Consider the following 110303-nt stretch of genomic DNA (forward strand, 5'->3'; position numbering starts at 1 on the left):
GGTGAGTTTGGGATCTGTGTTAGGTGAAAAAGTGGGTACGTTATGGTTCTGCTGGTTGTAACCGCCTGGTCTCAACCTAGGCCGTAACAATCAATATCATCATCTTTAGGCTCCACTATCGTCTTGATCATTATTGCCCTAATTGACTTATCCGTACTGGATCCGACAACTTCTTAAATAAAGTTTTATAAAATCCAAGGAAAATACTACTCTATCACTATACTATAGTAAATATATGAGTAATATTTAGTCATTTCTATGCTCAATCAAAGTCATAAGGCAAGGCCAAAAGTGAGGATATAAACTAATCCAACCTAGTCTTGGTGGCGACAGTATCTATGTCAAAATCTGTGCACGAATTTGATGTGGCTATAGCAGCGACCGTATCCTTGTGGCAATAGTTCTGTGCTTGATGGTTACACTATCCCTGTCAGCTGAGCAAACGGAAAAGTCCCGACAGTCCGTGAGAACCAAAAACAAATAGATCCTTTTTTAAACAAGCTCAAGTGAAATACTAGAGCATTCTAACTCATCCCAATGACTCATTAACTGCTTTTCTTTTCTTGTTGTCGCTGTATTTGTATTGCAAGTTGTTGACCTCGTCGTCGACTCTATACCTTACAACCAATCAGAATTTAGCGGTCAAAGCTAAACCACATTCGATTTTCGCAGCCAGATCTAAGCTCCTTTAGGAATAGTACCAGCGCAAAAACGGCTCTAGACCTTATCCAGCTTTATATTGCTTTTAAAGCTCATCAGGATATCGCATGCCCCTGTACAGTTGGATTCCGGCGATGTGCATCAAATTAATCGCTTATCTAATGCATATTACATAATGTAAGTTTCATTTCGGGATCGCAACGGGTTTCATGTTAAGAGGGGCGATCTCTATGACTTTCCATAACCTCGCTGACATGTAGTTGAGGTTGAGGAAGCCCAATATACTCAACTGCAGTTCCTTCAATTCCCCTTTCTTAACTACCTGACCATCATATTATGGAAACTCCCCATTCTACTATCATCCCAGAAAAGCGGAAGCGTGGTCGGCCTCCAAAATATACCACATCCAAAGGGAAGGCTAAGGTGGATGTAGAGCAGAAGCGGGCGAGGCGGCAGGCAGTGGCCTCTGCGCAACGCGATACGGCGCATGCCAACTTCTACAACCCAGTATTTCACTAAGAGTCAGGGGGAGGTGCTGGGTGGACGAATACGATAATCGATCCTCATTTTTTGGCCAATCCCACGGGCGCACCAGGACTTAACTGCATGGATATCTCGGAATTCTTCCCCCCCCCGCCAGTCCTCCGCCGCCAGAAGACATAGAAGAGCAAGGTACATCAGATGTTGGCATTACTATAGATGCAGTGGATTCACCCTCTATGCCAAATCATAAGAGCCCTGATCCTAACATTAACTTCGATATAACTTCGCAAACCTCGCCCGAGGCGGAGAACGATGAGCAAGATCCAGTCAGACACCTTGCACAGGAGTTGACAGAGCAACTCGCAAAATTTCGAGATGCTGCAATGACTGCTACCAAGCAGCAGAGTATTACCGAACAGAAGACCCAAATAAACACATCAGTCTCGCAATATATCTGGAATTTATACCCGAGCTGGTTCCTGACATCCTTGGCTCTGCGACTATAGCACACCAAAAAGATGATCTAGCTGGAAAACTGGATGCTGCAGCCCGAAGAGAGATGTTCTGTGGAATCTCCTCCAGAGATGAGATACCTTGTATTTGCTTGAGCGAAGACGATCGGGTTATAGATAATGCCGGGGTTTCCTTTGATGTGGATAGCATCATAGTATTCCCGAGTTGCCTTGCGGTTGCCAAGCAGGGCATTCGATAGTCTCCTACCTGAATGACTGTATCTAATTTTCAGTCTAATCTTCACCTCCGCTTAAGGCTAGTTACTTACTTTAATAAGATTAGAAGATAATATAAAGTCCACTGACTAGTCCACCAAACTCCCTATTATATATTTGGCTGTGTTATTAGATTTGAGGACATATCTCTATACTTCTTATTTCCCAATTTATATCGGGAGGAGCAAAATTACAGTCGGCTCCGGGATAAAGACTTTCGGCTGTGGATAAACGGTATTCTGCTCCCAGCAATATACCAATACTACAGCAGTGCCTATATTTAGTATTATCCAGCGAGCTATAACTACAGTTATTACAATTCCACCGCCCATAGAGTGAAGATACTTGCCCAATGTGTGCATCTAGTAGTACAAGAATAGCAATTAGTATACTATCTACTCCTGGAGGTACTGGCGGATATTTGGGTTAATATCCTCACTACTGTTTAAGAACTAGGATTTTAACAGTTCCAGGATGTTAATATCCTCCTTTAAGCAAAGAACCTTAAGGTTCTTACAAAAGACATCACCTGGGAGAAAATAGTATTACGCTTTTATAAGTATTGGGCTAATACTATTGATAAGAGCTATATCACGTCGGACCTCTGCTTTAACATCGGGAAGGAAACGTGCCCTCACCAGGCATCCAATCTTATACCTTGGAGCAAACTGGCGGCTGAGGCTATTGATGATCCAACGGATATGCGAGCAGAAACACTACTCTACAAGCAGTGTTACTTAGAGTCATATGCCCTCCAGGCCCAGCACGGGTCTACCGATAAAGCGACCCAGAAGCAGGTCTTTTATCCTTTCAGTATGCTAAAAGGTACAGGAAGCTTGACTATTAAGGCTGGCAAGCGCTCTCCACAGCGCGCTGCTGGACTTCTTTATTCTTAATTCTATCCTAGTGTTAAAAGGAGGTCTTCGCAGCTGGCAATATTTATCCATTCACAAACACAGCTATCGAGACACTTGCCCTCAATAAGAAGCTAAGAAAGATATGGGAACTTATTAGAGGTGGTCCCAGCTACCAGCAAGCTGTATTAATTAAGGCATATCTATACACGAAGCTCCGATGCTATTATACCTTACTAGGATCTATGCAGAAATCTTTTAGTATTAGAGAAGAGTATTGTATTTCTAAGGAGCTATTCTATGCTATTAATAGCCAACTTCGCTCCCGAGAGCTCCACAACAAGCGCCTTGTCGTGCCTACTAATAATAGCTCCCCGTACTATAGTTTCACGACTAATATTTTGCTTCAATAGGTGCGGTGGAATATCAACAAGTTTTGTATAGGGTTCGAGATGGTATACAGCTTTCAGGACCCGCACTTTGTGACTTAGGAGCACACAAGAATCATGCTCATGTTTCTTTGCTGCCTCTAATTCTTATATTCAGGTAGACTGATACAGAAAGTCGGCGGTTGCTGGCAAGACGTACGGCAGCAACCTGATCCGCGCCAGCCAAACGGCCTTCGTCGTTACGAAGGACTTGGGTTTAAGTGCACTATAGAGACGTACGGCTATGCTTGGTTTCTCGATAAGATCAACTGGAATACGCTCACTTTCTGGCAACCCCATGCGGCTTATATGATGTTCAACAACCTATTAATGCAGGCTGCTTACCACGCTCGATATCGTCAAGTTCGCGACGTTTGTATTGACTTTATTCGAGTTAACAAGGCTCGCCAATAGATACTGGATTTAGTGCAGTACCTAGCTGCCTGGAACTCTTGGAGAAGTACCTACAACAGCTCTGTTTATGTACTTTTCGAAAAGATATTTTCACTTATATCAAATCAGTTCTGCATCCAGAGCATACAGAGGCTGCACTATCAGGAGGGGTTCCTCTCTGCTACGACAGTGTGGATAAAGTCCTGATTGAGCGGCATCGTCTGCCTCAGCTCGCATATGGACATCGGTTGGCGGTAAAGAACATTAATGTATTGTTTGCTTAGCTCTGGGAATAGAAAGATAGCCGGTTCAAACGGAAAGGATGGAATGATAAGCCGTATTGTATGTTGTATCAGCAGAGCTTTTACGCTGTTAATACTGCACGAGGTAAAGACAGTGCTCGCAAGTGGCGGCAAGAGCTGAAGAATTCATTCCTCAGAAGCCATTGGATAATTCCTTACCCACAAAGTCAGGGATTCATGTGCAAGGATAAAGAAACAAAAGAATTTGTATGCTGGCCTAGCTTTTACTCTGGTCTTAACTGCTACTATACACAACTGAAGAAGCTTGGGTCTCTTACTCAGCCCCTGCCTGCTTCTAACATTAAACACCATCCGAGCAATAGATAGAAGCTAGCGCCAGGGTATTTCACCCACCGACAGTCATATGCCGTATGTTGTTCAAGCCGAGCAAATGAGCTGGACAGCTCCGAAATCGATGCTGGTGGATATGACTTCGCCGCTGACTCTAACAACGACGAATTTGCAGGAGTTGACTCTCAATGATAACGATCTGCCGCAAGTAGACTTGATTGACAAACGAATTAAGCTTGTTGAGAAGATCAGGAAGAGAACGGAAATTGCAAAAGAATATCTGCAATCATCTTTCGTCACAGAACTGACAGAATCACTCCGGATCGCAGGAGTCATTGTGTACCACAAGGAATTTATAAAAGCGTTTGAGGAAGACGGCTATATCGCGAAAGATGGCGATGAGGGTCTTTCGATGGACGTGCTTCTTTGCCAGATATACCTCAGGGAACTAGATGGATGGCTTGAGGGACGAGTGGCAGATCTGGAGCATGATGAGGATCCTAAGAATATTATCGCCACGACGGGGGGGCGGAGACGAAGGCGCAGGTATGTAGCGCGACAAGTTGCCCCAGAGTCATGAAACAGCTTGGAGGCGGTGTAGGCTCGACATGCTATTTCCATGAGCGCTCACCAAGCCCAAACATACAACTTGAGGCAACTAAATCGGAATGGCAGCGCACCCAGAGACATGTGCGTTACAGTTGCCCTGATATTATATCGGCCCTGCAGCATCTAAAATCGGAAACCTTGCCTTGGAACGAATGCAGCGAGCAGGTTCACTCTTGATCTCCTAGCCTTGTTGTTTCTACATCTCCCCTTACTAAATGATGTGAGCTTTCCACCACAATGTGCCAAAATGGCAGAATCCTGCATGAACCGTGATTCAATTCAACCAGCTACCTTAAGGTTGTTCTACTTTGAACTTGACACCCTGGCTGTTAATACTTGGATTGCTTCAATCATCTTATTCTGGCCGCAAAATTATGGTTTCGTGACTGCGGCTGCGTAATTGTTCGAATACGTAGAGAGAGTGATTTAGAAAGTTGGGCCCCCTGGAGGACCCGGAGGGTCTTTTTATTGTTTCTGATTGGTCGGAGGCGTCTACTCCAGGGTCCCGATCCATTACACCAGATACACTTATTGATGTAGGTGTACGCTACACGTACATCCACGTACACTCCACTGGAACAATTTTACACATCAATACACTCAATTTCAGGCCTCCGTTGATGTAATTGATGTATCTAGGCGTATCTAAGGTCGAGTTTTTGCCCAGAAGTAAGGCTATTCCCAGCCTTCCGAAAGGTTGACGTTGGGCCATATTTTGGTGTTTTGGAGGGGGTTGGACCCCACCACTGCCACCACTGCCACCACTGCCACATTGTCACGAGCTGCGCGGCTTTCCCTATAAGCGCATACCAATCATAGTATGAAAGAGCCTTGAATTCTAACAGAGCAAAGGGCGGCTGCCGCGGTCTCGTACGTTTGAGCGAAGCCCCTTTAGTGGGTCTGCGCGGACCAATCATTCAGAGCGCCTTGCAACAGATAACACCTCTTATCGGAGTCCTCGAGCACGGACCATTTCCTTCGTGCTTTTGGTCCTTAACGTCAAAAGCGAGGATAAAATTCGTCAAGAGTGCTGCAAGAAAAGTTTGATGGTAAATATAGAATCTAGGATTATTGGGCTTTCGATTGATCCAAATTTTACGGCGTTCGAGACGTTTTCGATGGTTACTGAGGCAGAAGCATTCCCTGGGTCATCCGTCTCCAACCTACCAAACACACGCTTAACTCTACCTCCATTTCCATGTCTTATGTCTTATGTCTTACGTCTTATGTCTTATGTCTTATGTCTTATGTCTTATGTCTTATGTCTTATGAAGGTCCTCTAAATTTGTATGGGCGATTTCAGTTTAATCGCCGGAGAATAATACCTAGGTAAGAAGATTAAGCCTTGAAAGTAACTCTCGACACCCGCAACTAGACCCCAGACACTATACTAAAGCAACGGCTTGAAGCATGTCATCAAGGTCATGACTAGCTACATGGTCTTTGGAAAAAATATATATCAACCCAAATCGTCTGTAGGTTCTGGACATTTCATCGCTTACCCCCTCTAGTAAGATCCCGATGTACTCGGTATCCGTCGTAGAACCTGTTTCTTCCGCTTCGCTTACGAGTAAAACTGACACCTCAAGGACATACCCGAAGTCCACAGAATCAGGGGTTGGTTGATCAGTCCAGGAGTGTGAGTCATCTTGCTCTGGCTGATCGTCAAGAATATACCGGCAAGAACGTCCTTGTAGGTCAATGTCGCCGTCCTGGATGTAGCCTTCAATGCCGGAGCTCAATTGGGTACCAGTAATGACTAGTGTTAAATTGATTAACGGAGCTTTGATGTGCAGCCTCGTATCAGAAGGTTCGATAGAGGTCGTGTTCCCATAGAGAGTGGGGAATCGTCTTGGATGGATGTCGTGAATTAACGATGAGCTCCGATGGTTACGGTAATCAAACTCGACGGGCCCTCTCGAAGCCCAAGACCAGGTAGGGAATCGAGATTCATTCCGTGTTCTCCGAGGGAACTCGGGACGGGAGTGCCATATGAGTCCCTGCATAAGATGAGATCGGAACACGCCGATGAAGTATTCGTCGCTCCATTGCTGTGAAAGGCGTTGAGCAATGCCATGAATGGCATAAAGACGATCTCTTGAGTAGGTCAAATCCATACACGAGAAGCGACTGACGAGCTCGCACCAACCGGTGCCCAGAGCATCGATATCGGACCTTTCCAAAACGTCCCGAACACCAAAGGGATAGGAACTCGACTTCCTCTTTTGACTGATTTCGAGTATACCGTGAAAGCTTCGACATTCCCGGAATAAGCCCTTTGCGGTCCAATGCAGTATTCTTGGTGAGAGTAACCACTCTTGGAAATACCATCCACGTTTCATCAAAGGCGACTTTTCGAGGGCTTCCCTCAACGCCGTATCAGGGTGATCGTCAAAGCTTGGGGGATCAAGCGAAAAAGAACGTGTTTCCAATAGAGGAGGCTTTAGAGCAGCAACGATAACGCCTTGGATAGGATACCTCCCAAGCGGCCTCTCGTTGAGGAATCCTTCCGAGCTATTACTAGCGAGCGAGGCAGATATGCAACACTGGGCATTAGCGTAGTAATCCCCCATCTTTGCCGATTCTTTTTCGAAATCGCCGGGGTCGTCATCTCCTGATGACTGGATGATGCAAATGGCATCGACCCACAAGTATTGGTATTCCATCATTCTTGTCAAAGTGATAGCATCTCGAATAGTTCTTGGAAGGCCAGCTATAGCGAAACCATCTCGGCGATTCTGGAGGTTGTCTACTGTTGTTTTGGCGATGTCGTTCCCTTTGCCCCAACAATAACTCAAAATCAGATAGGGATACATCGTACTTCCGAGGCGATTGTCCGTTTCCACAAGCTTCACTGTGTCACTTTGAGGCTTGCCAACGTCAACGAGTCGAGTCGGGATCAACCCCCCCACATTTGTCTGCCTGCAATGCCGGTGATCCCCTTGTCCAAAGCAACATTCGTTCATCCAAGGACGAATCTGTGCCTGAACAAGGTCATTTAGATCATCAAAAATACCGCTGGGAGTGAACCCTGTAAATAGGATTTTATCAGCAGACTCTTCCGGCTATGGTAGTTGATAAATGAAGTGCAGCATACGTCTGATGCGAAAAGTGTTTTCTACATCTAAATCACTTGCGCAGCCAGACCATCTGAAAGACACATCAATGCTCTCGGTGTCAAGTGTGTTTTCCAGAAATATGTTAATGCGTTGAAACTTGTCATCCCGATAGCTTATACTAAACTCCAGCAAGGTTTCGGTAGGTGGTTCTAGGCCTTGGAAGCAATTAATTATGTATGCCCAGAACAACTGGCAAAGGCGGCAACCCAAGTCGGCTGATTGGCGGAGAGGGGCAAGGGTTTTGTAATGAGAAAACTCATCGCGGTCCAGGCCCAAATGGTATCCAAAAAAATGTTGTTCTGGCCAAGGGATATCCTTGCAGTAATTGCAAAACCATAACGAAAAATTTGACATAGAGGAAGTAGTCGCTTGGAAGCACGCGGCGGTACGGTTGAGTGAGGACATTCGGGATAAACGGTTGTCTGACACCTCCAAACTTCAGGATAACGGGGGAGTGGATTAATTGAACGCTGCGATATATACCGCGGGCGAGAACTTAAATAACCCATCCATCAGGCTTGCCATGGATGCCTGACCATTAGGTCCTTTCACTGCCCAATTCAAAATGGTTGGAGAATTTGAAGGAGTGCTAACTTGATTAGGAAAGCGTCACGCTCTCACACCTAAAATGGCTAGCTGTACTAATCTCGAAGAGGAAAGCGTCACGCTCAACCGCCGATGGCTGTCGTGGTCGTCGACTTTAACAGTAAGCTACGACACGACATAGACCGTGTGGACTAGAAGGATCTCTCTCTCATTATTCAAGCATTTAACTCCCTACGAAGCCGGTGGAACGTCACGGATTCTGGTTGCGGCCTTAAAAACCTATTTCCTAGTTGGCCCCTGGAGTTCATTCTGCTTCTATATTCCATGTTCTTCAACCCTGGAAACCCAACATGTAGCTTCTTCTAGTTGACGAATGTCTCTCTTCTTCGTTGAAAGAAAAGTCTGGGTAGCGATGTCATGTGCATTCGCTCTGACATGGAGGGTTGCGTCTCTGAGGAAGTTTGTCGTCGGTCAGGTGTCCAGCAACACCCCATGATAGCATGGAGCAGGAAGGCGACGTCGGTAAAGACGGCGGCGATCCACATGAAGGCAAACATCTTAACACCGATGTTGGCCTTGATGTTGAGCTGGTTCTGTGCCGTCAGAGCGACTTTGGCGGCAATGCTAATGACGGTCGCGATGACAGCGACGAGAGAGACAAGAATGGCGGCGATAGCGCCGATGATAGAAAGTACCAGACCCCACCAGCAGGTGCGTACGACAAGGCAGCTGAGGAGCATGAGGACAAAGTTGACGCAGATGCCGGCCATAAAGGAAGCGTATATGATTTTAGAGCCAATCTCGAGGAGTTTCAAGACGGTGACGACCTGAGACGGGAGCGCAATCTGGCCACCCGCAAGCAGTTCGCTAACTAGGATCTCAACGGGGTTGAACCAGTAGAAGGCCTTTGGCTTAGAGCAATAAGTGACTCCCCTGACGGTGTCATATTAGCAGGATTCTCAGCGTAGAGGAAGTTTGATGTACTCATCGAGATAACCCTCGCAAAAGTTCCATAGTCCAAACTGATAGAAATCATGTAGACCGAGACTTCGCACGACCGAGTTAAGAAGATCTGAGTTCTTGACAGAGATGGGGATGACCTGAGAAACGTCGAGTTGGAGGAAGTAGATGCCGTTGAGAACGGAGTTGACATTTGTGTTGCCGATTATGACGACGATTAGGAAGGGAATCGTAATAAAGTAGAAGATGGCAGATGCGATAGCCGTGTTTCGCCTATATTTATCCATGATTGATGAAGCTGATGATGATGATATGTGGCTATGATGGCCAGCCAATTCACTGCTAGAGGAGGGGGAGTCGCTGAACGGCCCGCTTATTTTCGTAATGCGATCGTTCGTGCCTCGAAGATCCAGAAATACGACGAAATATAAACGAAAAGGGCGGACTGGGAATTGAGAAGAGTCTCGTTATCGTCGCTATCCACAAAATAATTTGGCGTTTCGTGAATGTTCTCCCAAAGTGTGCCTGTCGGAGAAAGCGTCTATCAGATCAACCAAGAGCTGGAGCTACCCATACCATGAAGAAGAGGCCGGAGCTGTCGACCTGGCGCAAAAGTCCAGGGATTTCACCTTCACCACCAAAAAAGCTTGCCGCATGACGCTACAGGGTCATGCGCCCATTCTGGGCCCAGCTTGGCGAGGTCAGATGCCGCTAACTTTTACTGGACAGCAGCCCTATACGCACGTGAGAGACTGGAGCTTATTTCCCCACAAGACCTGAGCATCAGTGGAACCCTGCGTTAGGCGGTTCTCAGCTTCAAGGAGGGAGCTTGGCTTAATTTTGTTGAGGGCGCTATTCAGGGCTCTTTGATGGGCCTGGCAGGCCAGCATTCTAACCTCTATAGCTCGAGACCCGTCACCGCAGCTGCGGCCAACGTGATGACGCTTTGCGGTGACAGGAGGAAATACTGTACGGGGTACGTATTCTGTACGCATGACAGCTGACAGTCTTGAAACTCAAAATGGTCACAGGTCCCTGACAGACTGACCCCTCGTAGGTCAGATGTCGATGAGCGGATCCGTAGATTGATAGGGCCTAGGATCCTTGGGAGACAAATCAACTGCTGATTGAATGACTTCAGCGCCTCAAACTCCCCTATTGTCTTAGGCCTGTCCCTCTGAGGCCCGTCCCAAACCGCTGGCATAACGCCCTGGCCAGAGAAAGCCCATATTATTACCGGACTATATCATGGTGGGTTGGCGCACATCATCAACACAAGCCAAGTTTTTCCCTCAACCCAAACTCCGTCTGAAATCGTCTCTCCTTTTTCTGGCCCTATTTCCTCCATTCTTCTGGGGTAAATAACGGGACCCCAAAAGCCAAGCAAGGTTGACTCTCGCAAGTCTGCAGAGCATGATACCCTTCAAACCACCACCAAGACGACATCTTTTAAACGGCCAAGTTGCACCATATCAAATACCACTTTTTTCCTTTCTCAAGGACCTGGGAAAGGATCGCAGCATCTTTTGCGCATCGCTTTAGAGCCTCTGTTGGCTAATTGCCCGCCATGGAGCTCCCTCGCGCAGCTCTCGCCGCCCTGGTACTCGCCTTTAGCCAGGTAGCAGCGCAATCCGTTGACCTCTCAGCAACTTCGGATCTCACCTTTCTCGAAGGCACAAGAGAAGCTCAAATCACAAGGCAGACTGGTCCTCCAACAGGCCCCTATTCTTCTTATGCCTCCAAAATCACACTGCTAAGGTCTAGTGATACTGATCCGGAGTGGCTCACCAGCACCCTGACTAGTCTCTTCCCTACGGTTGCCACAGGAACTATCACCGCTGTAACCCACTTGACTGAGACTGAGACGGGAACGGTGGCGAAAAATGGAAGAGAGACAAGCACGACTCGAGCAAAGCCAACCGAGGCCCAACCCTGCAACAAGTATATCGAGCTTTGCAAGCGCAAGTATAGCAATATCACCATGGTCGGCGCGCACAACTCACCCTTCGTGAGACCTGGAAACGCCGCCTCTAACCAAGAGCTTCCCGTCCGGACGCAGCTCAACGACGGCATCCGCTTCATCCAGGCGCAGATTCGATGGCCGACTAACGGATTGGTGCCGCACTTCTGCCATACGTCATGCGATTTGCTCGACGCTGGCCCTATTACTGAGTGGCTCACCGAGGTGCGAAAATGGGTAGACGAGCATCCCTACGACGTCGTCACCATTCTCCTCGGCAATGGCAACCGTTCTCACCCCGACCTCTATGTTCCATACATTCAGCAGACGGGTATCCTTAAATATGCTTACCACGCTCCCTACCTCCCTATGGCCCTAGACGATTGGCCCACTCTGGAGGAGATGATCATCATGGGCAAGCGAGTCGTTATGTTTACCGACGACGTTTCTGATCAGAAGAAGTACCCCTGGCTTCTGGACGAGTTCAGTCAGGTGTGGGAGACGCCCTTCGACCCCCTGGACCGCGAGTTCCCCTGCACAGTCCAGCGTCCCCCAAACCTGAGAGAGAAGTCCGCCAAGAACCGTCTATACCTCCACAACCACAACCTCAACGTCGAGTTCGACATCTTCGGCACCAAGATTCACGTCCCGGCCGTGGCGCTGCTCAAAGAGACCAACGCTGTCAGCGGCTATGGCAGCCTCGGTCTCGCGGCGAATAACTGCCGGTCAGAATGGGGCCGGGCGCCCAACATCCTCAACGTGGACTATTACAACTATGGCAGCTTTTGTGGGTCGGTATTCGAGGTGGCTGCACAGATAAATAATGTCACGTATGATCGGAACAGCTCCTGCGGCCCTACGAACCCGGCGCCGAGGTTGGCCCAGGCTTCTTTGTGGGTTACTTTGTTGGTGGCTCTCTTGTCGGCTTACCTAATAATCTAGATAGGAACAGGCATTTGATGACTGGTTTGTTAATCGGAAGCAATGTATTTTCTAGGTTTGAGTGTGTGGTTACGGCGCATGGTAGATTTGGCATATGCCGTACAAGGTTCGCTCTACATCAGGGCGCGGAGGTTTCAGTTCCGTTTCAGAGACATTCGAATTGACTCATATTCATGGCATTCTTAATCTTGTTTACGTGCTTGCGTGGATTTATCAACCAGACACTGAGCCCATAGTGTAAGCCACAATGGCTGGCTATCCAGGCTGGCGATCCATTCCACGTCCACCGTCCACGCATCCACGCCGTGGAAATGGATGGTCCGTGCATCCATTTCCATCCATTCCATGGAGCTGGCCGTTACATAATCCACCCATCCACGCCATGGTTCCGTGGAATGGATGCGTGGAAATGGAAGCAGGGCTATGGACTGGTAGGGGGGTCCTGGCCTGGTCCCCAAAATGCCCTGTAATTCAGCGTGGACCAACTTGGTCATGGTCGGTAGAGATCTCAAGTGCCTATTTACCAGGCATTTTCACATACAAATTAAGGTATCTTTTGGATGGAAATGGAATGGACCGCCAGCCAGGCTGGGACTTGGCTGAGGCCCTAGACGGGGTCTGTGTGATCTATCTTTACCCATGATTCAGTCTTCTAGTAAAAAGCTTGGGTAAACTTGCGAGTCAGCTGGTAATAGGACTAAACAAAGTTAAACAGTCCAGTTCACAAGCAAACTATAGCTCACAATACTGAGGGTGGTCTTTCATTGCTCTATAGACGTTCCATGTTGAGCGAAGTCTTGAACATAATGCCGTTTGGAGGCTCAGTTTTGACCATGGTTTGGTGGAACTCAGCAAAGATCCACATGATGTGTTCGGAACATCATAGTAATACCATGGCGAGCAAAAAAGAGAGTACTTAAGAGAACATGTTGTTGGAGCTCAAGGACAAAGAAATAAGTCCCGATCAGGTTAAAAGAAACACTGAACAACGCTAGCAAATCGTTATCAGATTGCAAAGAAGCGGGAGAACACTGTTGACGTTAGAAAAAGAAACAAGAGGTTGCATCGATCGAGAAAAGGCAGCTAAGCAGATATCTTGTGCTAATGTATCAGCACCTTTGAACCCGGCCCCTCCAATGCGATCCAACTACCAAGCAGTGTTCCAACCCCAACTCTTTCATATGGCATATCATCTGAAACATCCGATCTCTTTGTTATAACAAGAACGTAGTACTTCCGGGCAGCTATATTCGGTGCAACTTCTGGCTTCTGGCTTCCGATCACAACACACCTCAGAGCTCGATCTCCGGGTGGAGCCAATTTGTCGAAAATAATGTGCGGACACGGTAATTCCAGGTTCATCTCTCTAGCTATGCCTGTCAGGATGCTGAATTTGGAATCTCCCGTGTGCCATGATGAGCTCGATGTGCCACTGAAACTCCACGGCGACTGTATCTGCGAGCCGTCCGGCTCGTCCCACTTCACACCATCAAATGGCACATCCATAAAGGTGATACCTCCCTCGTATGCCATCCAAGACTAAGATGGTTGCCGGTATTGTTGAGATGGAAACTTGATGTCTTTTATAGCTTCAATATCTTGCTGCTATAGAAGACTTCTCCTAAAGTAGCGATTAAAGACGCCAAAACCACCAGGTTTGCCAAATGCTCGTATGAGTCGCTGCTCTAAGCCGGCAATGGCAATTGGTCTATCGTATGCCTTGGTGAACTGAAGGGTCGAGTACTGCCGGTAAAGAGATTCGTAAAGACGGATCTGGCTACCTTTCGTAGAGTTCGTGGCAACCTTTGGGGAAACAGGGTCGCTGAGAAATGCGGCTTTGTTGCTGTCCAATATCAGCCAGGCAATAATGAGGATAAAGGAATGCTGTCCCACTTTCTTATTTTGGTAAGTGTTTCTCAGCGAATGCCCTCGCCACATTCCCAGTATGTCTGAGTCTCCGTGAAATAGATCATACGCCGGGCAAGAGCCCTCTCTTGTAGCACCCATCCTCGCTTATTCAATGCCCCGTCTATCACATCCCGCTGAAAGTCATCAATAGCTTCGCAAACGTAAAACGTAGTGCCCGAAGATTTCGAAAACTCAACAAACTTCCTGTTTCGTCGTTTCCCCAGGAAGCCTGATGAAGTTCCCTCGGCGCGGCTCGCAGCAATCACGCAGTACGCAAAGCTGAAGACCTCCTCTATGTGCTCTGCTTCGTCTTTGAAGTCGCCATCGTCACCCTGAATGATACAGATGGAATCTATCCAAAGATATTGTACCTTGAGTTCTCGTGTGACCTTGACTGCATCTTTGAAAGTAGCCGGGAGCTCGTCAAAGGCGATTCCCTCTCCTAAACGATTGTCAATGTTCTTGCTGGTTGTTGAGAAGTGATTGTGACACTTTTCGTCTCCCCAGGGGCGAGACAATGCGATATATCTCAGACCTCCCTGATGAGATAGCCCACAACGTTTTGTATCAGAGAGATGAACCTTGGTCGACCCCATCTCGCCCACATCGATTAGCCTGGTTGGGTTCCTCAGGGGACCGGTTGTGGTATTCTCATGGGAGCATCCGGGGTGATTATCGCAGTCCTGTAACCATTGGCGGAGAAGTTCGAAATATGTCGCGGTCTCGATTTCGGGGAGTAATGGGAAACCTATTTGGATGTCGCCAAAGGGACTGCTGGTAACCGATTCATGGGCTGGGTGTCTATCAGCCTATGATGCATGAACTCCCTGGCCTGGGTTGACTGCACATACTTCCGGTTTCGCAAATCGACAAGACACGAGTGGCGCCTGACCCGACTCGGCGGAATTCAACTTCTTCGTACTGAGGATAGATCTGTTGGCCTGGTCCAAGAGTACAGGTGGTAAGCAATAAGTCACAACAGTCGCAAGTCGTTGACCGCTCCTCCAATCCAGTGATGGTATCGCTGATGGGAAGATTCGATATCCAAGAATTTAGCTGCCGACATCGTTCATATTTTTTTGATCTCGGTTGTGCCATGTTGGGTAAAGGGTTAACTCCGTCGAGGCGAAAGAAATCCAGAGCAAAGTGATTGTCGCTCAAGAACTCCCAACTATCATCTAGCTGTTTCATTTTAGTTTCTTGAAAACTAACAGAATACAGAGGCTCATACCGGCTGCAGAGAGAGCGACGTTAGCTATCTATTCATTTTTGCAATGGTGAAAGAGTCAAATTGATATTGGACCTACCACCTAACGCCGAGAAAAATGCCTGCAGTCAGCCAGAGTTCAGAAATATTGGATTCTGGAGCCATCAGAACTCACGTGCTATATCATAATGTCAATAAAATAACGATTCTTGTACTGCCCCATGCGTCGAACTGTCACAACTTACACTCTGAGATTCCAGAAACTTTCCTTCAGCCGTGTACCTTATCATATACTGCCTATATGTGACTTACATACTGTGGCTTGTATTAGGCACTCCATCGGTATTCTATGTAATCATTTCAACTTACAGTCTTCAAAGCCGCGTCAACTTGTCAGTTATCCCTTCTGGGCCTTCATCAAGGTCTTCAATAGGACGCACATTCCATGTCTATATTGAACGTGTGCTCGTTAGCGGTTTTGTGAGTCCTTCAATGATGGGCAGCATTCCGAGCGTAACTAACTAACCCGCTTTTGTGGCAACAACCCAACATAAACCCCAGAGTCCCTTCTAGTTGAGTCTTTTCTCTTTGCTGGGCTGGTAGAGACCGAAGAAAGAGTCGTAGGTGTCGGAGCACCAGATCGGTCCGTCCCAGTGAACAGATAAGCATCCTCGCTTCGTGCCTTTTTCCAGATGCGGAGCATTTCACTCTCCAATTCACCCGCTTTGGCGCGGTACTGGGCGCTAGACTCCTCGGAAGAGCTTGAAGATCTTGGTGGCAAGGCAACCACCAGTAGTCTGTCCCGAACCAACGTGGCAAGATCTCTAATAGCAGTCGGCAGAGACTTGCTGCACTCGGGGTCCTTGTCGAGCATCTGATTGATCAGACTGTTCACAAGTTGGCTAATCTGGGCCGTTCCACCAAGTTGGCCCTGAGTAGCGAAATAGAGAGTTTGATTCGAGTTCCCCGGAGACTTCTTCAAGAAAGTGTTGAGGGTATTATAGCTATAAAGAAGCCAAATTAACGACTCAAAGATGATACAACCTATAGACTATATATCGTAACGTTGTGATCTTGGCTTGTTAGGTTGTGTGATGACCTCAGGGGCCTCTTAGTGCAACGTGGAATGTGTTGTCCCAGTGGACTCTACTCTGCTTAATGTCTTATATTCATATTGCATAGCCAGTCCGAGATCGGCAATCTTCAATGTGCTGAGCCAGATTTTCTCTGACTGTGAAAATGCTAGAATGTTGTCGGGCTTGAGTTCGCCAAGGCGCCAATGTGGCGCAGTGTTTGTAGACTTGGTACTGCTGTCGTCACCGTCTGCGTTGGTAATAATGATGGGGATACCAGCATCGTTCTGTTGCCTGCCGGTTTCCTCTGACTTGTGAGTCACTGTGATGGGCGGCTTCTTCGGAGGTTTGGATTTATGTAATTCACAAAGGGCTCTGACCAAGCCAAGTATTTGCTTTAAAAACCACTCGATGTGTTTTCCATTCAGCTGCAGGTGGATGTTCGGATTATCGTTCCACACGTCTCTAAGAGTGCCGGAATCCGCCCATTCGAATAGAATGAAATGCTTTTGGTCGCGCTTAAAGGCAGCCAAGCGATCAATCAAGTGCGGATGGCAAATATCGCTAATGCCGTCCAGGGCTTTGACCTCGCGCCCCCACGCCGATTCAGTCTTGAACTTCGGTTCGTTTTGGGGACATATGAGCTCCTTAATAGCAACGCGAATAACTTCGGTATTATACTATTTATTTTAGTGTCTGCATGTAGTAACGGTTGTCTTTTGAGTTTCTTACCTTGGGGTGATCTATGTGATCCGCTCGAAGCTTGGCCTCATGGACCGAGCTAAAGTGGCCATGCTTCACATTGTACTTGACCTCTGTGAAAGGTAGAATACAGCCTGTGGGAAAATGTTTCCCTACTCCGCCCCTTTTGAACACTGGTGAGTTGAACTGCTGCTGAATCCTGCAGAAACGCTTCATCTCCAACCCCTTCCACTCATGGAAGGCACTTAGAGCCGCCGCGTGTGTACAGCCAGACTTCAGCTTCCTCTGGAGTACTTTGCAACTCCCATTGGATGAAAGGTCGTCAATGGGCAATTGCATATCGGTGATGTTATGTGTTTGAAGCTGCTCTGCGATCTTGAACAGTGTTTTGTCACACCACCTAGAGCTGAATACAACAGCCAAGAAAATTCGTCTCGCCTCAGTGCAGATAAAAAGGACCAAATCGTCCGTAGCATGTAGAAAGATCATTCTGATTCTCTCTTCAGTTGTTAACCGAAGCACTTCGCCCTGGGGGAGAAATGTTGATCGATTGTCGAAAGCACTTCGCACAAGCGACTCCTCGATCTCGTTTCTCAGGCTGTCCAGTGACTCCAGTGGGGATTCAAAGTCTTCAGATTCTGAAATTTTGCCGAAACAAAGGACCGACTTGAGAGTTGAATTGAGAAAATACAACATACAAAATCGTTGCGGCAAGGCACGGCCTCGTTGGGTGGTGGCTGGGTTCTATTCGTGCTGATGTTTGAAAAGGACTGCCTACGACAGAGTCAAGTAGTTTCAAAGAGAAGGGGGAACCCTTGCTTCAAATCCTTCGGGCGATGCTGGGTACCTTTCCGTTCTCCAGAGACCCATCTGTTCTTTGTAATTCCCCTTGTGCCTGACGGCAAGATAGTTCGCACTTCGCAGGTCGGGTCGTGGGGAGACTTTTTCGTGAGGTGAGGTATTGGTTGTTGGTTGGAGCTGGCATCCATCGAATCAGGACCATAACCAGGCACCAAGGCAAACGATAAGGCAACCCAGCCTACACTTTATGAGGAAACAAGGCAAAGTCAAGTGACTGGGCATTGGAGCCTAGGAGTCAGTCATGCCACCCCGGCCAAGGTTGGGGGCGGGGTAGCAATGCAGATGTGAGGCATTATCACATATATGGACCAATAGGGCTGCTTATCACTTTTTGAGGGTGTGAACACCTACATATCAGTCCAGGGCTGAGCCATATGCAAGGAGACGCAATATTGACCAACGATTCAATAGGATGGGAACCATTCTAGCTTCTATTGGTAACGACTTCACCCCTTCATGCGCCTTGAAATGGGGATATTCCCTGGCAGGGCGCAGCCTTCAACATGCAGATGAACAAACCAAGAAGCAATGATGCAATTGTGACTCAGCCCTTCTGTATCCTTGAAAGGTACGGTATGCAAGCACTAATTACCTGCTCCCCAGCCCGTCCTAAGGTTGTACTGTACACTTATCAACCGGGCCGGAAATGGCCGTCGCAGTCGATGCCTGGCGTCAGCTGGGTTGAAGCTGAACCATTGATCCAAGAGCCGCATATTTCAGGTACTTGGCCATGACCCGTCTCAAAAAGTCGCGCACCGTTGATGCTGCATGAACTTCCTTTTGCCAACATCTCTCTCACGCGATTTTTCCTTCAATCGTTGAAACGAAGCACATGCATTAGTTCCAGCCAAGTGCATACTTGTCGCCATGACTTTCAGTGATGAATTAAGTGACTGTGAAGTCAAGGGCCCTCTTGGGCAGCCGACCTTTCTGCCGTTAAGCTGTCTAAACGAGAAACTCACCAAGCGGAACATTTGCTCGCAGTTGCCTCTCTACACTCGGCTCTTTCATCCTCGTCTCGCTGACAGGATTGCTCGAGACGCCAAAAGGTTATTTGCGATCCTCGTGCTGATAGAGAAACCTCATGCCATGCACTCGATGATTCAAGATGGGTTAACAGATGAGCATCTTTCTCTTTCGCTTGAAGAAGATATTAAACCTAAAAGTGTTTTGATATCCAAAAAGGATGGGAAAGATTCGAAAGAATTCAAGTGTTTTGCCTCCCAAGTGCAAGCCAGGGACTTCTATGAGAGGCAATGGATGGTTCAGGCGCCCTTTTTTAACATCCCCGGTGGACATTTCGAGATGGACACCCACTGCGCTCTACCACTTACTCAGTGCTACGAGGCGGCTTCGGGCCCCTTCGCCGTCGTGTACAAAGGAGCAGTCCATCCAGCCCATCACCAGGGCTTCGGGGTAAGTATTGACTAATCCTAGCCACGAGGTGATCAAGGCTAATGGCCTAAGGCGGACGGATCCGCTCTTCCAGTTGCTGTTAAAGAGTTCAAAACAGAGGAGCTCTTTAAGAAAGAGAAGGAGAATTTGCAACAAATCCAGTCTCTTACCCACAAGCACCTCATCAAGATCATCGCGACCTGTTCAAGAGATCGCTTTTATTATATTCTCTTTCCATAGGCTGAGGGTGGAAACCTGGGAGACTTTTAGAAACGAGAGGATAGTAAACAAACTCGTAAGCTTACTCTATAGTCTCTAGACCAGATGCTGGGTATTTCCGAAGCGCTTTTAGCCTTACACTTGGAAAACTGCCGCTACGGAGACCTCAAGCCAGAGAATGTCCTGCACTTTAAGGAGGGAGCTGAAGATCCTGGAATATTGGTCATTGCGGATGTCGGCGTCTCAAAGTTCTATCAGCAAGTAATAAATATAAGAAATGAGCCAACAGACACCAGGGCTACAACACCGATATACGAAGCGCCGGAAGTACAACCTGACGTGAAAGACCCGCGATCGCGCAGATATGATATGTGGTCAATGGGCTGCATGTTTCTCGAACACATCGTTTGGCTCTTATACGCCCATGATGCTATGCTTCGATTTCGAAACTCTAGGAAGTCCGTGGAACCGGAAATAAGAGACGGCAGCTTCTACAGGCGCGTACAGAGGCCGGGGAAGTCTCGGGATGAGTCCCCAGACCAGTCGTCGGATCAGTTACCAGATCCGAAAGATCTCCTACATCCTACGGTCTTGAAGGCGTTCGAAAAGCTTCGAGAAGACCCAAATTGCCAACCTGGGACGGCACTTGGTGATCTTGTCAAGCTTATTTCCGAAGATTTGATGGTTGGCGTTCATCAGCGTGTTGGAGCCACTGAATTGGTCGACAGGCTGAGAAGAATCGTGGCCGACAGTAAACATCCAGGCTACTTGCGTATTGAATTTGATGATCGAGTGAGCAAACAGCGATTCTTGGATATTTTTTCCGCTTGCCAAGCGGGGGTTGAGCAGTAGGACAATGGGCCGTTAGTGATAAGGAAGCTGTTCCGAGCCAAGACCGGATAGCAGGTGATTAATTGTCACTTACATAGTGTATTGTAGAGATGTGATCCTTCTGAACATGGGTTTCTGACTCGAGTGAGGCCATTCCCACAAAAGAAGCAAATTATTGAGATGACCGTTATGGCCCGCAAATTGGCTACTTAAGATACGAGAGTGTCTGAATATATCTCTGCTTACGCAAGATTGCACGGATCCCGGCTGTGAAGGGCTGGCCCTGGGTTTGTTCAACGAAATGGTGCTGTAAATTGGTCTATCTAAGACTCCTATCAGCGCTTTGCTCAGGGTGACGTTACAAGAGCCAGCCTACCCTACACGCACTAGATAGTGGGTACATCGCATACCGCGCATTTGTAGTGGCGGGGCTGGTATCTCTTAACTTGATGCTGCTAGGTTTGCCACTAAGATAACACGTACCTTAACGTCTCCCACGTTACAAATATTCTTATTGGAAATTAGCCAGATAGGGAATTCAAGCTATAAAATTAGGTGGTTGTTGAAGATACAGGAAGCATATAATTTTAGGCTGTTGCTAGGACGATGGTTTCTATTGCGAGATACCTCTCCTACACAGATTGTCCCAGGTGCGTCGGTTATACACACTAACATATCTTAGTATTTATTAGGTGATGGTATCAAATCGTTTGAACTGTAAATAGCCTAGCGTGTCTCTGGCCTATGAGGCTTATCCTCTTAGGCGGAAAAAATTTCATTTATTGGCTCCCCGGGTGTCTACCATTAGATCCACGCCGCAGCGAAGAATATGGAATGAGCCGTAGATCCTCTATCACCTCCGCTCTTCTTGAAACTAGTCGACTTGACTTGACCACGTCTTCAATAAAGGACGGAACCGCTTTCTATTCTACCTCAGTACTTAAAAATCCCGCTCTTCCGTCCGCTTTGATCGCTCATTACGGCTATAGAATCAGTCTCTGGGCCGACTTGCGAGTACTGACCTTGTATTGGCAGGGGATGCGCAATCGAGAACAATGCTTGCAGATCGGCTTCTCTCCAGAACAGCGGATCTTCTTGCGGCGGCAGGAGATGCAGGCCAGTGGAAGGCGCTTGCGATCTTTGCCGGCCTTGGTTTTAAGCCCTCTCCAGGAAGAAGACGTTGCGGTGCTTCTCCTCCTGACTTTGCCAATAAGACGGGGATTATCGGTGCAGTGATCTGACAGTAAAGCGGACTCAGTAGTGGCTGAGCTATCGAGAGAAGTGGCTGAGCTATCGAGAGAATTGGCTAAGGGCGAATTGATATCTGCGACATTGTTGAAATTATCTATCGTTTAACTACCCTGGTTTGTGCCGAAACCCATGCCCTGTGCGGGAACTGAAAGAAAAGAATGGAATAGGTGCTCAAGGGGTGTCAAAGGTGTCAGGACGGGATGCGGAGGGAAAGTGCCAATGGGCTGGGCGATGTGGGCCTGACTCGCCAGAGGAAGGTAGACAGATTGATTAGAGAGCTCTGGCCCTGCGACAAGAGAGTCCAGGTTACCAAAACGGGACGCGACCGTCAATAGGATAGAGTCGAGTGGTTGCAGTAACCCAGAGGTGTCAAAGAGCAGCGCGCTAGCATCGGAAGGCTGGTGGCTACTGTGAAATTGATGACCCAAAATGCTGCGGTCGGACGACATGGCTTTGTTGAAGCCCCCTGCGACTGAAGTGTTTGAAACCGCCCCCAAAGATAGGAATCACGATGGCTGATAGAATGAGGCGCGTTCGCACTGGAGCTGGAACTGGCGGAGAACGGGGCCATAACACGAGAGTTTGGGTGCTGTGGAGGAGTGGAGGTTTTAAGAGTAGGTATTCAACATAGTGTATCGTGGAGGGCGCAAATCTGTGAGATAAGTCATCAGAATATGAACAGCACCATGCAGCTGCGTATTTAGTTTTTATGTAGTTGGACGCTCTGGGTAAATAGTGCCCCATCATACAGACAACCTCATTGCAGCTCGATTGGAGCTACCTCCGGGAGCTCAGCGAATTAATAATCAAAGCAAGGAACCTCTCCAAAATATATAACATAGGCCCGCATAACAACCATTCCTTCAACTGCTGATTTATAGAACCAGCTTGGAAAGGGTATTTCTATGTTAAATAAGCCATAAGAAACTGTACAGGGTGACTAGTTAACCCTATTTAATACTTAATATTTACCAGTACGGGCGCGGACTATTATATTCGGAGGACGATTTGTAAATTTAAAAATACAATATAGTTTAATAAATACTAAGAATCAGTCTCGGACACGACACAAGAGTATATAATATAGCGGCCTATATATCGCAGCTATAACCGCCGTCGTTATTGTGATATATGGTAAGGTTTACTTACTGGGGAAATGGACCCTCCCTACTATACAATATATAAGATACATGCAAGCGTCAACATTCTTTCGCATCAGCTATCTCAACAAGAAGGAAACATGCCTGTGTAGAATCGCTTTTTTAACGGGGGAGTACCAGGGTCCGGTCAATAGTGGCTGGAAACAGCAAGTAGGTGAGTCAAGGGGGCGGCCTTCGGAGCAAATGGCCCGACCAAATGCTACAAGTGAATCGTCATTCGATCGTCATCATACCTTTGTCGTACCGAGTGCGACCCTAACATCTGTCACACTGAGTGGATAGGATCAGGATGATGATGATGAAAGCTCTTGATTTCCTATCTAACGAAGGGCTAGGGATCGGTCTTATAGATGAAGATGAGGGCGGCCTCCGGCAGCCTCCGGGCCCGAGGTCCGGAGGTCTGAGACCGGAGGACCCACCTGCCGGGGGTCTGAGACCCGGTCCGGACCGGATTCCTAGCAGCCGGTCTGGAAGCTGTTCCAGGCATCGTACGATGATCCCAAAATGTGACAACATCAGCTGCAAGATTTCTGAGCCGTTTGACCTAGGCTAAAAATTACTTTGCCAACTCTCGCCTTTCATTCCCACTCAGTCTTGTTCAGTTTGCTTATTGTACACCTAGCTTTCTTCACACAATGTTGTAAAGTAGGGCCTATCGAATCATAAACATGAACCCTAACCTACGATCGAAAGAGTTGTTGTCATCCTCCGAACCTGACGCCTCTTTCATGAACTTCCACCTTCCATCTCCACCACATAGCACTTAAGTCAGGAGATCTACATCAACATGGGACATCATCCATTCAGACTGAAGTACACGCAAAGAAGTTGGAACATTCTGAACTGCGATTTCGTCAACGCTGCCTGTCTGGCGTACCCAGGTCAACGGGTGAGCAGATCCCCCTTCCCTAGTTGGTATTATATCTTACCCAAAATTAGTCATCATACAAGGCCAAAATCCATTTCCAACATCCACAGGCTACGATCAAGTCTCTACCTCGAGAGGCCTTGCCACTCAGAAGCAATGGCGACAGGGTTACTTTGTGGTGAGATTAACTCGCTTCCTGACTCTTCTCATGTGCACGGCGGCCCGTTTGGCGCGACAATGCTTTCGATTGCAGACGACCAAGCTCCTAGAAATCAGTCATCACCCTACACACCCTATTTGTCTCCCTACTCGGCCGACTGCACTCACACCGACCTGGAGAATTCACCCCAGCCACTTGACATGTGCCGATCCATAATATCTCAGACTGTCAAGCAAAAGAGGAAACTCGGTCCATACAAAGACGATCATCTTCGCGGGAAACGGCCGAGACACGCAAAATTGACTCATGTATAAGATGCAGAATCCGCAGTGTCATATGGAGATGTGTCGTACGAATGACTAATTGATTCGCTCTAGTGTAAGAGTTGTCTAAATTAGCCATCTGGAATATGCCTGGGATGCCAAAATTTGATCAAACCAAAGTTACATCCGTTTCCTTGCTTGAGATACAGGGTGGTAGAGATTAAGTCATATAAGTCTGGGCCAGTACCTGTTCCGTCAAGGCTCGGACTAACTACACTGTATATCCACGTGGACCACATATAAGTGGCCCATCTCTATTACATCCACTTTGCCGGCGCTCAGCTTACGTAATAATCCACTACATTCGGACCTGAAGGTGGATGTAATGGAGTGGATTTAGGTGTATTTAGGTAGCTATAGTGGGATATTAATTGCCTATTAAATCGAGGTACCTGGACTCAAGTTAGCCAAGGTCGATCATCCCCATAGGTAATCTTATAACGTGATACGAGAAACTGCCCCTATTGAGCGCGTTTTCTAAGATTTCCTGCTGTTGTTTTTGCAAAATAGTTTTTTGACGGTCAGCCAACCAGCCAGCCCAGCCAGGCCAACAGCAGCAGCTCGAAGACCGTCTTTTTTGCCATTTCAGAGGCTGGACTTGGTCAGAACGCGCTCGTGATACTAGCTCTTGGCTGTGGGACTTTGGCTATGATATTCAACGTCATGGCTTACGCAAATGGGCTTGCAAGGACTGTATCCTCGGAAATCGTCCCATTATCACGAGTTTTACCTCTTCAGGTCTCCAGAACGCGGCAAATCATCTATGGCGTGAGCACAAAACACCAGCACCAGAGGGAGAGAAAAAGAGCACAGCACAGCTGAAATCCGAAGGCGCACTGAAATCGATCCAGCCGACTATTGCCTCTGTTTTGAAACTGGACGCCAACAAGCCTACAGAACAGAATATCGCGAATAGCTTCATCTCACGCTTTGATAAGCAACACTTTCAGCGTATGCTAGTCGAGTTAAGTCCCCCACCCTAGTTTTGGCCCACCCCTGGCTTTGGCCCGCTCTATTTAGCCTACATCGCACAACTGGTACATCGACGTAACTAGGTCGCAACAAAGTCAAATTAAATGGTAAAAATACAAGGAAAATCGCATTTGGCGCTCTTTAGTCGCTTTCTTCGTCTGCACTTGAATCTCGCTCCATATAGCGTTTTGTTGGCCGCCGATTGCGTGCCGACCGTCGAGCCAGTGCCGGCTCCTCTTCCGACTCAGAGCTACTCTCCCCCTCCACGATAATAACCTCTTGTACCGTATTTCTTGCCTTCCGAACACATTATTAAGGCTCTCGATTAGCTTGCGCAAGTATCTGCGCAAGACTTGCAAAGCGCTCGTTCGGATCTTAGACGATTTTACGACGTTTAGCCGGTTTTGCCTGGGCGAGTTGCACTTGCAAGCGTTCGATCTCACGGTCCCTTAGTATAACCTCTATTGCAACCTTATCTAACGCCGCAGCGGCTTTTCGAATAGACAGTCATAAAGTAGGAGAGCTGCTCTTCTCGGCAAATAGCTTTACAACGTCGCCGCCGCGTTTTAGTATTAAAATATCCGAGGTGATACGTAGTAATATTACTGGCCGTTTAGCTACCACAACCCATCGAGAATTTAGAGATTTAGCTACGTTTTTAGGGTATAAGCCTGTCGCCTTCCACCCAGATTAAATGTTTTCCTTTTAAAGACTAATTTCTCAAGCTTTTATATAAAATTCGAGAAAGTTTGCCTTTCCAACCTTTATCATATCTATCAAAGCTATATACTCGCTAACTAGCCTATAATAGGCCGTTTTTAAACTGGAAAAGCAGCCGAGATCTAAGAGCTGGAGGACATAGAAAGTATAAGCAGGGAAAAAAAATAAGTAAATATTATTTAGGTAATACATAGTCATAAATTCATCCGAGGTATAACTGCTGTAACCGTCGACGATAAGTAGGCAACTATCAGCTGGATTCTCAGGTTGTATTTGGGGTAAAAACACCTTCCCTAGCCACTCAACAGCAATATTATTACTTATCCACCCATTTTCCGAAAAGGTAACATACCAGCCAGGATACTTAGCTAGAAAATCCTTCTTAAACCATTGTTCTTGGATACTTTTAGCCTTAAAGATAACCAGGGGGTTTAAAGCAACCCCGAGCGCCAAGATACACTTCACAATAGACGTCTAAGTCCGGGTATTTATTGTTTTGACTGGTACCGCGTTAGGGTTCTTCTGCAAGGAGCCAATAACAAGCCCGTTAATGCCTTGGCCCTCTATAATACCGCCCTCGTCGGCATTATACCTCCGCCGGGGAGGGATCCAGCTTACAGTCTCATATAGATTAAACAAGTACCTGATATTATCCGGAGTAGCCGCATTTATACATTTTCAGTCAGTTCGACGGCCTAACTTTATCTTAACAGCTAAATAGCGCTCCACGAAGTAACTAGACCATTTCCTCCCTAGGGGCTTATAGTCACCTTATTATTTAAGCACGCTGCTAGCAATTACTCGCACTTGTGCGTATATTAGCGCGTAACCGAGGGCCACCTGCTGCAAAATCCATTACTTAAGATATTCTTCCTGATTGGCCGTGAGCCGCTATTAGTCGTCGTGTGCCGTATGTTGAGGTTGGGCACCATTAAGGCGGGCACGAAGTGTCCCTCTTGGTACTCCATGGCGTGTGGCAGCGGTCCTGACGGCAACCCCATTCCTGACGTCCACGATGGCGTTTTGTAGGTCCTGCTCAGTATATTCAGGCATTTCGAACACGGAGAAGAAAATACAAAAGAAAGTAAGTCAATTGGAGAAAAATTCGATTTTTAACAATTTATCGTAGGTGGTAGCGCGGATCTGACGCGTGCGGCGGAGCGCGTTTGTGGGGCGGACCAAAGCCAGGGGTGGGCCATAACTAGGGTGGGCGACTTAATCGTCAGTAGCAACCAGTCCTTTCCTTCGCCGAGAACCCCATCCTCCGAGAAATCTTCGACTATTTGAGTCCCTCCGTTTCGATCCAACACGCCAACTTGAGTGCCAGGGCTGTCCGATATAAGATCATTTAAGAGTATAACCGCCACAAGCAGAAGATTATCGAGGTGCTGAGGAACTCCCCTGGAGCGCTTTATATCTCATTTGATAGCTGGACGTCTCGAAATAAGCTTGCCCTGTACGGAATTGCTTGTTTTTTTAGAGATGAAAAGAATCGGCCATGTAAAATCATAATTGGGGTTCCAGAGGCTCATCGTCACTTCGGCTCAACAATCGGTGGGGAGGTTCTCGACGTCCTACATACTCTTAGCGTAAGTCCAGAGAAGTTTAGCTATTTCACGCTCGATAATACTGAAAATAATAATACTGTAATAGAGGTTATTGGTGCTGAACTTGGGTTCGATAGCCTACTACGCCAAGGATGCTATATTGGCCACATAATTAATATATCAGCCAAGGCGCTCTTGTTTGGAAAAAACGCCGACGCATTCGAGCAGCAATTATTAGGCGCAGAAGCGTTATCTGATACTGAATATACTCAATAGCGCAAAAAAGAACTAGTTAGCAAGTTATACAATATCGTAGTTGATATGCATATTAGCTATAGGCTGATTTACTTATTCAAGGAGGTCCAGAGGGTAAGCGGTTTTGCTAAATCCTATTCGTCTGATACTAATTCGGTATATCTAACAGGACGAAATTAATCACGCCACCACGCTTAAACTCCAATCCAAGAAACCACTGAAGCTAATTATCGATAACGACACGTATTGGCTCTCACAACTCTATATGATCCGCAAGGCTCTACGGTTAAAAACCTCTATCGAACTCCTACTGATTAAGTATAAGGCGCAATGGGAGGACGAAAATCGGTCTAAAAAGACTGGCCAAGTAACACAAGCCAAGTTGGCAAAACACCACGTATCCTCCGAGACAAGAATCAGCTAACGGATAAAGACTGGGAAGTTCTTTACCATTTAGAGGCTATTCTGACTGTTTTTTGAGACTGTAGTAAAGATATTTAAGGGTAATAGATATATCTGCAGGCGTAGATAAGGCTGGACTGGCTTCTATAGCAATATCTAGGATGTAGTGCTTGGCTATAAGTTGCTGCTTAACATACTGGAAGAATATAAGTAACTTGCTGCTGATTTTCCTAATCCAGAGCACTTCCACATCGGAATCAACCTTCAACTCTCTCCTGTAAAAATTCTTCCTGACTAGCGGCTGTTAGCACTAGCGTGGAAAATTTTGCAGGCCCACCAAATTTGGCTGCTGCAGCAGCTGGCGCCCATCGGGCACTAACACTGCAATAAAGGAAGGATTAAGAGGGTTGACTTCCTTTACGCAGCAGCCACGGCCACAGCCCAAGGGCTCCGGCTATGATCGAGGCCTGCTACCCTGACCAGCTGGGCAGCTAAGATAGCAGCAGGGTCACAGCACGGCTTGCGGGGGCCAAACGACACCGCTGTGGCTCCTATACATGCTGTAATGCTGGTTCAGACCTCGCAGCAAGTATAGCTATTGCAGCCGCCCGGAGCAATCACGACACCAGCTTCAATCTAGGTGGGCGTCGACCTTTGCCCTGATCTCTACGACTCGGAACTTAGGTATATAAGGCCACTACGTCTTAGTACCTGCTTAGGCCTTCGGGCCTGAGCTGCCTTGGCCTTTGTGCTCGGCACCTGCTTAGGCCTCCGGGCCTAAGCTGCCCTGACCTCTGCGTCTCGGCACGTAGGTGCATAAGGCCACCGCGTCTTAGCACCTGCCTCGGCCTACGGGCCTAGGCTACTATGACCTCTGGGTCTTAGATGCCTTGATCTACGGACCTCGGCTGTTAATCCAGGTCTACAAGAAGTCACAGAATCGGGCTACTTATAGGCATCAGGGTTCTGGCTTGATGGCCCTGATCAATGGATGCTAGCTGCAGTGGTTTTTCCCTCTAAGAGCTCCCGCGAGGTTTTCCCATCTGCAGTCTTTCCTATTATACGGATCTCGATTTCTGGAGGTTTTGAATGCCGGCAGGCAGGAATAGGAATACTGAAGAATTTCAAGCTGGTTAATAAATATAGGTATGCCGACACCCGCCCTGACAATCCGCTGATGGATATCGGGCTCGAAATAATAGGTCAAATAGGGCTGCTTAATTGCTAGATGGAAGAGGAAGAAGGATTGCAGTCTAGGACTGTAGGTCCGAGCTGCAGGCCAGTAGTGCCTGTAACTCCGGCCCCGGGTTACTGTACTTAGGTTTCTTTAGCTGTTGACACCAGCCTAGCACGTCATCTTGCCCCTAGGGGATTCTGTAGAAATCTCAAGTAGATGTCTTCATGACGATAATTAATCAACAACAACAACACGCTGCATAAATGGGACAATATTTGCAATGCTTGCAGCTCTGACATCATGATGCTGGGAACCCGTATCCCGACATTATAAATTTCATCAATGTAGTTAGTGTAATGACCTTATGGGAAAAGGAACTGTTGAAAGCTATGCCCCTTTGGATTGCATGAGAATGTGATGATTGTGTTGTTTCTAGCTAAAGCGGCGGTCAGGCCGTCTCGGGAGAGATCGGCTGTGTCGCTAGTTGCCTTACATTTTAGGTGTGAATTGGGATGCCGCTTGAACAGGCCTGTGACACCCTGGTCCACCAACAGGAACTTAAGACTGATGTGGAATCATGGCTTCTCGCAGTGGGCCGCTAGGAGCGGGGAAACCGGAGGTTTTGTGGTCCTATTATGTTCTGATTGGATCAAGCGATACAACTGGCCCCAACAGTTTATTTGGCCCCTACCCAGACAACTAAACCCTGGTCCTCTCAACCAAATATGCAATGATGTTTGCGGTGAATTAAGCTCACTGGAAAAGAGTGTGTTCATATTCCAAACTCTCCAAGCTATCGAAGAGGGTATTCGAATTCCCCAGCCTCCCAGGTATCCAAAAGGAGTATATTTGAATTCCGCAGTACCCTCCTTAGTACTGGACAGTAGTGTAGTCCCAAGTCCCCGAGGCCCATCTGAGCCGTCTCTGTTCTCTATTTTGCGGACCTCGACTCATCGGCTTCCCCATCCACATCCACTACCGGCTGGCTGGGATGCAAGATCTGGGCCGGTCGATTAATTAGGTTTGCTGACGCCTCTCGTTCGATAGCAAGAGACAGCATCTCAGCTATGTCTCCTCCTCAACAACGCCTCTTTTCTTGGGTTCCTCTCTTGGCGCGTGAGCCCAACACTTGTCTTGCTGCTTGCTTGTTTGCTTGTCTTACTCAGGGCAGTCCCAGTTTTAGCGTTTTGGCTGCATCGTTATTTGCCAAAGCTTGCTTGCTTTACACTCCATCTACACCTTCCATCTCCCGACATAGTACAGATTCCGTAACGATTTGGAGACACACGAGACACGGACCAAGGGGCCTTTCCAAATGGCCTTCTAATAGCCTCCCAAAAAGCTCTCTGACCGACCCTCCTCCGTCTTCTTCGGGTCCCGTCCCAAAAAGTCGCTTGCCCTACGCCGTAGACGGTAGCCATGTCCTTTGGCTCGGACCCTGAGGTAGTGACGGGAGTGGCCACTAGTGGGGATGCGTTAATATCTATACGACGGTGCCATCAGTTGGCCTCGCGTCGAGTTTATGCGCATATCTTATGCCTTATCATAACGTCATGTCGAGATGGGATTGCCTGGCACGTCTTGGCCGCTAGCGGGCGATCCTTGGAGCCAAAGTCGGTTCCTGATCTTGGGACTAAACAGCTGTATAAACTACTGGTGGTATATTTAGCGCCCCGGCAGATCCGTAGTATCTGTTGAGATACAATCTGCAAAAGTAATGGGTACCCACACTGATGGTAGTGTAAATGTAGTATATATGCCTGGTCCTTTCAACAGTATCCAAGGAGACGACATCTCCACAGCACGCCAAAGCGCGACGATGCCGTCGTCCAGACTCCACGCCAGCAAGCTCCCCCCCAAGCCAGGTACGACGAAGGAGTCGGGATGTCCACACCCAGCCGCTGCACAGCACGGAGGAAGGGCGAGAGGTAGGGAGCTGGAACGAGCTGGGCCGGTCTCTTGGGGCGCTATAAAGTTCGCTGCGTCCCGCATTTGCAGTTGCTCTAAAGAGGGAACCTCGTCCACTTCTCTCTAAGCTGTTCTCTCGCCTCCTAGCATGACATTACCTGATAGTGGGAACAGAGAAAGTAGACAAGGGATACTCCTTTATCGAAGCCCTCTCTCTCAGACTCGGGAGTCCTTGCCCCTGGTTTCCAAAAAAGCCCTTGGTCTCCACTCCGGTCCCAGTACCCCGATGCTGCCTATAACTCCCATCTCTCTCACCCACCCCGTCCAGAGATCCCCTGCCCACAGCCTTCACCAAAACCCTCCGCCACGAACTAAGTGGAGCGCTATTATATCCAGTTCTACCAAGGCTTAGGCTTCGTGCCTAGAGCTCTGCTACAAGGCCACCTCTGTTGGTGACTGTGTCTCGATCCGCATCCTCGAGTATCTCAGCACCATTTCCAAGCAGCCCCACGGTCTCGACGTTCTTGCTCACGATTTCCTCCACAATTGCGAGATCCTCTTCTCCATTGAAGCTGGCCTCGTAGAATGCATTCGCACGAACCAGTCCTTCCCCTCCGATGTCATCTCGGAGCTGAGCGAGAAGTTCCGCGTCGCCCAGGCTGACTTCCAGCTCCTCGACTAGATGCTCGGCAGGTTCCTTGAAAATAAGTGCAAGGGCGCCATGCGCCGCATGCGCCGCGGCTGGGGCAGGATCTTTGGCGGCGATGATATCGAGAAGATGATTGATGCTCTCGGCAAGACTTGAGAGAGCCTCTGCATGAGCGCCTTCATGTTCCAGTGGGGTCTGGGCAGTGAGAAGATTGAGAGGGAGATGGGCATTGGTTACACTGGCTTGGTCGCCGCTCTCGATCTGGTGGACAGCCGATCGGGCGTTACCCGAACCAAGATCTTCGACTCTGCTTCTCAATATCGTCCCTCTTCCTCCTCCCAGCATCGTGGTGATGAAGGCCACAGCGCCTCCCTCAACCAGCAGCCTCCTTCGCCTCCTCTTCCCTGGGCTGGAGGGCATCGGGTCCTTGGAGTGCGGCGGCGTACGATCGCCTTTGGGCAGGTTGCCGAGGGGGTTCGGCGCCCGTGAGGATAGCAGATCTTTCTGTGAAATCGCGGGCGATGTCTTATGCGAAGAGGAGCGCGTGGCCGGTCTTAAACTGTTCGCGACTTGATCGAATGCTTTGCAGAATTTGCGGAAGACCTGGATCTTGGTGTTGAGGATGGCTTGGCTCTCTTCTACAATAGCAGTGACAGCGGCCGTGGTGGCGCAAGCGGCGAAAACACTGGATGCGCTCGAGTTCACGCCTAACCGTCGAAGATCCTAAGTACGGCGGGATGCGATTGGATGGGCTATGAATATCGCATGAGACGAGGGCACGACAGCAACGATCAAATCTACGATCAAACTGGTTTACGGAATCATGCCACGATTGCCAACACTGGTTACATATGCAAAGAAGTGAAGAGCCTCGGTAACATACTATCCCAACGTACAGCGATCAATTTCCGCCTGTAGTGCGTGATATTTGATACTCATTATACCTTGAAAGTTCTGTAGCCAGGAGACTGTCCCAGGCGCGCAAAATGCACACTGACACAGCTTGATGTGAACATAAAGGCAAGTTCTGAGATTACAGAATTTGATATAGGGTTATTAATTCATCTTCCTTTATTCATCTACTGAGAACCCGCACACGGAAAGGGTTGATGCTCAAAGGCCGATGTCCTACCTTCTTTATCGTCCATGCCCCAAGAGTTCTTTCACTCTTGTAATAGCCATTCACTGACCAGATCCTGTGCTGATGCTATTGATGAGCTGATTTCAAGCGCAGTGTGGCTAACAGACAGACCGTCTGACAGACCGTCTGAGTCCGTCTGTCAGACCGCAGACTGACAGACCGGACCAGTCGGTCGGTCTGGGTCGGTCTGGGTTGCTGAGTAGGCTGTTGCTTTAGTGTCGCCATTGGCCCATTGTGCTCTTAGTAATAAGTGGAAAGCATATTTACTCGACATCACGCGTCTGCACTTGCCTGAAATATTCGCGGACGACTACTCGGCCTGGGTGGTGGGACCAACAGCAGAGGAGAACCGAGCAGGCATCCAATCAATTATAGACGAAGCACTGGACTGGGAAAGACGGAGCGGCGCGACATTCGAAGGAGGCAAAACGGCCATCGTGCATTTTACGCGAAATGCCGCGCGTACTAGCGACATACCGTTCATAATCAAAGGAAAAGTAGTCAAGCCGAAGTCGAGCGCCAAGATCCTGGGAGTGGTCATGGATGCAAAACTACGGTACAAGGAAGACATAGCTAGAGCTTCCGCAAAGGGGCTCTCGGCCGCCATGTGTCTGAGAAGACTGAAGATGCTGTCACTGCGGACGGCGAGACGGTTGTTCGTGGCGACAGTGGCTCCCACCATGGAGTATGCGTCCAGCGTTGGACGCACTCGTGCGGTGTCAGAGAAGCAGCTTGGTTGGACAAGGCACAGATGGTCGGAGCACAGGCGATCACGGGAGCTTTCTAGGCCGTCTTTGTTACAAAGACTTCTGCAAAGAAGCAAGGCCCTGATGGCATCCCTCGATTGAACTACGTTACGCTGGCGTGTGACCGTCAGCCTGCAACGCAGGAGTCTCGATCTACGGGTATTCGACAGCCAACAAGCAAAAAAATCAACTGCCCGTTCAAGATTACAGCAAAATGCAATACAAATACGAACTTTTTATGGGTCTATGAGGCTAAAGGGTGTCATAATCATCCTGCCTCTCACGACCCGTCTGCTCATGCTATCCTTCGGCGGAGAACTCCAGCACAACAAGCCCTCGCAAAGTCACTTGTGCAGCTGAAATCTCTTCCTGCGCGAGAAATGAGCGAAATCCTTCGTCTTTCATCATCATCACCAAGTTATTTCAAGCAGAAAGATATATACAATGACCGACAACGTCTCCGCACTCAGTCTCTTGGTGGGATGACAGCAACTCAAGCCTGGATTTCAATCCTTCGATCACATGGTCTACAGCATTTCATTAAATATGAAGATGACGATGAAAATCGCATTCAAGGAATCTTCTGGACTTATCCTTGGTGTGAGGCGCAGTGGAAGCGTTTCCCTGAGGTCCTAGGTCTCGATAACACATACAAAACTAACCGCTTCAAAATGCCCTTCTTTTAAGTGACGGTGTTTCTGATCAGAAGTCTGTTGCAAATTTCGCCTTCGGCCTCATTAATAACAAGAAAGATGATGCCTATCTCTGGCTTTGTCAACAACTTGATGCTTGCAGACGAGATCTTCATCTTCCAGCTCCATCTGTGGTTATCACGGATAAAGAAAAAGCACTCAAAAATACTCTCAACCTAGTTTTTCCCTCTGCTCAACAGCAACTCTGTATACGGCATATTAACGCTAATGTCAGAGGAAAGATTAGATCACGATGGAATACTGATGACCCCGATGACCTCGAAGACGATGATTCTGAACCCGACGATACACCTAAAGCTGCCAACGTAGCCTCATCATCCCTTAACAATTCACGAGAACAAGAACCCGCCCTCTTGGTATTGCAGCCAGCCTCACCTGAAGATAACCCGCACAGTCGCCAAGGGATGTTTGAAGCCTGGAAACGAGTTGTGTATGCTCCTGCTGAGGCTGACTTTGAAGCCCAGTGGAAGAAGCTTAATGATATATATCCTCTTCAGCATCACATCCTCAGTTATATCTCCAAGGAATATATGGCGTGGCGGTTTCAGTGGGCGAAGTGTTCATCGATAGCTATCGCAACTTTGGCCAAAGGTTTAATAGCCCTACTGAAACTGCGCACAGGGATGTAAAGTCATTTCTAGTTACCGGCACAGGAGATCTTCTAGCTCTTCACCAGGCCCTTGAGACGATGCTTGAGAAAAAGAAGCGAGACTATATTCAACGCACTGCAGAGATGAATATGCGTATTCAACTTAGGTTTATGCATCGAGAATGGCTTCGTGATATCAACACGCAAGTCTCGTATGTTGCAGTTGACTTAATGGCTCACCAAGCCCGTCTCGCGATAGCGGCATATTTCACAGAGAAAAATCCACGCCCGAAGCATCTTTCTGCCTGTACAGGCAGCTTTACACAGCAATTTGCACTCCCATGTGCTCATCGTATCCTGGAGCGGCTTGAGGCTTGAGAGAGCATCCAGAAGGATGATATTCATCCCCGCTAGTGGCTTGAGAAGCCTCTAGTGAGAAAACTGCGTATTTATATGTGAAATATGCTAACTTCTACTGCCTAGGACTTCGAAGAACCACTCCTCCGAATCCGAGATCCCTATGTTGCTCAGAACCTTCGCGGTCGACCCCGAGCTACAATGAACCAAAAGACTGCTGTTCCGTTGAATCTTGGGTCTCTGTATACCAGCGAGACCACAAGATCATCATCATCATCATCAACACGTTCATCGACACCATCGTCAACGGTCTCATCAACTGCTTCAACTGCTACGAGGCAGAGCCAAAGCTGCTATAATACACGGCAGCTGAATCCGAGTATCCGTCGAAACCGTACACAAGCCGAGATTGAGGCGGATTTACCCACATCACGGGCTTCAACGCCGTCATCAACTCGTTCACGAACAGCTACAAATACAAGGGGAAGAGGAACACGAGGAAGACGCGGAAGGGGAACCCGGGCTAGCTTGAGGCTCTCAGCAACACCAACGCCATCCGGCGATACCTTCATGCCGGTCATTCAATCGTCCCCACGAGGTGAGATTGTGGTGAGGTCTTTGGACCTAGGCTAAGAGACTTTTTGCGTGATTCTTGGTCACCTCTTGCTGTCATAGAATTTTTGGTATGTAGAAGAAAAGGAAAGGAAGGAGAGAAGAAATTACTGGATTTCACGTGACAGGTTATATGATTAGCAATAAGGGGTTATCTGAATAGCGCGACTCTTTATAAAAGATTTAATATATTTTTCTATAATTAACTATAACATACATAATAAGTGAGTAAGCCAAACAAGCAAGTGAGCCAAAAATCTCTCAATCTCTCATCTTTTCAATTAATCAATTGATTCTCAACAACCAAAGATATCTCGATCAAATAAAGAGGGAAATATCCTTCTTGCTCTTCAAGCCCTTCAAAATAACCCAAAATTAAGTATCCGGAGCGCCGCAGAGATCTATAATGTAGATCGTACTACCTTACGTCGCCGGCAGAAAGGCATACTGTCTCAACGCGATACTATCCCCAAATTGCGCAAGCTATCCAATTTAGAGGAGCAGATTATTGTTCAGTTCATCCTCGACCTGAATTTGCGAGGATTTCCCGTATAACTGTATAATATTAAAGAAATAGCTAACTGACTGCTTGCCGACTGTAATATATTATCTATCGGCAAGTACTGGGCTTCTAACTTTATTATGTAATAACTAAATCTTAAGATAAGTTATATTTTTTTATAAATATAACTATTAAAGAGCTAAATATAAAGATCTAACTATTATTTATAATTAATTCCAGCTTATAAAGAATATAATTGCAAAATATAATATTAATCTAGCTGATATCTATAACTTTAATAAGACTGACTTTATAATAGATATAATTATAAGTAGAATAGTTATTATAAATATAAATAGGTATAGAAACCTGAAATTAATATAACCTGGAAACTGGAAATAAGTTATAGTTATTTAGGTAATTAATATAGAAAGCTAGGTAATCTAGCTATTTATTATAGTTACAGGCTAATATTATCTTACTAGCTAGTATTAGAAAAGTAACCTCCTAAGTAATTAGGCTATTATAATAACTTAAAATAGCTGGATTAATAATAAGATAGATTTTAAGTAGCTTAAGTACTTTAACTAATATATAAAGAATTAATTAACTGGTTACTATTATCTTTTAATGCTTAATAGATATAAAAATTACTATTCTATTAACTTTAAGAAATATTATAAAAAAAAATATTATTATACTTTATATACTGTCTTATTTATCTTATTTACTCCAGCTTCTTAATATCAGGTACTTTAGGCTACTTAAAATAGCCTATAGTTAAGAAATTAAGTAATTAATCAGATACTCTATAACTTATATTATAAAGACTGAGTTCTTCCTAGCCTTTTATACTGCCTATATAGCTACTATAATAAGAAGTAATATTAAAGGAGGTTTTTAAGGAGCCGGACTTATTCCCTTAAACCCAGAAAATATTATATTAAAGCTTAATATACAGCTACAGACTCTAACACCAGCTATAGAGGAGATCGGCCTCCCTAACCCTTAGGTCTTAAAGACCCCGAAAATAGTATTTAAGGCTAGTTTGCAGTCTGAATACCTTAAAAGATAAGTAAGAAGGTATCAGAGCAGCTCTCTAGTATCTATTCTTAAGGCGCTTAAGTTATTTTCTAAGGGAATAAAAGTAATAATATATTAAATAGTATTATTAAAGTCTAAGAACCAGATCCTTTAATAGATAAATAAGACTCTTAGTAAGCAGTACAGAGCAAAAAGAACCCGCCTGCAGAATAGAGGGAAGATAACTGTAGAGGAAGAAAGAGAAGCAATTAATTAAATAGATATTAATACGCAGGTACAGGCTGAATCGTCGAAAAGTAGTAGTTGAGGGAGGTCGGCGATACCAAGGAAAAGGCGCTGTGGAACTTATAGAAAGGCCGGTCATAATATAAGGACCTGTCAGGCTGTTATTGAGACTTCTAGAGAAGAGTATAGCAATTAGTTTTAATTAATTTAAGGTGTTATTACTTTTTTATTGAAATTTTAATTTTGAAGGTTGGGATTTGTGGCTCACTTACTTATTTGGCTCACTCACTTATCATATACGTTAGTAGTTTTAAAAAGTAGCAATTTCGCCTATTTTGGTGGGGGCAGGTGGTCGAAAGGTGGGTTGGTCGGTCACTAGGGCATCTATCTGACTTATCCCAACCATAACAGATCGACTCGCCCAAAAACGCGAGCGAAGCAATGAGAACTTCAAGAAGGCTTGTGAGAGGCTTATGGAATGCTGCGATGATATCAGTGACAAGTATGACGCGGACTTTTACCTCTTAGTACGCCGAAAAGGTATCTCGCGAGAGTACTGCTCACTTAATGACACCCGGTGGCCCACAGCCAGGGACTAGCTCGATTCAAACATGTTAGAATGGTCCTCGCTCCCAGGACCTGGTGGAAGCTTTGCCAGCCGAGCCGATCTCATTTCGAGCCCCGAGGGAAGGGCATCCAGGCGATGTCGAAACGAACCGAATGGACGAAAAGGCAAGCATTTGACGGTTATAGCCTAGTATAGCTCGATACTTCAGCAAGAAAAGCTACTGCGTCGTCTTGTGGTTTTGGGATGCATATGTTTGGTTCATGGTATACTTATTTCCTTCGTTAGATACTCGCAGAATGGAGAAAGCTCATCGTGCCATGCTTCGCGGCGCTGACTCTGGTGTTGCTCGGTGTTTCTGGCCAACCAATAGATTCGAGGCCAAACTTCCTTAGCATCATCAGAAACGCGTCTTCTCCGTAGTATTCTTTTCTTCACCGCTGAGTCCTGCTGTCTTCGCCCATCGGCCATGCAAGGACGCCCCTGCAAGCCACAACACGGCCAGCACTGACAGAGAAACAACATGGATGACCGACCACGCACGATAACCTACATACGCAAGAGGGGTGGGCTCAGAGCGCTACAGAAGCGGCCATGGGATGCCCGGGATTTTCTCTGGTGGACGTCAACGGAAAGTCAATTATTAACGTATACTGACCCACCCCATGACGCCTATTAGCGAAGCTACACAGCTACTGCCCGACCCTACCCCGCCAGCGAATTGCATCATTGGAGGGGACTTCTACGCAAAACACTCGCTCTGGGAGCCTGGGGTGGTTCAGCCTAGAAACCAAGGAAACAACATAGCAAAATGGGCGGCAACACACCGGCCCGCCTACATCGGAGAGGTCGGAGCAGCAACATACGCAAGTGGCCACGTCCTCGACCTGACGTTCTCCAACATCCCATTCGCAACGGCGGACATCATGGACTCACTGCACCCAGGGACGGACCATGAAGGCATCCTGATCACAGTGCCGCCTCAGAGTCCTCCAATCTGCGAACAACACAGACTCTCAGTACCAGACGATAAGCTCGAGGCTTTCACCCAGCTCGTTACAATGGGAGCCGCCTCTATCCAATTCCCCCTCCATCGTCCCTTGAATCGATTTCCACCTTTCCTGAGTCCAAAAGATGCCTGACGATCTCCTGGTGGCCCCTGGCTGTGGCGTGCGATAATGGTGTCTGGCTATAAATATCCCTCGAATCGATCTCGACTTTTCCCGAGTCTAAAAGAAGCTTGACAGTCGACCCGTAGCCCCTAGCTGAAGCCTGTGATAACGGTGTCAGGCCTATCCTATCCCTCGACTCGATGTCAACCTCTCCAGAGTCGAAGAGGAGTCAAACGATCGACTCATGCCCCCCGGTTGAGGCCTAGCAGAGCGGTGTCCAGCCATGCGTCAGGGTCCCATCACCGTTGACTTGGCATTGCACAGGATGAGCGACGAGGCGTGCGGAAAAGCTAGGTTTCACATTGCAAAGGTCCCCATCTCTAAAGTCGAAGAAATAAGGTGACGGATCGATGCATCCCGGAGACTTTCAACCAACCGCTGTAGATGGCCAGCCGTTGGCAGGATGAGAGGTAGTCCAAAACTCCTTCGCAAGGCGGTAGGGTGAAGAGGACGCAGTATTGCAGGGAGCTGCATGACAGGAAACCGCATGGCAGGGGGCTGTGGGGGCTATTCCCCCTGTTATGTAGCTGACAAAACGACAGAATGGGCTGGTGTTATAGTCATATCGGACATGGTGGTTGCAAACTTTAGAACGCAGGATCTCCTAGACTCAAACTTCCGATCTGGTCTTAGTGTCTATTTCATCTAGGAATATCATCAAAGTATTACAGCTTTCATAAAGTTCGCTTGCGCCTAGATATATATATAGTTAGATATCTCTAAAAATAAAAATAAAAAAGCTATAGGGGTATATTATAGTGATTCGTTAAAGTCGTGATGAGAAGGTTATCAGATTAGTGGTAGAAGAAGTCGTCTTAGTAAGGGATGATGACTCTAGACAGTGAGCGTGTATGTGCTCTCGCCGCCTTTCGAGGGCTGACGGCCTGTCTTAGTCAGGGTTAACGGGCCCCCCATACAGCCCGTATAAGGTGCGGCCCGGGTAGTAAAGTAGTTAGGCCCGTATATCAATTGCAGAAGAATACGGTTATTTAAGGCCGCCTCTTGACGCACGTCGCGAAAAGCTCATCCAGGAACGTTGTCTCCTCCTCGCTCCCAGACGCCTCCACATTCCATCCGTCCCCCTGGAACGCAACCGACTTGGCAAACATGGGGCGGGAAACGTGTTCCATCTCGATTGACCGGTCTGACTTTGACCACCTAGAATCCCTACGGGTCTCCAATGCCAAGACGCCGCGCTTCGGGATCGCCGCCGCTGTGCGCTTGCTTCTTCCGGCTGAACTCGGGCGGGACGCCGACAGCACCGTGGGGGATGTTGTGTTCTCCTGGTTGGCGTCCCGCACATCCACTACTACCTCCTGCGACACCATGATCCCTCCAAACGACGGCTGAGTCGGTGACGTTAAGGACGGCTGGGATCCAGCATGTTGATATGGGAATGGTGGAGGTTTGGGCTGCCTTGTCTGTCCACAACCACTGCAGGAGTTCTCAGTTATGCCGAGCTCATCGTCAGGCTTGCTGCCGCTGGAGCTACTGTTGCATAGGGCAAGAGTTGACGAGCTGTGGTGGGACATGGCGTCGATACCTGATCTCTCCACCGACACAGGCGGTAGGGACGACAGAATGGCGGACATCTCACGGTGCAGGGCGCGGCCGAACACGGCATGGTGCGGCGAGTTTTCATACACCAGCTGACGCACCTTAAAGAACTGTAGGGGCACAAATGTCCAGGACCGGCCGTGCACAGTGGCGTTGATATTGAGGATGACCTGCAGGGTGATGAGCGGGCAAGTGTTTGGGCCCGATGAGGAGCCGTCCAGCGGCCGGCACGGTATCTGGACGACCCTAGCCGAAAGTGACGCCTCTTCGCACACGTGGCTATTGATCTCGTTCCCCAGGGCAGAGATGGCCCCTCGCAGCTGGGCAGCGAATTGGGCCTTGAGGGGCTGGGGGTCGTTCATAAGCTCCAGCCGTCGAAGGAGCGTGGGCACGGGCTGGCCATCGAGGTCTAGGAGAAAGTCGTGGTGCCACTGCTGAAGCTTCTTCACAGGTAGCATAACTGTCGGGAGGGTGTTCCGCGAGTTTCTATTAACCAAGACGTCGAATCCAAATCTGTCCACCCGGGCGCGGAGAGCAAACACGCCAAGATGGACTCCCGGCTCGACTGTGGCCGTGCTCTCCGTGTAGGTGGCCATGTCGAGCAGTTTTCCCTCCAGCCGCTGTGTCCTGATCTGCATGCTCGATCGGATGATGTCGACAACACGGCGCGGCTCGGCGAACCGGAACCCGGAAGCTTCAAGTCTGGCCATCTCATGGGATGCACTGACATGCCGCACCAAGAATAGGAGAGACCCTCGGCCGCTCAGGTCTTGGCTCGGCCTCAACCCTGTCTCGAGCAGAACGTCTTGGTCTTGGGTCCCTTCAGCCTTCGACCTCACACAGGCATCCGGGCCATTAGGGTTAGCTATCTCGTCGGTCGTTGGCCAAGGTTGGGTGAGTGGCCGTGGTTTGCTGCTAGTGCCTGTGGCGAAAATCTCGTCCCAGAGCGCTCCGGCGTTGGCGATATCCTCGCCCATCCGGGCCGACAGCGTGGACGCAGCAATACAGAACAGCTCGCGAAATTTCATGTCGTAATTTTCGACGAGTTGGCCGTTCTCCTGGACTAGTTTGATGGACCCCATGCCACGCCTGCCACCATGGGGGAGGTAGTCCAGGTGCGCCTTCATCCAGTCGAGCAGGGTCGTGACGTTTGACCAGTTTCGGGACGCCCTGTACATCCAGTGGAATAGGGGATGGGCCGTGCTGAAGATGTCGTCCACTGACTTTTGCGGAAACACCTCCGTGATCGTCTGGCTGGGCAGTAGGCCATCTGGGTTGACTAGGATCCTACCCTGATCGTCGAACACTGCAGCCGCCAAGACGATCTGCTGTGCCTTTGCAGCATATCGTTTCCTCGTCCGCGCGGTACAAATGGCGGTGGTGATCATGATACAAGATGCGACAATGGACTAGTAGTGTGTTAGCAAAAAAGGAACTCTGATGACTACATGGTTTCGTCAACTGACCAGGCAGATGACTGCTATGACCGTAGTATTCCTCGAAGTCTCGCCATCAGTGGAAATGTGCACATATCGTAACATATATCTCGTCCCCAAGGCCGCACACCAGTGCATTCCAGACACGGCGCCGGCGAGGATGAAGGCGCAACCAATTCTCCTCAGGGTCGAGTCGGTCCAGGCGTTCGCGAAGACGAAGAAGAGAGACAGAGCTGCTGTGCTAGCCGAAGGGGCAATGACGGCCGCGCCGACGACGTTGGCGATGTTGTAACTGCAGTGGTAGTTGCTGATGGACGCATCGCCTAGGTAATGCATGCCGCAGATGGCACTGCCTGAGAGCAAGCCCGCCAGACAGACGCGCCACCATCGGACGTCTTCGTTGATATTGACGGCGAGAAACGCAAGGAGCAGAACGACGATTGGTACGAAAAACGACGCAACAGTGGTGCGAGCCGAGTAGACAATTTGCAGATCCGGCTCTCCATTCAACAGGGTAATCGCCCGGTTTGCGATGAAGTGCTGCGAGGTTGATCAGCTGGAAAGGCTTCCTAGGAGTCCTGACGTGGTGGCGAGGTCTAACCATGGACCATATTGCAATCCCTTGCATCGATATCGCCGCGCCCCCGAGCAAGAGACTACAGGATAAGACGGTTAGCCGGATTCCTGTTTGAGATGAGAGTGACGGAGACAAAGAGAAACCTCACAGATTATACGTTCCCTTGAGGGAGGTTCGCCGGCGGATCAGTTCGAGGGTCGAGCCGGCGCCGAGCGTGCTGATGGCGTAGCTCAAAATCACGAATCCAACATTGAACGAATGGGGGACCGTTTCCCCTATGTACTGGTCCAACGACTTGTTGGCGGTCGACATATTTCCCGGCTCGTCCGATATTTCGTAGTCCTGAGTAGAGTCGTGTTTATTGCCGCTGCTTGGTCAGAGGGATGGCAAAGTCGCCGCAACATGACAATCCCAGGCCATCGTCGGGCACCCGAGATGTTTTAACTTCAACTTTCATGCTTAAAGTCATATCGCAATGTTTGGGATCAAATTTATGCCCATATCGCCTGGGACCCCGTCCCGCCCTTCAGCTCTCCTTCAGTCGTCGCTTACAACGCCACGTCAGGCCGCCAAATCACAATGGAAGCTGTCAGCCAGCCACAGGTCACGAAGCAACCCAATCGGGAGCGAGAGCCGAGGGCACCCTTGCCGCAGGGCTGGATCTCACCCCCAACTGGTTGACGCTTTCTGAGTTTAAGCAATCTCCGCTGACCAAGGTCAATGCTCCTGGAGATCCTTGCCTTCTTTAGCGGGATTGTAACCCTTCATCCCATCCACTATTCCTACCATAGTACAGCGGGAACAGAGCCCAACCGCCAGGTCTGCTTCTGACAATAAGATCCTCCTCCAAGGGCGGCTGTAATAATATGACTGATCTTTAGTAATACCAGGCCATCCGAAATCACCCGGAATATATCACATATCAACAATATGATCGCCGGGAAGCCGCACCGGGATGTTGGCCATCCGATCTAGGGCCCTTGCTTGCACCTTGTAGTCGGTACACGCAAACGCTGGTGCGCGCGCAGCGGCACTAAGGCTGAATGCTTGTTAACAACCGAGAGCAAGGTACAGAGCGCCCGAAGCGCTGAACAGGGCAATCTCGGCAGCCGAGTTCACCAAGCCACCAATGATAATGGCCATGGCGAGGGTACTTGTGGCTCCAAGCATCAAGACGCCCCCAATGAAGTCGATGTGTGCGAGACGAGCACGTAAAGGGGCCCCGCCTTGGAGTCTGACGGCGGAAGGATAAAAACGGCAGCTGGCAGGATCACCGCGCCGAAGGGAAGTCTGATATAGAATGCCCACCTGTAGAGAATGTAAGCACTTCAAGTAAACCGTGGGCAGGCATTCAACCCAGCTCATCCTCCGCGACGCCGCGGGCAACGAGTACCCCACCGCCGGCTTCGGCGTGCAGAACGTCCACTGGGCCATCCGCCGCAACCCGCGCTACTGGGCGCGCCGGGACGAGTTCCTCCACGAGCTGTTTCCCCCTAGAGCGGGGTGGCTCCCCCTAGAGCGGGGTGGCGGCCCTTCGAGCACGGGACGCGGCTGTACATCGGCCAGGACCCGGTGATGAGGGAGATCAAGGCGACGTTGGCGTGTATGGTGCGCTAGTTTGACTTTGAGGACTGCTATGCCGAGGTCGATGGGGAGAGTGGCAATGTCCCGCGAGGGGGGTGGGATCTGAGCCAGGTTGGGGGGCACAGGGCGTGGCTTGTCGAGGCCGGGTCAGCGCACCCGGCGGAAGGGTTTCCGTGCCGGGTAAGAAGGAACGGATGCCATTCATGTCTGGTATCTGTTTTGCAGGGGGAGGGGAGGTCGTCTTATGCAGACATGGCCTAGACTTGATGGGTTGTTGCTGCAGCTTCTCGAGCATAGCTTCACGGCCAACAAAGGTGTCATTTCGTGGATACGGAACGAGAACTGGGGTCGAGTGAGAACACCTTCAGGTGAGACTAATCTGGGTCTACTTACACCACACTTCAGGCTGCTCTATAGCCGAGCGCGATTCTGCTTGAATTAGCGCATCCTCTGGTAGGCCTGGCACCGAGCGTCCCGCAAATATCACGTACCTTGCGACGAAGACACCGTCAGCGAGGAACATCAGCTTGAGTCGAATCACGTTCCTTTCTCCCAATACAACTCATCAACCCCGTCAGCCATCAGCCCTAACCGAACCGCAAGGCCAATCCCTAACGAGATCTCTGTCTGGCAGCTTACCGAGGAAAGGGTAGCAGACTTACAGCGAACGATATCGGATTAATCAACCACATGCTGGGCAAGACTGGTCATCCCAAAGTTTGCCAAACCCGAAGTTCCCCTCCTCGTGGAATTCTTCTGTGACGAGGTCAATCCCATAGTCCCGCTGTTCGAACGAGACTCCCTGCTATCCTCCCTCCAGGACCAATACCCCGCGGACACCAATGAGTGGGATCCCGCTCGATGGGCGTGTCTCAAAGCCATCGTCGCCATTGCTCTCCAGATGAAGACACTTAGTAGCGCGTTTAGGGCAGTCTCTGGCTTTTCTTGGAGCTTCTTCAAAAAAGCCTTTGCCGTGTACCCCAAGCTTATCGAAAAGGTCCAATAGACGAAGGTACGGCCGTGGATGTTCCAGACCGGGAGGGACACACACCGCTGAGGTACACTCTTCGACCACCCTACGCGACCGATGAAGATGTCCGGTATCTGATCAGCAGAGGAGCTGATGTCAACGCAAGAGTCTGGCTCAGCGGGACTTGTACTACGATGCTGGAGCTGGCTTACTATATAGGTGGCTTCCTCTATGTGAGAAGACTGCTGAAGGCAAATGCAGAGGCTGACGACTCTCTCGGCTTACTTTAGCTTGCTCTTAGAGCACTGTGTTATAAAACCCTGGGAAGGATGAGGTAGTATTAGAGATACCTTATTAAATCAACTATTACTAATTTCTTTATTAAAATATTAATTACTTACTTAAAGTATAATATTAAAGTATAATAGCTTAACGTATGTTATCACCGAGTCGCGCACGTTCCATCACAACGCGTACACATTCCTTCTAAAACAAATTCCTCCACAATACAAAATGCCTTAGTCTTCAAATGAATCTAGGGTTATTTTAGCCCTTGAACCTATCAAAAACGATAAGAATCTTAATGTTCGAGCTGCAGCTAAGATCTACGATGTACCTGCTACGACAATCCGTGATCGACGCGACGGTCGTACTGCTAGACGCGATACCAGACCCAATTCAACGAATCTTACGGAATCAGAAGAGCAGGCTATTATTCAATATGTACTTGAACTAGCAACGCGATCATTTCCTCTTAGATTGCGTGGTGTTGAAGAAATGGCCAACCATCTACTACGCGTACGCGACGCGCCACCTGTCGGCAAACTCTGGGCATATAGATTTGTCAAACGCCAGCCAGAGCTCTGTACACGTTAGTCTTGCAAATACGACTATCAGAGGGCTAAATGCAAAGATCCAAAACTCATCAGCGAATGGTTTGCTCTTGTGCAGAATATAAAGGCCAAATACGGGATCCTTGATGACGACAGCTATAACTTCGACGAGACTGGCTTTATAATAGGCATGATCTTCGCAGGCATAGTGGTCATAACATCTGACGGCCGTATGAGAGCTAAATTAGCTCAACCTGGTAACCGGGAATAGTCAACTAATTCAAGGCGTCAATGCGTACGGTTGGGCTATGCCTCCATTATCATTCTTACTGCACAATACCATCTTGCCAATTGGTATCAAGAATGCGATCTTCCAGCTGATTGGCGTATTGCAACAACAGACAATGGCTAGACTACTAACGAGATTGGTCTACAATGGATTGAACACTTTAACAATCATAAAGCAGCTCGTACAAAGGGCACATATCGCCTCTTGATTCTTGATGGTCATGAGAGCTATCATTCAACAGGATTTGAGCTCTATTGCAAGCAGCATAAGATTATCACACTATGTATGCCTCCGCATTCATCCCACCTTCTTCAGCCATTAGATGTTGGCTGTTTTGGCCCACTTAAGCAGGCGTATGGTCGTCAGATTGAGAATCTAATACGTATGCATATTACGCATATTAGCAAGCTTGAATTCCTCTGCTCCTTTCGTACAGCCTTCTTTATCTCTATGACTGAGAAAAATATTAAAGGGGGCTTTACAGGAGCTGGTCTTGTGCCATATGGCCCACAGAGGGTTCTCTCAAAGCTTGATGTTCACCTACGCACACCAACACCTCCAGCAGACCTCCCTGAGATCAGGCAACCTTGGGTCATAAAGACACCATAGAATGCATGCGAAGCTAGCTCACATTCAGAGCATATAAAGTCTCGTATCTCTGCTCATCAAAATAGCTCTCCAACCTCAATGCTGGCTGCTATGGATCAATTTACAAAGGAGGCAACATCCACTATGCATGAGGTAGCTCTTTTACGTGCAGAGGTCTCATTACTTCGTACAGCAAATGAGGCAATAAGTAAGCGCCGGAGGGCAAAAAGAACACGTGTACAGCTTGGCGGATCCCTTAGCATACAAGATGCACAGGATCTATTAGATCAGAAGAATCTAGATCAGCAGATCAAGATGGAAGAACGCCAGCAAAGTGGATATAATAGAGATGGGCCACTTATATGTGGTCCACGTGTATATGCAGTGTAGCTGGTCCGATCCTTGGTACTCGGAGTCATGTCATAGTTGCGCTCATTTGTCGACAGTACGTGTGTTCGGTCCATTGACGCAACATCAGTGTATTCGTGTTATGTGTCTCTGGGAAAGTGTCTCTGCCCCTGAAGGATTTACTGTATCCACAAGCAATCTTAAGGCCCTTGACCCGCACGTGATACCCCAGGATATGCCTTCTGTTCAACACATTCCTATACTGCTCAACGGCTCGAATTGAGTTCTCGTAGAGATTTGCGAGGGCGATTAGAACTCCAAAGCCTGTGCCAGACAGGATCTCGGCACGAGCTCCTGCATGGGGCGTGGTATATGTAAGACTTGACGGTTGCTCGATGGCTGGTTTCATGTTGTTTGCCATTTGATATGAACGAGGAGATTAGTAGTTTCTATATTTTCTATATTCCTTGCTAAGTAGCCCACGAATGGGAGAGGGCGGTTCAAAGCCGGCAAGATTGCTTTATTTAGTTTTTAGCACAGATAACTGCCTAGTTTTCTTAACTAACAAGTAGTCCTGTAGCTTACTTTACTAACCTTAACGACGGGAAGTGTCGCCGCTCATTTCATAATAGACAGGATCTCCGCTCATTTCATGACTGACAGGAGATCCTGTCATTTCATAACGGGCAGAGACTCCGCTCACCTCGTTAGCCTTTGCCGGATCCTCGTTCCCGGAGTATTGTTCTTTGATCTCTTCTTGGACCTTCGAATATACCAGAAGATCAGTAATACCAGGATCAAAAGCGCCACAAAACCTCCAACCGCACCACCGATGATGGCTCCAAGATTGGAATCGGACTTTGGCTTTGACTGAGGGAAGAGGTTCTAAATAGTGTAGGCGACAGGCCGTATATAAACGAGGTATCGATACATAAGTAATGCAACTGGCGGTAAGAAAAACCGTGCAACTTGAAACTTTTTGTTTATTATAAGGCGAGCTTTATGGTGGTGAATGAATAAAAACATTTTCATCCTGTATATCCCAATACCTCGCTGACGTGAAGGTGTATTGCAGTATTTGATTGTTAGCAACTCTAAAATTTGGGCTCCTTGCCTACTATTCAATTGATATAGAATTATGAGTACTTTTAGAAGTATATTATATATATGAAGGTATATTTATGCTGCTTTGGAATCTCAAGTACTGGTATATTAACTCTAAGCCTTTAGCAACCTATTAACTGGAGATATATATACCCTTATAAAGAGTTCTAGATATATATCTGCTAGCCTATTAGTCAGATTAGCTATAAAAAAATAGCCAGTTGTTATTATTAATAGCCTATCTTAAATAGCACCGAGATCAGGATTAGCTAGTTCCTACTTGTATATAAGCCGCTAGTATTAAAGAGTAGCTTGTCTTAATGCCTCTTAAGAAAGACTATAAAACTATTTATAGATAAATATAAGTTCCCATCCTATAAAAACACTTTACTATCCTTACTCCAGTAGAAATAATATATAGGCCCTTCAACTCGGTGGAGTATATAGCTGTAGGCGAGAAGACTTAGGAACTCGCTAAGAGGGGATATAGTACTATCATATATCTTCTCTATGCGAATAGTATTCAAGGCTTTTAGATTACTGTAAAGCGGCCTCGCAGGAATTCCGGTGTATAGATAAGGGAATCGTGGCAATACCGTCTTAAGAATAGAGTGGCGTATCTTTCATTAATAATAATTAAAATAAAAGTTAATAATTAATAGCTATTATTATCAATTATTTTATTAATACCCTACCCTATATAATAATCATTATATTAAAAGCACTGCAATAAAATGACAATAATAAAATAACGGACCCCAGCCGTTCTCGTAAAAGTAAATATAGTACGGTTTAGGAAAATATTGATTTCCCGGCCCCTTTTTATATTTAATATCTACAATACTATACTGGCAAGATGTCAGAATAATCCATCTTCCTGGCGTCTGTCGAAGTGGCCGCATCGTCTCCCGGCCAAATTGAATATACTTTCTCTGAGCCCAGGACACTCTTAAACGCCTCTTTACCAGCATTATCAAGCCTCTCAGGCAGCTTAATTTATCCCCGACCGTCCGGTGACTGGGACATCTTCCCTTAATATTATTTCCCTAACCTCACGATATCTAAGAGACGTAAGCGGCCTAAGTCATGGATTTGGCGGTATGGCTACAACCTCCAGGAAGTTAAGAATAAGACAGGCACCGATGGGTTTGCTTCGAGTGTGTCCGGAAAAAAGACCCAAAGATTACTGCTTATCTTATATTAGCAACTGCTAATATTAAAACCCATCTTGGCAATCAGCATAATATATACAGCAGAAAGACCCAACCACAACAGGGGAGGAAGAGAAGCATCCGGCAGATACTTTCTTATAAAACAGGCGAGACAACAATTGCAGACTTCCAGTTCTGCAATAGCTTAAAAAAGCAGTTCGATAAAGATATATTTCAACGGAAGCTTATAAGGTAGATTATGCAGACTAATTAATCATTCAGAGTAGCTGAGAATAAGACTTTTTGTAATATACTTAACTATCTCAACCCAATAATCAGCACAATTAACACTTACCTTTCTTATAATATAATCCGATACTGGGTTATAGAGGAATACCACTTCTTCCGTCTCCATATCATCAAGACCCTGCACTAAAGTCCCAGCGCTATCTATATTGTATTTAATAGATAGACTTCCTGTAACTGATATCTGCTATTTGGTATTGTTATATTTTTCCTTAATTGGAATTTCCAGCTACAAAAGATTATACTTAGACTACCCAATCTCACAGATCGCCATATAGATACGAATATTACTAAAAGTATCTAGAATATTCTCGAGGCTTTTAAGCTCTGCCGGGATAAGATTGGTTACTCTACCCTTAATAATACCTCGAATAATAACACAGCAATAGAATGCCTAGCATATGGCTTCCAGTGGGCCTGCCCAATAGCACAGAGAATTTACTGCTTTAGTTATATTATCTATTTGGTAGCTAAGGCGATGCTTCTTAGGAAAGATAATACAAGCAGCGCAATTGAGGATAAGATCGATACTGAAACGCATAATATATAGTTAAAGCGCGGCTCAGTCGGAAAACTTTATAACCTAATAGTCTGGATAAACCGCTCTAACAGAGTCACCGAGATACTTCGGGAAGCTTAAAGACAGAACAGAGAGAAGTGCTGGCCTGGTTTACTCGATATTATTGTTAATAATAATACCCGATAGCTCTTCTAATTCTATATAATAAGCTGTACAATCAAGCTACACTCTTATATTAAAGCCGTTATTTCGGATATATATTACGAAATATCAAAGCCGAGGAGAAAGGGAGCCAGGCAGAGACTTTTACCGCGGTGCCTCGAAGATGATGCTTTGCTTATAGAAGAAGATTGGCAGACTATTGGACTCTATCAGGATCTTCTCCGCTATTTCAAGACCTGTGTTAAGAAGCTTGAAGATAATAGAAAACAGCGGATCCAAACTGATAAAAAAGAAGCTGCGTATAGTTTACTATAAGATATTTGCCCTGTATATAAGTAGCTGATAGGCCATTTAGAGGAAGCAAAGCTCTATACAGATTAAATACCAGAACCTGCTTATTTTAGGACGAACATCAACCTCACGTAGGTCAAGCTGAATAAATATTACAGCACTATTAACCAGTCTCCTGCTTACTATACTGCTACAGTTCTTCACCCAGCAATCCGATGGGATTTCCTTTATTATACCTATCGACAGAGGCCAGATTGGATTGAGAAATCTCAACAGCTTATCAGCGGCCTATAGCAGGAATACAAGTACTTTCCTATTCAATCCGAACAAGCAGACCCTGACAACCCAAGACCAATTAAGAAAGCAAAAAAAATAGAAGTTAACTCCTTCTCTTCCTATTTAGATAGCTTTAAGTCTACAGGTATAGCACAGCTAGCACCGTGCGAGGATAAAATAGATAATAAGCTCGATAGATAGTTACGCCTTGCCGACCCTGTTAAAAAGGACTGAAATCCGTTTTCATACTGGTTCAACAAGAGGTTTAAATACCCGTATTTAACGCAGATAGCTATAGACATACTCTCTGTGCCTCTAATAGCTGCCGAGTGCGAGAGAGTGTTTTCTTCCTGTGGGAATATAGTGTGAGCGAAACGCTGCCGGTTGCAGGCAGAAACGATCGCAATTACGCAAACAGTGAAATCCTGATTGAGAGCGGGCTTGCTGGAGGATTATAACGGATTGTTGAAGGATCTGGCGGCGGAAGAGCTGGACCAAATACGATATTTTGCAGTGTTATAGGACATATAGTACGGTCTACAGGGAAATTCTATTTATTAAGGTGTTTTAATTATTATCATTTTATTTATTGCCCCTTAATAATTATTGTTATTATAGTCTTACTTAATTAGCAATTATTTTATTTTATTGTCCTTGTTATAATGATTGATAATGATAGACGCGCTACTCTGTAATGGGCTCCTTATAGACCTTAGGCTTCAATTTATTATCCTCTGCCCTTAATTTATTTGCATCTGGCTCTCTATAATAATCGTCTGTATAGGTATTATGGTACTCTCTGTATCCCTTATATACAGCTATAAAGGAATTAAACTGCTGCCTGCTTATAGCAAGTAACTCTTGTAGAGAGTAATATAGATAACTAATCTATTATTAATTTAATATAGCAGAAGTTATTAAACTGGGGAGAAGTGTCTATAGACTTATACTGAGGGAAGTAAGCTAGGATTCTTTTCTTTGTATTAGTAGCAAGTCTTCTCTATATCTTGAGATTATATAATTGCAGATACCTCAGGTAGGTTATATAGTTATACTGCTCATTTCTCTTCAGATATTTTCTATAGCTGCCAATAGACTCGTTAACATCTCCATCTACCTGGTACGAATGTATATATTATTCTAATAGATAGCAGTTAACGGAGACAACTATCCAAGTGCCTTCCTGCAGAGGGATATTAAGTAGTAGATGGGAAATCTCCTGTGCTAAGTAATCCCTTTTAGCAATTAGCTTGTTTATAAGGTAAGAGGAGAAGGATAATAAGGGCTGAAGGTGTGCTGTATATAGTAAGACTTAATCTGCAAGTTTATAGTAAGACTTAGTCTTTTTCTCAGATTTACTGCAATACTTTACAGTATATATAATAACTGCTTATAAGCTGGTGTAAGAAGATATATCAATATTGGCTAGCCAGCTTAGGATAATTACAGGATTAAAGTGGTTTATAAGGCTGTCGTTCCGGGCTGCCTTGGAGATATAGTATAACCTTCCTTTCTTTCTGATAACTGCAGCCAGCCCCGCAAGGTATAAGGGAAGTTAAAGCGACACTCCCTCTCTGGATTTGCTGCATTAGCTACCTCGATATCTGCTGCAGCGCCCTCTATATTCCTCACGATGTTACCAGTGCTCTTCCTTATATACAAGCAGTATGTGGTGTTGTACTTGTGGCGCTGGTAATAGTTAACAATTCGTAAGAGCTGCAGGAATATTATCTCTATACTTAGGGGATCTTTACTTAGTGGATTACCCTCACTCTGAGGTAGAGTCCTACTTGGCTTGGGGTTAATAGCAGTGATATAGAATCTCTATATATATGCAAATATATTATAAGTGGCTTCTTCCTCTATATCGGTTCTGGGGCAATTATCTATCCAGTATAGGTTATAGTTATATAGACTACTACGCCCTTGCTATTCATACTGATCCCAGTAATCCGTAATGCTGAACTTCTTGCTTAGCATGATATACACGATATCCTGAAAGAGGCAGTATCAGTGGTAGAAGTGGAAATTAGCAATATGAGGGTTCTGCCGCAATAAACGGCGCAATAGAGCCATCCTCTCTGGCTTGGTGGCGGCAAGCCAGTCGTTATACTAGGGCATGTGCTAGTAGAGACTCTGCCAGTGTAGATCTGCCGGGCTAAACGTGATAAATACACCAGGATATCCAAGGTTATAGGCGTAAGCCTCGAGGTCCTGCCTCTTTTTGTTCTAGAATGGACGTATACCGCGAATAGACACTGTATGCCTTGTGATCGAGTTGATCAGCGCCTGCGCCTCGGGGTCCTCGCTGTATTCGAGCGCCTGAATAAGTTGCTCTCACGTGAGCGGCTGATGCCTCCTATCATATTGCTTCACGAAGAATCTGGACCGTGAACGTACTTATGACCGCATTAGCATGTTGAAGGCGACGAAGTGGAAGGTCGGGTAGCGTGCAAAACGCCCGTCATGCCAGTGCATCGCATGCTCGATGTAATCCTTGTAATCAATTGAGCGTAATCGAGGCTCAACAAAGTCGGCTTTACTGTCAGGAAAAAGGCAGGGAAACACCAAGGAGAGTAGGGCATGAGAGCAATTAAACTTGTTAATGGGTGTGTGTCGTATATTCGGGAGCTGCAGTTCGTGTGGCACCTGCGCCTGGAAGCTTGTGGTAAGCCCTGACAGGGATGGACATCTATCGAATGGGTAGTCGAATCGATAGATTCATTCGACGCCAAGTCTTACGAATGTCGAATCGAACGCCAAGATATTCGATTCGATACGAATCTTCCACAAGCTCATTCGATTCGATACGAACCTACCACCAGCCCGTTCGATTCGCATCGAATCGAATATCAGCCCATTCGATTGGCCATCGAATCGAACGAAGCCCATGGTTCGATCGAATATCGATCGATTCGATAGAACGAGCGCCGCGATTGGCTGAAACCTGCCGGGGACTAGTTTTCGCTGAGAAGCCATTGACGCGATCTTACGCAACCAAGCCTGACGTGCCTCACTAGCCACAGTAGCGCGTCGTCGTTAAGACGCGTTCGCGAGTACAACGAGACGCCCAGAGAAATCCATAGCAGATTAGGTACCTTGCAACCGCCTATTATCTCAGCGATAATCCACAGATGCTGGATAAAATTTCGACGGCAATCCAATTTATGGCTCTGAATAAGGCATCTAACCGATATCCATGAAGAACATATGTTGTGTAGGAGATGTTAAAGTATAAGTTATCTTGGCTGCAAAATCCAACTTGCGAAGTTAGGAGGTACTGGCACCTCCACTGCAAATTAGGTGAGACTGGCGGTACCCTCTTAACGATATGGTATAGGGTAGGCCGGCGACTGTAAGCCCAACATCCCCGCATATAACTTAAGATTATCCTAAATACATGCCGATGTTTTGGCAGGATCAAAAGAATGTATGTTGAAAAAAAAATGTTTCTGGGTTTCTCTCACCGAGAGCTTCTATTCATGCCAATTAATGAATAATCAGGCGAATACTTCTGACTTGGAATTTCCTTTATTGAGGAATATGTTTCAGCTCGCTCCCTTCCTCATTCAAGGCTCACCAATGACAAATGGCTATGTGACAAGCCACAGCAAGGGAGCACCTCAGTATGAGATCATCATGATTTTCTTGTCTCACCGAAAAAAAAAAATCCGGAACTTTGCAAACAGCAACGTGGCTTCTTTCGCGCCACCAAATTGATCAGAATTCGTCCGCTTCTGCTTTTCCCTCGTTTCATCACCCATCTTTACCCTACTAGGGGGGTCTCGGTCCCAGCACAGCTCCACCCCCCGTTCGTCCCTCACGGGGGGGTCGTTGACCAAGCCAAAAGTCGTTGACTCGACCAAAAATGGTACCTCTTGCCCCACGTTAAATTGGGTAACAGCAATATACCTCGGTTAAAGTGGTAATCCTGTGTTACTTGTATCTGGTGGAGTTACAACAGCAAACCGGAAATGTATGTATGTTATGTGTGTAATTGACCCCATCACTAACTGCTTTACTTTCTAGCTGTCTGACTCGTCTTTTGGGACTAGGAATTCGCCTGTGCTGACTATAATAGTGTTCTCGTATATGACTTCAATCTCGCTTGCCTTAGCCAATATTTGCCTCTTTCTGGCAGCCCGCGCCTGCTTACTAAGAATGAAGAAGTTAACAGCTTCCTGAACTACTTCTGGGATATAGTTGAGTGGCTAATTTACTGTTCCTTGCTATGAGTTTTGCGGCTTTCCCTTATGTTGAAGCTGGCGGTGAAGAGTATACTTTTGGGACATCTACTTGTCTGAAGAGAGGTGAATCTGCCGGTCAATCTTAGCCCACTGGCCTCTCTTGTAGTGACTCTGCTTGAAGCCCAAGATGCTGCTTCTGACTATAGCCCTGACATCTCGTAGCCAGCGACGTAAATAGTGACTCTCATCTTTGGTGTCTCTCCTGAAAATCCGCTTCTTTTCATCAGCCTGTGCAGCCAGTCTATTGTGGTCATCTTTGGCGACACGTAGCCTGATATCTTCGACACGAATTGGCCCGTACTTTGCTATAATTTCCGTCCTTGCTTGCACAGTTGACCATCTGACAGAGGACTCTTTGAGACGGTGTATCTGTTGGATAGCTTCAATGACCACTTAATGACCTCGAACGCGTATGTGTATTGTGTGTGTAGCTGTTATGTGTCTGTCCCGCCCCTTACGGTCAGGGGGGACTAGTTTTCCCTTGCTTCCTAGTACGGACTAGCCGGCCGGGGGCTCGGCGAGCCCTGCCCGAATAGGTCCCTTATTCCTCACGTGACACCCTGGAGCCCTGGTGTTCCATGCCTCCAATTCAACAGTATCTCCTCAGTTGCTGCGATGCCATTGTAACTGAGGATGTTGCTAGCATTAGTTGCGTGGTCAAAGACCCGTATAACTGAGGGAGTCAAGGGCATGCCAGAAGTAATAGATGTGTGTAGCCGTAGGCATACATAATCCTGATATCTCTGTATCCGCCGCATCCGGAGAGGCGGTGTAGGGGCGTTGGCCCAGTCATATGCCCGTAGCGGCACACGCCTAGGGGTCCTTGGAGTCCTAGGACCGGAGTTGTGACCGGGGCTGTGACCGGGGCTGTGACCGGAGGTATGTTCCAATAGCAACGGTGAAGACGGCCCTACTGAGACATAGCCCGGAAGCAAGTTACGGGACTGCTCGGCAGCTAATGAGGATAGCGGATCAACCAGTTGATTAAGGACTTTGGCAGGGTTGTGAGGGAAAAGCCCGTATTTCTCCCAGGCAGATAGTATCGTGGTCTTCTTGAAGGTATGCTCACGGATCTCTTGAAGGTGGAATAGGAAGTCAGTCTTATTAAAGTCACCAGCACCGTCAGCAATTTCCCGATATAGAATATGCTGGTGCTACTGCTTGTAGGCGTTAAAAACGCCTACATCTAGAGGCTGAAGATAATGCGTAAGATGTGGAGGTATAGGGAAGAGCTTGATGTTGTGTTGACTATAGAAATAGAAGATTTTATGTGTAAAGTGGCTTTCACAGCCATCTATGAGAAGAACGCGTTTCTCTTCAGGATTAGAGGGCCGGGTCAGCCTCTTGAAGTGTTGCGCCCACTCAAGGGCAAGGATATCATTGATGTAGCCCTTGGTGTTGGTGGTTATCGTGGTATCTTTGTGCAGTCTATTCATAACGAATTTGACGGGAATAGTGATACCAGGAATGATAAGAAATGAAGGAATAGAGGCTCCAGCTGCAGATATCGCTTCAACTGCAGTCACAGAGACAGTATCATGTGAGTCAGTTAGGATTGGCTGCTCAATTTCGAAGAAAGTCCACACAAATGTGCCCTTCTGAAGATATCCAACCATGAAGCCGGTCTCATCGAAATTCCAGATATTCTCGCGTTTGATGTTGTTATCTTTGATGAACGCCTGGAAATCGCGGAAAAAAGCTTCAATGTGGGTGCGGTCTGCCATTGCTTTCCGCTTCAGATCCTTAGTTGTTGTCTTCTTGACATGGAATGTATCCTTCCAGCGTCTCATGAATCTCTTTGCCCAAGACCTTGAAGTCTTATGTGTATGCCCCGAGGCTCTCAAAATAGCATCTGCGTTATGTTGAAGAGCCCGAAGTTGTATGTGGTGTCCTTGTGTTATGCGGCGATGCGCCCAGCAGAGAATTGCACCTTCTTGCTTGTCGTCGAGAAGAGTGCGGTTACCGCCATTTTCAGTGACTGCCTTCGCTCCCTTGAGACGACCTCGGAGTCTCCCCCTCGGTACTTGGAGTTCTTTTGCAGCTGTAGTGACATAGCGATAATACCCAGCTTCGAGAAGCTCTACTGCTGCGAGGGTTCGAGTCTCAAGGTTATCAGTTGTATACCGCGAGAAATCTGGCTTCCCAGTGGCAGAGTTGATCCATCTTGATACTGCAGAATCTCCTGCTTTTGAGCATTCTGATGATGCCGACCAATCGAATGAAGACGGAGAACTCATGGTGTTGTGGTATCCTGGGGCTCAGTGGTTAAGAGCTAGGGACCCTTCTTGAAGAGGTTGTTGGTTCGAATCCAGCCCAGGGCACAATCCCTGTAATTGTGTTGTGACCACTAGCTTCGTCCACTAGTGGAAAAGTCAGCCTATACAAGGGATTGAACCCGAGGATCCGACTCGCTAACCGGACTTAAGGCTACAAAGCTAATTGGTCCCTAGCCTAGAAGTCTTAAGAGTGGATTGGCCAACCCACTATAAAAGGCTAAATTACAGCGCATACCTGCGCTAAAAAAATAGGTAACCCCCCCCAGCCCAGAGAAAAAATAGGAAGGTGATGGATCCGTTACGGTCAATTCAATTTGATAGATAGGGATCAATACAGTGATGATGATGTTGATTACTTCTGCCGGTCATCCGGATCGGCCGGAAGAGGGGTTATTATACCCCCCCCTTCTGACTAAGGTCAGGATATCGGCCTATCCGAGGTTTCGTCATACAGGGTCATCATCCAACAGATGTATAAAGAATGCCTTAATTATGACGTGCTCATGAGGGTGTACGGCCAACTAGACACCGGCAAGCTACACCAAACTAAGGCGACGATTATTAAGAAAAAGCAGAGCGACTATAAAGCAGCATACCCGCTCAGCCTAAAAAATGGGGAGAAGAAAGAGACACAGTCGGCGATTGACGCCAGATATAGCGAGGCCTATAATAACAGCCTTGTTAAAAAAGTTGAGGGAGGGATCTCACGACTGTCTGAGGTACCAACCCCAGGCCCTATAACTTCAAATACTGATGCGCAAGTAAAGCCGACTGCAAAAAAGAGCTGCAAGAGGAAGGGCGCTGACTGCAAGCCATACGAAGGGCTTTTCAAGGCGACTCTAAATTTAAGCAATTATCTTACCACGTGGGAAATTCAGGATCTGCGGGAAAACGTCTTGAGCGGTGATAAGATATAGTTCGAGCAGGTTCATTATTTATTCTGCGGCATTACTATTAACTGAACTAGTTACGTATTGCAACTAGGCCTATAAGTGCTTCCTTGGGCCAGATCTATCCATATCCACGAACGAGAGTTCCAGCCCCAACCCTACCCGAGGGGGTTGGTCTGTTAATAGGGTAGTTGACTTAGTGGTTTTGTTATACCAGTGACGAACCTTTAGCTTGTTACCTGCAATTCTGCCGCAGACGTGAAATTTTAACAATCTCTTTCTATAAGGAAGTCTATCTCTTGCACACCTGAGATGTAGCAGTCTAAATATATGAGCCCAATGGCGATCGTCTGGTCGCCTTGTCGCTTGTTTGCCTGCTGCAAGGCCAAGATCGGCGAAGGGGGTCAGATAGCCTTATCCTTGCAGGACCTTATCGCGTCCCACCGTGCTACGACCTGCTGCCAGCAGTATTATAACCCCGACGTAGCAAGAGTCACGGAAATGGCAAAGGCCCAATACACCCAGACTTTGCTCGACATGGTCCAGCCCACATCGGCATCATAAGAGAAGAACGTGCATCCACGAGGCCAAGCTTGGCATTCGCTCCAACTTGAATGCAAGCTTCGGGTGCCAAGGACCAGGCCTGACTACAGCCAAAGTGAAACCAGCTGACGAAAGCTTGATTGAGTTTATAATATGCCGTCTGATCTTTCTTCCCTAGACTCGTCCCTATTTCTCGTCGTTATTGAAGTTTTGTTAGCATTTCCAAGGTAAACACTTTTTCAACGAAACTGTTAGTATCGTAAACCGTCACCAGTCGGCGGACGTCCTTGTTGAAGAATGGCATCTCCTCAAAGGCTAGAGAAGCTACTGAGCGCACCCGCACAGGCCGTGAGGTTAAAAGACCGAGACAATATTAAATTTGTCCAATTCTAAGCTGAATTCCGCAAATAACTTATTTTTATTATTTTTAGAGATTTTTTCCCATGAGGTTGAAAAAATGCATTTTGTATGGGGAAATTTTATTTTTGTTTGCCGGTAGGTGGGTGTTGCTTATGGCCTGAATGTGACAAGACTGGATGGAATTTTCGCCGTTGACTTGATGAGTGAGTGGAGGCAAGACGGGCAGAAGGTCAGGCTATAGAAATTGGCATATTGTCTGTCCCGTTCTGCGGAGACCGCTTTCTATCGCTTAGAGTGCTACAGCGTCGTGTGGCGTGGTGGCCCCTCACTCGGGTCGGCGATAAATGGCGCCCAGCATACAAGCAAAAATTTAATTAGACTGGAGATCTGGCAGCTCCTGGATTGAAAACCTCACGATAATAACCCTTCCCGATCTACAGCCGATGACGATGGTGGATCCTAACACTGTCGAGCAGGTTGGTCGGAAATCCACCGGCAACCAGAGCAAGTTATTTCCATGCCAGGAAATCCAGCACCCGTCTCCGGTAATGCCGAAGCCGAAACGGCGGTCGCGAATGTGGCTAGGCATAACTAGAGTAGTAGATGCCACAGATGCCTCTGCGACTAGTGGCTTAGGCACGGTAATGTGGCCAAGATCGGTAAGGAGGCGTGTGTTACCTGGCTCAAACGATAGGTGAGATACAAACCCAATGTGAACTGTCTGGACGCAGTCACCGGCGTCAGTGCGCCATATCCGTACCGTGCGATCGTCCGATGCTGACGCTACGAGCGCCGAGTCGTGGGAGAAGGCTACCGACCTGACGGGGCCGCTATGGCCCTTGAGTTCCTGGACGCAGCCACCCGAGTCGGCGCGCCAGATCCGCACCGTCCGGTCGCCCGACGCCGATACCACGAGCGCCGAGTCGTGTGAGAAGGCTACCGACTTAACCCAGCGCCTATGGCCCTTGAGTTCCTGGATGCAGTCGCCCGAGTCGACGCACCAGATCCGTACCGTCGAATCATCCGACGCCGATGCCACAAGCGCTGAGTCGTGTGAGAAGGCTACCGACTTAACCCAGTCGCTATGACCCTTGAGTTCCTGGACGAAGTCGCCCGTATCGGCGTGCCAGATCCGTACCGTCTTGTCCCGCGAGGCCGATGCCACGAGCGCCGAGTCGTGGGAGAAGGCTACCGACCTAACGGGGCCGCTATGGCCCTTGAATTCCTGGAAGCAGTCACCCGTATCGGCGTGCCAGATCCGTACCGTCTTGTCCCACGAGGCCGACGCTACGAGCGCTGAGTCATAGGAGAAGGCTACCGACCTGACGGGGCCGCTATGGCCCTTGAGTTCCTGGACGCAGCCACCCGAGTCGGCGCGCCAGATCCGCACCGTCCGATCGTCTGAGGCCGATGCCACAAGCGCCGAGTCGTATGAGGAGGTTATCGACCTGACCGAGCGGCTATGGCCCTTGAGTTCCTGGACGCAGTCACCAGCGTCGACGCGCCAGATCCGTACCGTCTGATCGTCCGACGCCGATGCCACGAGCGCTGAGTCGTGTGAGAAGGCTATTGACCTGACCGAGCGGCTATGGCCCTTGAGTTCCTGAACGCAGTCACCGGTGTCGACTCGCCAGATCCGCACCGTCCGATCGTCCGATGCTGATGCTACGAGCGTCGAGTCGTGTGAGAAGGCTATCGACCTGACCAAGCGCCTATGGCCCTTGAGTTCCTGGATACGGTCGCCCGTATCGGTGTGCCAGATCCGTACTGTGCGATCGTCTGAGACCAATGCCACGAGCGTTGAGTCGTGGGAGAAAGCTATCGACCTAACCCAGCGCCTATGGCCCTTGAGTTCCTGGATGCAGTCGCCCGAGTCGACGCACCAGATCCGTACCGTCGAATCGTCCGATGCCGATGCCACAAGCGCCGAGTCGTGTGAGAAGGCTACCGACTTAACCCAGTCGCTATGACCCTTGAGTTCCTGGACGCAGTCGCCCGAGTCGACGCGCCAGATCCGTACTGTCCGATCGTCTGGTGCTAACGCCATGAGCGCCGAGTCGTGAGAGAAGGCTACCGTCCTGACCCAGTCGCTCTGGCCCTTGATGCATTCACCCGTGTCGGCATGCCAGATCCGCACCGTCCGATCGTCCGACGCCGACGCTACGAGCGCCGAGTCGTGGGAGAAGGCTACCGACCTGACCGAGCGGCTATGGCCCTTGAGTTCCTGGACGCAGTCACCAGCGTCGACGCGCCAGATCCGTACCGTGCGATCGTCCGATGCTGACGCCACGAGCGCCGAGTCGTGGGAGAAGGCTACCGACCTGATGGGGCCGCTATGGCCCTTGAGTTCCTGGACGCAGTCACCGGCGTCGACGCGCCAGATCCGCAACGTCCGATCGTCCGAGGCTGATGCCACAAGCGCCGAGTCCTGCGAAAATGCCACCGACCTGACGGGGCCGCTATGGCCCTCAAGGGTCTGTAAACATGAGTTCCAGTCTGTTTCGGCCTCCGGAGCAAGAGATATCCAGCTAGGAATATCGCTCTCGAACGTATATCGGATAATACTCTTCTCTGGCGCAAAGGCAAGTGCCGAGGAATATATCTGGAGAGGTGTTTTGTCAACTATTGAAACGTTGGCGAGAACGAAGCGTATAGCGTCGCTAAGAAAGCTAGATAACTTCACACTCGCTTCGGGCTGAGTCACGTTAGCAGTGAATGTCGGGGGTGGATAATCCAATGCTTACGCTGAGGAGTGAGTGTAAAGTTTTGATGATACCAAGACTTTCCGATACCCTTCCCATGAGACTTAACGCTTCCATCCAATGGAGAAAATGGCGAGTTAAAAAGTTGCAGACGGGTCCGCCATCGCTAACATGATCCCTTGCGTGTCGTATGTGGTATACCCAGTGTAGACAAGCATACTGAACTTCTGGTGGTAGGCATGCGTCTACTTTCTGGGGATTGATAGTTGAGCGGCTCGTTCCTGGGGCGTTCACATCACAAATATCTGTTCGAAGATGCTCGTTCATGACACGCAAACAGTTTGCAGCCATCTTCCCGTGGGAATATTTCTCGTCTACCCAGAACGGGTTCTTTCCTCGTTTCTCAGCATCCACCAGGAAGTCGCGGAAGGAGAGATGTAGTAGCCTGACGGGGGAGCTGGACGACAGCGGAATACTCAGGACTGAATGAAGCAAGTCTAGCCTATCATCGATAGTATCTTTAGATACACTGAGCATCTGCGCTAGGGCACAGGGAGAGAGGGGGCTGGCAAGAATGACGATCGAGCCAACAATGACTCGAAATTCTTCTAGAGCCTTCTCTCTCTGCCTGATAGGCAAACCGACGACCAGCTGGTTTAAGACAGGCAGATATGTTGCATCAAGTTGCGATTCCTGGCTTCTCGTTCGGTATTTCAGAACCTCTTGGAGTTGCTTATCAGGGTTACCGCATCTGCGATCGGCGAGGAAGCGGCATACAGTGGCGGCGAAGATGAAGAGAGGAACCGCCATCTGTACTAGAATCTGGATATTCGATTGGCCGGGCCAGCTTGTGGGTAGTTGTCGGTCTTTGGGAACGGAACTATTATAATTGCTTCTGATTACTGCAAGCTCATGCCGAAGAAATGCAGATATGTCATGCCCAACCTTGTTCTCGGGCATCTCATGGAGAACGAAGTCCTGGTACTTGCCCGTAATGGCGCTGAAACCCAGGCGAATCGGCAGATCGGGTCTGCTGGTGACAAGGATTCTTAGTCGCGGAGCCTGCAACGTCTTGACGCGAGAAAACAGGTTGATGATGAGTTTGACATCGTCGTCCCGTTCGCACTCGTCAAGGGCATCGACAACGACGACAAGCGTGGCAGTCTTCCGAGCGTCTTGAGGTATCCTTGACAGAGGTTCTAGGATGAGTTTCTTGAACTGCTCTTGCGCAGCCTTTCCGAAGATGGTGGTATCGGCATCGATGGCATTTCTAGCGTGCGGTGCGAAGGCGGGCACTCTGGAGACTAACTGGGCTGCGATGGTGGTGACAAATTTGGACAAGCTGCCTCGGTCGGCCTCACCTCTCCTGAAGAAGAAGCTGGCGCCGAGGCGACCGGTTGTGGCGAAAGACCGGGCTACGGTACGGGAGATGGTGGACTTTCCGGTTCCAGCCATACCGTTGAGCCAGAAGATGGCCTCGGCGCGAGGATCATCGGCCCATTCAGATATTTGGCGAAGAAGGTCGACTCTGGTGTCGCGGAGGCAGATTGGGTTGTGCTCTTCGGCGCGGGAGTCGAAGCTGGCTTCTACGACAACGGGAAGTCTATCGAGTACTGCTTTTTGGTCGATGTCGAGGAGCTTTACATCGATGTGGAGTAGGTTCTGGCCGATCTCGAGTAGAACGGCCCTAGATCATGCCTTGTCGGTTCCCATTAGTTGAAGTGGAGATGGATTGGCGACGTACGTAATGTCAACTTGTAGGCCCAAGGAGATAGCGTGCGTGCATCGCCCGAGACCTTGGGCGATCTTTTCGGCGTCCTTGTTCTGAAATGGCCATTTCAAGGCCCGAAGTCCTAGTCGGCTCATTGCCTTGCGCGCTGTTCCAGGGCTAAGCACTCGTTCCAGCTCTCTAAGCTGCGATAGGCTGTCCTCGGCCGCAACCATCAGCTCCTGAGAAGCCTCGAGCTTCGCGCCATTTGGGCCCTTGAGTAGCAGCTGAACACTCTCCGAAGCCTTCTTCAGGTTAGTGGCTTCTTGTTGAAGTCGGTCGATGTCATCTTTTGCGTTCCTGACGTCTCTGCAGTAGTAGAAGCACAGCGAAGCGACCTTGGCCGACGACTGGACGACTGCAAGGAGGCTCGCAACGACGCCGAGAGCTTCAAGAGCCATCGCATTAAGAGATCGTACTTGCGCTGGCCTGGTGTCAGTAGAGCATCAAGGGTAACCGTTATGAAGGCTGCGGTAGTAACTGCAGGTATTAGTGCCGGTGAAATGCGTATACCGTCATTCGCACCCTGGCAAGACACTGGGGACGGAGACTTTGGATATGCGGTGGTGGCGGCACATCCTCAGCCGCTGATGGCGGATATAGCTATATATATATCTTCTACGGCGGGTCGCAGCCACATAGTACGTCTTAGGGTTTGCCTGAGTTGCATTCGATAGACATGATATCTGCGTCTGTCGGGTTTCTGGTGCACGACTGCCATTCCCTGACGTGGAAGTGGGAGCGCGAAATTAGGTACGTGCCACGCGACAGGGATGGCTGAAGCAGGGGAACAGAACGGAATTTGCCGTTCATCGATGAGTAGGTCCTCTTGGTCGTCTGTGCAGGCCGTTCCTATGCCCGTAGAATACCTGGGGGAACAACGACCCGGAATGGGAAACTTTGAGCGTGCAGGTGAAACAAAGAGTTCGTGGTACCAAGCAAGTCAATACATGACTCGCTCTTCTACCATAGCTGCGTCCGCCTTGCGGCCCGCCGTCGTTCGCCTTGTCACTAGCCGGCCTGACATCCCTTCGGTCGAGCATGCTACAATTCCAGGAAGAAATTAGCAGGACCTATTATGCCATAAGCTCCAGCGGTGAGTGCGATCCCCGTAACGAATCGTTATACCCTCATGTAATGGGTCATTTTAAACAGAATATCTACCCCAACGGCGAGGGTAAAAACAGGCGTCTCAATCAAGACTCTGTGAGCACGAGGGGGAGGCATATGCAGCAATGGTTAATAGAGAGGGGCATAGACCTGCAGTCCAACCTATGGCTTTTCACCTTTCAGGGAAAGCGTGGCCTATCCTCTCAGGTGAAGGCTTGGCCAAGCATATCTGGGAATGCTGGCACGGGAACAGGGATTTGGGCCAAGAGAGCAAGCTAGAAAATAAATACCCAGGTGACAAGGTGCCTCCTAAGGCCGGGCTGCGCCAAAGAGGAGTCCAAGGACCGTGACAGCTCCGTAATTTAAATCATGTCCCAGGCTTACGCCGTCGGTGCTGGGACGTGTAAAGCTGGTGAAACATGGGAATCCAGGAATTTGGGTGGAGGACTGCCTCCCGCCTTCTCGGGTAAAGCCGAGTGAGTTCGCGCTCGGTCCAGTGGTCCTGGGGGTTCCTGGCGCCGCATATGTGTACCTGGGGGCCCCGAAGACCAAACCCAAGCCTAGCGTTCCTGCCCCTCTCCACCCAACATGTGTGTCCGTCCACAGAGACACACGACGGGCTCCCCGCTGCAGCGGGGATCGGCACAGAGGCAGCAGCCGCAGGGCAGCGCACCGCGCCGTCCGCGTTTGTGGCTCTCATCATTGCTCTGGCCCAAAAATCCGCCGTGGGGGCGTACGTTTAATAACCAGAGGGCACACGCCAACCAAAAAAAAAAAAAAAAAAGATTTAGAGCATCAGTGGCTCCCTAGCCTCTCCCAGATAGGAGCATACAAGCGAGCCAGTTAGGACATTCGCGGTGTGTGCCAGCGGCGGTTGGTTGGTGAGTGGGCGGTGGTGATGAACTGCCCCTAGGCTAATTATTCGGGTGGACTTGAGACTCACGTCAACATGCATCCCCGTCCAGACGGTCGTCCTTGAGAGAACGAAGAAGCGAATATAAAACATGCAGGGCAGATTGGGTCCACCTTCGAAACACCTAGCCGTCTCGATGGATCCAGAAGCCTCGTGGTTGAGCAGACGTCTATGTCGACTCCGTGCCGCTGGTGCTGCCGTGTTTGCGACGGGTTCTAGGATAACAGCATTTCGATTCCCGCACGCGACTGAGCTGTGATTCGCTCTATGCAGCGTCCCTCGATACCTGGACTGAATCCCGGTGAAGGGGAAGGTGAGGTGTATGGTGACCTGTCCTGACCCTTGTTGAGCCCCTTAATAAATTTACAACCCAGTACCAGTGGGTTGGGATGCCTAACAGTACCCTGCAGAGATCATTCAGTGAATGGGCACCAGTAGCATGGCCCTGCCCTTGCATGGCCCTGGGTTCAACCAGGCTGCCGGCGCCGCTGATCGCTGCATCCAGAAATTGCCCATCGGAGGCGAGGCCTGGACCAAACCTCGCCCTTGTTCGAAATTTGTTAAGCAAAGTTTACAACTGGACCGCATAAGAGTTGTTTCACTAACATGTCTAACCGGACATTCCGCATACAATCGATCATTCTCGGCGACTCATTCTCGGCGACGTCATCATTAGCAATGGCGTCATCCAGTATCTTGGACGGCGGGAGACCAAATGGTGAGATTCCAGCGGTGCTGGCGCAATGAAAGGATTTCGTGGCCGTACGCTGCTAAGCAGCCGCGCACCGACTCCCCGGCCAAGGCGAACCGATATGTCCAGCCACAGGTTAGAATAGAACAGGACAACACAGGAAGCCGAGAATAGATGGTGGAAAAGTTCCAGAACTCACGGATAACCAAGAACCGATATTGGAAGGCAAGACCGGAATGGTGCGTCAAATGGAAAGGCTACCCTCCTTCATGGCGGCCTCAACGGGACATAATCCCTGGTAGTGAGGCATTGCTCTATGACATAACCAGAACCCGGCCCGGTCATTACCAACTGAATCATGACGTCGCAGGAGCCCTAAGCTGTGTGGAGAGGGGTATTGATATTATTTACTGACCCACAATTTAGAAGCCAATATACTCTTCGGTCCAGTTTCTCCCGTGCGCCCATGTTGACCCGTTTAAGGCGGCGCGGCTCGGATCATCGGCAAGCTAGCGACGGGACGGGCCAAGGCGGACGAGGGATTAAGGTTATGGTGTTGCAGTGCCTCTATTAGTTGAGGGGTAGAACCACTCACAGAAGGCACACTAAGTTGTTCCGGCATCTTAGCGCCCAAATTCTTCTACAGGGCGAAGGTCTTGATCGCCAACGGCGCACTTCGCAAATCGACGTCTGTTACGTACCGCGCGACATGGATCGATGGAGCAGGGGGGCAGAAACGGAATTTGCCATTCATCGATAGGGCGCAAAAAATGTGCAGCAGTACCTTCTCATCAAAGGAGGCCTTGTGTCCTTCCACCCTGAGACCGATGGAGGGGCTGGTTACTTCACCTGCACGCTCAAAGTTTCTCCTCAATCTGTCTTCCTGGTCGTTGTCCCCCCAAGTATTCTACAAGCATAGGAACAGCCTTTATAGCCGACCAAGTCGACCTACCCATTCGGATGAAGGAGGATAGGAATCGGCCTCGGAAGGAGATGCATGGGAGAAAAGAGAATGCCATCAGCAGCTCTTTGGCATAGGGCGCAAGACACGTTGAGGATTCTCGGGAGCTGCACGTAGAGAACTGGCAATTTGAGAAAAAAGTCGATCAGAAGTTGCTAGAGTAAGGTACTTTAGCTAGACACTCGACATTTAGCGGTCGGCAAGTGATCAGCGGCGGCACTTGCCGACCGCTGGCTGGGTCACTAATCTCGCACGGACGGTCCACCCGGTCGGTAGGGCGTACTGAGTGTGTCCTAGTTGATCCCTTGAATGTGCTATCTCCGGCGTGTGTACGCGGGCGCATGGAGAAGGTAGAGTCACGTCCAAGTGGTCGCCTTCGCACTTCGTCTCGAATCGCGTCTCGCGGCACACCCACCTGACCCGCTTTGGTGGCTCGAATACTCGAGTTCAGCGGAGGTGACCCTCTTGGCACAGAGTTTGTTGGACGGGGTTGCCAGTTCTTGAGCAATTGTCGGACTTTGCCCTGCGAAACCCGTCTGGTGGGTAGCAATAGGCACGGGGGTAGATGGATGGCCAGGATTTAGTGCCACGGAGCTTGATGCCAAGATGCGGCTGCAGGGCCCAGATCTCAGGGACCACGGCTTCATACTAGCATCCACAGAGGGTCCAGCGGAATCTGCCGTCAGGAGGGAAGGGGGTAAGAGTCCATTCCATGGGGAAAGAGAGCCCCCCATTTATTCCTGCCTGATTGGACCTTTCCACCCTGAGTCCTTACCCCTGGATCATCGGCATCTCCATAACAGTGCCAGTCAAATCATAGACGGGAAAAGCGTAGCCCGCCCGCCAGACCCTGGCCGCCGGTCTGCTGCCTCTCAGACAGGAGCGGATAAACGAGTCAGTTAGGTAATTAACTGCGTGCGCCAGTGGTGGGTGGTTGGTAGTGGTGCACTGTCCCGAGGCGAGCTTATCAGGCGAACTTGAGGCTCGCGTCCTCAACATGCATCCCCATACAGGCGGTAATGTCGTCTTGGAGAGACTGAAAAAGGGACCATGAGATATGCAGTGCAGGCTGCATCTGCCTTCGCAACACCCAGCCGTCCCGACGGATCCAGAAGCCTCGTGGTTGAGCAGACGTCTATGTGCCGCTGGTGCTACTGTGTTTTTGCTGCTGTGTTTTAGACGGGACCGCGTCCCAGGTCGGCAGGCATTTCGATTCGCTCACGCGACTGAGCCGGATTCGCTCTATGCAGCGTTCCTACATGGGCCCATCCCTCATATTTCGACACCTGGAGTGAATCACGGTGAAGGGGGGGTGTGAGGTTTGTGGTGACATGCCCTGACCCTTGTTGAACCCCTGATAAAATGCAGCCCAGTACCAGAGGGTTGGGATGCCTAACAGTTGCCTGCAGAGGTCATTCGTGAATGCGTATCAGTGGCATGGGCCCTGCGCCTGCATGGGACCCAGCCGGGCGGCTAGCGTCGCTGATCGCTGCACCCAGAAATTGCCCATTGGAGACGAGACCTGGAGACAAACCTCGCTATGAGTCGGGGCTGGAGGCGCAAAATTTGTTAGGTAAAGTTTATAACTGCACTATATAAGATTTATTTCACTAATATATCTAACTAGACGTTCGTATACGATTTATGTAAAGATGCTCGCTCTCTATTCTGTGTTGCCGATATGTAGCGCCGCGCCTCAAGCTGCTAGTGAATACAGCCAGAGTCAGTTCTTTCTTGTGCAGAGGTGAGGTTTTCTTTAAAGCACTAGGGTCTACTGTGTGCTACCAGTAGCCTACTAGTATGTGTCTGTGTGCTACCACCAGAGGCAGATAGACCAAAGACAAATAAACACAAGGTTTGCGCCAAGGCGATTTCGTCCTGTGCGCATGGTCTTTTGATAGTGCCATGATCCTGGAGACAGAATATCATTCTGGTGTGTTGTGAGATCAGGCTGTGAATTGGTAGCCGCTCAGTGTCTACGCAGGCGCTTTGACGGTGACGACTGATTGAAAGGGCTGAGAAAAACATCATAGACTCGTCTAACAACATAAGCAGTCTATAACTAGTCGTAACACCCCCAAAGTCAGGCCCAGATATTCATATCAGAATCACCTCTTCCTTCATCATCTCTCATCCTTCTTGGGCCTTTATCTTATCTACTAGCGTTGCTTGCTATTGTCCTTCCCGTAACTGCTCTTCTGGCCGCTCTGACTTTTATCCGTTATCGTCTCGAACTGGAGTATTTCCAAGATCCCCAAGCCTTTCAAGAAAGCCTATACGCATATCGAGCACATTCGTGCCATCTCATCTTCTCGACTCCTATTATTGCTATCCTCACCTTAATCGGTTTCAGTCTCCAAGTGAGTGATCCCAAGATCTGGAAACAGGCATGCCGATCGCAGCCCTAACCTTGAAGCCCATCCGTGCACGGCGGGGCCGGCTCCAATCCGCGGCAATCCGCCGAACGGCCCGTGCTACTGTGGCTCACACGCTAAGCGCCCAGTGACAGTGCTAGGTCACCTCGATACGAGAATGGCTACGAACAACTCATCCACCGCGGCGGTTCACTACCTCGATGATACACAGTACGGACCCCTATTTTATTGATGGGCATGGTTCATAGCCCTACACACTTGTCCCCCCGGATGCTAGTGCCTATATCACGATCAGCTAACGGCTGGGTTTGGTTTCCAGGTCCAGGGCTGCAAGCAACACCAACTCCACAACTGTTAATGGAACTCCTATCCCAGAGGAGCAGGAGTACAGCCTAGGACGTTTTCTCGATCCCTCGCGCTACGTCCCACAATCTCACCTCGACACGTACCTCCGCGCACCTCCTGGGTTCGCAGCGTCGTCCAACGGCAGTTCCCAGCGTCAAAACGTCGATCGCATGGCCCAAATCCTGAGCACGGTCAATTCCCAGCTTCATCAAACTCCCTCGTTGCAATGACGTCTACAGGGGGATCCCCAACGCTGGACAGCCAGCCACGACTGCAAGTCAGGGGTCCAGGGTTGTGTCGCATCCTTCTCCTCGCCGTCTTCCATTTCTTGGCGTCCTCGCCTCCCAGCCCAACCCGCTCCCACGGGTCGCGTGGCCCTGACTAGCACTGACTAGCGCGTCCACGCTAGATGATTAGTCCCGTCATGGGTTTCGGAGTCTGTGGTTTGTCCCATGGTTCGCTGCCGACGAGGCGCAAGGATGGCAAAGGGCGCTTATGGACCGGACGGATACTTGAGCTCGGTGTGCCTGAGCTTTTGGTGCAAAAGGTGGCAAAAGATGTCGGGGTGGGCTCAAGCCATCGTGGGGGAGCGAGGGACCGCCGACGCGGACCCCCTTCCGGGCCCCACCGGCCGGCGAGAATGGATTTACAAACGCAACTCACAACTCATAGACTACAGCACATATACAGTAGAGATAATCACTTTCGTACCTTCAAAACTACAGAGAATATATTGCCAGCGCTTGTTTTGCAGTTTGGCGTCGCGCACAAGAGGCGCAGCCCGGGGATGCGCGCGTGCATGCTCCGGATATTGGATATAAAAGTGCTGGCGCTAGCTACGACTTCTATATATGCATCTGTTTCCCAGGCTTCCTGCTCTCGATAGATGGGGCAACAGTGGCACCTACAACTGGATATTGTGGCTGAAACTTGCACCCACGCAAAGGCAGCAAAACCACAAGCCACGGACGCGGGATCCTGTTGAATGTACAACATATATCGGCTTCGAGGGTCGCCTTTGCAGGATCACCGTCCAGCTGGGTCGTCAAGCCAAGGAGGGAATGGAGCGCGCTGTCAGCCATTGCCGCCTCTTCGCGCTCACTGCTTCTTCCAAGCGTCGGCGTTCGTCAAGTGTGATATCAAAGCAAAGGCACATCGCAGAAATCGGCCCAAGCGTCGAACAGCGGGTTTCGTTCTTTGAGACATCGCAAGCCTGATTCGCTGAAAACATTGAGGCCTTCCACCCCTCCAGCCTGACCTATACTTTTTCTAGAAGACAGTTAGAGGTCCAAGCTTCGGAGTGTGTCACAGTGCGGGCTTTATTCATTACCAAGGAGCTTTTACTGCTTTGTGGTTTTCCACCGCCTCAAGTTTAGTCTCCATAATATCCCAGCAGCCCCTCGGCCGCGGCCTGCGGCCTTTTGCTTCTGCGAAAAATGCAAAAAATGCAACCGGCGTCTGCCAAGTACCCATTAAACATCGCGAATCCTGCACTAAGCCTAAAGTTCAATGGGAGGATGAGGGTAATTGAACGTACCACCAGCATTCTCACGCATCATACTCCTGCGATCCGCGCCTGCTGGCTTCATGCCACGACAATGGAATCCATTGCTGCGGAGTGCCCTCGCGATTTGCATTGCTGTTCGCGTTCAGACAAATTGAGATTTTAGTAGCTGATTTGTCTACGTCAGCAGGATTATAGCTGGGTTGGTGTGCTGACGGCGCGATGCGTCTTGTGCGCGTTCGCATTCGACGCTCGTCAACTCTCATCGCACTATGCTGCGTGCGATGCTTCATATAACGCTATCCTCGAAACGTGCCAGTTAGCAACGTGATTGACAATAGTATGGCGTCTAATATCTATGGATCTGGACCGTCTCATGGTGATAATATCGAGTAACGTTGACTACACCTTTAGCAGTCGCCTTGCATAGTAATTCGCCTTCTTCATCGCGTTCTGGGTATTGCCATGAATCCTTGATGATAAGTGGTATGCCCGGACGCTCCGCAGTAATGACCTCCTGTATGCTCTCAATGACTTCCTTTCTTTGGCCTACGAATAGTCGCATTCGGGGAGTTGACGCCGCCACAAGTCCTTGTAACATTACGAGGGGCTCAACGTTGGGGGCACAACAAATGCCCCCAACAATCCATGCCCGCTACTGTGGCCGATCTTTCTAGGCACCTTGCTCCCAATCTGCGCCTTGTTTGCCAGCGCGTGCGAACTTTTGCACGACCATCACGGCAACATCACTCTTAACTGACCATTTTGAACCATTCTCACATTGGTGGTAGGTCTATCTAACCGCTTGTGTTTAGATGGGTCCGACCTGATCTTATTGTATTATGCGCGGCATGTCTTACCATCGCAATACTTGTAGGAAATTGTTGCCCTATTCGCTTATCGACTCCCTGAGCTCCTGGCAACAGCCAATAAGGTGGGCGACAATACACCCGACCGAGATACCTTCGAGCCAATGTCAAATTCGAGCTCAATCGAGACCTTGTGAGAACCTGGTTTTCTGGAAACCTCATCTATTGTCACTGTCTGAATGGGATCAAGCGACTACGACGCTTAGCGCTACAAAAAACAAGGAACTATGGTGATGCCCCCAAATGTGTTGGACCTGCGGCCCAATTCACAGAACTCGACCGACTCGACTTCGCCACGGCCCTTGCGGTCGCCCCGCCTGCATGTTGCCGGGGAGGTACCCCCTAAATTCTCCCCGCTGGACGCATTTGTCCTGCAGAGCCGCATCCTCGCGAAACAGTTGCAAGAGAGTACTAAAGAGGGCAATAGATTCAGCAGGCTACCGCCGTTGACGGTAGAGAGTCCCCTGATCGTCCAGGGCCGGTCGAATTACTTCTGTTCCATGTCTCAAGACTCGGGGTCAGAACCATGTGATTCACTTGAATGGAATCCCGCCGGCCTGGGTCTGAGAACTGAGGTCGAACATGCTTTTTCAGAAGAACGGCCCAAATCGATGGTCTCGCGTACGAGTCGAATCCCTCCTACCCCCGATGGACCAGCCCCTGCTATGCCACAGCTAGCGCGAGACTTGCCTCGAGAATCACAGCTCAATCAGATCGAGGAGGACCGCGATTCTTTCGGCGCACGAAGATGTCTGTGGCTCTTCTGGCGCAGGCAATGGCTAGGGCCGAACCTACTTCGCCAACGACGTTTACATCCGCTGACGGCCCCACTGCCAGAAGCATATCTACTATCCTGTCGCGGCCCAGGAAGCAGGTGATGGTGATAGCGTAGCCCAGGGCCCCGTTGATCTGCATGTTGGGGTTGCAGTTGCTCCTCTTTAGCAGGATCTCGACTACCTTGGTCTGGTTCGCCTCGATAGCTGTGCAACGCGGCACCGTCCGTGGACATGACGGAGGAAAGGGGTGCTAGCTCTCTCGGAAGCGGGGAGTCCATGATGAAACGAACGGGGCGAGGAGCAAGATTATTTGAGGCAGGCTTGTTGATCCCCGAGTCGAGCCCAGCCTCGAGCAATGTCTCTTTTGCTTAGCCAAACTATCTTTGCAATCTGAGTGTTATTTTCCTTTCTAAAGGCCTCGGCAGCTCCCGTATGGATATTACCCGCCTCGTCCAGCACTGCTATGCAGTTGACGTTGTCCACTTTAATGGGGTAGAGCTCATCCCGTAGCACCCGGGCGCCTCGTGCCAGCTTGGCTCCCACCAGCCGTTTCACCATTTGGTGTTCAGCTTCATCTCTGCACGCGATTTTGATCCGGTTCAGGTTCTTCCGTCCTTAATTGCAGCCTGGCAACGCCAGCCGGATTGGCCCTGCTCAGCACACACCTCACTCTCCACGATAGTCCGGATAGCACCCGCTGTGATCCGCTCCCCTTCTCCTTCTTCCACCCGCGAGGTGTCGACCGTGCAATAAAATGCATGGGTGGGATTCGGGGCGCTATGTTACCATATGAAAGAGTTCTGACGTTACTAAGTTGGGACGAGGGTGGCGATCGCGTGACGTCAGCAAAAGACATGTGCGGGGTAGCTGCCATGCTCGCCGCGATAGCTTCAAGTTGCTCGCGAACTCGTTTCAACTCGTCGCCCATCTGCTTCTTAGTATCTTCCAATTGTTGACTCAACTCTCGGGTCGTATGTTGCTGCTCCTCCGCTGCTTCCTTCAGATCTCGAATGCGCGATACTCGCCCAATAAATCCAAGGCCTTTTGGAGCATCGCCCTTCCCTCGTTGTTGTTGCTACTGTTTCCCTTCCTTGGATCGGTCGCACAATCGACCTCCCCTTCAATCGTTGTCGCTCTCGTTGTCGCTCTCGTGTCATATCGGCTGCTTTTGTTCGGTTCTTTCACGGTATCCTCGAGCTTTCGTTTCGATGTGCGGTGATATCTGGTCTGTAGCAGGGCTTTGACTCTGGTGATGATGGATCGGTTGTTCATCATAGCCAGTGCTCAGCTGTTGGGGAGTCGGATATACATCCTCCATCTCATGTATGGGCGTCGTTCCCATGGGCGACCGGTTTGGATCGAACTCGCCAGGGCCTCCAGCGTGGTGCGTCTGTGATCCGACGGGGTGGAACTGCTGACCGTTCTGTTTCCGATGTCGCGGATACCACCAACATCTCCAGATCAAAAACCCTATGAGGATGACGCCGACGGCAGCAGACGCAGCCGCAATGCCCGCCACGGCGCCATGGCGCCATGGCTCAAACCTCCGCCATCGTCGCTGTCGGCCGAGCTCGAAGCGGAAGCGGAAGCGGAAGCGGTCGCGGAACTCGTCGCCACCGTGCTGGAGTAAACGGACTCGGGATCCAGAAACGCATTGCGGTTCGCCTTCTTAGTCGACAAGATGGTGGGCAACAGGTTGTCCCTTGTGCAACCCTGGCTGCAAGGACTTACGTCACAGCATCCCATGAATGGCGGGTCGTGGCCCTGGCAGGTGTACCAGACGGTTGACGCTCGAGAATCATCGCAGCTCTGCGCCTTGAGCCAAGGGTCGGAACCACTACATCCACTCCACTTTGGACCAAGTAGAGTGGATGTACGATTTTTTAGGCAATTACATAGTGGATGTAATATATATTCGACCGGAGTGGAATGGATGTACACACGTGGATTTATATGTGGATTTTGAGGCTATTCACAACCTCGTCGGTGCCTATTCAGCCTCACTTTCAGAGGTTGATATTAACTCTTTAGCCTGTTGCTGCTGTGCTGAATCGTCAACCTCGCTGGCGCTGTCCTCGCCCTCCAATAGCCATTTTGACTCAGCAAGCGCCAGCTCGTCGTCGCTTAGAGTCCCACAACCGGCATCCAGCTTACTTTTAAGGTGTGACTTAAGTAATGGATCCAGGTCCTTGATAAGTCCAGCACGGTACCAAGAGCGTAAAACCTGATAAATGGCGATAATCTCAGCATCTAGGGTCGTATGCAACCCCGAGACTATCTTGCCAGCAGCTGAAAGTAACCTCTCATACTCGGCTGACATCGGCTGGATCGTTAGGAAGTCCAAGGCCATCCTGGATAACCGAGGATATCTGCTTTGCTTAGTGATCCAGTAACTAATTGGATTACGAACGTTGCCGTCGCTGGCGTTACGATCTGTCTGCCACGCTTAGTATTCGTTACCAATAATAGCTGCTGTATAGGCTGGTATTAAGTTTAGCAGACGACTGTTCTTCTTAAAGGGGTTGAAAAACCGAGGTCTTTTTGCTGGTGGCTCGTCGTCGCCTCTGCTACTGCTGGTTCTAACCTCGAGATGAGCGTAATCAGACAGCCAGATATCAGCAACTATCTCTTTTGCCTTTTCAACCTAACTAGACTTATAAGCCTATATTTTATCAAACCAGTCCCAATAATAAGCTGGATAGAGTGCTATAGCCGTATAGTAGATAGGCGTCTTGTCTAGCTGCTGATAATATTTATCCAGCTTATCTTAAGTAAGGTTGATTCCTTTTTTTTTTTTTTTTTTTTTTACCGTCGTGAAGATTGCCTAAAGCTATCCACAGAATCCCCAAAGGGGCAAGACGACGTGCTAGGCTGGTATCAACAGCTGAAGAAACCTAAAGTACAGTAACCCGGGGCCGGAGCTATAGACACTGCTGGCCTATAGCTCGGGCCTGCAGTCACAGACCTAGGCCTAGACCTAGACTTAGACTGCAACCCTTCTTCCTCCTCCATCTAGCAATTAAGAGGCCCTATTTGACCTGTTATTTCGAGCCCGATATCCGTCAGCGGATTGTCAGGGCGGGTGTCGGCATACCCATATTTATTAACCAGCTTGAAATTCTTCAGTATTCCTATTCCTGCCTGCCGGCATTCAAAACCTCCAGAAATCGAGATCCGTATGATAGGAAAGACTGCAGATGGGAAAACCTCGCGGGAGCTCTTAGAGGGAAAAACCACTGCAGCTAGCATCCATTGATCAGGGCCATCAAGCCAGAACCCTGATGCCTATAAGTAGCCCGATTCTGTGACTTCTTGTAGACCTGGATTAACAGCCGAGGTCCGTAGATCAAGGCATCTAAGACCCAGAGGTCATAGTAGCCTAGGCCCGTAGGCCGAGGCAGGTGCTAAGACGCGGTGGCCTTATGCACCTACGTGCCGAGACGCAGAGGTCAGGGCAGCTTAGGCCCGGAGGCCTAAGCAGGTGCCGAGCACAAAGGCCAAGGCAGCTCAGGCCCGAAGGCCTAAGCAGGTACTAAGACGTAGTGGCCTTATATACCTAAGTGCCGAGTCGTAGAGATCAGGGCAAAGGTCGACGCCCACCTAGATTGAAGCTGGTGTCGTGATTGCTCCGGGCGGCTGCAATAGCTATACTTGCTGCGAGGTCTGAACCAGCATTACAGCATGTATAGGAGCCACAGCGGTGTCGTTTGGCCCCCGCAAGCCGTGCTGTGACCCTGCTGCTATCTTAGCTGCCCAGCTGGTCAGGGCAGCAGGCCTCGATCATAGCCGGAGCCCTTGGGCTGTGGCCGTGGCTGCTGCGTAAAGGAAGTCAACCCTCTCAATCCTTCCTTTATTGCAGTGTTAGTGCCCGATGGGCGCCAGCTGCTGCAGCAGCTAAATTTGGTGGGCCTGCAAAATTTTCCACGCTAGTGCTAACAGCCGCTAGTCAGGAAGAATTTTTACAGGAGAGAGTTGACTGCTGTATAACTTCTTATATAGAGTATCTGATTAATTGCTTAATTACTTAACTATAGGCTGTTTTAAGTAGCCTAAAGTATCTGATATTAAGAGGCTGAAGTAGATAAGATAAATAAGACAGTATATAAAGTATAATAATCTAATTTTCTTTATAATATTTCTTAAAGTTAATAGAGTGGTAATTTTTATATTTATTAAGAATTAGAAGATAATAGTTGTAAAGGGCTGGACAGGAGTTTGTTCAACAGGCTGTTGCTGTAGAATTATCTATCTAAAGCTAAAGAGAAGAAGAAGAAGAAAAGGAGGAAGCTGCTTCCTTACCGCTAATATACTGTATAGTTACCCAGGTAATATCAATTAGTGGGTTCCGGCACAGCCGGAACCCCAAGCCAGGCTCCAGCCTATAATAATAGTAACTAGTTAATTAATTCTTTATATACTAATTAAAGTACTTAAGCTATTTAAAATCTATCTTATTATCAGTCTAGCTATTTTAAGTTATTATAATAGCCTAATTACTCAAGAGGTTACTTTTTTAGTACTAATTAATAAGGTAATATTAGCCTGTAACTATAAAAACTAGCTAGATTACCCAGCCTTCTATATTAATTGCCTAAATAACTGTAATCTATTCCCAGTTTCCAGACTATATTAATTTTAGGTTTTTACACCTTTCTATATCTATAATAACTATTCTACTTGTAATTATATCTATTATAAAGCCAGTTTTATTAAAATTATAGATATCAGCTAGGTTAATACTATATTTTATAATTATATTCTCTATAACATGTATAATAAGTATGTGCACTAAATAAGTATGTGCACTACTTATACTGTATAGCTAAAAGTCAAAATTTTCAATTTTCTAAAATTAGCTAACGTACTTGATAAGCGAGTGTCTCAGATAAGTAAGTGTCTCACTCAGATTTTCACCTTAAATCGCAATTTTAAGAAATTCTTTAAAAATTCAAATTAAGCTTAAAATAGCTAAAAGCTTATAATAAGGTTTATTAAATAAGGTTCTTTACAGGATGATTTTTATAGATTTTAAATAAATTCTTTTATAAAGTTATTAAGAAAAAGCTTATTCACACTGTATTTTTTATTAAATTTATATATTAAAGGCTAAATAAATTAGTTAAAATTTTAAAGAAAATACTATCTTATAACCTTTTTCTTAAGATATCTAAAATTAATTTCTTAAAAATTCACTACTTAAATAGCCTATTTTGGAAAATCTAAAATTTATACTTTTAGCTGTACAGTATAGGTGAGATACTTACTTGTCTGAGATACTTGCTTATTAAGTACGTTATATAATTCTAGGAATTTTAGGGAATTAAATTTAGATATTTAAATAAAAAAGTTACAAGGCAGTATTTTCTTTTAGATTTTTGAAAAATTATTTAGCTTTTTAGAAATAAAAATAAGAAAAAAAAACAGTATAAATAAACTTTTTTTAAATAACTTTATATAAAGATTTTTTAAAAATATAGGAAAATTTATTATTATTATAATTAAGTTAATAGACTTAAATTTTCAATTATAGCTATTTTAAGTCTAGTTTAAATTTTTAAGAAATTTTTTAAAAATCGTGTTTTAAGGTGTAAAACTGCTTTAGTATACTTACTTAATTAATACACTTACTTATTATATACATTAAGCCTAAACTAATTATAAATAATAGTTAGATTTTTATATTTAGCCCTCTAATAGTTATATTTATAAAAAAAGTATATCTTAAGATCTAGTTATTATTTAATAAAATTAGAAGCCCAGTACTTACTAACAGATAATATATTATAGTTGGCAAGTAGTCAGTTAGCTATTTCTTTAATACTATATAGTTACAGAGGAAATCCTTATAAATCTAAGTTAAGAATAAATTAAATAATAATCTATTCCTCTAGATCAGATAGTCAGCGTGATTTTGGAATAGTATTATACGTAGAATGAATACCCCTCTACCGGCGCTATAGCATCATACAACCAACTTTATAGATCTTTACAGCATATCGGAGCTTTAATTTTAGGTTATTTTAAAGGACCTGAAGGGTAAGAAGGATTCTAGCTTTAATATTTGAGTCTGACATAGTGTGTGGTTGAGAATCAATTGATTAAATAGAAATAATGTAGGTTGAGGAATTTTTGTCACGCTCGCTTATTTGTCCCACTCGCTTATCATGTACGTTAGTAGTAGTAGTAGTAGTAGTAGTAGTAGTAGTAGTAGTAGTAGTAGTAGTAGTAGTAGTAGTAGTAGTAGCAGCAATAGAACACCGTGTTACAATTTCCCAAGGACGTACCCGTCATGGCAATCTTGACAGCCCATGGATACAATGCGCACAAATGGACGCCATTGCCAAACCTATTGTTTTCGAGCTCAGCCTGCAGGCAGGACGTCGCCCGCACAAGGGCAGACTTGGCGGTCGAGTACGCTCCGGCGAAGGGAACAGTAACAGTGCCAGCCTGTGAGGCGAGGTTGATGATGCAGCCTTCCCGCTGCTCTCACATCTCCAGTAAAACCAACCAAGAGCATATTATGCCACGGCCACGGCCATCGGCACCTTTCAGCGCCGTAAGTCGTCGCCCTCTTCATTTTTCCACATGACTGCAGGGCCACTTCACTATTCATAATGGCCGAGTTTAAGCCTTTCCATATTTTCGCGCCGTCTACATCTTAGGCTATTGCTATGATGTAGACGAATTTTGGGCAACTGTCCGCCTGACACCGCCAGCGGCCATCATTCTCGAGGCTGGCTCAACTGATCTTGGTCCCTACATGCTGGGCATAGGCAAGATGCTGTGCTCCTGACAACCATATACTAGAGATCTCCTCCTCATCTTGGAGGCCTGCTCAAAACACGGCACGAAATGTCTGGTGAGCTCTGCTGGAAGAGCTGGTACCAGCGAATAAGTTGACCTGTTGGTATTCATTATCCGATATATTGCAGATCAGTCGTAGTACTTTATTCTTACAACAATTAAGTTTGATAATAACCTCGATATATGAAGCGCCTGGAAGACTAACTGCAAATAACTGTGGTACTTTTGATAAGTTGAATCCGTATTGTGCTTGAAGATATAGTGTCAAACTTGGCAGATAGCGCGATTCAATATTTTCAGTAAAGTTAATTAAACCGATTAATGTTAAGGTTTTTAAGGCGTTGTTGAAGTTGGCTCGGGATGGCTTGGGCTGTTATATCTGTGGCTGCAAAAAAAAATCCCGGAATATATTTTATCCTTCTACTGACGTAATGAACAACCGCAAATCCATTACCCCCGCTTTCTGCTCATTTTCATACTAAGGTCAAGGTCTTGAAGAACCGCCTATTATTCCATTTATTTGTCATTCGTGCGTTTATACCGTGAATATGACCCGAGACATTTCAACTCTGATGATAGGCACGCTCAGCGCCGGTAGGACGGATCAGTTTGGCAGGGAATGGGACCAACGACGCCCTCTTCTGCTCGATACCGTCATGGAAGGTCGGGAACGGGCTTCTCACAGCAGACTGCTTCAAATGCCCGCTGAAATCCTAGCCAATATAGTCGACTTATTGAGCGACGACAATTCGACTCTGGAATCACTTGCACTTGTTAATAGCGACTGCCGGCAGCTCGCACGTTGCTGCCAGTTTGCCGAGGTGCATTTTGACTACAGCCACCAGGCACGGCAGCTTTTGGTAGAGCTTGCACGTGGAGTTTTGACAAAACCCCAACAACCTACTATTGCCGCCTGCGTTCGTAGAGCCACCTTCGCGCCCCTCCCGCACTACGTTGCATCACATCACCGGGAGATTTATGAATCTATCTGGGGTGAAACAGCACAATCGGTCACTCGGGAGCAACGGGAGGCGCTCGAAAAGGAAGGCGGCGAGTACTACATGCAATTGCGAAAAACCTCGATGCTGGCCATTTCAACAATGCGTAACCTGGAAACTCTGGTTTGGGAGGACAGGTTTTCACTTGACAGGAACTTTTTCGAAACAGTCACTCGTTCCACAGCTCAGCACGTCAAGCTGAACAGAACGACCATGGATGAACCCTGGCCTATGGGACCGCCGCTTACCCCTACGACTTGGCCAATTCGGTCCCTGGATCTTGATATCTCGTTGTCTTTCAGCTACTCGGACGAAGATGAAGAGACATCAGATAGTACAGGGTCCACACATCCGATGACCAACTTTTTCTCTACGCTTTTCCAGCTTTGCTCTCCAACCCTTGAGTCACTGAGGTGGGCTTACATGGAGTTCCGGCCCAGCACGAGGGGTCCCGTCTCGCTCGGCAACAATCCTATATCATTTCCTCGCCTGCGGCACTTGCAGCTTGAATGGCTCGAACTTGAGAGTTCAGCAGTTTCGTCATTCTTCTCTGCCCCTCTTAAGTCTCTTGAGTTATCTCAGTCGATCTTGGCTCGTCTTGGGGCCCATATCCCTTCTTATGGGACTTTCCGGGATCTTGAGAGTTTCAACGTTCCCTATTTGCCTGAAGAGAGCGATCTCTGCAAGTACGTTGCAGATTTCGTCGTGCAACACAAACATGTCCGCAGACTCTATATTTATGAACGCGACACTGCAACTGGCAGCAAGGCGCACCTCGATCGCTACATCATCCCAGCGCTCACCAGCCAAGATTTCAGCAATCTATGCTCCTTGTCTCTAGCATGGGGTGGAGGTAGCACGGATGACTCGACAAAACCACACGACGTTCACGTTCCTAAAGCGGCCCTCGCAACAATTGGAGCACTTGTGTCCCTCGAGCAACTTTGCCTCTGCGCTGGCATCCGCCTGGGATGGCGACACCAATGGCTCGTCGATCATAACGAAGTCCGTAGTCACTTTGGCCAGCTCAAGAGGCTCAGAAAGCTGGCACTAGTCCGTGATACGTACTCCATCCCATGTCCTGGTTTCGATGTTGAGGAGTATTATAACTTTCGATTCGAAGGAGACCAAGAGAGCATTGATGCCGAGGACCGGCCGGAACTTGACATAAATGAGAACCCTGATCTTGATAGTAGACCTGAGGGAGAAGAGATGGAAGAGGATGTTGAAGATAACGATTTCCACCATCAAGTGTGGGAAAGAGCTCATCGAAATCGTATGCTCGCACAGGCTGAGGAGTATGCCGCAGCTTTGCCAAAACTGGAGTGGATGTTTTGCGGACAGCGGCCTATGGGATTTGAGCAGAATCTTGAAAGTCCTGATACACCTCGAAAAGCAGTGCCGTTGACAAGAGGTAGGGATGAATGCTACACGTTTCTGGAGTCAACTTTTAGAGGATCTTCCACCGTCTAGTGGTTGAATAGATTGTTGAGGGTAGCCTGTTTTTTGGGAAACCAGCTTGCATTATGACTTAGTATGACTCCGCCCCAATCGTCACTTCGCTCAACTGCTCCAGCTTCAGCTCAGCTTGGGCCATCTCCGCCGGCACCATGTTGCCCGCGAAGTCACGCTCCCGCGCCTTGGACAGGAGCATGATGCCATCCAGCGACCTGCACCGCGACAGCTGCACATACAGGCTGTATGGGTCGCATGTACTCGGAACTGCCTGGCCGCCAATATTGGTCGTCCTCGTCCCCCGCAGCTCCAAGGCGACCTGATCTAGGGTCCTTGCCTGCAACTTGTAATCGGTACACGCAAACGCGGCTGCGCATGGCAGCCCCCTGCGGGAGACGTCGTGCTGTTGCCATAGCCGCTTTCTCTGGCATTCTATTTTGGTGCTGATGGGCGTTAGGAGGATAGTACCAGGCGGCATGCCGACGAAGCGGAAGTCCCTCGTCGTCTCCGACGCCAGCACGATCCCCGCCGGCGGACCGAAGTAGAGTACGGTATTGCTATTAATCCGATGACCCGGGCGCCCCCTGTCGGGGACGACATCCATCGCTGTATAGGGGGCACTGTTAACCAGCTTCAGACCTTGGTGGGTGTTGTGGTTCACGATGACGGGTATGCCGGGAACAAATATGAAGACGGCAGGCATCGGGATTGTATTATCATCGCCATGGCCTAATATTATCAAAGCTTCCTCCTCTGTCGGCTCGCCATCTTTCCACTTGTGCTCAGAAATAAAGATACAGAGCGGGGCCTGCCATTGCCTCTGGAAAGCAATCGTCGCCTCTATGTTCAGGTTCCAGCGGTTCCTATTAAGCGGCGTAACCACTGTAATTCCCGTCTCCCATGGGATCCGCCTGCCTTCCTAGTAGCAGGTATTATTCAGGTACTCCACGTCCGACTGGTCCTGCACTCCTTGTCGAATACGCATCAGCAGGCTGCGCAGTCGTAGATCTTGTATGGCACGGACTTGCTTGTTTAGTATTACCACTATGGTGAACTTCCCCTACAGGGCGTAAGTTACTTCGTATTGTTGCTGCTGCTCCAGATCGAAGCCATAATCTCCCTTCTACAGAACAATCGAGCTGGGGAGGAGAATCGATCTCTTCTGCACGGGACGGAACTGATAAAAGTCCCCGCAAAAGACAACCACCGGGATGCCGCCGAAGTCTCGGCTGGACTCTCAGAGCCTGCAGAGCTGTTCGTTGACGGAGTAGAGTATCCGCACACCCAGCGTGCTAACCTCGTCTATAACCAGGACATACTTCTCCTGTAGTCCATCTTGGTCTGCCTATCAATCCGGAGGCCTGCTGAGCCAGATGATATGAAGCCGTCTGGGTCTCCGGCCCGGCTGGCTCTGGGGGATGTGTCTTTGGAAAACTTACAAGCGGAATGGATGGTGATTCCGTTGATATTCGCCGCTGCTATGCCGGAGGTTGCTGTTACCAGGAGGCGATGGGATTGTTCCATACAAGCGAATAACTCGGCGACGGTTGCAATGACGCCCGACTTTCCGGTGCCGCCTTCGCCTCTAACGAACAGGCAGAGCTGTGGGGTGCCTCTCTCGTCGTGCTATACTTCGTCAAGTTGGCGGCAGATCAGCCAGAGGGAAATCCTCTGTCTTCGGTTGAGCGTCAGGGACTCGGCCACCTGCCTCCCCACTTTGCAGAACGATATGGACGGGCCGAACCGGATTCTCGTTGACAGCTCCGTGCCTGGGAATTGATATGCGTAATCAACTTCTACAAAAGGGTCGTCCTGTTGACCGGGGCCGTCAAACCTGCTCTGCACCGTGGCTCCATAGACTGCCACTCCATCGCCTGACCCGCTCTGCATTCCCTAAATCGCCTTCTCTCGCTCGCGGGAGAGACCGGTCTGCTGCGCCTTGATGGATCTTAGCTGCTCTAGCCCTGGGGTTTCTACTCCCGAGACTGTCCCTCCTAGGATGCTAACGATCCTTGTCACGTCCTCGGCGAGGACCGCACCGTGGAGATCCTCTATTGAACCGAGAGCGGCCGCTTAGAACCAGTACATTTGCTCGAGTATTGCGGAGATCTCCTTTGAACCGGCCGTAATCTCCTCCGCAGATACCGCGGTTCTCAATACGTCTACAAGACGTGTCGCAGTCCCGATGCTATCCAACCGATATGCTACGCTCTGTGCGTCGTTCCTTACGGTATTACTAGATTCCACTGTATTGGCGGCGGGTTCGAGCTCCCCGGACAATGCCGCCTATTATTTGGCGTCCTGCGCAACGTCCTCGGCCGACCGCTGCAGTAGTTGGATGTTATCCACTAGCCACAAGATGCGCTTGGGAAGATGTATCTTTTGTCTGTCCCAGATGCCGTTGATATCGCCGGACGTTTTACGCAGGAATGCCTGCCATGGGACAAAGAGGGCAAGATGTTATACTGCTGCTCTGAAGCCAGCAACACCCATCGTTAGCTGTCAGCTCTCCTCTCTGCACTCTTCTCACTATTTCATTCTTCTGTGTTTTGCCTGCATAAGCTACCGGGGCCGCTGTATGCCAGGTTTTATATACCTTCTGTGGTAAGAGTCATCCTTCTTAGTGAAATCCATACTCAGATACCTGTCGAAGCAGATGGTTGCATGCTGCCCTGGCTGCCGCAGCGCCTGAACCCACAACCTCGACAGCGGCCAGGAGCTGTCGAGTTCCACCTCTCCCCAAGCAACACCTTGCCCTTTCCGCTTCACACGAAATGCCTCCCATTCCGCACCCACGACACATTCCTCGGCCTGCCGAGGACCGCCCTTACCCAGCGGAAACAGAGTCGGGAATGCTTTTGCCAAAAACCACGCGTCAAAGGAATCCGCAAAGTCCTGGCCCCGGGAGACAACGATATACAGCTTAGCCGCGCACCCGTGCCGCACCTCGGCCGACCCTCTCCAGGCGGCTCCACACGTCTCCTCTCCGGTAACGGTTCCGCCTATGGAATCCACAAGATACTGCAACTTTTCCATGTCCGCGATATCTGGCCGGCAATCCAGGCCGAATATGCCGGACGATCCGATCTTGTGCACGCTATTGCGGTCATTATCAGGCCCACCACCAGTTTCCTCCATAGAAGCTGCATCATTCCCGGCTGCATCCCCAGAGCTGCTCCGGTCCTCGGCCAGGGATGCCATGATTTCCCGGATGTCTACCGGGCCCGGATCGTCAAGCCTATGTTCGGTCGGCGGGACGATGTGCGCTGTTTGTGTTTTTTCTCTTGCCGAAGGCTTGTTCCGTTCTAATTAACTGTAGACCTGGGACGGCACGCTATATAAAGGGTCTCCCAGCTATCCAGTTCCGCTGTGTCAATATTAATATCGGCATACAGAGGGTTATTTCCCTTCAGCCACATCAGCGCATTCTCCATATCACCGCAACGGACCGAGAGGAGTATGGCTAGATCGCTTGGCTCTGGCTTCTCCGGCCCCTGCTATAATATATAGATCTGGTCTATTACCTTCAGCAGCAGATGTGGCAGCACTTTTGTCACGAGCTTCTGTATATTATTGGGGAATACTGTGATATGCCTCTTAACGTGCCTCAGATGTCTGGAGTTCTGCTGATATCTATCTGCGATGTTATACTTAGTAATGAAGCTATAGCATGAGTTCAGTGCGATAAGCTTCTTCTTAACTGGCGTAAGACTCTTCAGCTCGTCAGGAAATATATGCTCGCATCCCAGCCGGGTATGCAACTACACCGCCGGCAACAAGACGCCTCTCCCCAGATGCCTCACGCAGTCTACACACCCACTAATCTTCTCCCCTACCGGGAAGCACCAGAGGCATTTAAAAGAAAACCTACTGTGCTTTTTAACCGGACTTGCTACCTACCAGTCCCACTCGATATCTTCTAGCTCGACCCTTCTGTATTTACAGTAGCAGAATATATAAATAAGGATCGGCAACATCCTTATGTTATGAAACGCCTTGTAGAAGTCCTGCACTGTCTTTATCTTCCTCTCTTGGGGCACAGGCACGCACCACTCCTGTCTGTGAGACAGTCGCTCCTTCTCAGCAAACTCTTCGTCGAGGGTTCTTAAAACGCTAGCGAGATCCAGTACCTATTCTTCCTCGTCCCTCTCTCGGCGGACCACGATCCTCATGCGCTTTGGGGCTGGCTGATCAGTGCTGCCATGACCCGCTCTCTTCCGTGCCGGCTGCCGGCTCGGCCCCCCAGGAGAGGCACAGTCCTCCGCTGCATCCTCGGCCTTGCCAGCGACGTGGCCGGGCGAGACCAATGCTAGCTCCCGAGTCTGCTGCCTGCGAGAGCTCCAGTTTCGCCTCGCCTATTCGTACTCGCTCCGCGTCGCCTCGAAAATGTCAGCCGCCGTCCGAAGGCCCAGGTCCGCCACTAACCCCCTTCGCGCGACCTCCAACTCTCCCGCCGATGGCTGGATTCCCAGACCCGCCAGCATCGCCATGTTGGGCCGATTATATGCATCGTGCTGGCTGGGGATGCCCGCCAGAGACCCTACAGTCCCTCGTGGGGCCAGCCTAGCCCCGGGGCGGGGCTTACTCCGTGCCGTCTGAAAAGCACCGAACAAGTCTCTCGATCTTGATGGCCGATTTCCCTCCCGTTCGGTCTGCAACCACCTCGAGTCCCTTGAGTGCTGGCTTCTCCATACCCCTCCTGCGCCTCGTCTAAGGCCCCAGCATGTCCAGGTAGTCCCCATGCGATCCTCCTCCGTGCCGGCCTCTCTGCCCTTGCCTCTTCGTACACCTTTTGACACTCCTCGAAGATGTCTGCGAATGTCCAGACACTCACACCGGCGCCCGCCACGTTCTCGCGATTGTGCGCATCCAGCCGACGGAATAGGTTCGGCGGACTCTCCCTCTATTCTGACTCTGGGCGGATCCACCTCCGCATACTTGCCCTCGGTTCCCCTCACCCCACAGTGCAAGTGCGCCCGTGCCGAACCTTAACCCTTCTACCATCACCTCATACCAGGCACCATCTTGGCCCCCCATCGCCACCCTCTGCCCCTATGTCAATATTAGCTTCAACCCCGGATCGAACGCCGGCCCCTTGCCGAGTTCCCGCACGGGCTCCTCCGGGGCCCGCTCCACTCGCCCCACCGCAGTGTCACCCCGTCCCATACCTTTCCCCAGCTTCTCCCCGTCTCGGGCACACCTGTCAATAATCACGGCTGGCTCGGCAGTTGCCCTTTCACCTGTCAGACCGTATATCTGCCGTGTTCGACCACTACTCCTTCATAATGCCCTTTCGGCATCCAGCACCCATGAGAAGATATAATTTTCCTCGGCCGATGCCACAACGCCAAAGATTGAGTTCCGGCTCCTTTTCCACACATTCCGCCAGCCTTGAACCGCTATTCGACATGTCCCGGCAATCGATATTCTCGAATACTATCCACTTGCGAGACTTTGTAGACAACGTCACAGACGACCCGAGCCGGCAAAACACGCCCAACTACGTGAAGATCCAAGCCGAAATCAACATCTTCGAGGAGGACGGCTTCTATAGTTTCGCCATCGACGTCGAACCTATCCGCGCCCGTATACATGCCTACCTGACCCGAGAAAATCGAAGCCTCTACGTCCCTAATACCTTCTTCTACGCCGACGGCTGCTTCTCCGCCACCCCGTCTGCCGATGGTGCCCTGGAAATTAGAGTCCAAGTCCTCAGTTCGTCTAACCTCTCAAGGCACCCGGGGGTCCCTTCCGACTTTGACGAGTATCGCCGCCACTTGCCAGAACAGTGGTGCCCGATGGTGGCTGTCATCGGCTCTGTGTCGCCTCGCTCCGACAATCCCTCCGACCCTTCGGAACCCCGCCGCTTCACCCTTGAAACGTCCGTCTACGACACCACAAAGGCTGCCCCGGTTCCCTTCTGGGTCGCCTGCTTCTTGCAAAATACGAAGCGTTGGGAAAAGGTCAAGATCCCTGTAGCGGGAGATTTGCTTAGCATCACCGCCAAGGTGGCTGACCGCACCACAGACACGAACCAGCTTGCCCTCCGCGTCCTCAATCTGGCATACTTGCCACGGCCTGCCTCGACCACTGCCACACCGGCCTCGACTGCTACTCCACCTTCTAAGCGATCTGTCCGCTGGGAAGGTCGGGCAACTCCGTCTACGCCTTCGAAGAGACCTCGTCTATCGGAGCCCGCCAGTGAATTTGCAAACCCACCTGACGAGAATCCATCTTCGCAGAATCCGACGAGGCGTCGTCTTGATCTACCGCACGTAGAGGATGTCACGAACTCCTCACCCAGCCCACCTTCTCCTTCAACCGCGGCTGACCCTACAGAATTATCTCTCGAGTCTCTTCCCTCCCTGCATCTTAATGGCGACTCTCGCCCGTATTGTAACCGACATCCCCCAAAGAGATTGCAAAGTTAGTTTAAACGGGCAGGTGTGTAAATAATAATCTCACTTCTCTACCTAAATAAGAAAACCAAAACCTAATACGTAGCCTTCTAATTATAATTACTTATTTTATACCGGCCGGTTAAGGCCCTGACTCTCCCGAGGCACCTGCCCTTCTTATAATACTTTCCTGCTCATAGGTGCACACATTCTCTTATGCATCTTCCAGTCCTGCTTCTGGTGCTCTTTCCCACAGTATACTGTAACTTTACACCGCCCGCACCTCATTGTCCCTTCTGTCTTCCCATATATTCTGCAAGGCGTGACTTCCATGCACGCCTGGCCATCAGCACCAAATCCGGATATCTCCTCTTAGACGTTGCGTCGCGTCTGGAATTCGCATTCGCCTCTCTTATATACGCCGTTAGCAAGTACCCCTACGAAGGGATCCTCTGCTCTGTCAAGGAAAGACATAGGCGTCTGCAAAACGGTCGCAACAGGCGAGCTGCAGATTCCACAAAAAGAACTAGAAGCTGCTCGGCAGGTGGCTTCATGTTCTTTTATAATAGGCAGCAGCGCGCTTCGAAATCGACCGTGGTACTCAATATCTTGTCGGGCTTGAGCTCGGGCCATGACGAGATCCTCTGCGAACTTACGTGCAAACTTCAGGCCGTCGGGGGCGTTGTCGCCGTAGAACTCGAACCGCACTTGCCTCGTCGCTATGTTTTCCCGCAATAGTGTAGGCAGTAGAGACTATTATTTCCTTGTGCTTGAATGAATTGAACCCGACGTCTTTGGATATCTGTTTTTAAATGCGAGTTCTCATGGTGCGACTCCGCAACTGCTGTTCTCATGGTTTCATAAAAAACAAGAGGTGCGTTTCAAAACGGCAAGCTGCCAATTACACTTCCTGCTTAAGCTTGGGCAAACGTCACAATGACTGAGCCACCAAAACTTACTTCCTTCACCAAAACCTTTCATATCAACTTGAGATAAAATCCGCCTATGATAAGCTTCAAGCTCGACAATTTTCCGTTCCTGACTTTGTTCCTCAAGGCTCTTCTGGGCAGACCGCCTGCGGTTTGCGTCTCCTGTTCAGATAACCCCTTATTGCTAATTGATGGATCCGTTACGGTCAATTCGATCAAATGGATAGTGTTGAAAGCAGTGATGATGATGTTGATGATTACTTGTGCCCGGTTGGACCGGGCCGGTCAGAGAGGGGTTTTCTGACACCCCCTCTGACTAAGGTCAGGATATCGATCTATCAGAGGTTTCGTAATACAAAGTCATTTTCCAACACCTTAATAAAGATATGATGAGATAATCGGGGATCGTCTTTTTAGTCAATTCGGATAATCCGACAGCAATTGTCAGATCTCGTTGGGTGCCTCTAACATAGCGAAATATACAATTAAATGATGCCAATTTAGGCTGATTGAATTGATGATGATTACGATGTTAATAACGTTGTTATGATTGATCGATCGACTGTGTTCTTGATTATCTTGACCGGCGAGGGATTTCCCTTATCTACAGACCCCCGCTTCCTTAGTTATCCAGCCGGCCCGGATCCTTCTGTCTAACAGCAATTAAGACCTTGGACGAAAGCTTTTAGCTGTGGCTGTTGTTTTGAGGAATAGTCTTGTTATAACGTACATGATAAGCAAGTGCACCAAGTAAGTGCACCAAAGCAGTTTTACACCTTAAAACACGATTTTTAAAAAATTTCTTAAAAATTTAAACTAGACTTAAAATAGCTATAATTGAAAAATTAAGTCTATTAACTTAATTATAATAATAATAAATTTTCCTATATTTTTAAAAAATCTTTATATAAAGTTATTTAAAAAAAGTTTATTTACACTGTTTTTTTTTCTTATTTTTATTTCTAAAAAGCTAAATAATTTTTCAAAAATCTAAAAGAAAATACTGCCTTGTAACTTTTTATTTAAATGTCTAAATTTAATTCCCTAAAATTCCTAGAATTATATAGCTAATTTTAGAAAATTGAAAATTTTAACTTTTAGCTATACAGTATAAGTGGTGCACATGCTTATTTGGTACACATGCTTATTATACATGTTAGCTGGGTTATACTTTAGTTTAAAAGTAAAATACTTAGATATTAACCTTAGCCAATAGATCTCTAGTATTAACAATAAGACTGCTGCGCTGTATCTCTCCTAGTCTAAATATATAGTTAGCTTTCTTAATTTTATTAAATTAGTATTCTCTTTTAATATATACTGTAATATAGAGGATACAGCTGTTATATATTAGTAATTGTCACAGGCTGGAGCCTGGCTTGGGGTTCTGGCTGTGCCGGAACCCACTAATTGACATCACCTGGGCAACCACGCAGTATATTAGCGGTGAGGAATTTAGCAGCTGAAAGGGACGGAAACAACACCCAACTCATTAACTTACCCTAGGGGAGATACACAGAGGATCGTCGCACAGGCGTCTTGGCTGGTCAGCCCGAAGCTGCACCAGATTACGCGTATGAGGTCGGGTCAATCTGAGGCTTATGTCTCCTGGTAGGGAAGCATCTAATGAGATAGAATATCTGGTCGGTCGCAGGAAAGTTCGCTGGCAAGGCATCAATAGAGCCCGCGGCAGCCCGATATCTGAGAGAGGTTGAAGACGGAGGCAGGACAAGGATCGTAGTGACAGTCAACTCAAAAATAAAGGCAATGAATTAATAGACTTCCTAGCAGTCTCGAGCCCTTCCGGCCTCTCTGACTTCCAGGAAGAATCTCTGATGAAAGAGAAGACGATTCTTCCTCCCCTGTGACGGCCCTGACCTCCCCTTTTAACCTCATCCGGACCACCCTAGAGACATCCCCGCTAGCGACCAGCTAGCCCAAGCGTCCCTAACCGCCTGTCACAGGAAGCAGCTTCCTTCTTTCTTTCCTCCTTCTTCTCCTTAGCTTTAGATAGACAATTCTACGGCAACAGCCTGTTGAACAAACTCCTGTCTAGCTCTTTGCAGTAATTACTTTTTAATAATATTATTAATAAGTTTTTTAAGTATCTATAAACTGGAGATATTAAATTAAATAAATAGTTTACTTTAAGGGATTTTTATAGAGATATAGTAAATTAAAAGTTTAGTAACTTTTCTATAGAGACCTTATTTACTTTTTTTAATATATTACTTTAAAGGCAGTTTTTTTTTAAAAATTATTAAAAGCTTTATTAAAAAGCTATTTTTATTATAATATATATATATAGTAAGTGTTGTAATTAAGTAAGTATTATACTTTTCTTAACCTTCTCTAAAGAAATCATAATAAGAATACCATAAACTATTTAATTAATTAAAATTACTCACTATACTCTTCACTAGATATCTCAATTACTATCTAACAGGTCCTTATATTATAACTAAGCTTGCTGCAGATACTATAATACTGAATACCCAGTCGCGCCGACCTCCCTTAACTACTACTTCTCGACGATTCGGCCACTACCTATATATCAATATCTATTTAATTAATTACTTGCCTTCCTTCCTCTACTGTTATTACCCCTCTTTTCTATAGCCGGGTTCTTTTTCCCTCCGCGCCGGCTTAATGTCTCATTTGCTAGTCGAAGCTCTCGGACCTCTGCCCTGACTAGAGCCATCTCATGCATATTTCCCTTCAGTGCCTTATTAACAGACTTCAAAGCCTCTATAATTAACTCAGGGGAGCTGCTATAATGCCTTCTGATTCGTCTCTTAAGGTATTCAGACTGAGATTGGGCCTCAAGTACGGTCTTTGGGTCTTTGAGACCCAAGGGTCGACGGTTCAGCATCCTCCTCGGCAGGCGTTGGAGTCCGTAGCTGCACATCAAGCTTCGAGACCATAATTTCTGGGTCAAGAGGAATAAGCCCAGCTCCTTTAAAGGATGCCTTGATATTCTTTTCTGTTATAGTAGCCTGAAATATATTATAAAAAGCCGGGAAGAACTCGGTCTTTAAAACGTAGTTTATAGAGTATCTAATTAAATATTCTATTTCTTAACTATAAGCCCTCTTGAGCACGCTAAAGTATACAATATCAAGGGGCTGAAGTAGGTAAGATGAATAAGGTGGTATATAAAGCTGGATAATCTTCTTCTTCTTGTAATATCTCTTAAATTTAATAGAGTAGTGACTTTTGTAGTTATTAAGGATTAAGAGATAATAGAAACTAATTAATTAATTAGTTATATACTAGTTAAAGTACTTAAGCTACTTAAGACTGGTCTTATTATCAGTCTAGCTATTTTAGGTTATTATAATAGCCTAATTACTCGGAAGATTACTTTTTTAGTATCAGTTAGTAAGGTAATATTAGCCTGTATTAATAATAAATAGCAGAATTAACTAGCCTTTTATATTAATTACTTAAATAACTATAATTTATTTTCAGTTTCCAGACTATATTAATTTTAGCTTTTTATATTTTTTTATACTTATAATAACATACATATATAGTAAGCATTGCAGTTAAATAAGCGTTGCACTTTTCCCTCTTACATCTAACTTTACATTTAATTAATTAATTCTCAACTACCTAATATGCCTACCTCTAATATTGAAGCTAGAACCCTTCTTGCCCTTCAGGCCCTTCAAAATAACCTGAAGCTAAGCATCCGACGCGCTGCAATGACCTATGAGATTTCTAAGCATCGCCTACGTTGCCGGCAACAAGGCATCCAATCTCGACGCAATACCATCCAGAAATCACATCGGCTATCTGATCTAGAGGAACAGATCCTTATTCAGTTTATTCTCGACCTGGATTCGCGAGGATTTCCCCCCCGGCTATGTGGTGTGAAAGAAATGGCTGATCAATTACTTGCCGACCGCGACGCGCTACTAGTTGGCACGCGCTGGGCTTCAAACTTCGTTAAGCGACACCAAGAGCTTAAGATGCGTTTCTTTTGTAAATATGACTATTAGAGAGCTAAGTGCGAAGATCCAACTATTATCCATAACTGGTTTCGGCTTGTAACAAATACAATCGCAAAGTACAGCATCTAATTAAATAATATCTACAACTTTAACGAGACTGGCTTTCTTATGGGTATGATTGCAAGCAGAATAGTTATTACAGGCACAAAAAGGTGTAAAAAGCTAAAATCAGTGCAGCCTGGAAACTGGGAATGGATTACGGTTATTTAAGCAATTAATGTAGAAGGCTGGTCGATCCCGCCGTTTATTATCGGTGCGGGCTAATATTACCTTGCTAACTGGTATCAAGAAAGCAACCTCCCGGGCAATTGGGCTATTGCAACGACCCAAAATGGCTGGACTGATAATAAGACTGGTCTCGAGTGGCTTAAGTACTTTAACCGGCATATAACCAATCGATTAATTGGTTTCTATCGTCTCTTGATCCTCGATGGCCATGAAAGTTACTACTCCATTAAATTCGAGAGATATTGCGAGAAGAAGAAGATTATCCGGCTCTGTATGCTACCTCATTCATCTCACCTACTTCAGCCCCTTGACGTTGTATGCTTCAGCGTGCTCAAGAGGGCTTATAGTCAAGAAATAGAGCATTTAATCAGATGCTCTATAAACCACGTTTTAAAGACCGAGTTCTTCCCGGCCTTTTATAACGCATTTCAGGCTACTATAATAAAAAAGAATATCAAGATATCCTTTAAAAGAGCCGGGCTTATTCCTCTTGACCTAGAAATTGTAATCTTAAAGCTTAATATACAGCTACGGACTCTAACGCCTGCCAAGGAGGATGCTGAACTGTCAACCCCTTGAGTCTCAAAGACCCCAAAGACTATACTTAAGGCTCAATCTCAGTTTGAATACCTTAAGAGACGAATCAGAAGGTATCATAGCAGCTCCCCTGAGTTAATTATAAAGGCTTTGAAGTCTATTAATAAGACACTGAAGGGAAATATACATAAAATAGCTCTAGTTAGGGCAGAGGTCTGAGAGCTTCGACTAGCAAATGAGATATTAAGCTAGCGCTGGAGGGTAAAAAGAACCCAGCTATAGAAAAGAGGGGTAATAATAGTAGAGGAAGGAAGATAAGTAATTAATTAAATGGATATTAATATATAGGTAGTGGCTAAATTGTTAAGAAGTAGTAGTTAAGAGAGGTTAATATAACTAGATATTTGGTATTATAATATTTATAGCAAGCCTGGTTATAATATAAGAATTTATTAGGTAGTAATTAAGATATTTGGTAAAGAGTATAGTAAGTAGTTTTAATTAATTAAATGATTTATAGTATTCTTATTATAATTTCTTTAGAAAAGATTAAGAAAAGTATAATGCTTATTTAACTGCAATACTTACTATATATATATGTTATTGTATTTTTATTAAAGTTTTAATTTTAAAGGTTAGTATTTTTATTATATAAGCTTATTTATTATATAAGCTTATTATATATATTAGCTAATTATATAAATTATACTAATTAAAAAAAATAAGAATTTAATATTTATTAAAGTTTAATAAAAATATAAATATATAATTAATATATTTAATAAGTAAGTATCTTAAATAAGTAAGTATTTTAAAAATTCTAACTCTTAAAATAGAAATTATAATAAAAATACTATAAACTATTTAATTAATTTAAACTACTTATTATACTCTTCTTTAGATATCTTAATTACTACTTAATAAGTTCTTATATTATATTTAGGCTTATTATAGATACTATAGTATTAAATACCCAATTTAACTGACTTTTTTTAACTATTACTTCTAGATAATTCTGCTACTATTTATATATTAATATTTATTTAATTAATTACTTATTTTTTTTTCTCTATTATTATTATCTCTTTTTTTATAGTTTAGTTTTTTTTACTCTCTAGTACTAGCTTAGTATTTTATTTACCTCTTAAAGATTTTTATTTTTAGTAGTTAATAAGAAAACTTTATATATAATAGCTTTTATCTTTTTTATAAGAGATTATAAAGCTTTTAAAATTAACTCTAAAAAGCTACTTTAATATTTTTTAATTTACTTTTTAAGATATTTAAATTAAAATCCAGCCTTAAATATAATTTTTAAAGTTCTTAAAGTCTAAGAAGTTAACAGTTTAGCTACCTCTCTAACTGGTATTAGTATCTATAACTATATATTAAGCTTTAAGATTATATTTTTAAAATCTAGAGGAATAAGTCTAGCTTCTTTAAAAGCTTCTTTAATATTTCTTTTTATTATAGTAGCTTTATATATAATATAAAAGGCTAGAAAGAACTTAATCTTTAAAATATAAGTAATTAAGTATCTAATTAGATATTCTATTTCTTAACTATAAGTTTTCTTTAATATACTAAAGTACCTAATATTAAGAGGCTGGAGTAAATAAAAGAAATAAGGTAATATATAAAGCTAAATAATCTTCTTTTTCTTATAATATCTCTTAAATTTAATAAAATAGTAACTTTTATAGCTAATATATATAATAAGTAAGTATTATAGATAAGTAAGTATTATACTTTTCCTAATCTTTAAAATTAAAACTTTAATAAAAACATAATAAAATATTAAATTAATTAAAATTAATTGCTATATTCTTCTTTAAATATCTTAATAATAACCTAATAAATTCTTATATTATAACCAGCCTTTCTATAAATTCTATAATATCTTTCCCTTAATATCGCTAACCTCCCTTAACTACTACTTCTTAATAATTTAGCTACTATCTGCATATTAATATCTCTCTAATCTATCTTATTCCTTCCCTTATTTAAAGTTATCTTCCCTTCTTTATATAGGCGGGTTTTTTTTACTCTATATTACTTACTAAGAATCTTATTTACCTATTAAAGAATCTAAACCTTAGCTTTTAATAGAGTATTCTAATATATTATTGTCTTTATTCCCTTAGAAAGTAACTTAAGTGCCTTAAGAATTAATACTAAAGAGCTATTCTAATACCTTCTTATTTATTTTTTAAGGTATTTAAACTAAGAGCTAGCCTTAAGTACAGTCTTTAGGGTTTTTAAGATCTAAGAGTTAGAGAGGCTAATCTCCTCCCTAACTGGTATTGGAGTCTATAGCTATATATTAAGCTTTGATATGATATTTTCTGAGTTTAAGAGAATAAGTCCGGCCCCTTGAAAACCTCCCTTAATATTACTCCTTATTATAGCGGCTATATAGGCAGTATAGAAGGCTGGGAAAAACTCAGTTTTTAAAATATAAGTTATAGAGTATTTAATTAATTACTTAATTGCTTGACTATAGGCTGTTTTAAGCGGCCTAAAGTACCTGATATTAAGAGGCTAAAGTAAATAAGATAAATAAAACAGTATATAAAGCATAATAATCTAATTCTCTTTATAATATTTCTTAAAGTTAATAGAATAGTAACTTTTATACCTATTAAGAATTAGAAGATAATAGTAACTAATTAATTAATTCTTTATATACTAATTAAAGTACTTAAGCTACTTAAGACTTATCTTATTATTAGTCTAGCTATTTTAAGTTATTATAATAGCCTAATTGCCGGAGGTTACTTTTTTAATATTAATTAGCAAGGTGATATTAGCCTGTAATTATAATAAATAGCTGGATTGCCTAGCTTTTTATATTAATTGCCTGAATAACTATAATCTATTTTCAGTTTTCAGGCTGTATTAATTTTAAGTTTCTATATCTTTTTATGCCTATAATAACTATTCTGCTTATAATAAGACTTATTATAAAGTCAGTCTTATTAAAGTTATAGATAATAGTAAGTTAATATTATACTTTATAATTAGATTCTCTATAAGCTTAAATTAATTACAAATAATAGTTGGATTTTTATATTTAGCTTTCTAATAGTTATATTTATAAAAAAAACGTATCTTAAAGTCTAGTTATTACCTAATAAAGTTAAAAGCTTAATACTTACTAATAGATAATATATTATAGTTAGTAAGTAGTTAGTTAGCTATTTCTTTAATACTATATAGTTACAGAGGAAATTCTTATAAATTTAAATTAAAAATAAACTAAATAATAATTTATTCTTCTAGATTAAATAGTTTTTATAAGTTGGGGATTATATTATATCGAGACTAAATACCTTGCTATTTATAATACAGCCTATACTTATTAATCTTATAGGTAGTTATAGTATATTAGAGATTTAATTTTAAGTTATTTTAAAAAGCTTAAAGAATAAGAAGAATTCTTATTTTAGTATTTAATTGTAATATACTTAGTAGTTAAGATTTATATAATAAAGTAGGAAGTTAGATATTTAAGGGAAAAGTATAATACTTACTTATCTATAATACTTATTTATCTATAATACTTACTTATTATATATATTATTAAGAATTAAAAGATAATAATAACTATTTAATTACTTAATTATATATTAGTTAAAGTATTTTAGCTACTCTAAATTAATTTTATTATTAATCTAGTTATTTTAAGTTATTATAATAGCCTAATTATCCAGGAAGTTACTTTTTTAATACCAGTTAGTAAGATAATATTAGCCTGCACTAATAATAAATAGCTAGATTGCCTAGCCTTTTATATTAATTGCTTAAATAACTGTAATTTATTCTTAGTTTTCAGACTATACTAATTTTAACTTTAAATATCTTTCTAAACTTATAATAACTATTTTATTTATAATTATAACTATAAAAAAGCTAGTTTTATTAAAGTTATAAAGATTATCTAATTAGATACTATACTTTATAATTATATTCTCTATAAGCTGAAATTAATTATAAATAATTATTAGGTTTTTATATTTAACTCTCTAGTAATTATATTTATAAAAGAAATATATCTTAAAATCTAAATAAGTTATTAGAATTAATAAATTATATAGTTACATAAATTACTAAGGGAAATTATATTAAATAGAGAAATAATCTTTATATTTAAATTCTAATAAAAATTAATAGCTTAAATAAAATTAAATTATAAGCTTATAATAGCTTAGAGGCTATAAGTAGATAGATAAATAAAAAGACTTAACTAAATAATTAAGTAGTATCTATAATATTATATTAATTATAAGTAAGATAATTAGATTTAGAAGCTACTTATAGTATAACTAGCTTATAATATATCTATTTTAGAAATAATAAAGCTTATACTAGCTTATACTAACTTTAAATTTACCCCTAATATATATAGATTATTATAAGAAGGATTCTTAAATACTATAGTAATTCTTAATACTAACTAGCTATAATAGCTATATAAAGAAATAAAGATAGAACTGGAATTTATTAGAAAATAAATAAAAAAATACTATAACTAGAAAAGATTAAAAAAACTAATCTTCTAGGAAGAAAATATAGTTTATTTTATAATAAAAAATATTATAATAAAAAGGCTAAATAATAAATTAAACTTTAAATTTATTAAATCTTATAAAATTTTAAAAAAAAGTCTTAGAAAATAACTATAAACTGAACTTACTACTAAAAGTTAAGCTCTATTTAATTTTTTATATTTTATTACTTAAATTAGCAGCAGATACTATTTATATTAAAATATAAAATAATAACTAAGAAATAGAAGTTAAGAATAACTAAGAATTTATAGTTAAAATAATCCTCGATATAAAAAGAGAAAATAATAAAATAAAATATCTTATAAAATAAAAAAACTACAACCTCTTAGAAGATATATAGAAATCCTATAAATACCTTATATATTATTAGGCTAAATTAAAGAACTTTCTTAAATAAAAAAGTACTCTAGGAAATATATATTAGAATAGGTTTTAGGATTTTAACTGCTATCTATAGAAGCTAAAGGATTTTTACCTATAAATAAAAAAGAATCTAAAGATAGATTAATAGAATTAAAGTTAAAAGATTTAAAATCTAGTAAATTAAAGTTAAAGTTACTCTTAAAAATAAAAGGCAGCTTCTACTATACCTTCTATTTCTAGTAACTTAATTTCTCTATTAACTTATTCTTTTTATTCAAGCTCTAAATATCCCAATAAAACTCTAATTTATAATACTTCTTTATATACTTTTTTATTATATAAATATATAATAAATAACTAATAGTAATAGTAAGATAAGTCTGTATTATTACTATTTCTTATTATAGCTTTATTAAATTCTTACTAGTACTTTCCTCCTTAACTTCTGGCTTTTTCTTTTAAGAAATAAGTATTTTTACTATATAAGTTAGTATTCTAAAAAGTAAGAAAGCTAGAGAATTATAAATAAAAAGAAGCTATCTTAATACTATTATAAGAATAGCTATAATTAATATATTTATTATATCTAGCTAATTCTAATACTATTAAACAGGTATAAAAATACTTAAAATAAAAAGAATAAAATATAATAGCAAGTTTACCTGATAAATAAATACTTTTAGATAAAAGGTAATATTCTTCTTTCTTTTTTAAAATAAACTTAGAAATATAACTGCTTATTATATCAGTATATTAACAGGAATAATTACAAGTTTAAGTTAGATACTAATAAATAAAATTTAGAAACAGTCTTAAAAATAGATTTTAAGAGTAAGATTAATAAAGAGAAGATATTATATTATAACTTATATATAATTTAAAGAGTCTTAAAGCAGTTAGAATTAGTAGTAATATAGTATCTATAAATTTTATCTAATTAAGTGTAAATTGTAACTTCTAGGATTATTACAATCTGAAATTACTATAATTCTTAGATTATATAATTTATAGAACTTTATAATTTACTTAATATATAATTACTTAAGAAGTATATATCTAGAATAAGTAGCTACTTAGCTATTAATATAACTTAGTTATTTTAATTACCTTAACTTATTATATATTACTATTATAATAGTTAAATCTAACCTAAGGGTATAGAGTAGATTTAAGATATAGAATATATAATCAAGTAGATTAGAATATTATAATAAGCAATATAAATTACAATCTAGTAATAATAAAATAGTAAATTTAATATAATTAAGTATATTAATAGCTAGTAAGGCTATCTATCTATAAAAATACTAAATAAATATCTATATACTAGTAGTACTTATACAGGCTTACTAAATAAGAGTAAGTCTAATCTTATAGCTTATCCTGGAGAAGTAAGTCGGACGTCCCGGCTTACTTATACAGGGTAAGTTTAGGATTTGTATCAGGTGAAAAAGTGGGTATGTTATAGTTCTGCCAGTTATGACTGCCTGGTCCCAACCTGGGCCGTGATACAATATCTCCCCTCCCGTTAGTTATGTCCTATGGCTATGTTTAAGACTGTCTCTTGTATGTGTGTTGGTATGTTTCTAACTTGCTTCCTTAATTATTCCGATGTGCTAATAGGATGTCCAGTCGAATCTCGAAGCGTCCCTTGAAATCCCGCGATATCCTTAAGTCCACAGCAAGCAAACTGATCTCAGCTGTTTCTGCGGAAGGATTTGAGGTTCCGGTTTCTACTGCGAACTCGCTAGTTCTTGCTGCTGCTATTAAGGAGTTTGGTTTTGAGGTAATGCCGTATTCTCGCTGCATCGCCCACGGGCGCGTGTGTAAGATGCTGGATAACGGTTCTAAGAAATGTGGTTTTTGTACTGATAAGGGTCGTCCTTGCGATGGGACCGGTATTCCTCTTCACTCGCGTAAGTCTAAGTCTGGTCTTGTCGTTTTCCTTGCTAAAATGAGGGTAGTGACTCGAGTCATCTCCGAGGCGAGGCGCCTTGGTGACAAGGAGTTGGAGTTGGAGGAGGAGTTCCTTAAGAAGCGGGCCGCCCTTCGGGCCGCTTAGGCCGAGTTTGACCAATCTCTGGACCTTCTGGAGCGCACTCGCCGCTAGCGTTAGTCTTTGGTTACCCGGGGGCATGAGATGACTTGTTGTGGCTTGGAGTCTTTGAAGGAGTTGGAGGCTTTGGAGCAGGCGGAGTTGGAGGCTACTATCGACCTTTGGTTGTTGGTATACGCCGATGTTATTAACTGGCTGTCTCTTGGTCTCGGCGATTGTTTTACAAGCGCTGATTTTCTGCTTGATCCTTCTTTGCCTTCTTCCTCTGGTGTTGGTGAAAATCCTTTAGGAGGCGTTGCGTATGGGTGATGTTTTTTGCTGGTTTCTATTGGTTATTACTCTCAGGGTAGTTTTTCCACTTAATGAGGTATTCAGTCTGGTTGTTGATTCTTTGTTGCTTGAGAATTTCTTTAATTTTGTATTCCTCTAGGCCTTCAACCTCTATTTTATGTTTATTGCTAAATTTGGCTATGATATTTCCTTCCATGCTCTTAAGAAGTGAGATATAGAAGATAGGGTGAAGTCTGACTTTTAGTAGTAAGTCTAAATAGTAGTTGTTTTCTAAGATTTTTTCGAGAATTTTATAGGGTCCGATATATTTATAGTCTAGTTTTTTATTTTGTTGTTTTATTTTAATGTTTTTTGTTACAAGAAGGATTATATCTCCCTCCTAGAAGAATAATTCCTTTATTCTTTTTTAATCGTAGTATTTTTTTATCTAATTTCTAATAAATTCAAGTTTAGTCTTTATTTCTTTGTATAGGTTTTTTAATTTTTCTATTGTAAGGATAGCTTTGGGGATGATTAATCCATCTCGGCTTATTTAGTAGGCGTTAGGGGTGAATCTAAAGTTAGTATATACTAGAGTGAGTTTTGTGCTTTTGTATATTAATGTATTGTAGCTTAGCTATGCAGTCGGGAGCTTCTTAATCTAGTTGTTCTATTTGTAGTTAATATAGCACCGAAGATATTGTTCTAGTATTTAATTTATTTATTCCGTCTATTCATTAACTTATACTCGGAATGCTATAATAAGTCAGTAGTTTAGTCCTATATAGTCTATTAAGCTTTACTAAAACTTTAAAGCAAATAGCTATCCTCAGTTGGAGAGAATCTCTATTAAAAGTCCGTAAATGCTAATAATATTTTGCAAGAAGATATAGGTAAACTGCTCTATATCTATTGATTCCTAGTAGGATATGAAATAGGAAAATTTCATAAGTCTATTTATGATGATAAGAATGCTGTTATATATGACTCCAGTTGCGGGGTCTTCTAATAGGGGTAGTTTTGTAATGAAATCTATAGTGATAGAATCTTATAGTTACTTAGCGACTAGTAGGGGTTGTAATTCTCTATATAGTTTGTGGCATTAAGCCTTAGTTTTTTTGCATAATAGATATTACTTAGTAATTTCTCTTACTACTGCCTTTATCTTAGGGAATTAGTATATTATTCTGACTCTATTAAGGGTTTTATTGACTCCCTGATGTCTATGTGGCGGAAGTTTGTGTATTTCCCGCATAAGTTGGTGCTGCAATTCTCTAGGAACTTGTAGCTTGTCTGTTTTTTCGTCTGGGGGTAGCTTGTTGTTATATTATTGTATCTTGTCTTGGAGTTTGTTGGTGTTTGTAACGATGTAGGTATTTCCTAGGGTTTTCTTGTTTCCTGAGCATTCCAGGTAATTGTCGATTGCATACTGGAGTGCGTTCTAGAAGCCGCGAGTGTTGTATACTTCGCTGACAAGTTGTCATAATGTATCGATACTTCCATCGTAAGGGCCTTCCTTGTGCAGATCCTGCACAATCTCGTGTTGGTATGGGTAGGGGATGGCGATATGCCCGTCCTTGTACCTAATATCCTTGTCCTGCTCTGGAATCCATTCTATGAAGTCTCGGGTTGTGCTTATCTTGTATATCCTGTTTAGGTATTTGGATTGGGGTTGTGTCTTTTATATGCTTGCGATGTACTTCTACTTAAGGTGTCCTTCGGCATTAAAGTTGAGGATTTATTCATTTATCTTGGGCTTGCTTGTATCGAAATTAGCTTGTCGACTGATAGCGTCGGCTCGTCTATTTTCTGATTCTTTCCTGTAGATGATTACATAGTCGAATTCTAATAGATATTTGGCATATTGTAGTTGTCGTCCGCTAAGTTCTTATGTAGTTACAAAGTGCAAGATATTCTTGTAGTCTGTATAGACCTTGATCTTGTATTTGCTTTCTAGGAGGTAGTGTCGAAATTCCTTGAATGAGTTGACGATTGCAAGGAATTCTTTATCGTAAATGGGGTAGTTGAGTTTAGCGCCGTGCATTTTATAAGAGAAAAAAGCAATAGAATATAACAGTCTGTTATTATCTCTTTAACCAATCTAAGCGCCTTATGCGAAGTCCAATGAGTCCGTCTCGAGTTTAATTTCTCGTTCTGGGTTAAAGATTGCTAGCACTGGTTCGCTCAAGATGATATTCTTGATGGTGTTGAATGCTTTTTCTACAGCAGTATCCCATCAAAAGTCTACTTCTTTCTTAGTGAGTTCTGTAAGTAGTATAGTGTGGCTACTAAAGTTCTTAATAAATCTTCAGTAGTAGTTGGCGAACCCGAGGAAGGATTGTACTTCCTTGATATTTTTTAGTCTCAGCTATTTACTAACTACAGCGATTTTCTTTGGATCCATCCCGATCTTGTTGTATGAGATGATATATCTAAGAAACTCTACTTTTAATATATAGAAGTTGCTTTTCTCTAGTTTAACTAGTAGTTTTACATCTTAAAGTACTTGTAATATCTTGTGGATATATTCTATGTATTCTTCTTTTAAGTTGGAGAAGATTAGGATATCGTCTAGGTAGCATATAACAAATATATCCAGATGCTTATGTAGTATATTGTTAATTATTCATTGGAATGTAGCTAATACATTTATAAGTCCAAAGAGCATAACAAGATATTCATAAAGTCCGAACTTGGTTTAAAAGGTAGTTTTCTATTTATATCCTTCTTTGATGTAGATGAAATTGTACGCTCCCTTTAGATCTAGTACTATAAACACCTTCTTACTATAGAGTCGGTTCTTAAGCTTCGTAATAAGAGGTAACGGGGTTCGGTCTTTAAGCGTAATATCATTTAATCATCGGTAGTCTACAATAAGTCGGAGTTTGCTGTTTTTTTTGGGAATAAATATAACTGGATATCCAGCTGATGACTTGGAAATCCTAATATATCCTTTCTATTGTATATCTTTGATATATTCTCTAAGTATTTTAAGTTGTATTTTGTTAAGGTTGAATAATTTGTGGAATGTAGGTGTTATTCTATCTTTTAGTAAAATCTTGTAATCTTATTTACTGAATTCTAGTAGTTCTATTTTAAGTTCTTCTATAAAGAGTTTTTCGTAGATTTAGTATTGTACTGGTATATTCCTAAGTCAGTCTTCTTTGGGCATTTTCTTGTATTCCTCGAGATCCCTATTTATCTATATAAACTGTTATTAAATACATCTAATTGTTCTTTAGAGCTGCATTTTCTTTCCTTTCTGGTATTTATGTCGTGTTCCCTTGGGGGGTAATGAGGTATCTGTCGTATTCTTATGCTGATCCTTGCTCTTGCTATCTTCAGGAGTTAGGATTGGAGATCTCTCGTCCTCTAAGTCGCTTTCATCTTCACTAAAAAGCACATCATCATAATCGATAAATATCTAGCCAGTTCTCCAGTTGAATTATAGGTTGTATTTCATTAGCTATGGGTACCCCAGAACAATATCGTGGTGCTTTATCGGTATGATGTCAAGGGTGACTCCTTGATTCCGTCTGTCAATAAATATCTTCAGGTGATCAACCTATTAAGTTATCTATCTATTGTCGTACTTGAAGTTATCGCCTTCGAGATTGTATACCGTATAAGGGTTTGCTTTGTTCTTCCATGGTAGCTTCAGCCTATTGACCACTGATGGGTCTATGTACACAGCTTCGGCTCTGCTGTCCACCAACGCGGTGAGCCATACACCCTTAACTTGCACTTGCAGCTTAAGTATCTTTCTTTACTTTGCTAATTTCGTTACGCATAGAGCTTTTGTCGGGGGTGGTTCTTCCTTATGTGTATTGCTTGCCTGTCGCTCTTCTATAGGTAGCGTGTGTTGTTTTTTGCGTAGTAATTATCCGTAGAATATTCTACCTCAGAGTATTTATTACAGCCATTCCTGATTTGTCGGTACCAGGCCTAGTCTGTTTGGTTTGATCCGGTTCGAGTTGGAAAGTCGAACCCTTTGTCGTGTATTCGTCTGATGCATGCATTGATTTCTTGCGCCTCTATGCCGTGCTTGGGGCATCTGGGCTTGTCGCAGGTCATTGCGTTTCATGCCGAGCAAGGTTGGGTGTTCTAGACGGTTTCTTCGTTGTTGCATTTCGGGGTCATCCCTCTACATTCCCAGTCTTCCATTTTGCTCTTCTAGGCTCGATCGAGACTGCTCGTTCCTCTATGGTTAGAGAAGTTGTATTTCCGGTGTATTAAGAACTTGATGCGTTGGAACTTATCTTGGTTTTCCCAGCTATGTTCCTTGCAGTCTGGTTTGTTATATTGTAGTGCTCTCGTGGCGATGTACTTGGTGATGTCTTTGTTTTTGCATTCATGCCATTCCCTTATCTTTTGTTGTTCGTGTGCGCGGCATTCTTCTGTTTTGCAGTCGTCAATAGTGCTGGTTGGGTTGGTATATTCTGGTGGGAAGAGGTCCCTCTATCCTCCAAGCATGCAACGCCGACTCCTGTATACCATCGAGTAATATGGAAATACTTAAGTTTCTCCCTTAAGTATGGGTTCTACATGGGTATATTATTTATTTACACGGGGTAATAGTTTTAATAGATTTTATCTTTCTCGTGTATTTGGCATGTGTGGACGACGCATGATGCCTATAAAATTTCTTCGTAGTTGGGATGTACTACTGCTATCCTTGGGTTATTATCTTCTCGTTTCTTCGGGATTATATAGTGTGGGTTTCGGCCTAGCTGCATATTGTAGGCACGAATGTAGACGGGCTTATCCTCGGCGGGTTCTTGTTATTCGTTTGCGAGGTCGTCGTACATTTCCATTGGTTTCGTCTACATTCGGTTTCCAAGGCTGTCGCATATCCAGTATCCTCCGTGGCTGGGTCTAGAGTCTTGTTCGTCCTCCGTTTCCGGGTATTCTTCGACGGGGGTAATGATGTCCTGGTCGGCTACTGGGAGTCCTAGTTTTCTAGCTAGGCGTACTTCTCGCCCGGGGTGTACCTATAGGGTATCTTCGTCCCTGGTGTAGAAACATCGTTGGAGATCGTCCTTTTCTTGGTGTTCTTCGGATATCGTTGCTCTCCGTTCCTTGTTAGTCGGGGGTGGTGTGATAGGTCTGTGCTGCCTGTTGGGGATTGAGTCTCCTCGTCGTACTATGGCTATGGTGCGGGATGTCTCCTTGGTCGAGTCGTTTGTGGTGTTGGTGTTGTTCCAAGCGGGGACTGGTTTCTAGACGTCTTTGTCTTTGTTTTGGTCGTAGTTTCTCTTCTTCTCCAGTCTAGTTTGTTGTTTCGCTTTGGTTTCGCTGTCCATTTTCTTATGCTACGCGGCTCGTTTTTGTGCCTTTTCTTTAGTGTCGTTCTTGATTTCCTTGGGTGTTCTCCGGGCGCGCGGTTCGAGGGATAAAGCGTTATTGAGGCACTCGTCCTCCCAGTTGTCATTCTCGTGGGCTCTGTTGAACCCTCCGTCGTAGCCGCTTCGGGTTATGGCAAGGGTTTTGGATCGAATGGCGGTTTGAGGTTCATCATCGTTGTCGTCGTGCTGGTGGTTAGTGAATCGTACACTCCTACCTTCTGGCACGGGCTTGTGCTTCTGGTTGGATTTCGGGGCGCGGCACTTGCTTTCGAAGTGGCCCATCTTTCCACAGTTCCAGCATTTGACCTTCGAGTAATCCTTTTGAGCAGCTCCTAGTTCCATGGGTCCTGGTGCTGTCCCGTAGGAGGTGTTACCCTGGCGTCTCTTTCCTTGGTTGGCATTGTTCTTCTTGCCCTTCCAGGACGGTGTGTAGGGTGTTCCTCCTGACTTTTCAGTCTTCTTTTCTTGTCGTCTTTCGAACTGTTGGTCATCGATTTCCATAGAGAGAGTGACGAGGGTGTTGAAGGTTGTGGGCTTGCGCCCAACCATCGCGTCTTTGACTTCTGACTTGAGTCCTCTGTAGTAGGCTGCCATGTATGCTTCTTCTCCCCAGTTCAGGTACGAGGCGCTGTTGCGGAATTCCGCGGCGTAGCTTGATGCTGATGCCTTCTGGGTGAGTTTCTGGAGTTGCATTTCGGCTGCTCGTTTTTCGTCGATGAGACCAAACGCGTCTCGCAGTTCGCGTTCGAACGCTTCATAGCTAGCGTAGATGGCCCTGGTTTCATCCTTCCGTGCGTGGTAAGGGTTGTTGAGGTAGTCTCTTATGACCGGTTCGAACCATCGGAGCGCTTTGTCTTTGAGGAGTCCTGTGGCGTGGCGGACCTTGGCTTCTTCTCCAGCAAACTGCGTGGGGTAGTAGCTTTGGAACGCCCTGACTTGCGTAAGGAATCCTTGAAGGCCAGTAGCCGCTCCATCGAATGGGTCGGGTTGCTTGGGTCTGAGGATTTCTCCTGCATCTTTCTCGTTTGCCGTAAGAGAGTCCAGATGAGTGATGTAGTTACGGTAGAGTGCCTCTTGACGAATGAGGTCTCCGCTGAGACGGTCGTTCTGCGTCAAGAGCTGGGTGACTTGTTCCATCAGCTTGTTGATTTTGTCATCTTTCTCTAAGTCTTTCTTAGCAGAGATCTCGGCGAGCTTGTTAAGCTTGGCTCCGAGGCGATTGTTTCGCTTTCGGAGTCTGTTGAGATCTTTTTTGGTAACTTCGTCATTGGAGTCGGATTCATCCACGTTCATGTCGTCAATGGGGTCTTGGCCCTGCGTTGTTGGAGTGACGGGGTTTTTTCCGGATCCGGACGAGGTGCTTGGGGTTGCGGGAGCTATCTTAGCTTGTTCGAGATATTGCTCAGGTCGACGTGGTAATATACTGAATAAGAGCTATTAACGTGTGACGGTTGGGTCTAACCTAAGGGTGTAGGGTAGGTCCGAGGCGTGGGGTGTATGATCGAGTGGATTAGGATGTTGTAGTAAGTAATATAGGTTACGGTCTGGTAATAGTAGAATAGTAGATTTAATATAACTAAGTATATTGATAGCTGGTGAGGCTATTTATCTATAAAAGTACTAAATGAGTGTTTATATACTAGTGGTACTTATGCGGGCTTACTAGATAAGAGTAAGTCCGATTTTGTGGCTTATTCTGGGGAAGTGAGTTAGGCGTCCCGGCTTACTTATACAGGGTGAGTTTGGGATTTATATTAGGTGAAAAAGTAGGTATGTTATAATTCTACTAATTGTAACTGCCTGGTTCTAACCTGGGCTATAATAACTATACTTAATTATTACTAGATATAATATTTACTCTATAAGTAATATTTTAATTGTTCTGTTAATATAAATTTATAGTTTATTTATTAGTAATTAATTTTTTACTTACTTTAAACTATATTTATAGTAGATTAAAAAATATAATTATTATACTTAAAAGGATATTAATTAGTAGGTTACTTAAGAAATATAATAAATTAATAGTTAGTTAAAATAGGTTATAGTAGGTATTTAGTAATATAGTAATTATAAGAAGACTGGGTATAATATGAGAATTTATATAAAGAATATAGATTTATCTAGAAAATTAAGTTCTAATTATTTTAAATAGATTTATTATATTATTATATTATAATTAAAGTTTATAGGTAAAAGAATAGTAAAAAGATACTAATTTATTTATATTTATAACTTGCTTATTAATTATATTATAGTAACTTATAAAAAGTAATTATTAAATAAATTAAAATAAAAAAGTTAGATTTATATAATTATTATATTTATTATATATAAATATTATTAAAATAGAGCTATTTATCTATTTACTTAAATATCTATTTATAATTTACTAGGTATATAAAGTATAATATATTATAGATAAAGTAATTTATTATATAAAATTATATTATATAATATTAGCAGTAAGTAGCTAGTTAAA

General features: G+C 45.9%; 29 protein-coding genes and 1 pseudogene across 30 annotated transcripts; 11 read left to right on the forward strand and 19 right to left on the reverse strand.

Annotated features, from left to right (window-relative positions):
- The first annotated feature begins 904 nt into the window (after positions 1–904).
- BGZ61DRAFT_468158 (uncharacterized protein) lies at positions 905–1221 on the forward strand. Its single transcript, XM_046247851.1, has one exon. It carries the CDS (start codon positions 997–999, stop codon positions 1177–1179), a length of 183 nt encoding a protein of 60 aa, XP_046094024.1. The 5' UTR covers positions 905–996; the 3' UTR covers positions 1180–1221.
- Positions 1222–4212: 2991 nt separating this feature from the next.
- On the forward strand, positions 4213–4762 carry BGZ61DRAFT_487277 (uncharacterized protein; the record flags this gene model as incomplete). The annotated part of the gene is made up of 2 exons (XM_046249950.1): positions 4213–4685; positions 4741–4762. 2 exons carry the CDS (start codon positions 4213–4215, stop codon positions 4760–4762), a joined length of 495 nt encoding a protein of 164 aa, XP_046094025.1.
- Positions 4763–6060: 1298 nt separating this feature from the next.
- On the reverse strand, positions 6061–8298 carry BGZ61DRAFT_524353 (heterokaryon incompatibility protein-domain-containing protein). Its single transcript, XM_046252640.1, has 2 exons — positions 7846–8298; positions 6061–7779 (listed from the first exon to the last, which is right to left on the reverse strand). Exons 1-2 carry the CDS (start codon positions 8270–8272, stop codon positions 6134–6136), a joined length of 2073 nt encoding a protein of 690 aa, XP_046094026.1. The 5' UTR covers positions 8273–8298; the 3' UTR covers positions 6061–6133.
- A 552-nt stretch (positions 8299–8850) lies between these two features.
- BGZ61DRAFT_205905 (actin cortical patch SUR7/pH-response regulator pali) lies at positions 8851–9525 on the reverse strand (the record flags this gene model as incomplete). Its single annotated transcript, XM_046237959.1, has 2 exons — positions 8851–9346; positions 9398–9525. Coding segments are annotated over 2 exons (624 nt in total), but the record flags the coding sequence as incomplete, so codon positions are not given.
- Positions 9526–11259: 1734 nt separating this feature from the next.
- On the forward strand, positions 11260–12319 carry BGZ61DRAFT_468162 (PLC-like phosphodiesterase). Its single transcript, XM_046247852.1, has one exon. It carries the CDS (start codon positions 11355–11357, stop codon positions 12273–12275), a length of 921 nt encoding a protein of 306 aa, XP_046094028.1. The 5' UTR covers positions 11260–11354; the 3' UTR covers positions 12276–12319.
- Positions 12320–13376: 1057 nt separating this feature from the next.
- Positions 13377–13808, reverse strand: BGZ61DRAFT_487281 (uncharacterized protein; the record flags this gene model as incomplete). Its single annotated transcript, XM_046249951.1, has 1 exon — positions 13377–13808. The coding sequence occupies one exon, from the start codon at positions 13806–13808 to the stop codon at positions 13377–13379; it is 432 nt and encodes a 143-aa protein (XP_046094029.1).
- A 72-nt stretch (positions 13809–13880) lies between these two features.
- BGZ61DRAFT_594853 (heterokaryon incompatibility protein-domain-containing protein) lies at positions 13881–18163 on the reverse strand (the record flags this gene model as incomplete). Its single annotated transcript, XM_046256871.1, has 6 exons — positions 17196–18163; positions 16623–17143; positions 15917–16394; positions 15035–15116; positions 14251–14976; positions 13881–14167 (listed from the first exon to the last, which is right to left on the reverse strand). The coding sequence occupies exons 1-6, from the start codon at positions 17859–17861 to the stop codon at positions 13881–13883; spliced, it is 2760 nt and encodes a 919-aa protein (XP_046094030.1). The 5' UTR covers positions 17862–18163.
- A 730-nt stretch (positions 18164–18893) lies between these two features.
- On the forward strand, positions 18894–20492 carry BGZ61DRAFT_541664 (kinase-like domain-containing protein; the record flags this gene model as incomplete). The annotated part of the gene is made up of 3 exons (XM_046255067.1): positions 18894–19442; positions 19494–19623; positions 19741–20492. 3 exons carry the CDS (start codon positions 18894–18896, stop codon positions 20490–20492), a joined length of 1431 nt encoding a protein of 476 aa, XP_046094031.1.
- Positions 20493–21823: 1331 nt separating this feature from the next.
- On the reverse strand, positions 21824–22171 carry BGZ61DRAFT_541665 (uncharacterized protein; the record flags this gene model as incomplete). The annotated part of the gene is made up of 1 exon (XM_046255068.1): positions 21824–22171. The coding sequence occupies one exon, from the start codon at positions 22169–22171 to the stop codon at positions 21824–21826; it is 348 nt and encodes a 115-aa protein (XP_046094032.1).
- Positions 22172–31635: 9464 nt separating this feature from the next.
- BGZ61DRAFT_541666 (uncharacterized protein) lies at positions 31636–33686 on the reverse strand (the record flags this gene model as incomplete). The annotated part of the gene is made up of 2 exons (XM_046255069.1): positions 31636–32570; positions 33482–33686. 2 exons carry the CDS (start codon positions 33684–33686, stop codon positions 31636–31638), a joined length of 1140 nt encoding a protein of 379 aa, XP_046094033.1.
- Positions 33687–39452: 5766 nt separating this feature from the next.
- BGZ61DRAFT_292810 (ankyrin repeat-containing domain protein) lies at positions 39453–39698 on the reverse strand (the record flags this gene model as incomplete). The annotated part of the gene is made up of 1 exon (XM_046238590.1): positions 39453–39698. A coding segment is annotated over one exon (246 nt), but the record flags the coding sequence as incomplete, so codon positions are not given.
- Positions 39699–41094: 1396 nt separating this feature from the next.
- On the reverse strand, positions 41095–43411 carry BGZ61DRAFT_374224 (uncharacterized protein; the record flags this gene model as incomplete). The annotated part of the gene is made up of 5 exons (XM_046242317.1): positions 41095–41873; positions 41928–42495; positions 42553–43062; positions 43124–43178; positions 43248–43411. Coding segments are annotated over 5 exons (2076 nt in total), but the record flags the coding sequence as incomplete, so codon positions are not given.
- A 5185-nt stretch (positions 43412–48596) lies between these two features.
- BGZ61DRAFT_374245 (uncharacterized protein) lies at positions 48597–48887 on the reverse strand (the record flags this gene model as incomplete). Its single annotated transcript, XM_046242318.1, has 1 exon — positions 48597–48887. A coding segment is annotated over one exon (291 nt), but the record flags the coding sequence as incomplete, so codon positions are not given.
- Positions 48888–55813: 6926 nt separating this feature from the next.
- Positions 55814–56748, reverse strand: BGZ61DRAFT_374219 (uncharacterized protein; the record flags this gene model as incomplete). Its single annotated transcript, XM_046242316.1, has 2 exons — positions 55814–56160; positions 56397–56748. Coding segments are annotated over 2 exons (699 nt in total), but the record flags the coding sequence as incomplete, so codon positions are not given.
- A 1266-nt stretch (positions 56749–58014) lies between these two features.
- BGZ61DRAFT_t210 lies at positions 58015–58091 on the forward strand (annotated as a pseudogene). Its single transcript has one exon. The product of its transcript is annotated as a tRNA-OTHER (tRNA).
- A 373-nt stretch (positions 58092–58464) lies between these two features.
- Positions 58465–58961, forward strand: BGZ61DRAFT_435394 (uncharacterized protein; the record flags this gene model as incomplete). The annotated part of the gene is made up of 2 exons (XM_046243989.1): positions 58465–58763; positions 58812–58961. Exons 1-2 carry the CDS (start codon positions 58515–58517, stop codon positions 58959–58961), a joined length of 399 nt encoding a protein of 132 aa, XP_046094038.1. The 5' UTR covers positions 58465–58514.
- A 1246-nt stretch (positions 58962–60207) lies between these two features.
- On the reverse strand, positions 60208–60720 carry BGZ61DRAFT_374204 (WD40-repeat-containing domain protein; the record flags this gene model as incomplete). The annotated part of the gene is made up of 1 exon (XM_046242314.1): positions 60208–60720. A coding segment is annotated over one exon (513 nt), but the record flags the coding sequence as incomplete, so codon positions are not given.
- A 3334-nt stretch (positions 60721–64054) lies between these two features.
- BGZ61DRAFT_405713 (vegetative incompatibility protein HET-E-1) lies at positions 64055–64890 on the reverse strand (the record flags this gene model as incomplete). The annotated part of the gene is made up of 2 exons (XM_046243141.1): positions 64280–64890; positions 64055–64177 (listed from the first exon to the last, which is right to left on the reverse strand). Coding segments are annotated over exons 1-2 (552 nt in total), but the record flags the coding sequence as incomplete, so codon positions are not given.
- A 361-nt stretch (positions 64891–65251) lies between these two features.
- Positions 65252–65722, forward strand: BGZ61DRAFT_468176 (uncharacterized protein). The gene is made up of 2 exons (XM_046247853.1): positions 65252–65403; positions 65463–65722. The coding sequence occupies exon 2, from the start codon at positions 65535–65537 to the stop codon at positions 65694–65696; it is 162 nt and encodes a 53-aa protein (XP_046094041.1). The 5' UTR covers positions 65252–65403; positions 65463–65534; the 3' UTR covers positions 65697–65722.
- A 6306-nt stretch (positions 65723–72028) lies between these two features.
- On the reverse strand, positions 72029–72807 carry BGZ61DRAFT_524358 (uncharacterized protein; the record flags this gene model as incomplete). Its single annotated transcript, XM_046252641.1, has 3 exons — positions 72029–72195; positions 72240–72341; positions 72615–72807. The coding sequence occupies 3 exons, from the start codon at positions 72805–72807 to the stop codon at positions 72029–72031; spliced, it is 462 nt and encodes a 153-aa protein (XP_046094042.1).
- Positions 72702–73823, forward strand: BGZ61DRAFT_468181 (uncharacterized protein). The gene is made up of 2 exons (XM_046247854.1): positions 72702–73305; positions 73411–73823. The coding sequence occupies exons 1-2, from the start codon at positions 73049–73051 to the stop codon at positions 73523–73525; spliced, it is 372 nt and encodes a 123-aa protein (XP_046094043.1). The 5' UTR covers positions 72702–73048; the 3' UTR covers positions 73526–73823.
- An 860-nt stretch (positions 73824–74683) lies between these two features.
- Positions 74684–74860, reverse strand: BGZ61DRAFT_294784 (uncharacterized protein; the record flags this gene model as incomplete). Its single annotated transcript, XM_046238618.1, has 1 exon — positions 74684–74860. A coding segment is annotated over one exon (177 nt), but the record flags the coding sequence as incomplete, so codon positions are not given.
- A 357-nt stretch (positions 74861–75217) lies between these two features.
- Positions 75218–75804, reverse strand: BGZ61DRAFT_573826 (uncharacterized protein; the record flags this gene model as incomplete). Its single annotated transcript, XM_046256141.1, has 1 exon — positions 75218–75804. A coding segment is annotated over one exon (483 nt), but the record flags the coding sequence as incomplete, so codon positions are not given.
- Positions 75805–81133: 5329 nt separating this feature from the next.
- On the forward strand, positions 81134–83409 carry BGZ61DRAFT_468192 (uncharacterized protein). The gene has a single exon (XM_046247855.1). The coding sequence runs from the start codon at positions 81204–81206 to the stop codon at positions 83124–83126; it is 1923 nt and encodes a 640-aa protein (XP_046094046.1). The 5' UTR covers positions 81134–81203; the 3' UTR covers positions 83127–83409.
- BGZ61DRAFT_541676 (uncharacterized protein) lies at positions 83185–86309 on the reverse strand (the record flags this gene model as incomplete). Its single annotated transcript, XM_046255070.1, has 2 exons — positions 83185–84019; positions 85705–86309. The coding sequence occupies 2 exons, from the start codon at positions 86307–86309 to the stop codon at positions 83185–83187; spliced, it is 1440 nt and encodes a 479-aa protein (XP_046094047.1).
- A 929-nt stretch (positions 86310–87238) lies between these two features.
- Positions 87239–87796, reverse strand: BGZ61DRAFT_573859 (uncharacterized protein; the record flags this gene model as incomplete). Its single annotated transcript, XM_046256142.1, has 2 exons — positions 87239–87437; positions 87474–87796. Coding segments are annotated over 2 exons (522 nt in total), but the record flags the coding sequence as incomplete, so codon positions are not given.
- A 720-nt stretch (positions 87797–88516) lies between these two features.
- Positions 88517–89182, forward strand: BGZ61DRAFT_277385 (uncharacterized protein; the record flags this gene model as incomplete). Its single annotated transcript, XM_046238416.1, has 1 exon — positions 88517–89182. A coding segment is annotated over one exon (666 nt), but the record flags the coding sequence as incomplete, so codon positions are not given.
- Positions 89183–89683: 501 nt separating this feature from the next.
- BGZ61DRAFT_374213 (uncharacterized protein) lies at positions 89684–89839 on the reverse strand (the record flags this gene model as incomplete). The annotated part of the gene is made up of 1 exon (XM_046242315.1): positions 89684–89839. The coding sequence occupies one exon, from the start codon at positions 89837–89839 to the stop codon at positions 89684–89686; it is 156 nt and encodes a 51-aa protein (XP_046094050.1).
- Positions 89840–89938: 99 nt separating this feature from the next.
- Positions 89939–90229, reverse strand: BGZ61DRAFT_292437 (uncharacterized protein; the record flags this gene model as incomplete). Its single annotated transcript, XM_046238586.1, has 1 exon — positions 89939–90229. A coding segment is annotated over one exon (291 nt), but the record flags the coding sequence as incomplete, so codon positions are not given.
- Positions 90230–101774: 11545 nt separating this feature from the next.
- BGZ61DRAFT_541678 (uncharacterized protein) lies at positions 101775–102212 on the forward strand (the record flags this gene model as incomplete). Its single annotated transcript, XM_046255071.1, has 2 exons — positions 101775–102066; positions 102115–102212. 2 exons carry the CDS (start codon positions 101775–101777, stop codon positions 102210–102212), a joined length of 390 nt encoding a protein of 129 aa, XP_046094052.1.
- Positions 102213–110303: the final 8091 nt, after the last annotated feature.

Source organism: Ilyonectria robusta, assembly GCF_021365365.1.
Source record: "Ilyonectria robusta strain PMI_751 chromosome Unknown BGZ61scaffold_69, whole genome shotgun sequence".
NCBI lineage: Eukaryota > Fungi > Ascomycota > Sordariomycetes > Hypocreales > Nectriaceae > Ilyonectria > Ilyonectria robusta.

Bases quoted from the DNA above. Each gene is read 5' to 3' on its own strand.
- BGZ61DRAFT_468158 (XM_046247851.1), top strand. From the start codon at position 997: ATGGAAACTCCCCATTCTACTATCATCCCAGAAAAGCGGAAGCGTGGT.
- BGZ61DRAFT_524353 (XM_046252640.1), bottom strand. From the start codon at position 8,272: ATGTCCTCACTCAACCGTACCGCCGCGTGCTTCCAAGCGACTACTTCC. The intron at 7,780-7,845 runs GTATGCTGCACT...TCCTATTTACAG, and splicing joins AAACACTTTTCGCATCAGAC to GGTTCACTCCCAGCGGTATT.
- BGZ61DRAFT_468162 (XM_046247852.1), top strand. From the start codon at position 11,355: ATGGTCGGCGCGCACAACTCACCCTTCGTGAGACCTGGAAACGCCGCC.
- BGZ61DRAFT_468176 (XM_046247853.1), top strand. From the start codon at position 65,535: ATGCAGCAATGGTTAATAGAGAGGGGCATAGACCTGCAGTCCAACCTA.
- BGZ61DRAFT_468181 (XM_046247854.1), top strand. From the start codon at position 73,049: ATGCGCGGCATGTCTTACCATCGCAATACTTGTAGGAAATTGTTGCCC. The intron at 73,306-73,410 runs GTGATGCCCCCA...GTTGCCGGGGAG, and splicing joins ACAAAAAACAAGGAACTATG to GTACCCCCTAAATTCTCCCC.
- BGZ61DRAFT_468192 (XM_046247855.1), top strand. From the start codon at position 81,204: ATGACCCGAGACATTTCAACTCTGATGATAGGCACGCTCAGCGCCGGT.